The sequence below is a fragment of the Micropterus salmoides genome, unplaced genomic scaffold, assembly GCF_014851395.1.
Source record: "Micropterus salmoides isolate LMB-PRFRI ecotype aquatic unplaced genomic scaffold, ASM1485139v1 Ms_hic_scaffold_11, whole genome shotgun sequence".
In the NCBI taxonomy this organism is placed as follows: domain Eukaryota; kingdom Metazoa; phylum Chordata; class Actinopteri; order Centrarchiformes; family Centrarchidae; genus Micropterus; species Micropterus salmoides.
This window is the reverse complement of record NW_024040152.1, coordinates 27470006-27591901: the sequence shown is the minus strand read 5'-3', so window position 1 is coordinate 27591901 and position 121896 is coordinate 27470006. Positions and strand designations below refer to the sequence as shown.

The 121896-nt window shown below is 41.3% G+C and overlaps 3 protein-coding genes across 8 annotated transcripts; 2 read left to right on the top strand and 1 right to left on the bottom strand.

Moving 5' to 3' along the window:
* Positions 1–368: 368 nt before the first annotated feature.
* macf1b (microtubule actin crosslinking factor 1b) lies at positions 369–21561 on the top strand. Of its 2 annotated transcripts, none has more exons than XM_038712082.1 (40): positions 369–667; positions 3560–4296; positions 4519–4575; positions 4669–4839; positions 5363–5529; positions 5628–5787; positions 5896–5980; positions 6378–6622; positions 7158–7277; positions 7368–7475; positions 7584–7802; positions 8160–8363; positions 8500–8731; positions 8840–9066; positions 9151–9273; positions 9360–9461; positions 9653–9754; positions 9946–10110; positions 10229–10384; positions 11924–12121; positions 12387–12515; positions 12641–12811; positions 12902–13057; positions 13196–13402; positions 13758–13877; positions 13963–14132; positions 14242–14401; positions 14809–15003; positions 15320–15445; positions 15745–15888; positions 16104–16292; positions 16543–16657; positions 16817–16983; positions 17118–17280; positions 17568–17722; positions 17822–17896; positions 18116–18233; positions 18814–18959; positions 19449–19569; positions 19696–21561. In XM_038712082.1, the coding sequence occupies exons 2-40, from the start codon at positions 3640–3642 to the stop codon at positions 19719–19721; spliced, it is 6351 nt and encodes a 2116-aa protein (XP_038568010.1). In that variant the 5' UTR covers positions 369–667; positions 3560–3639; the 3' UTR covers positions 19722–21561. The 2 variants fall into 2 exon arrangements, with proteins under 2 accessions (XP_038568010.1, XP_038568011.1); XM_038712083.1 differs by lacking the exon at positions 369–667 and adding an exon at positions 737–903.
* Positions 21562–24728: 3167 nt separating this feature from the next.
* zgc:91890 (solute carrier family 52, riboflavin transporter, member 3-B) lies at positions 24729–44947 on the top strand. 3 transcript variants are annotated; one of them, XM_038712066.1, is made up of 4 exons: positions 24729–24833; positions 41211–42301; positions 42580–42703; positions 44172–44384. In XM_038712066.1, the coding sequence occupies exons 2-4, from the start codon at positions 41265–41267 to the stop codon at positions 44382–44384; spliced, it is 1374 nt and encodes a 457-aa protein (XP_038567994.1). In that variant the 5' UTR covers positions 24729–24833; positions 41211–41264. The 3 variants fall into 3 exon arrangements, with proteins under 3 accessions (XP_038567994.1, XP_038567992.1, XP_038567995.1); XM_038712064.1 differs by lacking the exon at positions 24729–24833 and adding an exon at positions 39816–39985; XM_038712067.1 differs by lacking the exon at positions 24729–24833 and having other exon boundaries at positions 41265–42301; positions 44172–44947.
* An 11674-nt stretch (positions 44948–56621) lies between these two features.
* Positions 56622–116898, bottom strand: LOC119897990 (nuclear factor of activated T-cells, cytoplasmic 1-like). Of its 3 annotated transcripts, none has more exons than XM_038712061.1 (11): positions 116358–116898; positions 111927–113019; positions 109963–110122; positions 101394–101596; positions 98358–98530; positions 97174–97314; positions 87231–87286; positions 85323–85455; positions 77286–77930; positions 70004–70086; positions 56622–58459 (listed from the first exon to the last, which is right to left on the bottom strand). In XM_038712061.1, exons 1-10 carry the CDS (start codon positions 116476–116478, stop codon positions 70007–70009), a joined length of 2805 nt encoding a protein of 934 aa, XP_038567989.1. In that variant the 5' UTR covers positions 116479–116898; the 3' UTR covers positions 56622–58459; positions 70004–70006. The 3 variants fall into 3 exon arrangements, with proteins under 3 accessions (XP_038567989.1, XP_038567991.1, XP_038567990.1); XM_038712063.1 differs by lacking the exon at positions 116358–116898 and adding an exon at positions 114198–114367; XM_038712062.1 differs by lacking the exon at positions 70004–70086 and having other exon boundaries at positions 116358–116897.
* Between the last annotated feature and the right edge of the window lie 4998 nt (positions 116899–121896).

Here is a 121896-nt window from a genome sequence, read left to right as displayed (position 1 = left end):
ATGGGGGGGAGAAAGTGAGAGAAAAATCCTGAGGAAGGTAAAGGGACACTTTGTCGCCTAGCTGCCTGGTACATGAGCAACCTGAGCAGCAGCAGCGCTGGTGAGAATGCCACCGCCTTGACGTTATATGGAGCTGGCACAATCTGACCTCCATATGAAAACTGTTCTTGGCTGGGAACTGTGGGAGTTCAACTGAGCCGTTGGAATACATTGTCTCCATCTGGGCGCGCTATCCCATCGGCGGCGTTGACAAGGAAGGAATTCCTCTATCACAGCTCCCACAACAAAGAAGAAAGGGAGAGGAGCAGAGCTGGTGGGAGGAGAAGTGAAGTGAGGGGAGGGGTGCACTGAGAGGGGAGAGAAGGACATTGTTTGCTTGTGACTGTGGGCAACGGAAAAGCATGAGTTATCAGGGCATGTGTGAGTGTGTTTAGAAAGTGTGTTTGTATGTGGACATGTGTTAATGAGTGGACTTGATTGAGTTTGAGTCAGAGGGTTTGGGCATGTGTGTGTGAGGAGACTTCAGTTTGGGATGTTGGAGCCGGGAGGCCATTCAAAGGATGCTCAAACAAAGCTGGATTCCCCCCACCTTCTTTCCTTTTTGAATGGTGATTGAGGACTGGCTGGATTCCTTTACTCATGCTGTTTGGCTCAACTGTGCTTCAGGGTAAGTGGTGTTCACGTAAGCTTCAAACCGCCAAAACTGCCAGTAACCCAGGATTGGCTCAGAGAGAGTTTGGTTTTGGACTTTTGCTGGTCAATGATTGAGGGAGCCACGTGACATTGAATGAGTTGTGACTGGGGGATTTTCTTTAATTATTCTAACCAAGTGAAAAACACAAGTGCAGCAGGCAATGAAATATCCCAGTAGAGACAACATCAGTGTGAATGGATCATTCTGATGTAAGTATATCTTATTTGGTTCTAAAGTTTGTTCTTTGTAAACAGTCTCTTGCTTCGATTTCATGAAAGGATTCACATTTCTGATCAGCATTTTAGCATACCTTAGTAGGTATGGTCATTTTCAGTAAGTATTCATTGTGCCAAAGCCATGTTGGCGGTCGACTTTATACCGTAGCTTTGTGTTTAGAGGACTGTCTTTGAGATAAACGTGTGACCTTCGTCTATATCCACCCTAAAATGTTATAAGTCTCATGGGTATATGCACAGCTGCAAAACCTGATTAGGGACCACTACCATGATTACTACTTCAGGACCTCTCTTAACAGAGGCAGACACAGAGCAGTGACACAACATTATGGAGCTCCACTGTTGTGATTAACGATTATTGTTCTGCTACTAATTACAAACCCACCCACACAATGCTTCTTGAATCATGTAAATGGAATCGAAGGGCGAACATTAGATTTGTTGTAAGCTATTTTGACATGTGAGGTGTTGTTCAAAACCCTTGAATATATACACACATGCCTTCCATATGCCCCGAAATTTAGATAGGACCTAGACCTGAAATGTGAAACTGAAGTATTTGCTTTCTTCTTAACAATAATATTATGATTTTTATTCATATTTCCTTTTGCCATACCATGGATAAGCCCCTATACTATGGCTGTAATCAAATTCATAAGGAAATGGAGGGCGGTCATGTATCATAAATCACTGTTGAGCGCAGAGAAAGGGCTGGGCTGAATTAAGGGCCATTTCAAAATAGGTTAAGTGATGAGATGGTTAGGTCATTCGCAATATGAGTTAAATGGCGGCGTGGTTCTCCAGTTCCCTGGTTCCCCTTCTAGTATCATTAAACTAGAAAGTGAGAGGTGTGTATCAAATATGGTGCTTGAGGCATTTTGAGAGAGTTTCCTGGGTTTGCTTTGATTGTAGAATCATGTAGGTCATGGCATTGTTATATTCTTTCACGTGAGGCTGAAAACTACCGATAATATGATTAAACAGCTTTTTCTGTAGGTTTGTTATATGTCGGTGTCTCAGTGACCCAGTCTAGTAGACCTGATAAAACAATGTATTTGCATATTTATTTTTAATAGCGTCTCCGTGGTAGTGCACCATACACACTCTAATAAGACTACTCAGCATATCCTCACATACATTGCTGTGAGATCACTGTAGAGGCAACCGTGTGATTTAGCTAACGACCACACATGTGGTGCAGTAACCAGACACGACACACCCTCTCTCTTGAATTGTTAACCCATGTGAACACGGCCACAGGCACTCTCACTGCCCTCCTCAGGAGACCGCTGGGCGGTGATCTGAGCTAACTGGGTAATCATTGATCTCGAGGCCGGGGCTTTGTCTGGGCACCACTCTCTGATCTGACTGTGTGCTCCCCTGTGGATCCCTTGACTGCATCATCTGCTCTACAGAGACATGCATAATGTAGATAATTACTAGCCTAATGCACATGGAGGCATCATATCAACCTAGGTAACTTTTAGATTCTCATTTAGTTAAGGGAAGGCCTATATTTTAATTGATTTAATATTTGGGAGACACACAATGACATTTGAATCAAATATGGGGAGAATATTGACAATAGCACAACATGAAGTTCTCCTTGGCTGCAGGCTTTCTTTGTGTCTAACCTCTGTCAAATGTCAAACATAATTCTGTCTGCCTTCAAGTACATACATACATGCCCATACAGCACTATAAATCCACCTCCTCTGCATTTTAAAGTCAGAAAAAAAAATCTTAGTTTGAGGAGCCAACATCCTAATTTCCCCTTTGTTGACCCATATTGGCCCCCCCACAGATCTTTAGTCACCAAGCATGACCTGAGGTGACCTGTATAGTTCTGAATGGACCAGTCCAACACTGCCTCAGAGGGAGGACCCAGCCTCGACAGAAACCCTCACTGTGATCTCCTGATGGGCTCACCTCAACTCCTCTAGACCCTGATAATTACATTCACCTTTCACCCTTCTGTCAAAACAATGAAGGCACTGAGCTGAGGGGGAAGCAGACAGGCTGACACTGTTTGTCACTGCTTCAATTTTGCTTTCTTCCACTCATTTGCTAACCCCCTCCCCCACTGCCCCTATGCCACTCTGTGTTCCTATGCCCGCCTCTTATCGTCACCCCAGAGAAATGAGGCTATGTCTGCGTTTTTATGGCTGCCATATTTGAGCCGATCCTTAACGTGTTTCCCAGGACTGGTCCAGGCTGAGTTAGAGAAAGAGCTGGCTGTTTGCCAGCAGTTCTCCGTGCCAGGCTGAACAGTGGGATCCTCGACAAGCCTGTCACATTGATTTCTAAGCCCAGAATATTTCACTTGGTGATGTGAGATAGATGGGGAGCATGTGTGTATGTTGTCTAAAGGAAGACAAAGGGACAGGGAGTATGCAGGCCAAGTATCTCTGCTGTAGTTCCTGCTGGTCTTTCAATGCCAAGAAAAGGGAAATTTTGGCACATAAATTTAGCAAATTAAAGATGTGAGAGACTGGTTTTTGTCTCATAGGATATTTCCAAAGATGTAAGCTGTGGCAAGCAGTACTTTGTGACTTTTAAAAAGAAAAGCAATTTTTTTGAGCACTTGTACACTGCATCATGACCCAGAGCCCCCCTTGTCTTATTTTAGGTAGCTGAAGGATCTTCCGCATGCATGGCCGAGGGGCCTTACCTGCCCTATTACCTCACTAGCCTCTGGGCTGAAGGATTATGGGTAACCTCATCAGTCGGCCCACCTGCCTGGGCCAGAAGTCCAAGCATGTGAGGTCAGATGAGGACTTTCTGAAGGAGTGCTACCAACGACGAAGAGAGTGGCAGCCCCCAGGGCAACATGGGGAGGCCAAACCAGAAGTGGATGTCAACGACAAAGCAAGGGAGGATGCAAACAAAGAAAGAGAGGCGGAGAGCGACAAGGAGGCACAGGAAATTGATCATAAGAGAGAGGAAGGGGCTCATACTCCCATTTCGGACAAACCCCTCCGCAGCTCTCCTGCCTCCACAATCAGGAGCACCAGTACTCTGGATAATGCTTGGCACAGCAGTCCTTCTCCGATAAAAACATCCAGAAATGGGACGCTAACAAGGAGATCAATGCCTCCAGAGTTCGCCAGATCCCCCCTGGCTCACACAGACAAGAGCTCTGCGGAGAGGAGGTCCAGCTTCCAGCAGAGAGACTCCAGAGAAGGAAGCCCCTGGTCCTGGAAGACCTTGACATCAAGAGAGGTTACAGAGGTGACGGAGGTGACAGAGACGATTGTAACCGAAATTGTGGAAGTGACAGAGTATCCGTCTGGAGATAAGGGAGGGGACCCTATAGTCACCAGAACTGTTAGAGTCCTGAATGGTGTCGCCGAGGAACTCGCTGAGGTTGATAAAAACACCATCTTTCAAACACGACAAATCTCGTCTGTCTTCCATTTCATTCTTTCCTCTTCTCATCTTCTCAAAATCTCACCAGTTCTCATCTAGACATCTTTAAGAGCAATGCTTCTGTCTCTATCTCTGTCTCTACAATATCATGGTGGGTCTTCATATTAAAACAGTGATTTTATGAATTGAGACAACATGTGGACTGTCTTAATTTCACAGCTCCAAAGTGATGGACACTCAAGCTCAGACCAGGATTCCAGCCTAGACAGATGGAGGGTATGTTCTTACCCTGAACTCTTTTCTCCTGGTGTCAAAAACACAACATTTCATTCATTCATTCAGCTAATACTTTGATATGGTCTTTTTAAGGGAACAAGATCTGCCTTGGCAGTAAGGGATGTGTCAAATGATGCAGACACATTTCTCCAAAACCTGGAAGCGTTGCTTACATGGGTCTGTGAGATAGAGGAGTTAACAGCCAACCAGAAACCTCCATCCTCAGAGATCAAAGTGGTGAAAGCACAGCTCCAAGAACAAAAGGTCTGTTTATCACCAAAATCATCATCACCTCAGTTCTCTCCAAAAAAACATATTTGAAGTGCTATAGTAGAGGGAATACACCTGAAAGGTTTATTGGCAAGGTAACTGCTTCCTTTATAATCTAAATACAGTTCTATTCAGTGCTGAATGGGTGGAGCTCATAGCCACTATGACCTTCAGTAAGTCTTTGTGAGCATTTGAAAAAGCAGAGAAGTCTCTCACCTTTCAGCTTTACTCACACCCATTGTGAGCTGTTTGGATGAGGTGAAACCTGCCTGGCTCTTAACAATGTAAGCTTGACACACGAGACAGGGCTTTCTCCACTGACACAAAGGCAGAAAAAACAAGAATGGGGCTTTGATAAATGTTTATTCTTACTGCATGCAATGCCATTTCTCAGAAATTAAACCTCAAATATATGGTAAACATCATCTGCAGTACTGATGCATTCTTTTATTTTATACAAATGTATTATACAAAAAAAACTTTTCATTTCAGTATCTCTTTAACCATTCTTTTACAGCTTTTGCAGCGTCTCATAACTGACCGAAGGTGTAGTATGGACTCTATGATGCTGGAGGGCCCTCGGCTGGTGGAGGTCCACCCCGGAGAAGAGGGGGAGCAGGCAAAGGTCAAGCTCTCCGCTCTTAAACATAAGTGGGAGGCCTTACAGCTGGGGGCAGAGCAAAGGTCAGCTACTTTTACTGGCAATGCAACACTTTTATTTGGCAAGGCTTACTCCGTGATACAAATCTTACTTAAAATGGTTTTTGTTTTGTTGCTGGTAGGAGAGCGAGTCTGGAGCTAATTCTGCCCAGGGCCCAGCTCTTCCAGGAAGGAGTAGACAGCTTGCAGCAATGGCTCATATCTGTGGAACAGGCCCTAGCTGAACTCCGAAATGCAGAGAGAGTGATGCTGCATATCTCAGAGGCCACAGATAGGGCCAAGGTTGGAAGTCTCTCACGTCTGGTTCAAGTGCATGTGCAGTGTAGTAAATATGCATTGTGCTGTTTGGGTAGAGAATTAGAATGCTGACATGTTTTTGTTTTCTTTTAGGAGGTTGTTAAAGAGATTCAAGTTAAAACTGCTGAGCTAGGGAAAATACAAAAGTCAGGACACGATCTGATGGAAGCTATTTCAGGTAATGTTTACTACACCAGGTAAAAACTAATAGGCATAGTGCAGTATGGTCATTGAAGTTGGATAAATATAAGTTGATAAATGATCTATTCCAATACTAATATTTTACTACTGCCTGCAGAAACAACTAATTATTTCACTGTAAAATTTCCAAATAATAAACTCCTGCAGATGATCTGATTAAAATGTCAAAACATTATAAACAATCCAGATAAATATTTTTTTCAACAGACATCTGGTATAGAGTCAGTAGTAGAGTCACTTCTACTGATCAATACTACAATAAAATGAATAAAATGATTTTTTATATTTTCAATATCTGCAAAAATATATTGATCTTACCCTATTACTGCTGTCTGCTGATGTGACCAATGTTTGTGATTTGTCCTTTGTTTCAGAGGAGGAAGCCCAGCAGGTACAGGAGAAGATGGATGCTCTGCGCATCCGTTGCTCTGTGCTGAGTCTTAGCAGTCTGGACGTGCTGCAGAGGTTAGAGCAGGCCATGGAGGCCTCCAGTCGCTGCACCTCCAGCCAGGAGGACCTCCACCTGTGGCTGGGACGCATCGAGCGGGAGCTTCTGGGGGCAGCAGGAGCGCAGACACATGCTGGAGATGCAGTACTGTGTGCAGCTGAGAGACAGAGGGTAATGTTCGGATGGAATTTGGATAGAATCTGGTTAATTTTGTGCTTCAATATAACTATGTAGCTTAGCATAGAATAGCAAACGATGTTTATTTTGCTGATCACATTTCTGAATAGTACACCTGTTTGCAGAAGCTAACATTAGGTTTCGGTATCAGTTTAAAAAAGTAGCTTGACTGGAACTTTTTGCTTTGATAGCTAGCTACATAGCAAAGTTAAATTTAAGTCAAGATTAATAATTTAATTAATAATTAATTTTAATATAGCCTAATTATAAATTATTATTATTTTCATGTGCCTTGTTCATTAAATTCTTATAGTGTATGTTAAATTGCTGTTATTGTGAAGATGTATATTACAGATTTCAGTCATTCATTCAATTCAAGAACCATTTTTGAACATTAAACCATCATTCGTATACCAGTCATATAGACTCAGAATGCTGCTGCCAAGTGGTGTTGTTGTTTTTTTTTTTATAGATAGTATCATGCTTACATAAATGTTATTAATGCTAACATACACTATATTCTTATCAGCTGGAACAGGCAGTGGTGAAGGAGATGGCTTGGTTCAGAGACACAGCGCTGAGTCTTGAAAAGCTGAAAACTATTCATCTGGATCCAGAGGTCATAGCAGAACAACTCTATGAGCAGAAGGTCAGGATATATATCATACAAATATAACTGACTAATAATAAAATAATGTTTGGTAAGTGAATTAAAATGAATGTGTTATCTCCTGAATAGATTTTGTCAGTGGAGATTCTCCAACACAGGTTCAACATTGAGAAGATGGTGAAGATTGCTGAAATCTTGCTGACATACAGTGATGAAGGAGAAACAAGCGATTTGCAGGTACTCTCCACACTTCATGCGACCGTTTTATTGATAGTGTATACAAATATATTTTTTAAGGTGTTTAATTGTCTAATTTGTCTATTTTACTTTCACCTCTCCATGCAGACCCCATTAGAGGCCTTACAGGAACAATGCAACACCACCTCAGCCACTAATTCCCATGTAGTCCTGCAGCTCGAGCACGCTCAGTCGCTTCTTCTGCAGTTCTCAGAGGGCCTCGCTGAGGTTTCTCCATGGCTTGAGGAAACCCGAGCCCTGATTAGCCAGCTGTCCCTGACCACAATTAGCTATGAGGCATTTCGGGAACAACAGGACCTCTTGCAGGTAGAGAAACCTGCCTCTCCACATTACAGTGCCAGCTTTTCTCTTTTTTTATCACCCTTTTTTTTTGTCCAGTTCAACAAAGATGTCCTTTTATATTTCACAGTCTGTCGCCATTTTCCTCTGGGTAAATGAGCTGTTCTGTCCAAGTACAGTTCCTTAATGTAATCTACTTCCTGACAGGGTTACTTTTCTACCAGTGTAATGTAACAGCAGATCAGGTTTTTCAGGTATGACATGAAAAGTGAGAGAGTGTGATTTTTTTCAATGCATTTTAGGGATTAAACTCAAATCAAGTTCTTTCTGAAAAGAGTCTGCACATTGTTATTAAGCCTTTCTTTTTATCTCTTACCTGCTAAGGGTCTCAGGGAGTCTATAGCAGAACACAGACCCTTGATTGCACGCTTATGCTCTCTGGCAAAACGCTTGGCAGAACTAAACCCCATTCAAGGGGATGAGTTCTGTCGAAAGGCTACAGAGGCCGAGGAGCAGCATATAGCCATCAGAGACCGGGTCAGAGAGACTGCTAATCTACTTGAGGAATCCTTGCCTCGGTTCACACAGGTAAAAATATTTTCATGTATAAATAAAGTTTATTATTATTTTTATTATTATTATAATGCAGAAAATGTTATAAACAGACCTACACTTTGGAATATATATCAAATGCACACAACTTCATATCTTTTCTTACCTGTAGCTGAATGAGAGAATGACCCTTATCAGAGAGAGTCTTGACCGCCTGCGCAGTCGTATACAGACTCACATCTCTCTTCAAGGCCTCACCCCAAGGATCCAGGAGCAGCTGCAGGACAACAAGCACACCCTGTCTGAGCTGTCCAAGCTGGAGCTGGGCCTTGGCAGTGTCAAGACACAGGCAGATGAGCTGCTGGCTAACACACAGGCAGCTGGTGATGGATCTGTCGGCACAGGTAATGTGGTCTTGTTTGTAAATAGGCATGATACTGTCCTAGTAGCAATGCTATTAACAGTGGGGAAAGAGCAGATTCTAAGCAATATATATATCTTTGTTATCTTAGCAATCCAGGAGCAAGTGTCTAGCCTGTCCCAGCTGTGGGATGAGACGCATACTCAGGCGCAGGAGAGGGAATGCTGGCTGCTGAAACTCTTGGATCTTGCCTTGAAGTTCTGGAGTGATGTTAGTGATGTCACAGTGGCTCTCAGTGATGCTCAGCAGGCAGTTTTGGATCTCAACGCTTGTCGGACAGACTCCGAAACGATCCGCCAGAGCCTTGAGACTATGCAGGTTTGTCTGGCAGCTGTTAGCGCATATGAAAGCCACATTGTTATATTAGACACTAATAATCTTTTCCATCCGTTCAACTTACAGACTCTCAGGGAGGATATTGACAGTTTACAGGGAGATCTGGACACCCTTGGCGTTTTGGGAATGGATCTGATGTCAGCATGTGGGGATACAGACAAGCCAGATGTCACAAAGAGCTTAGATGAAGTAAGAAATACATTTGAATAATATGCTTTTGAACTCATTATGTTGTGTTGGCTAACTTAAACTGTTGTCTTTTTGCTGCTGTAAAGCTTTATTGCACATGGAACAACTTGAGCAAACTGTGGAACGAATGTCACAAAAAGCTGGAGGAGTCCTTGCAGCTGGCACTACATTATCAAGACACAATGCAGGTGTGCGTCTATATTTATATATATATATGTGATATAAATACCCATATCAAACTGGCTGCCACTACCTGACTCAAGCAGTGTTATCCTTCCAAAGGCTTTTATTCTGTTGCACTTGCAATGTTTGTAATCTTACTCCCATTAGCTTTACTTATGAGTGACTGACAGATTGTGTGGACTTGTTCTGCTAATAGGGTCTTTTTGAGTGGTTGAAGTCAGCTGAGTTGAGGTCTACTGAAGAGTTTATGGTAGGAACTGACCTGGAATCAGTCAGGCAGCAGCTATGTGATCTCAAGGTGAGTGCATACTCTAAAATACACCCATAACCAGAAATTATTAGTTTTCTCAATAAGTATGTTGGTCTCATATTATGCACATACTGCTTTTGGCTATGAATGCTGTATTTTATTATAACATGAAATATATTATTCATGACAATAGCTAATTTAAGTCCAAACATATATTCTGTCTTTATTTTTTCCTTCAGGAATTTAAGCGAGAACTTTACCAGAAGAAAATAGAGATAGAAAGCCTGAACCATCGCTTTGTGTGCCGGCTGTCTCCAGGCTCGGAGCGTCAAGGCTCTGTCTCTCCGCTGTGTGACTTCAGACAGCGCTGGGACAGTTTGGAGTCAGAAACTGTCGGCAGACAGGTGAGAAAATGCAAGCAGATGTGTTATTTATTAAAATGTGATGTGAACTTGAAGAACATGAGCAAACTGTAACAAAAGAATAATATATATTGTACTTTTTTTCCTGTATTGCCACCAGCATCAGCTGGAGTGTGCTCTGCTGGGTCTGGGTCAGTTCCAAAACACACTGGATGAGCTGCACACATGGCTTTCCCGGACTGCTGAACAACTGCAGGGCAGCCAGCCAATCAACATCGACTTGCAGGCCTGTGAAATAGAGCTGGCCAAACACAAGGTTGGCGGTGGCCATACGTTAATATATAGGGACTAACATTTCAGAATAAGCCCTGTATTATATGCAGTGTTGGTGTAGTTACTCAAAAAAGGTAATGGATTACACATTACTAGTTGCTTTTTTCACAAAGTAATGCCTTACTTTACTAGATTACTCACTACTGAAAGTTACATTACTAGTTACATTACTTTTGGATTACTGCGTAACATCACCTGCAATGCACAATAACAAGTTCCACTTCATAAATGCCCAGATCAACACAAATCCTTATTATAATGAGAACATACACATGATCTCTCTTTTTTGCTCTTTAATATTACAAAGCTGACAACAACGTTGTGAACATAAGCCCAACATTTGTCAAGAGAAGAACAAGGCTACAGTACAGTACTATAATGCTTAAAACTTTAATTGGCATTTCAATGGAAACATTAATTTTTTTAAATAGCGAATTTCATTACAATACAACATAACTTAAAATAGATTGTCCTTCCAACCAGTGCAAATATTAATTTGTTGAAAATAATATCAATAAAAAACTGACCCTCATCACAATATTTACTTAAAAAAAACTTAGCATCTATAATGTAACTTGAGCTGTGCAGTTAATAGACCAAACCCACACAACAAAGGTAATGTAACTCACTTGCTGAACTATAGCTTTAAAGTAGATTTTTCCCTCTTACTGGACATGGTTATCAAAGAAGTGGTTATACCTGATAAGCAGGAGTCTCTCAAATCGTTTTTCAGACAACCTGTTCCTCATCGGAGTCAGCGCAAGACTGCCCGGGCTATAGAGCCTCGCCACAGGTGCGCTAGAGGGTATTGCTGTCCTTTCGAAACTAATACAATACTTCCACCCCTCGAAAAATGTCTTTAGCAGCTCTGCCATTTCTGCATCCTAATGAACTGGCGCTTAAGTCAAAAGTGAGGTCGGAAAAGTGTTACGCAAACACACACGGAAAGGGACGTTTGATTTATTTTTCTCTAGTCCTGTTATGCGGATAAATGAAGAACCAGTACGCGAGTAACTTGACAATTTTGTTATTAGTAACTGTAATGTGATTACTGAAGTTATCAACAGTAACGCCTTACATTACTGCGTTACAGACAAAAGTAATCTGATTACTGTAACGAATTACTTTGTAACACGTTATCCCCAACACTGATTATATGGCTGCACTGTCATAGTTAGGCTCTGTGTTTAACAGAGCTCTTTCAGACTTTGAAGGTCTCAGAAAACAGTGAACCCTGTAACTCTTAACTTTCTCAGCTGTGTGTGGGTTTATCTGCCAGATAACACTGAACACTTAGCCTTGAATGAATAACATACTTCTGTTTCCTGAAAACATTGTGTCTGGAGCTTTTGTATTATTTCTGGTGATTTATACTTTACCAATAATACACATCTTTATCTGAACTGCCAGACACAACTAAGACCAGAAAACACTTCTCACATCTGTAAGCAAAACATTTTAATTACACAGATGCTGATACCATGATGAATCTTCAACCTCTACTGCTTCTTCCTTCTCCAAGGTCTTGTGTAATGATGTCATGTCCCATGTTCGCACAATGGAGTCCCTGAACCAGGCGGGCAGGGGGCTGCTGGAGATTGGGTCCGTGGACAGCCCGCATGGTCTGCATTCGCGACTGGAGCAACTCAATGAAAGCTGGGAGTTTGTCCGCTGCGAAACTGAACGCAGGCAGCTGGAATTAGAGAACAGACTGAGTCAGGTGAAGAGAGAAAAACAGATCCATCATTTTGTTGCAGTTGCAACTAAGGTCATGAATTAGTACTATAAAGTAGTATATAGAAAAGTGGGACATTGTTATGCACTGTATTAGGATTCTGTGTTTTCTCAGCTATACTGCATTTTATCTTTCTTAATCAGTCCATCATGGCTCCTTCTTGTGGTGATTGTCAAAGTGAACATACAAGTGTGTGGAGGCGTGTCCAAGTTTGGCATAATGTGTATTCATTCTGTTGTTTTTCCTTCAGGTACAAGATGTTACGATAGAGATTCAGGATCTTCTGCATTGGCTGGAGAACACAGACCTGAGACTGTCCTCCTCTAAAACCATGTGGAGTATGCCGGACTCTGCCAGTGAAAGGCTCAGTGCCCACTTGGTAAAACGGACTAAACCTTAAAACTATCACAATAGAGATACACAAGAAATTAAAAATGTTTAACCCAGTGAAGAAATATTTCATCTCCAAAACCTGATTGTGGTTCTTTGTCTCACTCATAAAAGGAGTTGTGCAATGAGATGGAGTCAAAGCTCCACGCCTACACAGATGTGAAAAATGCCATCCACAGGATGCTGGAGAGCAGCAATGTTGTCCGGGGATCGAGCACCGAACACAGCCTATCTATTCTTGAACAGAAATGGGCGTCTGTTTACAGCAAAGTCCAGGAGCGCAAGGTCATTAACTCTTCAAAGTCATTTGTCATCCTGTTTATTTATGAGTGATTTAGTGCATTATTATATCCGAGTTTCATCCTGTTCCCACAGGCAAAGCTTACAGAAGGATTGAGTCTGGCCAAGGAGTTCCACAGTAACGTCCAGGACCTTCTCACTAAGATGAGCAAGTGTGAGGAGTCTTTTGGGATTCTACCTGCTCCCAGCTTTGTTCTTGACACAGTTTGTACTCAACTGCAGGATCACAGAGTAAGTGTTTTTATACCTGCTATAGTCTTTACATATGTCTGCTTAAGATTCATAGTTACACATTCAGAAGTATTCCGTTTTGGTTCATGAAACACTTTTATTTTATTATTATTCTTTTTATTTATTTATTTTTTACAGACGCTGGTGAATGAGGTGAATAGTTATGGTGAGAAGAAGGCAACAATGCAGCACACAGCCTGTAGACTAACAGAACTGAGCAGGAAGGAAGACTGTGATGTCATTCATAACCTAATCATGACCGTCCAGGATCGCTACAAAAAGCTACAGCAGCGTGCTTCAGAGAGAGGCAGGAAGCTGGAGGAGGTCAAAAAGAATGCCAAACAGGTAGACCACTATATCAACTCCTATTTATTTTTTTATTTTTTATTTTTTTATTCTTTTTTTTTTTTTAAACCTGTCCTGCCCAGCAGCCTGGTATAGAGTATAATGACCTGGATACCATATTGTGCCAGACAGATTTTACTTTAACAAGAGAGTATTAAAATACTCCTTTGTCTGTTTTATTATTTATTTAATTATGTATTGATTTGTCACCGGGCCGGACAGGGGGGCAGACACGGGGGGCACTCAACTCCTATTTAAATGGATGACCTTCTCCATCTCTCTCAAACTATACACGTACCGGTATACCTATACTTAAAGTGTGACTTGTGCCACTCTGCCATTATTTCTAATTCAGTTCAATGAATCATGGCGCCTGCTAGTGGACTGGATGACAGATGTAGAACAGACATTAGACACCCATAAGGAGATTGCTGTGTCCCATGAGGAGATTAAGCAACAACTCACTGAACAGAAGGTGCAGTAGTCATCACAATAAATACAATTTGGCTACATGCTATATGTTTGTTGATACTTTCACTGATCACTTCTTTCCTAATTAGGAGTTCCAGAAACTGCTGAGGTCAAAGAGGCCCATGTACGAAGCTACATTGAAGAATGGGCGCAGCCTTCATGAAAGAGCTCAAACCAGCCATGATAGACAGCATCTGGAAAATCTACTAGCTGAGCTCAAAGACACATGGGATACCATCAGTGGCAAGTCTATGGAGAGGTATGAAACTATATTACATGCATTCAAATTTGCATTCAAGTTTCTACAAAGTATATCAACATTCCTGATCGTTGAAAATGTACCCAATATTCTGGTTTGCTTCTGTCAGACAGCACAAGCTGGAGGAAGCACTGCTGTTCTCAGGTAGATTCACTGATGCTCTCCAGGCTTTGAATGACTGGCTGTATAGAGCGGAGCCCCAACTAGCGGAGGATGTCCCCGTTAGTGGAGACAAAGATATGGTACACAACCTGATAGACAAGCACAAGGTACAATACATGTCATGCATTGTAATGTGTTGCCTCAATAATTCACAATGTTAAACAGATTGACATAAATACAGTACCGGTACATCTACTGCATGTATGCCAGACTATAGAAGCACAGGATTTATGCTAATTTGTGTAGAATGTTGTGTATATGTGAAAGTAACTTTAATGCCTTGGTATAATTGCTGTAAACAAATAAGCTGATTGGTAAGCTCATTCTCACAATGGAGGTTGCGATGGAATCATTGATTGTGGTTTAATTTGTTTACAGTGATTATACTATTAATATGGTAATGCTTTCTTGATATTAAGTTACTATATTACTGAGTTTGCGTAGCATGTTTTGTGCCACTTTCTTCGCAATGCTCTTTTGTAGCAAAATTGCTAGCTAAATTTCTTTCCTTTAGGCCTTCCAAAAAGAGCTAGGGAAGCGAGCCGGATGTATTAGGACCCTGAAGCGCTCTGTAAGGGATCTGACCAGGAGCAGCACTGCTGACGCCCACTGGCTGCAGGAGCAGATGGATGAACTGGAGGGCCGCTGGGAGGCTGTGTGCAAACTGTCAGTCAGCAAGCAAGACAGACTGGAGGCTGCACTTCAGCAGGTAGTTCAAAGGCAAATGAGCCTCTTAATCCTGACACGGTATCATTGAACTAAAGCTGTCAATATGCAATAAATTGTGCTGACAGTGGCTTGACCCCTACCTTGTTTAGCTAGAAAAGTATAACAAGCAAATCATGACAAACTACAAGTCTCTTTATATGAAAAGACAGCCATACATAAAAATCAGGTTGCAGGTAGCGGTGGTCATGTGCAAAAATAGAATATATCAGGAATGGATAGCAGTTGATTGGCTGATATCTGACCATTAATAGAAGTTGGTAACTCCCTGCTCTTATCTTTGTCTTTGTTCTTGTTAGGCTGAAAAGTTTGACGGCCTTGTCCACTCTTTCATGGAACGCCTCACTGAGGCAGAGAGGATACTGAAATATGGGGTGATACCAGAGGAGGAGGAAGGATTGCTTGCTTTTCGGAAACAACATGAGGTCAGCATAACATGATAGTTTATCACTCCCTATAGGGAGATACATTTTTTTCCCATCTTGTCACACAACACACTGCTTCCGGGGAGGGGGTCAAATGTCAGGGTCTTCTACAGAACAACAAGTTAGGATAAGGTTTCAGTGTTATCAAGGGTAGTCAAGCTGGGTGGATATTCTCATGCCTGAACCCATTCAACTGGTTGAATTATGGAAACTCTGGCCGTTAGTTAGAACCTTGTTGTTTCTAGAAAAACCAAGCTAATGGCTCACTCCAATAAATCTTTTTTTCTGCCCCCCTGAAGGAATCAGTGGGTGCCTTGCAGGCTCAGGTGGGGGAGTTACATAACATCCAGTGTCTGGGTGAGGAGATCCTGGCCTCCTGTCACCCAGACTCCATAATCACATTAAAATCCTGGATCAGTGTCACCAAGACCCGCTACGAGGAGGTGAGCACCTTTGTGCCGGCATGATAGGCAATTTTTAAGGCAGGTTTGGTTTTCCCTGGGAAATCAATACATGATAAATAACTCCTTATTTAGGAAACTGTTCATTGCTATCAGTTAGGTATCTGAATATGTTTTGAAGACAGAGGGACACTGTTTCAATAACTGTAAACTAGTAACTAGTGTTATTTTCTCCCCCTCCTTGATTTCTGAGCCAGGTTCAGACCTGGGCTCAGCAGCAGGGCCAGAAGATCCAGGCCAGCTTGTCAGCACTGGAGGCAGAGAGAGAGGAAGTCCAGAGGCTACTAGACTGGATCTCCTCAGCACAAGAAGCCCTCAGCCTCAGAGACCAAGAGCCTCTGCCTGAGACCACAGAGCAGAACCAAGAACTGATTGATCAACACACAGTATGATTTGCTCATGATGACTTTAAACCATAATCAATCATTTGTTTTGTCGTTCCACTTGTGAGCAGCTCCACCATTTCCTTTTTCACTGCACTGTGGGAGAATATACACACTCAAATACCAAACACGTGGTTTCTATACCTTCCTACAATCATACTTTAGCCTAGTTACAATATAAACAGACAATTGACTACTTCTGGAACACTAACATTTGCTGTGCCATGTAATCACTGACCTCTCCTCTATGCAGGTATTCATGGAGGAGTTGACTAAAAAGTTTCCAGAGGTTGAAAATGCCACAAAGTCCTGCAAACACAAGAGCATTTCTAAACACCAGGTTTCCCCCAGCAAACGGCCACTCACAAGTAAGCCACCATGAAAACATTATAGTTTACATCATATTAACATGTGCAAAAAAGTAATGTCGTTATTGTAAGATAATCATTGACAGCTGCTGACAATGTGTAAAGCAGAAATTAGTTCCCTGAGCTAATACCAGACCATGTTGTTGTTTCTCCATCCAGAGAGGAGGAGCACTCTGAAGCTGCAGCCTGCTGTACCAGTTCCCCTAGAGCACCTTGAACCCCAGACCGCAGAGCTCAGTCAGCTGGTCAGTCATTGGCAGAAACTTTGGCTAATGGCTGTGGCGAGACAAAACCGTCTGGAGCAACAACAGCAAACACTCAAAGAGGTAATTGCATACATTTTGAAAGGTTATGTTGCTGTTAGAGTCCTTGGAATTCCGTTTCCCCAACATGTTTCTCTAAACTTAATTTGATGTAATAACCAACATCAATGTTGGGGTGTTTTGCCTTTTCTGGATAGATGGAAGAATTTGCAAACTTCGACTTCAATATTTGGCGAAAGCGTTACATACAGTGGATTAGTCATTTGAAGTCACGGATCTTAGACGTGTTCCGCAGCATTGACCGGGACCAGGATGGACGCATCAGCCAGAAGGAGTTAATTGATTATGTCCTTGCCTCCAGTAAGACCCACTTGCTGTATATACATTCAGTGTTTTGACCCATGTGTCACCATAAAATAAAAAACGGCAGCATCTGAAATGACTAATTAGCATGCTGTAACATAAATTCCACCATATTAACATTATTTGAATAAATACATTTTAAACTATTAATTATTCTGTTTCACTGGAAAATGTCTATACTGTTGGTGTTTATGACAATATAGCATTGTTTCCCATGTTCACTTTTTTAAACAAAGTATGCCATATCTATGTAATTAATTTAACATAGTTCCTCTCTACTGTAGAATTTCCCACCAACTCTCTGGAGATGAATGCAGTGGCAAACATCTTTGACATAAACAGTGATGGCTTCATTGACTACTATGAGTTTGTGAGTGCGCTTCACCCTAGCAGAGATCCCTACAGGAAAACACTGGATGCGGATCAAATCAACGAAGAGGTATGGACAATGTAGTTTCACTCATTAGAGTGGTTTTGTTATTGTGAAACTTAATTTTATACTTACTGAGGTGCTATCTCATTACTCTGCCTTCTTCAGGTGAGTCGACAGGTATCACAGTGTAACTGTCCCAAGAGGTTTCAAGTGGAGCAAATAAGTGCCAATAGATACAGGGTGAGTCATTTTTATAGACTATGATTGAAAATTGTCGGTCCTCTGATTTCCAGTGGCCACACAGGAAGGATATGGTTAATATTTCTTGTTTGTTTGGAATAAACATGTTATCCCCGGAAAGAATGTGGCCTGCTGAAACATCAGTGATAGCTTGGAAATGCAGCTACAGGTGCTTCAAACACTAACACTTGCAGTATGTATTTTGTCTGTCTGCTGCAGTTTGGAGATTCCCAACAGTTGCGGATGGTTCGTATCCTGCGTAGCACGTTGATGGTCAGGGTGGGAGGAGGCTGGACTGCTCTTGATGAGTTCCTGGTGAAGAATGACCCCTGTAGAGGTCAGTACACCACTCCTTACTGCTAATAATTCCTGCAGACTATATAAGCAAATATTTACTGTAATATGGCAAGTCTTCAGCACCAGGTATGACTAAAAATGCATTCAAAAGATTATAATCTAAACACATGATTGGTCTCAGATTAACCTTTTTTTCTAATGTCAAATAAACAGTAAATTTACAACACACTATCCAACTTGAATTTTATAATCTATTTTTTCTTTGGTGCCATGCTATCCTACAGTATAGTTAGTGTAACTAATATCAGATACTGTTTGCGTACATTTTGCGTTTTTAAAAAGAGCATGTATGCATCCCCCCGCGACCTTGAACACAGGATAAGCGGTTGACGATGGATGGATGGATGGATGGATGGATGGATGGATGGATCTATGAAAACAGTTAAATATAAAAGCATGCTCCACTAAATATCTGTTTCTGGTACACTTTTCTTTTCTCAATTATATGAGCAATCTTGCTTCAATTATGCACACAGTGTCGGCTGGCTAGTAGTGGTGGCTACTATAAATTACGCATGTTTATTGTATTCTATTAAGATCCCCTGCTGTGTCATCAACAGTGAAAGGCAGGACCAACCTGAAGATCAAGGAGAAGTACTTGTCTCCTGCAGGAAGCACTTCTAAGGGTTTGACTGTCAGCAGGTCCAACTCAAGCCTCAGCCTCTACAGCAGTGCCTCCGCCCCCACCAGCCCCATGACACGCAAGGCAAGACAAAAACTATACTGTTACAACAGGCTGCATCAACATCCTGGTTGTTTTTTGTTAATGGAAAACTATTTATCTAGGTGCTCATGTAGTATTTTAATAAAAACCATCATAAGCACACTAGTTTTGAGATTTTTATTACCATAAATACACTGGACCATCCTTGAGAGTATTTGCAGCTTTTACTGGCATGTGCGCTGCATTTAAATTTTTCACTAAGCAATATATTTACATACTGTGTGTATACAGTACCTTTTTTTTATTTACAAGAAGGACATATCTTTCAGTTCATGCAGTTCCACCCTTGCAAAGTTACAATTGCACATTGGCTTAACTCAGTGGATCTCAAACTTTTTCATTCATCATTAAATGCAGGCAATATGTGCTTTTAAGGAACATAAAATACAACATGTAGCAATTTTCCGAGAGCACTGTAAGATATTTGACCATTTAGACATCTAATTAGTCTGCTTATATGTCTTGATTTAGGCATTACTCCGCAGAAGTTTCTCCGGTGATCGCTGCATCCGTCCCAGGAGCTCCATTGCTGCTTTGGGGTCTGATCTACACTTTGTCACAACAGGAGAGGACAATTCTCCCTCGCCATCAGGTCAGCCAGTAACCTATTTTTAAGAAAATTTCATTTTTAATTTAATTCTATTTGACATGAAAAGAACTTATAACCTGGTGAGTTAACCCAGTGCCCTGTCTCTTTTCATTCTTGTACACCCTCCAGATGAAGCTAAGAGGTTACCCACATGATTACTTCTGCCCTGAGAACCATGTGTATGCTGCCGTGCTGAACCCAAACACCGCCTTTGGCTCCCGATACGCAGAAGTAACACGATATTGGGGCCAAAAAGCAGTGCATCAGTCACATTTAAAAAGCAGACACTGACAGAAAAGCGCAGCGAAGGTCAACAGAGCGGATCCTAAAGTGTCTTTAACTTTGAAATATCTGCCTGAAGAATGTCTTCTTTGTGTGGACAATGAGGAGGTCAGTCTAGATGCAAGACAAAGAGTTTTTTTTGTCCCCTGTTGCATTTCAAACAGTAGTATCTGATTGCGTAGAGAGTAGGAATTGAAAAGTTCTGCATGGATGCTTATTGCATGATAGCCAGAGCCTTGCTTAAATCAGATTGAATTTTTTTCACACTTGTTATTCTTTGTTGGTTGTAAAGATGAGCAAAGTCAGACGGCACCAGAACCCAAGAATAATGCTCTTTCATGGGCAGTCACGTGGTGTAACTGATTGAAAAGTGTTAAGCAAAGAACACGTTTGTACATGGTATGTAAAGGTGTTGTACTGTCTGACTGCCCCAACTAGCGTCCAAAAAACACATATACCAAAACCATAAGCATGTGAAGGTTACAGAATGGTGTCCTTAAACTTTGTAATATATTTGTTTTTATTTCATTCCATGAAGATGACATTGTTGGCAGGGCCACACTGTTTTTGTCTTTTACCATTGTTGACACCATGTTTTCAAATTATCCTGTATTTTTATTGTAAGGATGTTTTTGAAACACTGGAGATTGTGTAATGATCAACAATGCACGGGAGGTCATTGTTGATTTGTAGAGATTATTTTCTCAGGATTGGTGTTGCCTTTTGGTGTATGTATTTCTATGGAACATTACTGTGAAAGTGTAGATGTTTTGTTTTCTTTATAACATTGTACTTCCTGGGAAAGTTTTATTTAGCACATTCTTTTTTATAAAAATGCACTTTTTCTGTGTCAAACTACTGTAGATAGGTTATTTTGATGATGGGAAATTTGTCAGTTGTCGTAATTAAGAGAATTAATTTTCGGTAAGAATGCACTGAAGGGTAAACGTCCAGTAGTCTGTTTAGTGAAATATACATTTCAGTTTGCTTGTTTTCCTTTTCCAGACTCTTTTACCAAAACAAGTACACTTTAAATGTTTGCCTTGATGTTTTTGTCTCTGACCTCCAATCTGTTCACACTATGTCCCACAGCTATCTGGATTTTATTACTCTACTTGGTGTTTAAGAAACATGTGAGACGCTGCATCTGTTTCCTCCAAGGTTTCCTCCTGACTATACCAATTTGCATCAATTCTGCAAAAAACACTGAAATACATTCTCCCAGAGAGAGAAGCAACTGCAACTCCACTATCGGTCTACAGCACAGGTTGTTCAGTGTTGCACTGTGCATTTACTCATTATAGAGCAGTTAAGACTTCACAATATGCTATCAGCAGTGTAAAGGTACTGTATTTGTATGTGTACGTTTGTACTAGATCTACCTGAGGTTGCTTATGTACCTAATTGCAATTGGTCTATGCAGTTGTCAAAGTGATTTTTTAAAGTCCAAAATGTTTTTACCTGATAAAGTACCTTTTCACTTTTGGCCTCAATGTGTTGATGCTGGAGAAGGTTGAAATGATACTGTACTGTAAAAATACAATAGGCAGATTTCACTTCTATTGCTATGCACCCTAATCTTTCTATACTGTAAATGTTTCTATACCAAGCACTAATTCTGATGTCTAATTTAGGGAAACTGTAGATGAATGTCACTAATAATTTTATGTCCACTTGTATAAAAACAATAAATCTTTTTGTAATAAAAAAAGCCATGATCATTGCCTTATTTATATTATACAGGCCTGCATGCATTTGCAATTTTGCCAGATGGAAGACCAATGATCACGCTAAAACAGGTTTCCTGCAGATGGATGCATGATGAGTTCATTTAAGGTGTAGTATGTTCATTTTTTCAGTTAGGCTAACTAATATTCTAGTCTATATGTATTAAATAACTGTTTTTTTTACTTGGGGGCAGTGGAAACAAGCTTTGAACACGACATATTATCATATTTGAGTTAATGGCAAATTAGTTCACCAGCTAGTCGCTGCCATTTGGCGCTGAGCAGGTAGCTTACAGTGCATTCATCAGAGCCGTTACATTGAAAACAGCTGCCTGCTGCAGTTGGAAATGATGACATGAAAGTAGTGAGACTAAACCAAACAGTAAAGTTGCGGCCACAAAACCATAACAAAGAGCCAAAAGAAGTTATAAAAAGCTCTTTCAGAATGAGGGGAAGTGCAGAATTGGGTGATAGTTCTCGGTGGGTTCGTCACTATGATTGATCCCTTTCATATTATACATTACCATTTGATGCTTTATTATTATAAAAGTGTTAATAATAGTGGCTTAAACCACTAACTAACAAGGCAAAATTAATGTTTCTGCAATGTTGAGAAGTGAAAGATTACCGGCCAACTGATCTAATTATTTTCCCATATCACATTACATACAAGTGCATTACATTTATTGATACGTTTTAAGGGGGCTGCTAATGAATTCTTTTTGTTTAATTAACATAAAGATGAATCCCTCACGTTAGACATTACAGTACACATTCTGACAAATGAGCATCCAAATATTAAGTTGGAAGAATGCGTCACCAGTCACCATAACTATAGAATAAGGATAAAGGTCAGGTGGACATAGTCTTGTGTTTGGTATCTTTTTTAATGATAAATTCTCAATGGCAGAAATTCCATCTGTGGCTCTCCAGCCCAAGCTGCCCTCCTGTTGATGTCTAACAAGTGACTCTTTCAGACTCACTTGCTCCGTACATGCAGTACCAAAACACAGACATATTTGTTTAAACACAGAGCCCAGCTGTTTTGAGAAAGAAAGCAGAGTATTGTACTTCTATACAAATATTCACCATGACTCCAGGTCACAGGAGGTTTTATGAAGACAACACTGTCCTGTGACTGGACATCAGTGTCTTTTGCTCACAAATGTACAGACCTAAGATGAAGTGATATTTTTGAGTTTGCAGAGAGAAGAGGTCATGCAATCAGCAGGACCGAACATTTCTTTGGTGATCTGGACATATAATTTTTACCCAGGCAATATTATATTGTAGTCTGTATGTTAGTGTTGTAGTACTCGAGACTGGTCTTGGTCTTTTTGATGGACCACTTTTTGATGGTCTTGGTCTCGGTCTCGATATTATTTCAAGACCAGTCAAGACCGGAACTTTGGGAATATCAATAAATTGCTTTTGCATTGTCTGATTTGTTAACATCCTAACTTTGATTGGAAGTAAAAGATATTGCTTCAAATGCAACCAATAACCCTAATTAACGACTGTCATCCCTCCCTGCGATGCTTACATGGATTTCAGCTCTTAGTGTTTGTATGTGGGTGTTTTAATGGGAATGTGGATCTTTCAGATCAGCTTGAGAAGTACCTATGATCTCGTTCCACATTTTATTGCGTGCCATGCAATGCAGGGAACTGGTCTTGGTCTTGACTCGGTCTCGCCCTCCCTCGATCTTGGTCTCGACTGCTTTCAGCCGCTAAAAGTCTTGGTCTTGTCTCGGTCTTGATAAACTCTGGTCTTGGTCTTGACTTGGTCTCTGTTTGGGTGGTCTTGACTACAACACTACTGTATGTTACGCACATTATACACATTGTGTGTATTATTACACAAATGTGAAAGAAATTAAAGGAAAAAACAAAGTAACACATCAACAAGCTAGAATAGCTTTGATAGTCTCTTTCATAGATTCTCCAAACTGTGAAACTCTACTGGAGGGATGAACACCATTCTTCAGCAGGATACAGAAAAAGGAAAACTCAATTCATCAATCATATTGGCTTCAATTGAAGTGAATAGGAGTTTGAGCAATATTTTGAAAGACGGAAGTTAACATTAGTGTACCTTCAGGGAATAAACCATGCTAAAAATTCTACCTACCTGTAAGGAAGCATATTTCACCTCTTTTTACATTATAATTAAACTGAATGTCCTTAATTCTATTATTTCATACGTTCACAAGTATATTCATGAACTTTTGGGAAAATACAGCACTCTCTCACAAATTGCACAATGAAACGGTCTGTTGTTACAGTCGCAACTCTCAATGTAGACCACTCGAGTGACTGATCTCACACAATAACACATGATGTCATATAAAACTGATAACTTTGCTAAACGTGGTGTACACTGTAACTTATATCATTACAAACGCCAATTTGAAAACTACAAAACAGAATGAAAGCAATAATTATTGTTTGTATGAATTAGTTATGTTGAACACAAAATATTTTTGGGGATAGAAGAGAGATTTAATTGCCATTTGGCAGCAGCAGACAGCCCACAGTTTAGATGTGTTAGTAACGCAACAGTCCCTTAATCCCACATCCAAGAAAGCTCAAATCACTTTTATTTACTGTTTCAAAAGTAATTTGTTTAACTGTCACGAGCCTGAAAAGAAATGTTGTTGTTATCTGGGAAGGGAACATGAAGTACCAGTCAGTGCAGAGGTGGGTGCAAGGGCACCAAATACCATGAGGTTAGTGCTCAACAGGGGTCATTCATTTGGGCTGGAATTTGTGCTGAACAAAGCCAGACATACCCTGACCAAACACCCCCTCAGGAAGCACAAAAAGCTGTCCAAAGTCATCTTCTGGTTGGCTAAGCTTCTCTCTCCAACAACAGGGAGAACCTTCATGTTGTTATAGTAGATGCATCAGATTCAGTTCAGTGTTACTTTTTCTTTACTTTCTTGCCAACAAGCTCCCTTTCCTCCATCCATACTCTGTCCTTTCTTTCCTCCCTCTGTCCTCATTCCCTTCCTTCACACACCTCTGCTGCTGAGGACTTTGATTCCCATAGTGGACCCCTGGCTCAGCCCTCTTTCATCACATGACACAGATTCAGAGATCCAGAGTTGTAAAGTACAAAACATTCAACTCAATGTGCAGAAACATCAGAAGGCCACTCTGCTGGTATGCGTCTGAACAGAGTAACCTCCAGCACACTTTCCGTTGCACTTGTGTAACCTCACCAGAACTGACTTTGCGCTTCCTTTCCCACAAGCAGGTAGGTGGTATTTGGTCTAATTTAGAATGATGAATAGAGGTCATTTGAAATGCTGCAAGGGGTTCAGAGAGTTTATGGTGTTTTGTGTTAAGTTGTGTAATTTAATAATGAGCAAATTTTTCACTTGGAAAATGGTCTTAAAGTTTTGGAAACACAAAACAATTTATTTTTAACAACCAAAGTGAGTTCTGGCAGGCTTTCTACCGCACTGTTTAACTTAGCAACCATCCTCATCTAAGCCAACTCTATGGGATTTGTATTGTATCAGCATTTATCTCTGTAACAAATGCACTGTGCAATATGTATTTTTGATGCCACTTGTATCTAACATTCTACCATACAAAAATCGCTACATTTTTGCTCAACAAAGCAAACATTTTCGTGGTTAAAATTTTGCTTCTGTGACCTTTAAAGGACCAGAAAATAACTGTGCACAAATGCACAACCTGACTTTAATCACAAATCACCTAATTTTAGAAAACATTTGTGTACATAAACATAATTATTTATAACTATATCTTTCATTTTTTGCTTGTTAGAATATTCTAACATGATGCCAGAGAACAGCATAGAGTGAAAAGTCTGGCAACCAACCCCACCCTTACTAAAATGAATCATAGCATTACTATAGTTTACTATAAGAATTGTATAGTGTCCTATAATATGTTTATAATGTTCTATAGAATGTTTCATTTCATTTTTTCTATTTTATTAGCTATAGTAGCCCTATAATATTTCAATAGTACTAGTAGTAGATATTTGTGGTATTACTATAGTATTTTACTATAGCATTAGTATAGTAAATTTCTGTAGTTGTTTTTGGAACACACTATCGAACATTCCTACAGTATTACTATAATGATGTTATAGTAAATGTATAGAGTTACTATAGTAACTTTCTATAGTGCGTCCAAGAAAAGAAAACATATAGAAAACACTATAGTAATACTATGTAAACAATACAGTATTTACTATGTAATTTCCTGAAAAACCATAGTAATACTAAATAAACACTATAGTGATACTATATACACACTTTACTACAGGATTACCATAGCCAACTTAATAGCATTACTATAGTAATTTTCTATAATATGTTCCAAAAAACACAGAATTACTATAGCAATACTGATATCACTATTAATATTATTGTTTATGGTTTTGCTATAGTAATACTATAGTGTTTTTTTGTAAGGGCAGTCTCCCCTACAAGGAGGCTGACAGAAGGTACGTCTATATAATAACATCACACTAAATTGTGCATGATATTCATGTTTCTGCATTAATGACCAAGATAACTCATATCTAATAGTTATTAAAAAATTATTTGAGAAGGTTTTTACACCTCAGCAGACAGCAAACTTGAACAACACCATATATTAAAGCAGCCACCGAAGTTACACAGTTAATGCATGAGAGCTAAAGCAGAGTAAGAGGGAGAGACAGCGCCTGTCACCCACGACCAGTTGATTGTAGTTTAAAATAATGCAGTGTAGTGAGGATACTGATTTGGTTTCATAGAGGAGACAAGCGTCTGTCTGTCACAATTAACGGGGACTCCAGTCTGCAGTGTAATTTATACACTTCACTGATAAACCGCAAGAGTAAAATTAGGCTTCATGATAAAAGGGGGGAATAGAATATGGAACTTCCAAAGTGTCAGAATTGAATGAAAGAATAAATAAATAAATGGGGAAATATATGCAAGAAAGAATGAAGGCATGAAAGAATAAATAAGTAAATGGGGAAAAATATGCAAGAAAGAATGAATGAATAAAAGAATAAATACATACATTTGCTTTTGCCTTTTCCTTACGAAACATATTGTCATTGCCATTCCGTTAAGAGACTTATTGTCATTGCCATTTCCTTAAGAGATTTGTCATTGCTTTTCCTTTGCAAACCCAACCTGTCAATCAATGTGTTTTGGCCCGCCCACTACGTCCAACTAATCACTCATAGAAGTGTTTGTTTCAAGGCAGCCTCACTCTGCTAATTGCAGTCATGGAACTTGGCATCATTACCTTGTTGTGCCTTATGGAGATTTTTCATGCAAATACCGGACGAATGATGTCTTACTATGCGATTGATTGTACTAACAGACCTTCCAAGAAGCATGTGCTCTATTTGGTAAGTGAAATCCAAGCATTTTATTAATGTGTTGTTAGCAATAATTAGCAGGTATCGGTACATTATATTAGGTCGTTAGCTTAGCTAAGCTGTGCTAACGATGCTCAAAAAACAATAGTGTAACTTAATACATGGTTAACGCAGTTTTTGCAGAGTCCTGTACAGGAATCAAAACGTATTAAGAGTGTTTGCATTTAATGTGATAAAACAAAAGTAATCAGAGAGCCCCGCAGCCCTGTACGCAGGGTAAGCGGTTGACGATGGATGGATGGTAATCAGAGTTGATGGTGCGCCGCATTTAGGTAACTGTTAGGTAATGTTAGGTAGGTAGATTTATTTTGTCACAGTGTAACAGGTTATATAGTGAAATTGAGTTTGTAACTCCCTTCTGTTAAGAGGAAGACAATAAAACATGTAAAAGCAATTACAAAAATGGTAAAAAGAAATAAACTATACTATTCAGTGGAGCAGTGCTGAGGATGAATTTGAGCTCAAGAGTCTGATCGCTACATTTTCCATTCATATCTTAACCATTCTGTAATCTGCATTAGGCTTCATTAACGAAATGAGCTGTCATTCAGGCTGTGTGCGCACAGTTACGCAGATCAGCCCTGGCGTCGGCGCTTGTCACAGCACAGAGCTGGGCGGATGCAAACATTTACAAAATCAGGCAAATACCTTTTCAGTTTAAGGCTTTATTGTTCTACTAATACAACTGAAATCCAGTCAGCGCACACCATGGCACTGGTGGCTTGCTGGAAAGCAGCCTGCATCGCTCTTTCACAATTTTGGTGTTACAACGGCAAGTGAAATACTTTCACTTTCCATTAACAGCGCATTTAAAGTGTATTTACTCTCTGCAGAGCAAATGCAGACTACACATTGTAACATCTAAGTCAGATGATCACTGGATGGATTCTCATATGTTAAAAGTATCCTGTTGAAGAAAAGATGGACATTATAGCCATGTCCAACGGTGAATCCATAAACAAATGTTGCCGGTGAAACTAATCTTGGCTTTGACTCAGCAGCTACCAGCTGTTATTTATTCAGCAAACAAAAATTTCTGAGATGCACAGAGAGAGAGAAAATATTGGTTGACGCTTTATGCATGACGCACAGCTTCCTCTGTATGAAGGCTTACCCTGCTTCAACAAGGAGCTGCTCTCGTGTTACTACCACAATTATTGTTTGCGCTGTGAACATTATGTTCATGGATGCTTTAGGAATAATAATACTGTGCTACTACAAATAGTGGCTGGGCAGCAAGCGTGATATTTTAAAGTGATCTTATCAATATATTCATGGTGATTTAAAAAGGAAAATAAATATATTAAACAGAAATAGCTAAATTACAGATAATCAACAAGCAAAGCAAATTGCATTCCCTAGAAATAACCTGTTGCACAGCAGCTGTTTCTAACCAGATTAACAGCAGATTAATTATATTATTAAATATATTTTACTTTTACTTGAGTAGGTTTGTCATTTTGTTCCTTTTACTTTTTATGGTAGTAATTGTACTTTTCCTTGAGTAAAGGTTTTTAGTAGCTACTCTACCCACTACTGGCCAGTGGTACCAATACTAACGCTGCCATGGTGAACATGACACCGACAGCAGAGATGAGGGCAATAGCAGAACAGTCAAAGCCAGCACAGCACAAAGATTGAAAATGATATGGCTTATTTATTTATTTATTGTATTCAAGGGTTCATATGAGTTGATTTCTGTACTTTAGAAGAGTTAAAGAGGTGTTTCTAGTTTTGAAGTAAAATTCTCAAGAGTGCAGGAATAAAGGTCTCCAAAGACCCAGGACCCCAACAAATGCTTTGTCTGGAGAGTGGGCTAACCAGGGACAAACTCCTGGGCCACTTTTTTGCCGGCGGTGGTACACCCTGGACAGGTCACCAGTCCTTCGCAGAGCAAGTCACAAAGTGCTTTACAAAAAAAAAATAATAATAATAATAACTAAAGCAACAATAAAACAGTGGAGGAGTCAGACAGTCATATATAAGCATCAAACATTATAAAGGCATCAATCAATATAATCATTGTATTTGTGTATGTGTGGCGCATAAATAATCAAAATTAAGGCATTTTGTATTTTAAAGAGAACATGACTATTCACAGTTAAAAGTTTACAGGGAGAAAAAGGCCTGTTTAAATAAAAAAGTCTATAGCTGATTTTTGAATCCTTCGACTGAGACCTCAGAGCGTAGGTCTGACGGAAGAGTGTTCCACATTGTTTGTGCAACCACTTGGAAAGCACGGTCACCTCTAGTGTACGCGGTACAGCTAGTAGGCCTTGGTCTGAAGATCTTAAAAGCCTAGTGGTAATATACGGGCGCAGCATGTCTGAGATGTACCCGGGTGCCTGATCATGCAGCACTCTGTATGTTAAAACAAGCACTTTGAATTGAATCCTAAATTTAACAGGGAGCCAATGTTAAGAGGACAGAATGGGAGTTATATGAGTTCTCCGGCTGGACCTGGTCAACAGTCTTGCAGCAGCATTTTGGACAGGGACGACCTGCTAAGAGATGTAAAACGGGAGTTGCAATAATCTAAGCAGGAGGAAATAAAAGCATGTATTATCATCTCAAATTCCGGTTTTGAGAAAACAGATTTGAGCTTGGCAATGTCTCTTAAATGAAAGAAATATTTAGTTTTAACATGTCGATTAAAGTGCATTGATGTGTCAAACATTACACCCAGATTTCTAAGATTTGATTTTACTGCTGATGAAAGTGATCCAATATGCTGAGTGATGGTAGGAGCTATGCGATCGAAGTTTTTAGCCATCCAGCTTTTAATGGCAGTGAGGCAGTTACATAGTGTGGTCAGTTTGTCATACTCATCTGACCCAAAAGAGACATACAGCTGGATGTCAACAGCGTAACAGTGATAAGAAATGCCCTTGAAATTACTAATAATGTTGCCTAAGGGGAGCATGTACAATAGAAATAAAATCGGGATAGAGCAGCAGTTTTGGACATGTGAGTTTCCAGTGACACAGAGAAGCTCCTCTCTGAGAGGTAGGAGGAAAACTAGTCCAAAGCACTCCCAGAGATACCCACCCACTTCCTAAGCCTATCAATCAGGATGCTGTGCTGTGGTCGATCGTATCGAATGCTGCACTAAGATCGAGCAGTACCGAAACAGAGCACTTCCCCGCATCAGAAGACATCACTATGTCATTTGAGATCCTAAGAAGGTTCTGTGGAATAATTTTGACGGAAACCAGATTGGAACTTGTCAAATATATTGTGGGTAGTGAGAGTGTCAGTGAGCTGATTGGCAACAACTTTCTCTAGTATTTTTTAGAAGAGTTTGAAATAAAGTGGAACAAAACAGAAGCTGAGGGAACTGTTAATGATAGGGACAAAACATGACCCAACAGTCCCAATCACATTTTTGAGCAAGGCGGTGGGTAAAATATCTACAGGGCTTGAGGAGGATTTCATACCGGCCACCAGATCAGTGAGGGCCTTTTGGGAAATGGGACTGAAATGTTCCAAGATTGGTAGCCGGGAAAGCCAGTCAGAGACAGATGTAGTGGAGGGGATGATGCTAGCCCTGATATCTCTAATCTTGTCCACAAAGAAAGAGAGAAAAGTGTTACAATCGTCGTTTGAAAAAATAGGAACTTGCAGGATTTACAATGTTGTTAATTGTGTCAAACAGGACTTTAGGGTTGTATTTGCTGGAAGAAATAAATTTTGAAAAATAAGAAGCTCTTACTTCCTTAACCATAGTGTTAAACTCTGTTAAAAGGTCCTTATAATACAGGTGGTGAACTTGAAGCTTAGTGGATTTCCACAGTCGCTCTGCCTTTCTACATTCACGCCTAAAACACCTAATAGCGTCATTTAGCCAGGGGGAAGGGTGTGTGGAGGGGACAGGTCTCGTTTTACTCAGAGCCACTTGATCCAGGACTGCAGTGCAATGTGAATTAAAAGAGTGGACAAGATTATTAATATCAGTATGGTGAGATAGAACTGCGTCTTTGTAAAAAGCTGCTGAAAACTTTTCAGCTGAGAGGCTGTTTATGATGTGGGAGCTACTTATACGTTTTCTTACGTTACGAGTCCAAATTAAAGGAGAGGTTGAAAAAGACACAGTTATGATCAGTGATATGCAGTTCCTCCGAGTAAATACAATCAATATTCAACCCAAGGGTAAAAACAAGGTCAAGGCCCTTAATGTGTGTGGGACCGGAGACATGTTGAAAAAAATGAAATGATTCAGTGATACTTAAAAACTCAGCAGCAAAACTACAGGAGGCATCATCAATGTGAATATTAAAATCACCAATCATAACCACTTTGTCCAACCGTATAATAGTTGATAAAAAATCTCTAAAATCAGACATAAAAGAGCTGTTAGAACCAGGGAGTCGATAAATTAAGATGCAATAAAATGGGTTAGAACGACCCACTTCGGTCACTTGTAATTCAAATGAAGAAAAAAACCCTGTGGTCACCCTCTGGATTTGAAAGCAGTCTTTGGAGACCATCGCGAGACCTCCACCCCAGCCAGAGGTCCTAGGAGTGCTGATCAAAGAACAATCCTGTGAACATAATTCAATTAACGGGCCATTTTCCATGCTTCTCTGCCAGGTTTCAGTCAGAAACATTAAATCCATGTCCTTGCTGGTGAAAAAATCGTTCAATATAAACGATTTATTTGTAATGGATCCAGCATTTATTAGGGCCATCCTCAGGGGTGCATACCTGTCAACCCTCCCGTTTCCCCCGTACTGATGGCAAGTTCGACTCTTTTGACAGACTCGAATCTTCAGATCTCGTTGATTAAAATGAACTAATCTTTTTTTGAGTCATTTTGTTCATTTGAACTAGGCAGGTTATTGTGGCGCTGCAGCCCTCTAGTGGCCGATTAAAAAACAGCACCGTTCTCTTTTATTTTTAAAATTTCAGTCCTCTCAACATCACACAAAAATCCAAACACGAAACAAAGGAGAGGCACAAGGCTACCTTCACATACACAGAAGAAAAAAAAAAAAATAGAGTAGAATATTTGTGCCCTTCTTACTGGACTGCTTTTCCCCTCTTTTTCTTTATTTTCTTAAATAAGGACAAGACAAGATGAGGCAGGGACAACACGCAAAGACTAAACAGGGAAAGACGCGACATAGACAAGCATTCGCTCATACATCCACAAGCACCTTCCTAGCGCCCTCAGATCGACAGTTTTGCTGCTTCTAAATTATATTGGACTCTTTTTAGGTGAGATGAGCTAATATTCTGTTTAATCAATGTAGTTTTCGTCTCTATTTAGTCAATGCAACTTTAGTCATACTTCTTCACACCATTTTCTGCCTTTAAACTATTTCTAAATTTGGTTCAGTGGGTGGTTTCCTCTTTTTTCCTGTGTTGACTGTTATTGCTATAAACGTTTTTTTTTTTTCTTTGATGGATGGCGTTATATATTCTCTTCCACATGGCCTCAAACTGTCTTTCTTTGTTACTGTCTGCTGACACGGATCTCTCAATATTCAAATAATATTTCATTATTGATTTCCATTTTTCTAGGCTAGGTTTGTGTTTTCCAGTGCTATAGTATTAACTTTTAACTATCTGCCTGGTGGTGGCATTTTAGGCAATTTGCAGGAGTTGTGGTGTCAAACTTATTGATTTTATCTCTACTGTAATATATTCTTGTCATTAACTTGTACTGTATCAGCCGCAAATTTTCGTTAGTTGCAATTCCATATGTAACTTGCAAACCCTCCTTCCATTTTGTTTCAGTATTGAAACCCTCCAAATCTTTATTCCAGCCCACATATACAGTATCTTGTGTAGCAAGTCCTCATTGTCATTAGCAGTAATAAACATGTGGTACAACTTGCTTACTAACCCTTTCCCTGCATTTTGGATTAAAAGTTTCTTTATTGTTGATGGAACGTCATTTTCAATATCACAATTTTCTCTAATCCAATTTTTCAGCTGGAGGTACCTGAATGTTTCTGTATCTTTAAGGTTAAAGGTGTCTTTAAGGTCTTTAAATGAATGGATATTGCTGGAGGTTACGACGTCCAATAAAACTTTGCTGCCGCTATCTTTCCAAGTTTTCCACCCTAATGCTGTACCCTGCATTGAAATCGATGGGTTATTCCAAATTTTTATGTGTAGTGGGGTCCCAATTTTTTGTCCAAAAATTCTGGTTGTTTTTTCCCACATATTTAGAGTGCTGTTGATAACAAACAGTGCCGTTCAAAACCACAACGGAAATACAAACGCCACAACACGAATACAAAAAACACAATAGGCTATCCTGGGACATTTACTAATTTGGCAGACACTATTATGCGGAAAAAGTCACCTGAAAAAGAATGTTCTTTCTACAATTCGAACCCAGACCTCCTGAATGTGGAATGGCTATACTGCCGCTATACTACCGTGTAGCTGTGTTCCATGGAGAGTTGTGGTTCACTTCCGTTGTGGCCCACTTCCGTTGTGGCCCACTTCTGTTGTGGCCTTTTGTATTCGTGTTGTGGCTTTTGTAATCGTGTTGTGGCGTTTGTAGTTCCATTGTGGTTTTTGAATTTGTTTTGTGGCTTTTGTGTTCATGTTGTGGCTTTTGTAATTGTGTTGTGGCGTTTGTAGTTCCATTGTGGTTTTTGAATTTGTTTTGTGGCTTTTGTGTTCATGTTGTGGCTTTTGTAATTGTGTTGTGGCTTTTGTAATCGGGTTGTGGCGTTTGTAGTTCCATTGTGGTTTTTGAATTTGTTTTGTGGCTTTTGTGTTCATGTTGTGGCTTTTTGTATTTGTGTTGTGGCGTTTGTATTTCCGTTGTGGTTTTTGTATTCGTGTTGTGGCTTTTGTAATCGTGTTGTGGCGTTTGTAGTTCCGTTGTGGTTTTTGAATTTGTTTTGTGGCTTTTGTGTTCATGTTGTGGCTTTTGTAATTGTGTTGTGGCGTTTGTATTTGTGTTGTGGCTTTTTGTATTTGTGTTGTGGCGTTTCTATAAGTGTTGTGGGATTTGTGTTCGTGTTGTGGCTTTTGTAATTGTGTTGTGGCGTTTGTATTTGTGTTGTGGCTTTTTGTATTTGTGTTGTGGCGTTTCTATAAGTGTTGTGGGATTTGTGTTCGTGTTGTGGCTTTTGTATTAGGCCTGAAACCTACGGGCCACCATACAAACACGGAAGACTGCCTGTATAGTATAGTATAATGCACAAATTCACCTCTTGATCACTCTCTATCATCATTATATACCCCCCCTTGGGCCCACAACCAAATTCAAACCATGTAAAAACCACAGAAATATATTGTCTATATGCAATCCACTACTCCGGCTAAATCCTTCCATTGTCACAATATTTTCTGAGTATACAACCACACCAGCCATATAAAGGCTTATGTATATAATTACTATCATTATCTCTAAAGAGCTCATTCATACATCCGGGTCAGTTTGTTTTGGAGAGGAGACGACCTCTGAGGTAATTCGGCTCCCGGTAGAACCCTGTCAGGACACTGAAGTGGAGCGGACCCAGAACAACTCTGATCACCTGTTGGCTGTAAACACTAGCAGGACTAAAGTTACGGTACGGCTGTGTTAAAACTATAACTTAGCACAACATCACTGCGCTGTAATAACGATATGCTTTATTAAATGTCACATAATTAACAAAATAGCTATATAATATCAGTCCAGTGACTGTTACCTGACAGCCGACCTGCCTCTCATTCTCTGGCGCTGGCAGTTACTCAGCCTGCCGAATGAACGAAAGACTGAGGAGGACCCGTGTGAGCTGTGAACAAGTAGTTCATTCCTGCTCCACAGTAGGAGATGTCACGTGACAAATGAACGACTCAAACCTAGAGACCCACAGTTGCTATGAGTTGTGAACTAATCAATTCTGCTTCCTGTGCTGCCTGCTTACCACAGCCCTGTAGCCGAGCTGTTACGTGACAAATGAATGATGAGGCTGAAGCAGAGCATAAAATAAAATTAATTGAGGAGGTTTAAGTTGAATGATAAAGCATGATTAAGCGTGAGCAGTGATGAGATTTAAGTTGAATGATTAATAAGCCTCTTGTAAGTTTATAAAACAATTTACTGTTATGTCTTAAACAGAGTGTGACGGCATTAAAGAAACGCACATTTCTTGTTATGGAATCACCAATGATAAGTGTTAAGGGAGGGAAAAGTGGCTGGGGGGATGTAGACTGGACCCTGCCAGGACTAGTGGAAGTGAGCTCAGGGACCAACGTGTGCGCAACCTTCGCTAACTGTGGGTGAAATGATGCGACCGAGGACCTGCGCAACGAGGGGGCGGTGTCCGACTTTGTGAAGCCTCCAGTGCTCCTTCTGGACACAGCCTCCTTTAACAGCCTGCGTTGAGAAGAGGACTTGGAAGTGGACTTAACTAGAACAAGTGGTTGGTCGTTACCTTTTGCTAGACTAGGCCGGCAGAATTTCCCCGTTACATCTACAGCTGTAGCAAGGTTAGGCTGTTTAAAGGGTCTTTCCTCCACCTCCGGTGGCAGCTGATCTACTGAAGCTTCCAATGGATGGACCGGAGCCTCGTCAGACAGAGTGGCATAGCAGTTTGACAGCTCTAGGTGAGGTTTTGATATTGCAAGCTCCGGGCAGGTCCTGACGCCGTGCACCACTTCGGCCCATGAAGGCTTTGACAGAGGGATCACCCTGTGGGGGGTGCTGGTAAAAGCTGTGGCCTTGGGTCTGGCACCCATTAGGGCCTGCTTTTCTCCCAGTGCTGCTCTACGTTATCCACTGGCTCCAGTACCGTTCGATGATAGCCATGGAAGGGTGGAGGCAGAGTTGGAAATCAAGGCCTGCAAGAGCCGGGAGGGCGATGACAGAGCAGAAGAGCTTTCAATATGTGAGATGTACTTGAGCTGGGCCAATGCGACCGACGAGAAGCTATCAATCCTTTTCCCGGATCTCATTCTTCAGCTGGTGGATATTTTCTTCCAGACGTGAGTAGTCCAGAATGCAGTATTCGCAGGCCGCCATGTGTTGTTACAGTGTGGTTGTGAATATCCATGGACTAAACAATGATAACTAATTTGACAAGCACATAAGGGTCGAGCTAGCTTTATTTTGTTGAATGTTAGATTAAATTTGCCATTTTTAAATAAAGTTAACTATTAATTTTGTGTTCTCTCCAGGGTAGCTTGCTAACTTTAACATGATGCCATTTTTCCAGACAGATTGTTACTGCTGTTTGTCCACAAGTTGACGATTCTACACTATTGTCCTTTGTCATAAATGCAGGTATGTATAATTGTTAGCATAAAATGGAAAAATACATATAAAAAGGTAACAGTGAAGGAAAACTGTATGAACACATTTTCATGCATGTTGTTCTGTTCTCACAATTTAAGAGGGACAAATTGTGTTGTTTCATTTATTTAGTTTACTTATTTATCAAATAATGAATTTAAATCTATTATATGATCAATGTGTTGTTGTGTCACTGGGTTGTACTTTGGATTTGCCACTAGACAGAGCATGCAATTTTTGTCCACATGCGATGACGATTCTACATTACTGTCCTTTGTCCTAAATCCAACTGTGGAGTAAATCTGCTGTAACTGCAAACCAGACGAGCTCCGAGAGATTCAGTTAGACAGGCGACATACCACAGAGATCATGCATGCTACCGTAACTGTTACATGCTATAGAGGTTATCATGCTGAAGTGATCTCAGAGTACAGTAGGTTTATGGCATTTGGGAGGAAACTGCTTGTTCATGTGCTTTGTCAATAATTGTTTTACCCATTTTGTATTTTGAGGTGCCAGCCTGCTTCAAAGCCTCCACCATCATCCCTGTCCCCAAGAAATCAAGGACCACTGGACTAAACGACTACAGACCCGTCGCCCTGACCGTTGTGGTTATGAAGTCCTTTGAACGCCTTGTGTTGTCCCACCTAAAATCCATCACAGACCCATTCCTGGACCCCCTGCAGTTCACCTGCAGAGCCAGCAGGTCTGTAGATGATGCAGTAAACATAGCCCTTCACTACATCCTCCAGCACCTGGACTTCCCAGAAACCTACACCAGGATCCTGTTTGTGGATTTCAACTTTGCTTTTAACACCATCATTCCGGCCCTGCTGCAGGACAAGCTCTCCCAGCTGAGCGTGCCTGACTCCACCTGCAGGTGGATCACAGACTTCCTTACGGACAGGAAGCAGCACGTGAAGGTGCGAAAACATGTCTCTGACTCCAGGACCATCAGTACCGGTTCCCCTCAACGCTGCGTTCTTTCCTCCCTTCTCTTCTCCCTGTACACCAACAGCTGCACCTCCAGTCACCAGTCTGTCAAGCTCCTGAAGTTTGCGGACGACACCACCCTCATTGGGCTCATCGACGAGTCTGCCTACAGGTGGGAGATCGACCATCTGGTGACCTGGTGCAGCTAGAACAGTCTGGAGCTCAACGCTCAGAAGACAGTGGAGATGGTCGTGGACTTCAGAAAGAGCACAGACCGCACCCTCCCCCATCATCCTGTGTGACTCCTCAGTCACCACTGTGGACTCCTTCCGCTTCCTGGGCACCATCATCTCCCAGGACCTCAAGTGGGAGCTGAACATCACCTCCCTCACCAAGAAGGCCCAGCAGAGGATGTACTTCCTGCAGCAGCTGAAGAAGTTCAGCTTACCAAAGACAATGATGGTGTACTTCTACACCGCCATCATTGAGTCCATCCTCACCTCCTCCATCACCATCTGGTACGCTGCTGCCATCGCCAGGGACAAGGGCAGGCTGCAGTGCTTCATTCGCTCTGCAGAGAAGGTGATTGGCTGCAATCTTCCTTCTTTTCTGGACCTGTACGCCTCCAGGACTCTGAGGCGAGCAGGAAAGATTGCAGCTGATTCCTCCCACCCCGGACACAAACTGTTTCAGACTCTCCCCTCTGGCAGGAGGCTGCGGTCCATCAGGACCAAAACCTCTCGCCACAAAAACAGTTTCTTCCCGTCTGCAACTAGCCTCATTAACAAGGCCCGGGTCCCCCACTGACACTCCCCCCTTGCAAACAATACAAATGTCTCTGCACATGTAAATACTGTTTCATCTTGTGTCGGGCTCAGACCTGGTACGTCGCACATATTTGTTGTTGATTGTTGATCTTTGTTGTTGTATATTTTTATGTTGTCAGTTTATATATTTATATGTACACAATATTCTCTTCCGTTACGTTACTTCTGCACGGCACAGACCCAGAATAATGCACATGTATATATCTGCAACGTTGTTCTTCAATTCCATATTTATATATTTCCACATTTGTTTATGTTGACTGTATGTTTGTCTACGTGTAGCACCTTATCACCACAGCAAATTCCTCGTATGTGTAAAACACTACTTGGCAATAAAACTCCTTCTGATTCTGATTCTGATTCTGAATGTCTGTTTTCTGAATGGAGTTTGGATCGATCAAGGCTATGCTATGCTAACTTGGTCACAGTAAAGTACAACAACAGCTGGAATAAAGTTACATACACATGTTTTCTGAACTCACCAGGTTGTTCAACCTCCTTGCTTTCTTTTCTCCCAGCAGTAGTTGCAAGCAAAGTCCAGTCCGACCATGGGTGTTTATTTTCCGAAGCTGGAGGTTTAGCAGCGATCAGCTGGCCTGCAGATTTTCAATCGCCCACTCTGCCTGGCCCTCTCCACACAACGCTCTGAGGCTGTTGGTGATGTATGGACAATCTCAACCTTGATAGGCTATAGCAACACAGCGTCATGCAAATTTCTCGCTTGAGTTGAAAATATTCAACTACCTCCAGTGTAACGTCAAGCTAGTAATGATACGGCCACCGGCTACCAACCACCAATGTCGACTTGCCTCTGGGGGGTTTAGCCGATTAGCTACGTCCATGCTAGCAACGCAGAGTAGCATATTAGCTTGGGAGCCATAGTTGCATGGTTTCAGAAATCAGGAACCTCAGCTCCTTCAAAACAGCTGTTCAGAAATCAATGGGTGATGTAATGGACACTGTGTCAATTTTTTATACAGTCAATCATCATAATACACAGGTAATACAAAGGTATCAGTCATCGGCTACTTGACTTAGTGGGCGGGCCAAAACACATTGATTGACAGATTGGGTTTGCAAAGGAAAAGCAATGACAAGTCTCTTTAGGGAATGGCAATGACAATAGGTTTCGTAAGGAAATAGCAAAAGCAAATGTATGTATTCTTTAATTAATTTATTCTTTCTTTCTTATATTTCCACATTTATTTATTTATCCTTTTATTCATTCATTATTTCTTGCATATATTTCCCCATTTATTTATTTATTCTTTCATTCATTCTTGCATATATTTCCCATTTATTTATTCTTTTATTCATTCATTCTTTCTTATATTTCCACATTTATTTATTTATTCTTTTATTCATTCTTTCTTGCATATATTTTCCATTTATTTATTTATTCTTTCATTCATTCATTCATTCTTGCTTATATTTCCCCATTTATTTATTTATTCTTTCATTCAGTTCTGACACTTTGGAAGTTCCATAATAGAAGTATAGTCAGTGTGGTTTTTGCAGTATGTAGTACAAACTTTTCTGAAACTGGAACCAAAGGCTGGTTCACTCTTCTCTCTCACACTGCTGCCTGTGTGTTTAAAGGAGGGCATGCCACAAGGTCGTATGCTGGTTGGGGGAGAACAAAAAGGAAAAGGAGGAGCTCTTCTCACTGAGACCGCCCTTCACTCTCATTTCCACCTATTGCTGAGCTCCCAGGCACACAGAGAGCACGTGACTGTCTGATTTTTTAAACCACCCTCCAATAGAGGGATGATGAAAGTGTCATGGTAGTGCAGGACATGTGCGCCTGTGCAGTCCCTCCCCGTGAAGTGCAACACAGACACGGAAATAGAGTGTTAATGCTGGGTCCATGGAGGAGAAAAGGGGAAGGGAATGCACATACACACACACTCACACACACACTTGCAGTGACGATTTTATAAGAAAGAGGAATGATAGTGGAGTCTCTTCCTGGTTTTGTTTTGAATGAGGTAAGGTGATATTCTGACACCTTTTAGAACTGTGGTGTATGTATGTGGATTATAGGATTTCCTGGTTATCCTAGAACCTGGCTCATCCTTTTGCTTCACTTACAGTGTGAAAGGATGAAAAGTTGACCCAGTTGATGTAAGGATGAGTTTTAGATTTTACCTTTGAAAGCAGGAACAGGAAGTTTTATGATGTTGACCTAACATAGTTGGCAATACTTTATTGTTCCTGATTATATTATATATATATATATATATATATATATGTATATATATTTAAACATATATGTGATGCTGTCCAGTTAAGAAACCATCAGAAAACCTTTTTAGTTTCAGTAACAGATCAACAAGTTGTAATATGCTAACGTGTTGGTATAGAAGAAAACAGTCAGTGTAAAGTTTACTATGTGTTTATGTTTTAATTAAGTCCTTCACAATGACAGCTTTATAACTATTATTATTAACAGTTTTATCGCACAGCTTCAAAAGCATCCCTATTTAATATGTCTGTTTATGTCACAACCACATAATGCTTTTTGCCGGAGTAGTGTGTCAGTATGTGAAAGGTCAGGCATCCCTTGCCAAATAGCACATGGGAGAGGGATTGAATAAGAGGCAGAGTAAAGTGAGATTGGGAAGGTCAATTCAAGCCGCATGGGCACATGCTTTTGTACTCAATAACAAATATGTGATATTCAGCTATCCCATGCTTATTATCCCATGCTTATTAACAGTATTTTTTGATATCATCCACAAGACACTTTGATTCAGCCTCAGCGGTACTTTAGTGCTGACAGGCTTAATGTTAGCATGCTAACATGCTAAACTATAAACTATATACTATTCTATACAATAAACACCAGCATTTTACCATTGTCATTGTGAGCATGTTAGCATCCTGCAGTTAGCATTTAGCTAAAGGTGCCACTATCAGTAAGTACGTAAGTACAGCCTCACTACAGCCGCCATGTGGTGTTTTCTTACTTACTTTACAGGCCTTGGGGGCAAATTATTCACTATTAAACACTAAAACTAAAAAGTTAAATGAGGCTAATATCTTCCGCTTCAAACCAGACAACTATTTTATTAGCAAAAAACACCGTCATAAAGTTGGATGAAAGTGAAAGGCAATTTTAAATAAAATATCAGATTGAAACTTCAAGTAAAAAAAATCAACATGTTTCGCATCCTACTCATAAAACTGTCCTATGTTGTGTCTGTTTTTCAGATTGCGTGCATCTACATTTACTGATTTACCTCATTCCATCATCATCACTCCATCATGTCGCTGCTCACTCATGTCTTGGCATGCCTGTTCGGTATGGGCTCCTGGGTGGCAATCAACGGAATGTGGGTGGAGCTTCCCCTGATTGTACCCAAGATCCCAGAGGGCTGGTATCTGCCATCCTACCTCACAGTCCTCATCCAGATGGCCAACATTGGTCCTCTCTTCATCACTCTGATGCACCACTTCCGCCCAGGGGTGCTAGATGAGCGGCCGGTCATCTACTGCATTGTAGGTTTGGGGGTCATTGCTACATTCCTGCTGGCTTTCTTCTGGAGACACACAGTGGCAATAGGGAGCTCTATGCACAGTGTACCCCTGCTGGTGTTAAGCTTCCTGCTCTCTGTGGTGGACTGCACCTCCTCTGTTACTTTTCTGCCTTTCATGATGCGGCTACGTCCAAAGTATCTCACCACGTACTTTGCAGGGGAAGGCCTCAGTGGTCTGGTGCCTGCACTGGTGGCTCTGATTCAAGGTGTTGGTGTAGTCCATTGTCAGAATGCAACTTTGGCTGATGCAGGCACCATAACAGCTGATAATGCCACTAGGGAAGGCAGTGGAGAGCTACGAGCCATTTACCAGCCAGCTAAATTCTCTGCCCAGGTCTTCTTCGTGTTCCTCAGTGTCATGATGGTTGTGTGCATGATAGCCTTCATCCTACTTAACCATCACCCTTCTGTGGCTCGGGAGAGAAAGAACGACCTGTACTTCAATGGTGATCTGGTCCCTGGGAAGAGAGAACAAGGTCTGTCTCTGCACGCCCAGACACCAGAGCAGAAGCCTATGATCGGCCCTGGTGAAACCATTAGGAGGGAACCCAGGAGCTCTTTTGGGTTGGGGACGTATAGCAGTCTTGAGGTGTTGTTCATCTTTATTGTACTGGCTTGGGTCAATGCTCTGACCAACGCAGTGCTGCCCTCGGTCCAGTCCTACTCCTGTCTGCCTTATGGGAACAAGGCCTACCATCTAGCTGCCACCATGGCAGCTGTTGCTAACCCAGTGGCCTGCTTTATTGCCATGTTCATGCCCATTAGGTAAGAATGTTTATTTTTGGAACCATATAATTACTTGAAATGATCTTTTATTTAAAGTATTAAAATGTTTAAGATTTTATCTGTCTCTTCCAATGATATAAAATTCCAGTCATAATTGCAACTCCTACAGGTCACTAGAGTTTGTAGAGGTCATAGCTTAAATGATATATGTGCTGAATTAATTCAAATTATCATATCCGTTTGTTTGATGAAGCAAAGTGGTTCAGTGTAACAGATAATGCTCAGTTTTACCATGTGCATTGGTTTTGTGTTGCCAGATCTCTCATCTTAATGGGTTTCTTGACCATGATCGGGACTGGATTTGGAGCCTACATTATGGCCATGGCTGCTCTTAGTCCCTGCCCCCTGCTGGTCCACAGTGCCTCTGGAACTACAGTCATAGTAAGATTCTTTATTCTAATGAATTGGGACAGCCTGGAGGGGCTCATGCGTTTGGTAAGGTGTGCGTGTGTGTGGGTCTATCTGTCCGCAGCTAATTTCACATACTACTAGGGCTGGGTACCGAACTTCAAATTTTTATGGCACCGACGAAATGCTTTCATACTAACGAGTATGGATAAATGCTTTGTCATTGGGTACCAAATTTTGATACCTAAATCGCATCATCAGCAAGTCAATAAGCATGCAGCATGTTTGTACCAAGATCAAATATTGCATGAAGGGACAACTGGGTGAGTGTTGAGTGTTTGGGAGGGGAGAAGGGGGTAGGGAGGTGTTTTATTTTGTGTAACAAAATTGTCTTAATAAATAACAAAAGCTTCTAAATAAATAAGACCATTTATTGTTTCCTTAAGTATATACATTTAGGCGAACCAAGGAGGTTCAGTTACAATACCAGTACACTATAGAGCAACATACTATACAGCAATACTTTATTAAAAAGTTACACTATACTAGTCTGTACTTTACAAAAAAAATTTTCTCCCCTTCATTGAACTACTAAAATGTGTACACTCTGAACACTCAGCCTGCCACTATCTGTTCAGCAACCACATGCCCCCAGACACACCTAGCGGAGATCTGCACTCTACTGTGTTCTAGTATTTAGACTGCTAACTGTATTACTTAATAGACGTTCATTTTGGATCTCATGTTCCGCCTTGTCATTGGGGCTCATGTCACACCTTATAGAAAAATTAAAGTACAACCCGTCCTTCATAATCAGTTGTACAGTATGTTCAGATGTTTTATGATTTGGGAGTGAAGTGTGATTAGCAGGTACTAAGATCAATCCAATGCTGTCTGACTTGATTGTGACAATACTGTCAAACCATGTTTGTGTCATCTTTATGAACACATTTATTTTCCCTGAGGAATGCTTTCACCATCACAGAAGTGTTAATTCACATGTATATTAGCAGGTGCTCTTGTACGGGGTCGCATTAAACTGGCAGATACACCGTATCAGCAAGCAATGTGTGTTTTGCCAGCATAATGAAACTTGAAGAAAAATCATGCTGTGCTATGTACGTGCTGTTAAAAGTCAATGGAATGACACACACTCTTTCAAAATAAGGGCTTATAGTGCAGACAAGGCAGCTTTAAAATACAATTGAAAAAAAAACACGAATTGCATGTGAGCACGATCTCAGTTAGCATGTCTTTTAGGAAAGGCTTATGGCTATTGTTGTTTTTCATTTTACTTTGTTGATCACTTCATTACAGTGTCCCAAAACTAGAATTCTGGATATTGTCTTTATGTAAATTTTTGAGTGTATTATTGTAGTATTTGGACATAGCTAACATGTTGAGGTCAAACTAGGACACTTTGCAAATTTCACTAATATCTGTACAACAGGGACTGGGTGTCAGATCATAATGCATAATATTCACCTCTTCTGTGTTACAGGTGCTGACCTGGATCCTGTTTGTCCTGTCCCTGTCATATGTGAAGGTCATCATTGGGGTGATTCTGAGGGATGAGGGCCACAGTGCCCTTGTGTGGTGCGGAGCAGTAGTGCAATTGGGCTCCATGGTTGGTGCTGTGTCCATGTTCCCATTGGTCAGCGTATATAGACTTTTCAAGTCAGGTGATGCTTGCAACACCAAGTGCCCAATGTAGTGAATAAATATGTTTAAGTGATACACTGCTGTACAAAACTGAAATATAATTGTCTCTTATTTCAGTAGCACTGAAGTCATTGCTGTGTTGTGTTTTATGTATTCCTACAGAGGTGAGGTCAGTGTTTATCTACAATAGTATCACTCCCTGAATTTGTTGGATGATGGAAGATGGAAGAATAATATTTTATATTCTGTTGACTTATGGAGTGAGCTCTACAAAAGGCTGACATGACACCTATTATTACTGTGTTGGGGCATTTTGTTGCTGAGAATATTACACCTTCTTCTCAATTATTGGTCAAGGCCAGTTTACTTGAACATAAAATTAAGCATAATTGATTGATGTTGCTTTTATAACAACCTCTGGTTTTTTTGGATTTAAAACATGCCCTTCTTTGAGCCACTGGTAGATTTGTGCTTTTATTGGTGTACATGGTTGTTAACTGAATGATTTGTGCTTTTTTTCTGTGCACATGGTTGTTTAATGTGATAACTTGCATTGTATGTGTTACTTGAGTGAAGAAACCACTAAATACCAAATAAAACACATGTTTAAATATGTGCCTTGTACTACAAATTTCCTTAAACTTTCCCCTTAACCTAACCTGGCAGGGGCAGAAGGCTTTATGCCCAAGGATAGAGGGTGCCAGGAAAACACACCATTCATCCACGGACACAGTCTGACCCACCCCTCTTGATGCTATGCAAGTTATAGGCATATCATAGAATTATCTACACATTAACAGTCAGTTTTTCTAGATACATAGACATGTCATGTGAGCCACAATAATAACTGATAATATATTGGTCACATGACACCAAAAATAATGGCCGTGGCTGTATGTGCCAAAAGGGAGCACATTGGACTTGATCTCTCACTGCATATTGGAGTTTATAACTAGTATGTTTGAATCATTTTACACTGTAACAGCTGATTGTAACTGTACAAAGAAAGAAAAATTTCAATCAATAATCTGTCCATACAATATACACTATGTGTATGTATGAGATATGAGATTGCCAGATTAACTAATTTGAACTCAGAACTTGTCATGTGCTGACATTAGGTGATCCAAAGGCACTTCATAGGTTGACATGCAATGTGCAATTGTGAAGAAAAATTAAAAGATGACACAGTAAATAGCATAGTTATGGTTATTGTTGGTAACCGGAGGGTTGCTGGTTCGAGCAGAATGTGGACTGGTAGCTGACGAGGTGCCAGTTCGCCTCCTGGGCACTGCCGAAGGTGGCCTTGAGCATGGCCCTGAACTCCCAAAAGCATGTGAATGTGTGTATTTCAGACTGTGTATGTACTAATAATAATAACAACATTGAAATCCTTTTTTCTTCTTCTACAACCGTTTTCCTTCATAATATCTGAAAGGCAATATTTTCCTCTGGTTTGCCATTGAGAAAAATGTATAGCTTTACACAACCAATACATAATTATTTATCACAAAACATTGGTATTTTGCTATTGCTTTGCACACTGTGAATTATTTGGTTTACATCTATGCACACTGTCTTTAAGTGACATGCCATTGAAAAAGTAGTTTACCTGTCAAAGCAACACTAGATGTCACTGTCTGATTAAAAGCTCCTCAAGAGGAACTGATGCTACTGCACATCTTAGCTGCACTCAATCTTCAATATACAAGTAATGCTGCAGATGATAAAAGTCACATTTTCTAAATGGGTCAATAAGAAAATATTCAGATATCAGTGGTTAAATAAAAATGGATCTTGGATGTCCTTTGAATTATACAAAGCGTTACCCAATTTGGATGAAAATCTGAGCATAAACAGAAACCTCTCTGTCCTCATGTAGGTTTTTCCCCCCAAAAATCTTTCAGCCTCATTTTAGGTGGAGTAGTGATGTATGTCTCTGGGTTGTTTGCCCATGTCACCAGAGTCATGTCTGCATCATTTCCTTCTCACACTAAATTATGTGTGTATGTATTTATCATTCATTCAGTCCATGGGACAAATAGGAATGAGGAACTCATGGTTCAGTCAGAGTCTGACTCAGATCCCAGTGGTTCCTCAGAGAACATCTGGGGCCATTATCTCCTGGTGTCTCATACTTCATCTATTCTTCTTATCTCTTCCTGTGGTTTGTATGAGTTATGGTGTGCTGAGTTTAAAAGCCATAGACCTGTTTGAAATGATTTTAGCAATAGCTTAATATCAGAGTTTGGAAAAACATTCAAGATTAGGTCACATTTTTATTCTTAAACATAATGAAATGATCCAAATGCATTGAGATTCGACAGGTGGACAGTTTGCTCAATATGAATGTGGGTGGCAGGATGACACGGGTAACAATAACAAACACAATAATGAGGGGTGGGGGGGGGGGGGCTGCAGTCTTCCTTATCTTTCTGTCTGCCTCTTTCTTTTCTTCAGTCCAACTATTTTGATATCTCCTTTTCCCCAAGCTCCTTGTCTTCTTCGATTCATGCATATGGCAGACTTTGTGACCGTAATTTCAATTTAAAACACATGAGGGGAAATCCTAGCCCGCGCTGCTCTTTAATGGGCCGTCATGGGATTGGAGTATCCAGAGAATGATTGAATTTTGTGAGAAGGCCAGGAACGATCAAGTCTCGCCTTCCGTTATGCAATCGACCATTCCCCTCTCACAACGCGACGTCTGGTAAAACCTAGAGTAGTAGGAGGGGGTGGGGGTGGCTAAGGGCTTAAAAACCTCAACGTCTAGACCAAATGAGAGAAAAATATTTTTTCTTCTAAATGACTCATGACTATATAAAAGAGAAACTCAGCTATCATATATAAAAAGAGCCAAATGAGATGTGATCCACCACATCAAAAGCAGAGATGTTGAATTGGCCTGCCTTTAATGGTTGTAAATGAGTCTTTTTACACTGTAATGCATGACATCCTATATTTCCCCACAAACGGAAACATATGGATTCTATACAAAGCCTGCCATACTGTTTTATTTATATGATTGTGTCATGTCTGTTTTCTCCCTTGACTCACTCCACCTGCTTGGCCCACTTTGACAATGTCAAGATAAAAACTAATGCAACTCCAAGGCACTGCAACTACCACTTGGTGCAAACTTTTTCACACCCACTGTGTTGGATTACACCACTGAAGCATAAGAGACTACCTTTCCCGTTAAGTCCATTATATTCAAATGGGCCCGGGCATTTTTCTTTTTTCTTCTTTGCAACAAGACGTAAAGTAATCAAAAGTTAAAAGCAAACACTCAAGGAGGCACTTAGCAAAAAAGAAAAGCTTTTATGATAAAACATTCATATACAGTGCAGGAGACAGGTAATCTTTGAGGATGATAGGGTTGTCTTGTGGTCAGTTTTAGTATAGTATGGCTTGGGGAGCCTTGTAGATGAATGCTCCTAATAACATCCCCGCCCACCCATCATCCAGCGGACCATCCAGGCAAAACAACTAATACCTGAGTGTATTTCTTCAGTGGTGTGAAGTATGCCTTAAAGAGCTGTTGGAGGCTGCAGTAAAGTAGGGTTCATTACCTTGACAGACTGATGACAGACTGGCTGAGATGTACACACAGACACACGTGCGCGTGCACACACACACACACACACACGGCATGCATACATACTAAAGTAAAGGCTAAATATGTTGCTATCATTGCTCCTTGTGAGCTCTAAAATGTAAGACCACTATCTTGCAAGTCCTTAGAGTCATTTTGCTGAAGGCATCTAAATCAATATGTGATAAATATGTGGTGGGTGCAGATAAAATGTCTGGATATGAAAAAATGTCGTGGGAAAACGTTTTCCAAGGACAGTTCAGCATTTTGAGAAATGTATGAGAAGTATGATACCCCTTCAGTATGGTAAACATGAAGCTACAGCCAGCATCCATTTAGCTTAGCTTAGCCCAAAGACTAAACAGGGGGAAAGAGCTAGCATTACTCTGTCTAACAACTTTGCCAAACCAAAACATTTGTTTTTTGTAAAGATTAAACAATTAGTGCGATTCAGAGGTGCTGAAGGCGGATTTTGTTACCTTTGGACAAAGCCAGGCTAGCTGTTTCCCCCTATTTCCAGTCTTTGGGCTAAGCTAAGCTAACTGGCTGCTAGCTGTAGCCTCATATTTATCTCACACACGTAAATATGAGCGGTATTGATCTTCCTATTTAAAGAGGTAGTATTATGCTCATTTTCAGGTTAAAGTCCTATTTAGGGGTTGTACCAGAACAGGTTTACATGGTTTAATTTTCAAAAAACGCCATATTTTTGTCATACTGCACAGAAAGGAAGTCCTTTCTTTTCACCCTGTGTTGAAGGCTTTGTTTTAGCTATGGAGTGATACATCTTGTCTCTAAATGATCTTTGTTGGGAGTTGCACATGCACAATTCCTAGTTAAGGACTACTAGCCAATCAGAAGCAGAGAAGGGCGGGTTAGCGAAAGGCTGGTAATAGCCAATCAGAAGCAGAGAAAGGCAGGTCAGCGAAAAGATGGTAAACAGCTTCGATTCAGCTGTAGGCTACATGTTGCCGACCAGGTTGGCAATTTGGACTGGAGCAAGAGTTTCAGAGTGGTGAGTTATTAATCTGTAACAAAAGTATCTTTCATCCATAAAGTTTTAACTGAGCTCTGTCTCTACATCACAGTAACAACTTCATGTCCATTGACTGCTTGGAGGGTAGCTAGTGTTTGGAAGGGAGAGGAGAGGTATGCTGCAGCTCACTGTTTTTCCACCGGTGTTTTTGAGGGCGTGTTGGACTAGTCGCTCAGCGAGCATTATGACACGTATTTTCATTGTGACGTCACAAGAAAGGGAAGTAAAGGCTGGACTACAAACGAGCTGTTTTCAGGCAGTTCAGAGCAGTGTTTTCTGTGGGAGATGGGAACTCCCTTTGGTGTGGACTTTGGGCTTTTTCACTTTGCAGACCTAGTACATGCATAAAAAAGATATATAACTCAATAAAGGAGAGGGAAAAAGCCAAAAACCATAATACCAGCTCTTTAATAAAATAAAGCAAGTAAGCTATCTTTTCAGAATGCCAAACTATTTCTTTGATAATCTGCAAGAAAAAGCATGCCCAAAATCATGGCTTCAGTGATATACTTTTAAAAAAATATATCAATATTTGTAGAACACATGGAATTTGTTGTTAGATGTTTTTGATTACAATTCCCTCTTTCCATTTGTAAAAATCATAACCAACCCAGTAACAAAAGAGAAATAACTATAAAGCAGCGAATTCCTCACTCCTTCATGTCGGGAAGTCAGTCTGCATGGGTTGCATGCGGGGTCAGCTTTGGGTCATACTGGGCATCCATTAGTGGCCTTATTTAGAGTCTTATTCCTTTAAGAGGAGTGATTGGCCAGCAAAGACAAAGAATCATTACCTTTGCCCGCCCCCTCCCTGCCAGCAGTCAATAATGAGGGATCATTAAAATGAATAGATGGACATTCCCCTTTTCTCCGGATCCTTATTGCAAAATCAGTGTCAGGGGAAATGAAGATTGAGCTTGGAGAAGGCGTCTAAAAGCCTCACAGTGATTGTCGTGAACTCATCTCCAGTGCCAGGCTCCTTTATCTACTGTAAGAGTCTGCACCTGCCTGAACTCTTGACTAGCAAGGGCTTTTACTGTAGCCCATTAAGAGCATCCCTAATGTGTGCTACAATGTACTTCAACATAAACATTCTGCATATGTACTGAAACATTTACAGCAAACAATGGAAAAATGATTGCTTAGGATGTCTTGGAGTTTTTTTTTATTATTTAGAAACAGAGCTCTCAGAGTGAACTAGAAAGGGATGTGGAAGACATCAGCTTTGATGTTACGACTAGAGAACTCATGTGTTGTGATTATAAACAGACACTTAAAAGATAATTCTCACTTTTCACATTTCTTAAGCGCAAACATCTGTCCCACCGCTAAATTTGATAAATCCTTGCACAACATTTCACGCACCACAAAAAAAGAAAGTGAATCAAGCTGAATGATTGCAGGTGGAGAATAAAAGACGGCACAAGATTTTCCAGGGCCCATCTGGTTGCCTTTCTGAGCGTCTCTTAAAGTGTCTTTTAAAAAGGTGATTTGTCTGTGGGTCCGCAACGATGTGACCATGTCAGCATATTAGCGGGTCATCTGCTGGTCCTGTCACATGTGAAACAGTCCCATGAAAGGGGTCCATGTACACCTGTGGAGCCCAAAAACCCCACCCTAAAGAGATTGAGAAAACACATGTAAACACATGCTCAAATCTATACACATATGGTCCTCATCTTTTTTCTTTATCATCCTAAAGGTAATTGATAAGACGGACTGTTTATAGACATCTGACATATGTCTCTGAAGAAAAAAATATCACAAAAATGGACTCAAGGGGCCAGGAAAGATCAAATGTAGACCTAGCTTATGGGATGAAACTATCAAAGGTCCCTCAGTATGGTCAAGCAATTATCTCTTAAAGCATCTCTTAAAACCACCCCCATGGTTCTCTCAACATGCCCTTCATAACAGAGGTATATTGAGGATTTACTGACTGCAGATGGCTGATGAAAGACGAGGGCAGGAGCTCCAGCGCTGTGCCTATGCACTCACTTTATAAAAGTCCAAATCAAGAGTTCTGTGGGAATACAATGGGAGAGGAAGCAGGGCCGTAAAGACACTATAAATCGGCACAATGAAACTTCGAAGTCGTGCCATATGCCAGGTGTTGTGTGCACGTGGACCCCTGTGGTGTAAATGGCACAATTGCTTGTATGAGCCGTTGTCTGCGCTGTGGGGATGTTGTGGTCATCGAGTGGCAGAGTCTCTGTCTGTTGGTTAGTCTACCACTCAGTCGTTCAGTGCGTCTGTCAGCAAGTCAGCCTGTCAGTCAGATCATTAGTCAATCAAGTAATTTGATAATTTGGTCAGGCAATCAGTGGAATCCATACACAGCTCCTGTGTGCATGAGACAGCTGTGTGCAAATTACTCATTTGTGACATTCTATACATTTTCAGAAAAATAATCAGTGTTTAAAAATCACTGCAATCATAGAAATAGGAAGTCATACACACACACACATCAAATTTCCAGCAGGAAAAAATCTAACTTTGTTTGAACTTAGGAGAAGAACACATCTTGCACATTACCAAAAAGTTATTTGTACGCCATATCAGCAGCTCATGGAGTCCTCAGAGAGGCCTTAGCTACCTATACATTTGTAATTTCTAATAATTAAAGCAAGCATGATTATTAAAACTTCTTGTCAATATCAGATAACAAGTGCAATAAAACGATTTTCCCAGCGCACTGAAATACAAATGCTGCTGTAGAGCTATGCTGTGCCTATCAGTCTTAAGCAGGGTGCAAATTATACAGTGACAACAGGGGGGGTTAACTTTTTTTCCAGGTCCAAAAGAAACCCAGTACAGCACAGGCGCGGGCTTCAGTGAACTAAAATATTACAATGCTTACAATATCCTTGTTTATTTAACTAATGTCATCAGTCTGTAGATGATGAACTTACACCAGTTCATGGGTTCCCCATACCACACAACAACATTTGTAGTCAGAGGTCACCAAGTATTATAGAGCAAAACTTCCAGCAAGTCAGACATACAACAGCAGACCATCATGAACGCTCAAAACAAACCCACACAATGTTGATACAGAATTAAAGACACCTAAAATACAGTCTGCATGATTATCTCTAATACCTCGTTTAAAGTTTCAACTTACTCTTTTTTAGCAAATATCTCCTTTCCTCTTGCTCATATTGACTGTGAATGATGTAATACTGTTGTTGGGGAATTGGGAATTTTTGGGAATTCCAGAGTTAAAACAAATGCCATGTTTATTGTGAAAGGACACAAAAGACTTCGTATGAAATAATAAACTCTATATTGATGTAAAAACGTATCTCTACAGTAACTAATCCCCAATTTCACTGCTCACACCTAAGCACCAGGGGTAGCTGACAATTAGCCTAAATAACATTAAATTACATAGTTATAATGAAATGATAGGGTGGGCTCACAGCTAGCTAACATCAGATAACTAATTTTAAGTAAATGAAATGCTAATTACCAATGTCTGAAGGTAGGAAAGTTAAGTGTATTAAAGCAGCTAGATAGTTAACTACTGACATTAACCTGCTGCGTCTCCATTAGCATATGATGCACCGGACTGAGCAGCTGCGTTGCGACTGATGCAGACAGACAAGACGTTCTACTAGCGTCAATGTTAGGAAATGGTACGGTCCATTTTAGGGGTGTCTGAAATACTATTTCAAGATTCTTGAATATAAGGCATGAGTATGGGAAATATTTTGTAATATTTACAAATACAGGTAAGAAATCCCCCCCCTAAACTGTTGGTTTTGCCTCTTTTGGCGGGGTCCAAGCCTTAACTAGGGGGGTCAGACCCACCCAATCCTACCCGTAATTCGAACCATGGTCTTGATGAAAACAGTAAATGCAGGCATATGCGATGCATCTTATTTCCAACAACATGGCATAAGTTGTATTCTCTCAAACTCTTATTGTAACACAATCATTCAAGCTCTTAGTTATACGGCACATTGTTGAAAACATGCATCTTCACTTTCTTGCCAAAAATAAGATGAGAAGATTAACACCTCTCATATTTGTCCTTTCAATATCAAACAAAACACCAGTGTTGGGCAAGTTACTCAGAAATTGTAATATATTACCAGTTACTTATTACAATATAAATAATATTATTACTTTACTTATTACTGGGTGATAAAAGTAATTAGTTACGTTACTATATTACTTTCCAGTGTTTCCCGCAGAATGGAGGTGGGGGAATTCTAATGTTGGACAGGTTTGTGCAGTGGTGTTCACGAGAGAGAGGGAGAGAGAGAGAGAGAGAGAGAAAGAGGGAGTGAGCCAGGAGGTGCTGCAGGAATATATGCTCCTCAATACACTTCTTTAATCAAAAATTATTTTAAATATGCCTGGTAAAAATTTGGAAAATTTGTTGATAATTATCCAAATTATAGGCTAATTATGGGAAACACCCCCAAACAAAGCAGTCTCTCTCGACTTTTTAACTAATATCATATCCATAACAGCAGCAAGAAGTGTGGTTTTTACAAAGCATAGGGATAGCCTAGGTCTAACGTTTCTTTACGCCACCGGCTGAAATAAAAAAGTAAAGCAAGTAAATCATGACTTTTAAACAGCAGTTTTACTGCACATGCAGCCTGTTAATAAGAGCAGTATTCAGTAGTTACAAAACGTGATTTTTAAGCATTAACACCACTCTCTCCCGACGAGTCTGAGCATCAGTAGTAGCAGTGACAGTAGCTGCCAGAGTTTCTTTCTGTAAGTTTCACGTCACTGTGCTGCTTCAGCAGATGCTTCAATAAATCAGGTGTAGAATTGTTCACAGTTGAAAGCATTTTGCTGGTCGCACAGAGTTTACAATAGACAAAAATGTTCTTTGCATCTTAGACTGTGACACAATAATGGCAGTAGCTACTTGGAAAGAACGTCTCTGTCCCTTGTTCACCATTCTTCCTTTAGTTTTGGCTATCAGCGGACATGAACAACAAAGTCCGGTCCTGCTGAGCTGTCACACAGTCGTGGATTTACGTCAAGGATGGTGTGTTCAGTGACGAATAACGCAGCGTTACTTGCCTTAGTAGCTAGTAATAATAGCCTATTACCGTTTTAGAAAAGTAATTAGTTACACTACTTAGTTACTGGGAAAAGTGGCGGAATGGATAAGACTATGCCTTTGGTGTGAGAGACCTGGGTTCAATCCCCCACTGTGACCCTGAACAAGACACTTAACCAGAGGCGTGTGACCTCTGACATGTATAGCAATTGTAAGTTGCTTTGGATAAAAGCGTCAGCTAAATGAATAAATGTAATGTTAGCTTATAATATAGAAACAATAATAGAAATTGTTAGCCTGGCTCTGTCCAAAGGTACAGACTAGCCGACTAGCAAGCTCACATCTGACATGTTGTATCTCATTATATCCTGAGAGGAAAGTAGCAGGAAGTTACTGCAACTAACCAATTAAAGTCCAACTGAAGTCATATTTAGTCATCCCTTTTTGTACAAAAAAATAACATTTAAGCTTTTAGGGAAATATAAGAAATGCTCCTTTTTGTCTTAACCAGTTGGAGGGGCGTGTCAGTATTTGTATTTGATTGACAGCAGCTGTGCTAACTGCTGAGTGTTACTAAGAGAACGAGAAAAAAGGTAAACAAACTTGGGTAGCCTACATGTCGGACAGCATTGTTGTTTGTGGTTTTGAAGATTAAGGACCACACCAGAATCTAACCAGACCTAAGTGACGTTTGTAGGTACATTTAGCTGCTGTTTACTATGCTGCAGCTGAGCAGCTTATTAGCTATCTAGCCTGCAAACTGATGTCAGCAGTGCACGTTTCCTCTGTGAATGTTTGTCTGGACACTTGTCAAGTTGTCTCAGTCTGCTCCGATAGAAGGCTGACATTACTGCTTATGTAAGATTTGATTGGCTGTATCGAAATTAGGTTAGGTGTAATACCAAACTAGGGCGTATCATCATAAAAGCAAAAAATATAAAATATACATTTCTCGCTTTTGGTTTCTGGTGTTTTCTCAAAGGTGAACAAAGTGATTTACAGGGGAGATATGCATGCTGTAGTAGACAAAAAAAAAGATATTTCATTTCACTTTAATAACCGCTTGCTCAGTTTTGTATGGCTCAAGAAATTACGGGTTAGTTACCTGGTAAGCGCATTTTGTTACATTGGCACAGAACCAAGCTACCTTTTTCGTACATTTCCAGTCTTTATGCTAAGCTAACCCTCTCCTGGCCATAGCTTTGTATTTATCCGACAAATAAAAGAGTGGTATCAAACTCATCTAACTCTTGGTAGGATAGGAGGACAAATAAGCATACAAGAAATGCAGCTCAGAGTGCTTTACACAAATGTAAAAGGTAAAAATATTGGTCTATATACAGCAAATTTAAAGCAGATAAACCTTTTGCGCTTTCAGTTAAGCAAGCATTAGTTCACTGTTAAGACTCAAATATTGTAAAGAAAATTCTAAATTCTTGGATTCCACAAAGTATTTTAAGAATGTGCATTGCTATGTGCAGGTCTTTAAACATAGATTTAGATAAAAGTCCATTTGTTTTCACATTATGTATATTGTATTTAGTTTAGTTTTCAGTGGAAATTATGGCCTGGAGTCATCTCCCCACTGTGTCAAAGGGTACGGCACTGTCAGAGGAAGACTAAGGTAAGAAGAACAGGGTGCCAGGAAAAAGGGGCGTGATTGCATCTGTAAATAGTGGGGCTATTTTTGGGCTTACCACAGTCGTACAGGGGAGCACCGCCTAGGCCTGCCTTCTGTCACTATGGGGATGGGCGCTTCATAACTTTGCTGGATGGAAAAAGTCTGGAGGACTGGCAGGTGGTACACAGGAGCGTGGCACAGCTCCCATGGCGAGGAGCTGTTTCACTCATAACTAGCCACCACTAACAATACTCACCGGAAAACACACAGGCCTCTGCTTGTACTTGGCATATCAGCAGCTTGTTGCATTTTTATTCTGCTTAGTACAGTTTAGGTTTGTGTGTATTTCAGATTGAAACAAAAGTACACAACACCAAATACCATCTATTGATTGATAGATTAAATGCACTCTTTGCTGGCAAGCACATAGGAAAAATTGTAAGAAGTAAAACCCACACCAAAACACCAGTAAGTACAACTACATTTTGTAGCAATTAGAATTATAATGAAGTAAAACTAAACAAAGGATATCAGTAATTGCATGTAAAAGTCCGTTCAAAAATCAGCATGATACATGATATTGTATATAAAAAAAGTGAGGGAAAGAAATATACTTTTCCCTACTCTTGTCAGTGTCCACTGTCTCCATTTCAGGTTTTATTAGGGATATAGGTCCAGGTTGGAACAGTCTTGAGTTTTACTAAGGTCATGCTATATAACACAAGAAAATCACTCATCCAAGTTAATGTAAAGGCCTTACAACTAAAGCACAGCCATATGGGTCATGCATGTTATAGTCAAATAATACTTTAAGTATAAATTTAGGAAAAAGGGGAGAGAAACCTTTACCAACTGATATATATATATATATATATATATATATATATATATATATATATATATTAGTTTTAGTTTAAAAAGGTAATATGAAAAGGCTCACAGAATCAGTCCTGACACATGAATATAAAAACATAAAAACAAAATAATTGAGAACTTTTGTTATGTATGGTCACCATTATGCCATTTATTAATTCATTGTTGAGAACACATTAAATGCACTTTGAACACATTTCATTTTTCATAAATATTTCATATTAAAGAGAAATATGTTTCACCTTGTGCCTACACAGAAAAGCATTATAGAGTTGCAATGACCTTATAGCCAAGAAAGAGAGAGTAAGGCACAAAATAGAAACCTTATTCATAGTCATGCTATTATATTTCCAAAAATGTATTAGGAAGCTATATTGTAAGCTACTGTCAGCTAAATGAACCCCAACGTTAGTACGATGTGCATGCTCCAAAAGATAGATCATGTGGAAAGATGGCTGCTGTGTGGAAGAAGAGTCAATGTTGGTACGTTTATGACGCGACAGTGGAAATCAATCTACATTATTTGGTCTGGAAGAAAGAAAACCTGCTCTGTTTCTACAGTAAAGTGCATAATGTTTTTTTTTTTGTACGGGGAGCTGCTCTACGCTAAAGTCTCCGACAGAAAAAGGAAACTTGGACAATAATTTCACCAAAGATAAAATCCTTTGGTTTACTCAGATCAATTATTGCCAGCAGTAAGTAACAGTCCTGCCAACTCCTCAGTGGAATCACCCAAATGACGAGTAAAGCTGAGCCTGTGGCATACTTAGATTATCCCTGTGCCTATTTACATGCAAACCTGCAGTGCAAGAAGTAACAAACAAATATATATTGTCCAGGAGTATTCTTTTTCAGATACAGCAGGTAAGCATACCTTTGTTCAACTGCCTTATAGCTGGGGGAGAAGAAAACTCTGATACCTGCCTTTATAATCCCCCGCAACCAGGAATGGATGTTATAGGATATGTACTATATATTTCTCTGATTGTCTGTGCATCATTACGTCATGGTTTGGGTGGGAGGACTGGAAGACCGGGACAGGATGATAAAAAAAAATAGGCACTAAGGTGAAAAGGATAATGTAGGATATTAGAAATGGTACAAATCATATCAGGGGAAGACAAATGGGGAAAAAAGGGAAAGCTAAATAGCAAACTGCATGATATAAGGATAAGGCATACAGAAGTACATTTTCAAATACATGTTTATACAAAAGAATATCATACAATAGCATTCAGTATAAATGAACAATTAGATAATAATGAGGAAGCAAGAAAAAATACAATTCTAATCTATTCACATACTCCCTACATTTTTCCAGCCTTTTATTCTGTTTCCCTGTAAACAAATCATTGAAATGATACAAAAATGTCATATAAAAACTTCCACTTTGGGTTAGAATAAACCATTTGCATTTGTGTGACTTCTGCTGTTGTTTACTGTCAATATCACTGCTGTAAGGCACCAATTCGGTTTTTGCGGACTGACGGCACAAACAAATGAACCAACGTGAGGAAGCATGACACTTACAGTCCCATTAGCTTGTCCATGCATTAACATACAGATCACACTCGAAATTAAGATTATAATTTAGTCTCATTGAGCTGTTTGGTCCACTAAAGAACATCTGCTGTGAATTAAGGCAAGTGTAGTCGTCTTTGCCCCTGATATCACTTCCCTTTTTGTAAATATAACATTCATCTGTTTATTCAAATGGAGCTTGCCAGTGATTGTCAATATAAGTCTGCAGCGAGTCTTTGAGAGAGGAGGAGCTGATGGTAACGATAGTTAAGCGGGAGATCCTGGTCAAAACTTTATTCTTCATCATCTGGATCTCTCTCTTTGTTTTTGTCCTCTTTTTGTTGATGACATTGCTTTCAGCGTGTGTGTGTGCTGCTGCAGAAGATTTCGGGACGTCTATGCGTGAGTGTTCACTGAAATGCTGGAGAGGTCGTTCCTGATGATCTCATTAACTGTGGAAAGAAATAAGAGGTTGCAAATTGTTACTAGTCACGCTGAATAGCAATTCACATCATTCTAACACTTATATTTAAAGTAGAGAGGTGGCCTAGAAGTTACAGAGGTGAGGTTTGTGATAGGATGGTTGTCTTGGCCAAGGCTGGATTTCCAACCAGGCAAAGTGAGGAACTGCCCCAGGGAGTTTGAAAGAAGTGAGCATTGGCCAGACAGAGACGGTCTAATGCTGCACTCCATCTACCTCAGAATTTGGAGCTGGGAATGACGTCACACCCTACATGACCGGGTACAACAACAGATTTAAGTCGGAAAACCAAGATGGTTTAGTGGAAGACGCTATCTTGTATTATGGGAAGTGTTAGGTACTAGAGACTAAACATCAGGAAATATTGGTCTCTATGGCTTTAATTGATCATTTGATCATTCTCTTTTTAATGGTTTATCTATTCATAGAAGTAAAACACCAAATAAAAGTGGGAGTGGGAGGTACGGGGGCATTAATAGGAGCCCAGCAGTTCATTCTTGACCCAGGCCCCCATAGCAGTAAAATCCGTGCCATGATCCCTGACAATGCAGGTGAAACAAAAGCAATTAGTACAAATGTGTGTATCTAAGGCCTCTGTTTGACCACAGGATAAATATGAGTCATGTTTAGTTTATAAGTTTAAAATGTTTCTTCCATCCAGTTACATCACATGTGCCATTTGCTTTTCCTTAAAGAAAACACTTGAAACTTTGACTGAAGACGATGTAACCCTTTAGTGCTTTTATCTTGTGATAAATAATGTTACATGGGGCAATACTGCACTGAATATTTGGCATAGATGTGGACAAGTTGAAAAATACTGGATATCAGTAGCTGCAATCCAAACATATCATTGTTGTTACCAGCCTTTAAAACTCATATCAGCCCCATACACATCTCTGTTTTTAAGCAGTCTTGTCTTTCCTGTACTACTTCCTGTGCCCGCGCCTTTCCCACAGTCGGACAGACACAGATCTGTCCCCTGCCTTTATCTGCTTTATGTTCTTTGGCAAAACAGAGGGAAGTGACCATGAAGATGGCGAGGACCTTGAGCCCTGTGGCTTAACGCAAACAAGAAGCTCTGGAGTCATAGAGCTTGCCGTGATAAAGCGGGCTGATGCAGACAGAGAGAGAGCGAGAGAGTCTGGTGAAATCACCATCCGCAGTTAGGAGGCGAGACAGGAAGTCCACCCACTCTGAGGCCCAAAGTAGGCCTGCAGTCTGTTATCACTTGATACTGTTTGGTGAATGGTGAAGCATCTGCACTGATCAAGACAAAAACATCACTAAATAAAAACACGATGTAGTCCTTTTAATACCCAAACATTTCAATGCTGTGAATTGTTATTGGTACAATGGAATATTGAATGGCTACGGTGCTGATGTCAGCTGTACTAATCTTTGGTAAATGAAGAGCAGAAACTCTGCAGCAATATCAACACATAATTCCAAGGATGGAAACAAAAATAAATAAATAATGTGCCACACACCAATAGTGTCATGCCTAGCTTTCTAAAATGCAGCCAAACACCCACCTATTTACCACACACACACACACACACACAGGTTGGTTAGGACTCACCTCTCTAAACAGGAGGAACTCCCATTGGAAAAACCCCACCTGTGCCAACAATGCTGGCTGTTTTCAATGCTGTTCCACTCCAGCCTAAACAGGCATTTACACGCTGAGGTTATTTTTAGCTTTGCCATCGCAAGACATAAAGGAAGTGCAGGCACATGTAACAATTAAATGATCAAATTTTAATGTCTCCGCTCTTCTCTGTTAGCCAAGGTGAGAAAACAGCTCCAGGTTAATCTGAAGAGGGAAAGGGAAAACCCAACAGCTTGGCAGCAAAAAGCCACAAATTTACCCTTTATTTTTCTCACAGAGAAAGCAGTTGCCTCCTTTCTTTTTTTCAGTCACTGTAAAAAATAGTGACGTCTCCTCCGCCCACATATTAACTGCAGTTTTATTTTGCTGTGCTTTATCAACTAATATTTTCCATTGGCTTGAACGATGATGTTCCATTCTGAAGAAACAAGTGATAAAGAGAGAGGAAAGGTAAAACACTAGCCCCTGTACAATGTGACAATCTCAGAAACAGGATGTGGCCAACTGTTACACCACAAGACAACACCAAGCTGCTATTTATAGCTGTTTAATGGGTTAGCTCTTGTCACTAGTTGCAACAACTTCTGGGAACTTCAGAAATTTTAAAAGAACAGTTGATGAAATCTGAATGACTGAGAGATAAACAGATGCACAGGTAATGACGGTGAATGTGCACATGCTATATTTTAAACTCCACAAATTGGTTTTGACAACAGTTCTTCAGATGCATTTAGTTTGATTTACTTTCTTCATTCAATTTTGTTTAGTTCAAATGTTTTGATTCATTTTTGACAAAAAACTAAACAAAACAAAAAACTGACAAATTAACCTAGGTCCAGGCCTCCTTACAGAAACTGAAGTCTTTTCTCAGTTTAGAATGACATTTAGAATTTTTTGGTATTACATAAACATGTTTTCTAACTGAATTTAGGGGAGAATACTATCTTAGGATATGAATTTAGCTATTACAGGAATGTGCTAATTTCTTTAGTAAGGAATCCTAAGTTCCTAAATTGTCCTAAATTAATAATAATTGCCAACACTGGCAGCACCACTGTTGTTAGGTCTGTATGGTAATTACAATGAAGATGGGGAAGAACATGAACACCTTTATTTTATGATTCAAAGGTTATGATTGAAAGTTGGATTTTCTTTCCTGTAATGAGTCCCCAGGTGTTATTGTTCAGTCAATGCATTATTTTCTGTTTTTCCTTTTAAGTCAAATTCTCCCACATGACATCTCTTTATTTTTTGAGTCGGTACCACCTTCCATGAAGTGACTAGATAACCACAAATATGCAGAATCAGGGAAAGCAGCCACACATGCTGAGGAACATTTAGTTCAGAGTGGAATTTGGCTCCAAAAAATTCAGCCTCTTACATAATATGGACAGGCGAGGTTATAGTACACGATCTCCACTGTAAACTAAGCCTTGTAAAACTAGTTATTATTCACTTTAATGATCTCTATGTACTATTGTAAAAATAATGCTACGTTATGTTACGCAATAATGATGCAAACCAATATGTTTTATTATCAGATATGTACATAAATGAACTCTTCCTGGCCTGGCGTCCCTCTCAACAGCATTGGAAACTTATTTTCTTTTTTTCAGTTGGCCAAGTTAATAATGGAAAGCTGTAACTGGGAGGATCCCACTCATGAATAAACAAAAACAGCGGAAAACTGCACTCCAAATATTCCCCTGCTGAAAAAACAAAATAAAAATGTGCCCTGCTAGTCATAGTTAAACAGAGTGACATCCTTTATTAGCTGTAGTGCCAGTGCAATCGGTAAACCGCAGTCCGGACCTGTCAGGACTTATACTTAGGGCTGGGCGGCTGGGAGATCTATTTCAGGCAGGTGTGAGAGTGACACAGAAATATGACTACTTAACTGCTCCATGCCAACTATGTTGAACAGTTCAATGGACAATTCAGCTTCTTTGTGAAGGCCTACCAGTGTTATTTGGCAGTGGCTTGAAGTTGAACTCCTGTATCCATAGGGTATGACGGCTGCCTGAATGAATGTTGACCTCGCTAAAATAATCTGCAATGGAAAAGGATTTGCTTCTACCTGTTAAAAGAGGTGGTGGAGTACTTCAAGTGCGCATGCTGCTTGTGTAGGGAATGCATAAACAATACAGTACAGGTCAACTTTTCTAAACGGCAAAATTTCAGTTATAAGTAAGTAAGTAACACGCACAGGTGGGAAACAATTTCCTTTTGTGTGACAGGTTGCCTGAGACCAACCATAGCATTTGGCCCAGCAGGCTTTCAGACCAAAAATAGCACAGCTTAAAAAAAAACAAAACACGAGGGGCTGCGTAGGTGTGGACATGTTGCTATAGGTAGTGCTGAGGAGATACAGTCTAAACTAGGAAGTCCAGTTTGAGTAACAGTACCTTGATTTTGAAGGCTTAACAAATGCCAAAACCCTGCACAGCAGTTTACAATACTATGAGCCAGGATTTTACAACTGTGGAAAGTTACCATGGTGACAGTCATTTCAGCCTCTGTCTTGATGATTAGATGGTAAACATTAAAGTTGTAACAGTAGTTCAGCAATAGTTACCCAAGATTGCCCAGACAGTGGTCTCACTGAAATGAATAATGTGGATTTGTTGATACAGTCGGTCTGAACAAGTAAATCTGAGAACGTTTCTGCATTTTAACACCCCATCATGCAAAAATACATTGATTTAGAGGCTTTAAAACCTAAAAATCATTAAACATGCAATAACTTTTTTCAGCAACTTGGGGTAGCAGAAACAAGCAAGCTGAACGAAACACTAGGAGTGTTTGACTTCATGCAACGCATTGCAGCACTGACTTAACGTAATGCATGCTGGTTAGACATTTTGTCTGACTTTTGCCAGCGCTGTAAAAACATCTGACTATGAAGTTGGCTAAAGTTAGCTGCAGTCATCTAGGCACCTGCTGACATAGTATCAATATAACTTGTTAGCAAACAGTTGCATATTAACACATTAATTAAGGAAAATATGAAGCAACATTATCATTCATGACCACCTGGCAAATGTAAGTCCAATATTAACTCTCCTTTTTGCTTTGATTTTGGTCTCCACCAATTTACATTACATTTATACATTTAGCTAATGTTTTTATCCAAAGCGACTTACAATTGCTATACATGTCAGAGGTCGCACCCCACTGGAGCAATGATGGGTTAAGTGTCTCGCTCAGGGACACAGTGGTGGATGGGTCACAGTAGGAATCGAACCCGGGTCTCTCACACCAAAGGCATTGCGCCATCACCGTCCATTCCCACCTTTTTATGAATCACTGCAAAATTGGAAATGTGGGCAGCGATTCTACAAATAATCTCTGTTGTGATAAGAAAAAGTTACTTTGCATTAATAAAGAAACAACACATGCAATGTGGAAATGACTATGTATTTTTGACTGACATTAGAATGAAGAGGTAACGGCGCTGCAATCTGCCCTCCTTTTTATTTAGTAATCCAAGCAGGGGCTTTATGGTGTCATTTGGCTAGTCTGAGATTTCAGTGGGAACCTGAACTGCACTAGGGATTTAGTTAGCATTGTTAGAGGAGAGAGCGCTGGGTATGGGGGTTCAATAACAACCAAGCTTCCTCAGAGGAACAGAGGATGTCCTATGGTCTGGTGAGACACTGAGCCTCGAGGCCTGAGAGCCTCTTAGAGGTTCCTGCTGTTGTAACACAATCTCTCTTAGTCAAATCAGGCCAGACTGGCAATGACCTGGCGAAGACTGACAACACCTTCCAGGCTCACCTCAGCCGACTATACAAAACACGACCTCTGACCTCAAGGTTGTAACGGACGCTTCCTGCCAGGGACTTCTGTTCTCACTGATGCCATAGGAGCATAGAACACCTTCGTGAACTTCTCTCACTTTCACTACATGAATAAACTGCAGCTGTGTTGGGGTCAAAGACCTTCACACTGTTGCAAAGGGAGATATTTCCTATGCTTACTTATACCTCGTGTAGTAGCACATCAGGATTGTGAGAAAGAGGAGGTTGCTTAGCTTCCTTCTATTGTGGCACTCCGACTCTCAGCAGCATTTGAGGAAGTAAGTCGGAGTCATAGAAGCTGTTTCACATAAACACAGACAAACACTGGCATCAAATCTACGCAGGAGCTCACAGAGAGCAAAAGGAGACTGGCTGCAAGACTGACTTAAGGTTAAACCTCATCTGAACTGCTTTCATGTGAAATTGATTTGGTGGGGAAGCCAAACTAAAGCTCAAACTTACTGGAGAGAGACAATTGAATTTCCTGGTCCATATTACTTTTGTTTCCCCACTATATCAAATCTTCTCTCGGCCTCAGCAGAAACACTTAATGGACAATTTGCTGCCTCCCACACACGGCTCAAACGGCTGGACGGAGAAGCTCGGACAATGTCACATATTTTGTGCAGATAACCAGCAGCGTCGGGGAGGGGTCAAGGGTGAAAACACACACATACATGACACACGGAGAGAATAAAGACGAAGAGGCTGAAAGATAATGAGCGAAACGGAGGGAGACACAATCATTATTCCCACAGATAAACACAAATGGAAAGAGACAAAGTCTTCCACTAATGCTTCATCATGATAAAGTGCTTCATAAATTCTTCTGAGCCTTTGCAGGTAGAAAGCTTCTAATCCATCGCAGTGATCCCTTTGGGCCTAATGATGTGATGATATGTACAGACAGCATATTTCATCCCCACAGCTAGGCTGATGTGTGAAGCCCTGGGCTTTCCCATGTGGAACCACTCAGTCTCCACAACTGACAGAGGAGATAGAGAGAAGACAAAAAAAGGGTGAAAGAAATGGGGTGAGGGTTTGCTTTAAAACAAAGATGAGTTTACTCTGAGAGCTGAGGTTTTACAACTGCCCTGCAGCAGCTGTGTGGTACTGTGAAAACACTGCTGTGCTATGGGCCGCAGCCGATCATCCCTACATATATATATAATGTATATTTAAATGTACAGTTAATATTATCATAAAAAGATGCTAGAAATGAACATCAGTCAAAACTATGAAGAAAAGATGAAAACAGTTATCTATCAGAAAGTATTAGATGTAAAAATGTCATTAAATAGGTTTTCATAGCATTTCTATTTTTTGTTATGCTATCATTTTTATGTAAAACACAATTTGATTTTTTTAATTTGATATTTGCTTAATTAAGTAAATATTTCACTTAACTGCCCCCCCCCCCCCCGCACCCACACACACACCCACCCACCCACACACCCACACACACACCCACCCACACACCCACACACACACTTGAAATTGACACCAAAGAAAAGAGAATGAGAGAAATAGTCGATGAGGGCGAAAATGACAAAAAAAGAAGAAAGGGCCAAAAGAGGAGAGACAGAGAGACAATGAGATTGCTTACAGCAAAAAAACATTAAATACTATGTTATTGTGTGTTTGTAAACCAGAGGCAATACTTTAAACTTGATTCACCAGCACATAGGGGGCCAGAGCAGAGATGTCAAAAGAGGATTGATATGCTACCTCTTTTTGAGAGCTGAAGAGAAAAGAAGAAATAAAGTACAGAGTGTAAACAGTAAGTGCTCTGATGTCACTGAAGAGATTTCCAATCAATATGTCTGCTGCTGTTTTTAGACAAGGGCTCCTGGCTTGGTTGGATAAGAGGAGCTGCTGAACGATGACATGCTCTCTGTGTCTCATGTGGAGAGACAAAGTGGAGCTGGGCTCTAATCTCCACCTGTGAGTCTCTGATGTGCCTCATTGTTCAGGACAGGCTCTCTGTAGTCAGCTGAATCTGACATGTTGCCAAATCAAATGACCTGACCCAGGAGAATTTAGGTGTCTGCCTAGTCCAGATTAGAATCACTTGAAAATAGCCAAATTAACAAGAAATGCTCTGATCCAGGCTTGAGAACAATAAAACAGCAGTATCCCAAATTAGAAATCTAAAGACAACAACTTTTACTGAAAGCCACACCACTGATATGCTTATTTTGGCTGCAGCGGTGCATAACCTTTGTCTTTGATCTTTCATGGTGTGCTGAGCCTCTCCCTATCTCACCTCACTCTGTCTCTCTTTGTGAGCCTGCCACTTCCCTCTCCTCCTCCTCCTCTCATTTCCTCCCAGGCCCAGGAGGCCGCGGGTGTGCTCACTCGCGGTCGGTCTCCTGAGAGGATGAGGGGGAGGTGTTTACTTGGTTGGAGCTGCTCTCCTGTGCCCTCATCACTCACTTCTCTGAAATAGTTACGCAGTTGGTTCACACTGCGCTGCAAACAATAACAAAATCAAAAAAAATAAATGTATATGTCACAGATAGAAATAGAATATGAATTATTATCATCATTAAAAATGCCAGTCTGTTTTTGAGGGCATTCACATTGTTCCACAATGCAATGCATGATGAAAATAAATGAGCATCTCATAGACTCTGACAGCAGTAAAAAAAAAAAAAGAGAAAAAAGAAGAAGAAAGTTTCATATCTAATTTTAAAACCAGATTTAATGTAAAGTGATGGATGTACACATGGATACTATTATCTATCAAACAGTAGCTGCCAAATGTCGTGGCTTGTGAACCTCTAAAATGAAGTAATCTTTAATAATATGTCAAACAGGTTGCCTCAGTGTGGACATGATTGGTGAGGGGTTCAGCCATATTGTTTTTCCTTTCCAAATTGTTTAATTTGAATGATTTTTATGGGCCCAAAGAATTGAAAGGACTCAGAATTTTACAACAAAAACATTTTGAGAAAGGCCAGAAACAATAAACATTAATTTTGTTTGAGAGACTTTCTTATTCTTTTAAAAGTCTTGTCAACCCCATGTTGGGAACCACTGATCTAGTATACTATAACTGCACTTGCACATTAACATACAGTATTTACATTTTCAACAGAAACAGGAAAGGATGCCACATTGCCGCCCACACTGTTTGATTGAAAGGCGATGTCAACAAGTGCGGCGCAGATGCTGAAATGCTAAGCAACAAAATGGCCCTTTCAGTAATTTTGATTACACAGCTCACTTTGATTGTGTTGAGGTGTAAAGTATTTATTTAGCTCCAGTGGAAGAATACCACAACAGAGCTCAACAATCAAAGTGTTTATCAAAATCAAACCTAAAAGTAAGAAGCTAAAGCACTTCTAACATAAAGTGTATATGGATGACTCAAGGCTGTGAGAAATCAAAATTTCAGTTTCACACAACTAGTGAAGCATAACCGCATAAAGCAAACACCAGGGCCTGAACTGAGTGAAATACACACATTTTTGTGAGTGAGATATGAAAGGAGACAGATTAAAACTCTTTGTATGGCTCATTACCAATGGGTTTATGGTAAAATAACTCAGCCATCTGATAAACTAGCTGTGATTGATTCAGAATGAGAAACTTATGCTCCTGCAGAGGCTGATGCTAGACAGCTCGAGATTTCAATGGTTTTGAAAATGGCACACTCTGAAAAAATATGAGCATATTGAAACAATCATACTTCAGTTGGTTGCAGCCGTCTGAGTTAAAATTTGGCGGTGCACCTGCATTTAATTAGATTTATGACTGCATTTGTAATGTGCTTCTTTAAATCACCTGTTGCCTGTCATTTGTTATGTGGGATTTCAGTATTGTTTTCTTTTATTTATACATAGAGATACTGTGTTCTCTCTGTCCAGAAAGGCGTACCTCAGTGCAAGCTTTATTGTTCACTATCCATCACAGATAGATGGCTCACAGAGGCTCCTTCCTGTTTTTTTAACGTGCATGTCTGCTTGTGAGAGCGTATCTGCACATCCTGGCCTTTGTGTAAGCGGTCTGTTTTAGCCTTCCACGAAAAGCATCAGCTCTACTGTCGTCTGCTAGCAAGAGTCTCGTTCTTTAAGGATGATGAAACTGGTCAGTTGTTCTCTTAGTTGGTCAGCTGTTTTTAACTAAATTTGTCCAGTTTAGTGTGAGGAGTAGCCAGGCCTCTAGGCGGCTGTAGCATGGCTTTGAGGCTCTTCCTTTCTTCTTCTTTTCATCTAAGTAGAAGAACTACAGCACACTGGACACTACAGTGTGGTCATCTTGCTCAAACTGGCACGGCTAAGTTGCTTTACAGCTTTGGAAAACCTGCTCTGATGAAAATAACATTTCCACTGATCCAGAGTCTTGGTGAACTGGACAGAGGGTTTTTGCAGACTTTATTCTAAAGTCACAGAAAAGGTACTGAATAGAACACTAAAGGTAACTCAATTTTAGAAAGCTCCTGCTGCGTACAAGGACATGGCAGCTCTCTTTTCAACATCCCCGCTGAGCTCTAGAAATCCGACTCTGTACTGAAGCAGAGTGTGATCTGACTAACACTGCTAACCCGTAGACCTGCCCTACAACTTTAAATCCTCAACGCCTGCTGGGATTCAAAGACACCGAAGAGTAGGTCACCTCAGGGCACATCGTTGACTTCACGTAGACCAGTCTGGAGGCAGACAGAGGCAATCCTGGCAAACTTTGCACTTATCTCCTTTCCAACACCCTCGACCTCGCTTTGATTTTCATAGACATACAAACAGACTCATCCATCTGGAGGCTGTATAGTTTTCAGGAAACCCAGGCTGTGTCAGAGTCAGACATGAAGACGGGGCTATTTCCAGGGATAGTAGGTGAGACGGAGACATTTGCTGTCACCTGTAAATCACAGAACTGCATTTTCACCTGCTTCCGTTCATGCTGCTTCAAATCATACAGATTTAACAGTTGGTGGGGCTTAGGGAGTGAACCTGCCACTTAAATACCTTAACAGAAACAAGAGCCTGCTATTTTACTCTCTGATGCAGTAAATCTAACTGATTCAATTAAAATGTACGTGACATTTTCATTCACGCAGGGTTTGGGAGCCGTGCTTTCCAACTCAAGCTCCCCGCAGATTTGCTACGGCTGATTTACAGCATGAGCGGAAAAAATTGTCCTGTCTTCAAGTACTAGAAGGTCCGATGGATCTGAGTCTAACTAGAAAGTAAGCTGTCACTGTCAGGCCATAAAAAACAACAGTGTCACTTTCTCATAAAGCACTCTTTAAAACTGTTCATACGTTGTGATGGATGCCTTTGCGATTAAAAAAATACCAAACAGAAGGATTTTTCACACCCTAACTAACCACTTACCTTTATCCCCCTATTTTTAGCATTAATAATCTTTAAACTAAAATACATTTAAGATGGTTCATAGCACACTACAATGTAGTTGTAAGCAGATATAAGGTTTTTTATTTACATACTTCAGTTCAACACAACTTCTTCTTTGAAGCATTTGTAACTGGTGTTACATTAACACATTGACAGATTAATGGATTAAGATTACCACTGTGTCTTTATAATGTCTGTATTTATCTCATTGGTAGAATTATTGTTATTTACAATTACTAACTGGCGATCTGTCCAGGGTGTACCCCGCAGGATAAGCGGTTGACGATGGATGGATGGATGGATGGATGGACAATTACTACTACAGTGTGTTATAAACAATTCATTATGTGTTTATATACTGTGCAGAAATGCTAAACAAGTGTGGTGGGTGTGGGGTTTGAAGGGTGGTTAAAATAAAGTGTTGAAGAGATCAGAATACATCAAAAGTTTGAAAGTTGGGATATTTCAGTGCAAAAAACAGCAGTTAGATAAAAGCACCTTGGCCTTTCTTGATCTAAAGGCCTTCATTTTGAGGTTTGTGTAGCGCCACCGTGGCCTTTCATCATTTAATCTCTCAATGCTTCACACTATGAAAAAGGCTTACTGAGCATGAAAGGATTTCCCTATTTGTTAGCATGTTGTTATGAGAGGAAGTGAGCTCAGCCGAGTATCATCAGGAGAGTCGGGGGACCTGTTGAGGTTTATAACTGCCATGGGTCATATGTCAACAGTAGGACACTTACAGTTCAGTGGTTATGATCATTCCCTTCCCTGAAGTAAACCCAGTCACCCACTGCTTGGTAAGTCTCAGCACTCCAAGCGGCCACTGGTGGGAGAGGAAGAGAATGTGATCTGTGTTTATCTTTCTTTGACTTTTAGTGTTTTGGTTTTAACAGTTTTAGCTGTGAAAGGAGCATGTAGTGTGTGCGTGCGTGCGTGTGTGTGTGCGTGCGTGCATGTGTGTGAAGAACAGGGGCAGTGGGGGAAGCTGCCAGGGAAAATCACCAAGATTGCGTGCTACTTTCTTCCACCTCAGATTTTCCCCTCTGTCTCTTAGTCTGTCTGTGTCTCCTTTATTTCTATGGCTGACCTGCTTCCTCTCATGCTCGCTGAATATTCCTGGATATGAGGAGATGATGAGAATCTCCTGACCCCAAAATCTCCCTCCATTTTAGGCCCATAAACTATTTCAACAGATATCACACTAAAAAGAACACAGATTATAATCGTTTTAGACAAATTTAGTATTCTGACAGTTGCATTTTATGTTAACCTGCCTGTGTTCAGTAACTGACATGTGCATTTGGTTTAATTATGACAGATTGTACTGGGACTCTCACTCTTTCAAAGTTTATATCAGCATCTTAATTTCACTTTCTCTGAGACTTTCCTTCTTCATGCCCCCTCCTCCTCGCTCTCTTTATGACCATCTCTCCCACCCCATTCTTTCTGAGGTATCTGCACATGAAGGAGACGGCAAACTCTGCCAAGAGTTGCAAAACCCAACGGCTTTCCCCATCCCTCCCGGCTGGATCAGACTTCTCTGTTGACATCCGTCGCTACAGGATACTATTTCACTGAGCTAACAAATTTCAGATGGGGAGCTGTTATTAAGTGGTCTGGGACGGAGACCTGCTCCTGTTTACTGATGCCGCAGGTATTTACATCCCCTAAATACCAACCAAAAACACTGCAACCGCTAGGGGCAAGCATCTCAGTGTGGTCATTATGTTCAAATGGAGGATCTCATCTTTGAACCACATTTAACTATCTGAAACTGCTTAAGTGTCCTTGAGCAAGACACCCCAAAAGCTCCAGGGATGTTGTCCAGAAGCTAATCCTGACTCTAGACATCCCTGTGGTGAGTCAAAAAGGGAAAAAAAGTGTCTTTCTGCAGATGAATTGTGCTACTTTGGTGTTCAGAATGTGCCTGGATTGTATGAGTTTTCCATGTGCTCATCTTTTTAATGCCAGCAGGAAATATCCTAGATTCAAGGCAAATGTATGGTTTCTGTGACTGTGCAGTGTTTGTGTTGTTCACAGCAATATCAGTTATCTCCACAGAGAGACTGTTTTATGGTAAATGCAGTAGAGGTGTAATGTTTGGGGTCGTTCTTTTAACCACAAAAAAACCAACATAGCAAATGTCATCCAATCATAACCTCTGAAATGACTGAAGACCTTATGCCTTATGAACACCTGACGCAGAAAACAGTGTAAATTGACTTGTTTAACTTTAGAAAATCTAAGTCATAAAAGAAAGCAGATATGGGCTTGATTCATGCTTAAATAAAACCTTCATTAAGGCACAGATAACAACCTCACAGCCTCACTCAGTGATCATCCTGTCAGAGCATTCAACCACACTGACATTTGTCATAATATGATTCAGTAATTGAGGGTGTCTGGCGTGAGGTGGTAGCTCCATGATCACAGATGTAAACAGGGAGATTCCAGCCAAGCCACAGGCCCTGTCTGAGTCCTGACCCGCTGTGATCCGTGTGGCTCGGTGGCTTTTCAACGCGTGTTTCCTAAACCTCAGAATGTGAGCCACATAAACCGAGCTTCTAAACCGCTGTGTCAGGAGAAACTATATGAAATACATGACGTATGATGAACGGGAGCAATATAGCTTTAATGACTACAGTCAAAACTGTCTGGAGAAGGAAGCTTTATTATGCTGTATTTGTATACACTGAAGTCCACTTTGCTACTGATGCAAGGTAACTGACTTACATACAGTGTCCACACAGTGTGTCCACTTTTCATACAGCTTAGAAGAAAATAAGACATAAATCTTTACAGTAGCAAATCTGCGTCACACATTTCTGACATTTGCGCAAAATAAACACTAAACCCATTCAAATCAAAATCAAAGTCTCCCATCTAAATGTGTGCGTGTATCAGATCCCAGACACAAAAGAAACCCAATTTGTTTAGTTAATTTAGCTGCAGTTTTTCAGCAGACACATTCTTTCTCAGTGACTGTGGATATTATGACGGAGTGACTGAAACCAGACCAGATCCTCTGGCTCGTGCGCACACACACACACACACACACACACACACACACACACACACACAAAGCAAGCAAGCTGCAGTAATGAATGGACTGAATTCTTACAGATTCCTCTCTCTGCATTTATCAAAACGAATAATATTCCCAATGGATACACAAAGAGCAAAAAATCAAAGCGCTAATACAGTGACCCCTTTGCCACTGTCATATGTAACCACTTAGATCCAATTATTTGCTAAACTGTAAGCAATCTTGGACAATAGTGTCTATAATTGAGTGGGTTTCATAATATGCGTTGCAAAAAAAAAAAAATCTGATCACAACCAGGAATCTAAAGGCTCTTATGTTCAGCCAATGGGACAGAGATAAAAGAGATGTAAGAGGAAACAGAAGGTGCTGCAGTAATCCAGAGGACTTCTACTCAACTGCAAAGGTATTCCTCTTCTATTGTAAAGAGGCCATAGTATTCTCTGGGTTCCATTACTGTACTTCCACACTTTATGTAACAAACTAACGTGTGTTTTAAGCAGACTGTTATCTGCTTTACAAGAGTGACTTCAAGTTTCCAAGTGTGTGCTGTTACAGGGGTTTTCAAGATTTTCTTATTTTATTGGCTATGCTCTTCTTTTCCAGTGTTATTTGACTACAGTTAACACGTTTGTAAGATAAGTAATACATTTGTGTCTTTTAGTAATGTATAAGGTAATCAATTAGTATCATAACAACCTCTACCACGACCTCTATCTCAACCAGAACAACATACACCTTCACATTCACTACTGATCATCACACCACTTAAAGTACTTGGTGAGAACTGTTAATATCTGATAATGGGTAATAAGAGCTTTGGCAATTAATGACTCTAAAAGGCCAGCTGCAGCCACATATTCATTTTTCATGACTATAAAACTCCACCGATAAGGCCAAACTTTAACTTATGCCAGATAAATAGGATTCCAAATATGAGAACATAGCAATGACAACAATAGTAAAAAGTCCACATCCTTTTTGTTATATAAATAATGAAAAAAACATCACCCTTCTTCTCGCACCCGTCAATATTATTATGTCTGGAAGGAGACTATGTTCTTGGCGTTGCACTTAAACGCAAGACAGCCTTTCTTTCTGTGCATTATTACCTGGAGCATGACCTGCTCCCAAAAGGCCAGAGGGTCAGAGGTGGAGTGTTGTGAAAGCATAGGCTGTCACTGGGTCTTACAGTGCTTCCACATCTCACTGACTCAACTAACTGAAAGACACAAACACACACACACACACACACACACACAAATACATACTGTTTGAACATACAGGAGAAGCTCTGCTTTAGTGAGTCCCATTAGACACTTCAACCTCCACTTTAATGAACCCCCCCCCCCAAATCCTCTCTCTTCTGCCCTCCTTCAATCCCAGAGCCAGCCTTGCGGCACACTCCAATGTTAACGACTCAGCATGTTTTCAGCGCGTTGCGGACGCGCTCTCAATCATCATTAGGGGTTTTGCGGAGTCCTGGGGTCTGGGCAACATGCCAGGATGTGTAAAAGTTTCCATGAGGAAAGCCTGGAGTTGCCTTCCGAAGCACTGATGGTGGACGGAGATCCTCAGGAAGGTTAGAATGCCTTTTTCGTTGCCGGAGGCAGGAGGAAAGGAGGGCCGACAACAATTCTGTTTTCAGTTTGAGAAAACAAGCCTAGTGGAGTTTCAAATGCACAAACCTTGAATTGAGGGGGAAATAATCACAAGGAAAACTACCCTGTAACACGAGGCAATCAGAGCACATATGTCAAATGTCAGAAATCGGTAGAGGCTGCGTTGCACTCTGTGTTTTTCTTATTTGGGGGAATAAGGGCTCTCTGTTTCCCAGACAGGCAGCTGGTAGAAATCTGGGCCTCTGATTAGCACTAGTTCCTTTGCTGTGTGCTGCATTCAGCTGTATTTCATGATATCACCCATCACAGCAGCAGCTAATGAGACAGGACACACGGCAGCAGCCTCACAGGACCAAACTACTAGTCTCGCCAGCACACAACTTCTGCTCTACACATACACATCCACAGCAAAAATACAAAAAAACACCAGGACCTGGGGTCCAAGCGAAGGGTTTGCAATTCCAGCAAATGTTAATGTGGACTACAATCATTTATGCTAAAAAAACAAACATGATGTACAACAAAATTGTACATGTGCGTGTGTGTTTGTTGATGTTAATTGGAAATGTGTTTCGGTGGTTGTCTGAGACAAGAGGGGGTATGATGTCACCAGAAATTTTACTTCCGACGTGTGACAAAGCCTTGCTATAATTTTAGCATTTCTTTTTTTGGCTTAATTTGTACGGCTTACGAGGCAAACGTAAATGCTTTCATAAATTCTATTGTTATGTACTCTGATGTGACTGGCATTTTTCTCAGTCATGTGCCTTGCACGAAATGTCTAAAAACTTTGGTTTTATGTGAGTCCCACAACGTGTTTACGACAGTGAGTCAACAATGCAACAAGTCTTCCAGCCATATTGGGTATTTCATCTTCTTCTTGCTTCCAATCTCTAAACCATGCTCATCTGCTGCTTTATTCCAGGTATGTGGAATGAGCCTGAAGCAGGTGAGAGCCAACATGCCACCTAGTGAAAATGCCTGCTCCAATATAGATCTGACTGCCAACTGGATTCTCCCCATAAAACCTCACAGCAGACACCAGAATCATCCGCTCATGTCTCGCACAGTAGTTAGTAGGCTTCTATCGCAGCAGAGGGAAGAGTTTAGCAGATTACAATGGAGACTGTGTATGGCAGTCAGGGGGGTTTACATCTCAGACTCCTTCCCTACTAACCAAGCTCCTTGCGGTACAGTAGCTCACCGTTGATAAGTTGAGTGATTTCTCAGGGGCTGCGTAAAATCTGGGCCTGGCCAGAGAGACACATTTCCTCTGGTTGATGAGAGCCGGAGGCCTCAGCGTTCGAGCGTGGGAGGCGCTCCACTCTTGAGGAAGATCAAGTGTGCTCCCGCAGACTCCAAATCACCGGCCCCCAATTGCTGGGGAGGAACGCTGCTCTCCGTGGTTGGCATTAAATCACTGCTGCTGTGGTGAGGTCATCCACTTGTCTTCCCTCTCTAATGGAGCGATCAGCTCGCTAACATACAGTGGTAATGCGCGTGGACGGGGAGCGGGACGCACTGTGAGCTGCCTTCCGATCTTATTTATTTTAGCTTAGGGCTCATTTGAGGGGTTTGGGATGGGGCCGGGCCTGCGAGCAATAGATGCCTTTGGAGTATGCTGTTACCACCACACACTTATAAGGACTCCAGGAGCTCACCACAGATGCTTGCACAGACGTTAGGTGATGCAAAACGGCAGCACGTTGAGGTTTTTCAAGGGGGTGCCTGACTGTCCTTGGTCAATCAATACACATTCCTGTGCGTCCCTAATGCAACTGTAATCACTGGCTGAATACATTTGGCCACTGGGCTGGAGAAAGATTGAGCCTGCTAAAGTGACAGTGGATGGAGTAGTGGGTAAAAGAAACAAGGTTATATGATTTACCCTTAGCAGTGCTATGTACATTTGGTATATCTTCATACTGTTGGTGTAAAAGATCCCTTGCCAACCTTATTACGAAACGCAAAATAAAGCTACGGTTTCACTTTATTCAGTTAATGCTGAAATGAAAGCTCCTGCCTGCCATAACTATTAAAAACAGTCTTAATAGTCAGTCAGAATTTCAAATGAGCAGTTTTGTGTCAAATTACATTTCCAGTGCATCCGGCAGTGCTTTGAACTCAAGAGAAAATAAGAAGGGAACGAAAAAGTTGGAAATCTGTTTATAGAGCTGATAACGGACAGACATCCCTCCTGTCTCTGTACTGTCTGTTTATGAGGTGAGGACTAACGGGACTCATCAGGACTGACAGATACGCTGACAACTGCATTTCAACTCAATTACAGTTCCACAGCAAAACTCCCTTGGTCCCCTCGTGCCTATCACCCCTCTACTCCCAGAGCTGTTGAGTGAAGTGTGCACACACTCATACATGAACACAAGCACACACTCACACACACACACACACACACACACACACACACACACACACTGCATCAGTTTGCCGAACAAAAGGTGCACAGGAAGGGTGATATTCCTGAGTTCAATGTGCAGCCCCTCCCCCCATTAGGATGCAGGGGGATTTTAACATTTCAAACTGGCACAAAGCCAGTGATGTGTTCTATGCATATATGTCATAACAACAAGCGGAGCCTCTGCTATCACAGATAACAGGTTGGTGACCTGAGAGACATAATGTGGGATGGACACAGGAGGCAATAAAGTCGACCATATGGTCCCTTGGGTGTGACTGGTTTCATTGCCAGAGGGAGACCAGTGACCCACAGGCTCCCCTGATGACGACAGCCACATGGTGTTGACTCCATGGGGAAAAGACGGGAAAACAAAAGCCTCTGCCTCCCGACTCCTAGCATCCCTCCCAGAAAGACGGGGGCAAAAATGGCTCGGTTCAGGAAACCCCTACCCATTGTTTTGCTTCCTTCATTAGTCGTTGTGTCAACAGTTTGGTTCGCTACACGTGTGCCACTGTTTTTGTTCTGCTGCACCCCGGCTGACCTCAGTGCTCTGATGTTTTGACAGATTGTTTCAAAGTCCCATCAAGGCAATTTACTGTTTTAAAGTAAAGCAGCCACTTGGACAACGTAAGCTGGGCCGCACGTTGCACCAAAAGCAAATAAATCTGCCCGGTCTAAAATTAAACAAATCTGACGTAAATCTGCTGCCACAATTTCATCAGGAAATACTGAGAGGTGTGGCTATGTATGGGGGCCCGCAGATAAGCAAAGGGTGTTAAATAAATGCAATGTGCTACGTAAACAGCCATTTTTTGGCATGGACAGAGACTTATAAAGAGAAGCTTTCATCTAGAAAACAAAATGCCTCTCGTTTTTCAAACGATTATCAGGCGGAAACTTGCAGACAATGTATGTGCACCTGGTTTCTCATAACTCACCATCATCTAGGTACATCTGGTCCAGTTCCTGGGGCTCCTGTTTGACGGTGATGGCCATCGAAGGGGGGCTGGCATCCTCAGGTAACAGGCTAGGTGAGCTGGCTGCTGCCTGAGCCTGACTGGGACTGTAGGCCTGAATGAATGGACTCTCCGCAGTCCCACCGGGAGTGGAAGGGTGGGATACAGGGGAGGATGAGGGACTGCTGTTGGCATAGATAGGGTGATAACCATGAGGTCCTGGGCTGTTGAGGTGGTTGGGGCTGCCCTGGGAATGGAGCATCCCTAGGGATGAGTTGTGGTCTGGCGATGATGGGTGGGTGAGGTTGGGGAGGCCAGGAGTCTCCTGCATGGAGGGCACCACGGGGCCTGGTTGTACTGCATGGGTGGGGCTGTTGGGGAGGCACTTGCTGTAGGCCACAGGGGACAGGTCATGTAAGGTGGGGCTGGAGCTGGGGGACGACGATGGCATGGCAGCATGGCAGGGCGGGCAGGGAGGGTAGCCACCAACCAGGCAGACATCAGGATCGGCTACAGGCATGATGGGAGTGAGCCTGGGCTGGCCGTAATAGGACTTTGAATGCATGGGCAGTCTCGCAGTCCCCAGAGAATCATATTCATCACTGGGTTCTGTCTTTATTATCGGCACTGGGGGAAAAAAGTAGACAGAAAGGTGGAGATATTAAAAAAACGTGCAGGGAATCCACGTGGCGCTATGAGTGCACGAGTGAGGCTGAGTAAAGCAGTGAGCAGGCACAATTGTGGCCACCATACCCTCTATAATCCAAATAAACAACCACCAGTGGATATGGGCTCTGTGTCAACTTGGCTGAGCTCTCTAACAGAGAAACCCCCACGCCTTCCACCCCCCACCCCTCTTTACCACACCATGAAAAAAAGCAAAAGAATAGGGGGGAAAGAAAAATGGATGAGTCATCAGTGTGGAAAGCCACAGCTGGCTCTAATAATGAATAAGACCTATTTTCTTTGGACTCTCCTCCAGCTCTGATATCCAATAAAAGACTACTTTAAAGCACTGAGCTGCTGCTGTTGCTGCTGCTGCTCAAGGAGCCCAGGACCCATAGGTTTCCTCCGCACTCTAGAATTGTTTCTCTCAGGACCAAAAGATAGAAGGAGAGAGTGAAAAAGGAGATGATTTGATTTTGATTAGGCCGCCTGTGCTCCATAAGAGGCTGCAGCGCTGTTCCTGTGGTGTCAGGAGCTTCAGGCCTCAGACCCCACTTGATCATCCTGCCTCCTCTCTTCTAATTTCTAGTATACCGTCTGCACTGTTTCCTGATTAGTTCTGACTGACAGGTATCACATGCCTCCTGTTCAATGTCAAGAGTAGTTACTAAAAACAACTTTCAAGTAATTAAAAAGGTCAAAACAGAACTCTATGGCCTGGGTTGAAAGATGGAGGGGGATCTACATTAAAAAGCTCAGTGGTGAGTTATTATATAAGTACATATGCACAGAGTGTGCCAGCACAAAACTAATAGGGCAGTGTTAAGATACCCAGATGCATAGCAAATACTTCTGAGTCACAATGGACACACTGTTTCTATTTCTACACATTGTTAAAATGTGTTAATGGGTGTGGTGAGCGTTTGATGCCAACCATTAAGAGTTTTTGGCTAAACTCGCTCCAAGTGACATTTACTCAAAGGCGTACAGATGTCAATATGAATAAGGTGTCTGTCTAAACTGTGTGTTTGCGTTTGCATAAAATTTTACTTTTGATGGCAAGTTTGCGACGGTAAAAGCAACAATTGCAATTGAAATGTATGGAGCACAGTGTGTGGGATATGAAAAACAGCCTGTTTTTCAATGTGTTATTATTTTTGTGGGAGCTGGATCTGAAAAGACATTAACCGCGCCTGTAGCCTCTGGGGTGCTGAGCTGCGATGCACAGATAACGTAGCAAGGAGCACATTTACGTCAGCCCAGCGTGCTTTCAGAGCCCAGGGACCAGGCCTGGTGTCTGGGGGAGCATCGTAAGGCGGGTCCCATGATGCACGGGCCTCCTCTCCACAGCCTGGGGAATAGCAAGCAAGTCACATGGTGTGAACTACATCCACAGTCCCTTCCCTTAGTGGTTCTCTTCCTCTTCCCTGCCTTTTTCTTTAGTGTGAATGGATGGCACAGTGCCATGGAGCCAAGAGAGTGATGTCACCGTTGTCATGTGGAAATGTCACAACCAAATTTGAGAATGTTCTCATTTTGGCTTCAGCTTCAGCTTCAAGAACTAATGAGTGAGTGAAATTTTTATAGAAATGGTAATATTTTTAGGATGTCATGGTTTTGAGTTCGGGATGGTTAGTGTTTATCTCAACCAAAGAAAACCAGGATGAAAGAGTCAAATTGTCTAGTCAAATCAAAAGCAAATTGTAATTGTGGCTCTCTCTGGATGCCCTTCTTAGGATTAAACATAAATCTAATGTAACAAGTCACAACATTTCTTGCCTGTGACCATAACCAATTTAATTTAGGGAAATAGGGTGAATCAGCAGTAGGTCAGAACGGATGGGATGCTGTTGTCCTTCGTATCCCCACTTTGTAATCTAGTTGGAACAGACAGGAGTGTTTTTAAAGAGGAGTTTGGTTTATTGCAGCTTAAGGTTTTCATTAAGGTCATTTGTCAACATTATTTTCTTGTATGCCTTCTGACTATGAGCAAGACTGGCGAAATCAAATCACTTGGACTAATGGCCTTTCTTCAAAGTTGCAAACATTTTATTCTTGAGATTCTCCCTCCTCTGCTACAGATATAAACAGTCGTCTCCCTCCAGCTTGATCCATCTGTGTGTTTCCTTTCCACTTTGTATGTGAACTGAGAAAACAGATTCACCAGGCGAGTCCCAACTTCAGCTGGCTTTTATTTCCTCCCAACCTGTGGGTTATGGCCCACAGACAGTTGATGTTCTGCACAGGATTTTCTCTGCGTCTCTGGCAGTTTCCTCTTTGTCTGCTCGTATTAAACTGATCAGGCCTGATCTGGGTATTTTATGGAACGCTCGTTTCCTCTGAAGGGAGTAGGAATCAGGACATAGATGTGTATCTGTGCCTCTATCAGTGTATTTGACAAGGATGAGCAAGCACACAGGGCTTATGTAGATTTGTAAATTATCTGACCCTCTTTACTTGTAGCCTTTGGGCCAGGCAGGATTTTGGGATACAAAAGTTTCTGAGTATCATACCATATGATTGTTGGTTAGCTTATGACATTATTATCACACTGGGAAAAAAACAGGGATAATCTTGTTGCAGAAATGCTGAACTCATCTTGTTCTGCACAAATCTGCAGTGACATTTAACACGGAGCAGGTGGTAGTTCATTAACTCAAAGGTACCTGGTGCACCATGTCCCACTGTGTAGGCAATCTGGTCACCCAGTATACTGTGGGCCTTAGTGCACCGTAGGTGAGTCTCACAAAGGCAGAAGCTGTACACATGACAGAAACAATTCAGTCTTTGTCTAATTAAAAAAAAACATGACTGTGCAAATATTTACAAAAAAGAACAATGTGTGGTTCATCAACTTTTCCTACATGTGTCACAGAACATGTTTCTGACTTTCCCCACTCCAACTCAAACCACAAACCATTGCAGCGGGGGGAGTCAGCACCCGTTTGCGTTAAGAATAGAACTTGATATTACAGAGGAATCTCCAAACGGCTTGTAAAAATAAAGGGGTTCCGAGAAGTTCTTTGCTCAAGCTTCGGCCATTGCCAGCACTTTTTTGGCGTTTGTTGTTTAATGTGGTTGGTGAAAACTGTTTCTTATTTGAAGAGCAACACGTCACGTCGCTACTCACGCAAGAATGATTGGAAGAGAGCTTGGAAAAGCGAGACTCATTCCGGGAGCCAGACAAGGACATTTGTACTGTACGCACATCTCAACATCACAGACAAGCACTTAGGCTTGACAAGCAAGCCAAAAATGCTGCTGATGGTATATCTCAACAGCAAAATATCCGTTGTTGTTGATCCATTGGCGGAAGGCACCTTCACCTTATATTCAATAAGTCATGAGCAGCAAAAATGTGACATAAATAGCTTAAAGATGTATACCTTTATGTATTTATCTTGTTGATGTGGCTTTCACATACACAGTGCTAATGACACATTTTGAAGAGGATGTTTTTGAATGACTTAAATCCGGTTTTATTTTCACAATGCATTGTTATGGCAATGTTTCAACAGGTCTACAGCAACCCTCTACTGTTATCACTTCGGCTTATCTTCGTCTGTCAATTACTAAGAGTGAGAGCGGCTATGATTCCACTACAGACTGCATCTGATAATAGTATGCTATAATTTCATGTAGGAGTAGGCTTGCTACCCATCCAGAATAATACGGGATTGCTCAATATTGAAAATTAAAATGCCCTGTCCCTTACTAAATAAACAGGGGATGCAAAGTATACATTAGTTTCACATGCTTGAAATGACATGGGAAATATTAAAACCAAAATAGTTTCATAAGAAAAAGTGGAGAAGTACTAAATCAGACTGAGGAATAGATGACAACTAGAACAGAAAGTTGGCTGTCACTCATTGTCACTGTTGCCCTGGTTACAAAGACTCAGGTGCACCTTTTTCTTTATATGAAGGTGAATGCCTCCAGCTCAAGTCTGCCCACAAAAAGAAAACGGTTGTCCCAATACAGGTCTGAATGGCAGATGGACCACGAGTGGGTAGGTCTGGTCAGTGCTGGGAATGAGTACAAGGCAAACTGTGGACTTTGCCATAGAGTATATTTTGTAGCCCATGGCAGGCTGTCAGACCTGAAGCAGCATTACTACCATTTCTGAGCAGCTGTAGGGCAGAGGACGCAGAGAGGAATCGCTAATGTACTGTGTTTAGAAGCATCATGTGATAGTTAGTTACACTGTGACAATCTCCCAAATACATAAAAATGACATGAGGATGTAAGCAAGAGACATGACCCTCACCCGTGAGTCAGAAATTGAACCCACATTACATCTGCCAAAGGCTAGGCTACCCCACCCTTCCTGAAAGGTGTTGGACTGAATGTTAAAATTAGATTTATTGTATAATGCCCACATAAAAGTAGATAATATGTTGTAAAATAATACTAACCAATTGAACATTGGTGGTCATAAATTTCCCTAAGGCAAGGCTATTCCATATTTTATGAGAAGTTTTGCACTAAGGGGCTAAAATGAGTTTTTATAATATCTATGGAACAGGTTGATCTTTATTTTAATGGCTACTTCCAGGAGAGTAGGTCTGATCAGTTAAAAAAAGGACTTTATTTTCAGAAATAAATGTACTACAGTGGACTTGGTAGTCTACAAATTGCTATTTCCGAGTTTATCAATTGGTTTTTCATACTTCCAAATATACAAAATAGTTTATTTTGACGGTTCTAGCATTTTTACCATGTCTATGATCTGATGTTGTAATCCCTAATATATTTACTGTAGCTACTATGCTTGACTTGAATAACTCTTTATTTCTTATTTTGAGAGTAGCCGAGGACTTAAAAAGCACAAATTGTTCACTCACAAAGCTGCAAAGAAATACACATCTACCAACAATAACCAATCTAACAATAAAGTCTGCGTGATTTGAGCTGTGGGGAACATACAGCAAAGCATACTTTTTTGTGTGTTTAGTTCTTCAAATGCGTGTTCAGCCACAGTAGGTGCTAACCGCATCGGTTTAAAAAAATAACAAGGTGGTCACATGACCTGAATGGAAAATAAAGGTGGTTTCACTAACATCTGTGTCCCAGAGAGTGTTTGCTTCATCCTTCCGCTGTTTCAAACAAGTCAGGCTATTTTCAGGGTTGGGTTTGCCTTTTATAGATGAGAAGACACCGGCCCTGATGAGAGTGTGAAAGAAATGTTCTCTCTAAACAACGTCAGTGACCACAACTGTGCTTGAAGTGGGGCAGCGGGCCGGAAGAGTCTTTTCATACACACAAGCAAGTAAGTGTTGACAACAGCGTGCTTGTGTGTATGTGTGTGGGTGTCCTCCTCCCCAGCCCACCCCGAGTACCTGGCCACAATGTTGGTTGTTTCTCTCAGTGTTGACACACACACACACACACACACACACACACACACACACACACACACACACATACTGAAACCCTCAAAAGCAAACAGCTTCACTAGGATTTCCTCATTCTTTGTTGCTTTATTGAAACCATGAATGTATTACAGTCATCATTGCCACAGAGGGTCTATTTACACTGATTATATCCTTTATCCAGTATTCTTTGTGAATGATTTTCAGTTAGTGAGTACTGATTAGTCACTACGCCAGCTAGCATAATGCCATCGCCATTATGACTAAAGTATTCAAACTCTCTAATGACACATTAGACTATTATACAGTATTCAAATCTCATTGTCAGCGTATAGCAAGATGCAACTCTGCCTTCAACTGGCTGCAAAGTTACTCCACCAGAGATATTATGTTTTTTGGTGTCGCCAAGCGGTTTCCTTACTGAGACGAGATTATTTTTGCACCCAGAGCAGTTCTGTCTTGGTAGTTATCCAGTACAGTTGCAATATTACACTCCATGTATTGTGGAGTAGGCTACCTCTTTCATTTAAAGACTGAATATTTGTTTTTAGAAAGATGCTATGTTGTATGTTTAAATGTGTGTTTTCAAAAGGTGGTAAATCTCAAAATAGAACTCAATAGCCTGTGAATCGTGGTCTTTCTGGCTGTAACACTTGTGAGTTAATTATGCTCCTTTGAGAAGACATTGGCCCTGCCTGTGTGGTCCACACTGTACTTGTGGTTTACTTGGCAGTAAAAGAGAGAACACGAGAACACAACAAGTCATCTTTTAATTAGAGCTGTGTTTATGCTCAGGGAAATGACTTAGAGATGCGTAGCAGAGGCTGATAAGGCTCTTCATCTCTTTTTCTCTCTCTCGTTTCCTCTGGAAGTACAGCATATGAAATGGATATGTTATACTGTATATGGCCACAGATTGTCTCTCCCACACTGGTCCAGTTACCCATAATGCACCCGTTCATCATATAATCAGGCGTCTCCAAATAGGGAGTAAATGGAAGGTTACTGGTTGGAATCTATAAACCAGCTGGGACAATGTGGGGGGAGGGAAATCTGTGGGAGTTGGAGCATCACTAAACCCGCCTGCAGGAACTATTATTCAGGTGCCAGAAATGTTATATATGCCTTAAGAAAGGTACTGAACTCCCAACTGCTGCAGTAAAGCTGCTCAACAGGCAACAGCATAGGACTTTGGCACTATAAACTTCAAGCATTGTTTTGCTGAAAGAAGAGCTTTCTCTGCATACATAAGGACAAAATGACAGTATCCTACCCACCCGGATGGTTGAAAGTGATACCAAAGCTGGTAGTTCACCTGCACCCATAATGAAAAGTCAATGTAATTTTCAGGCTGAACTCTTTCCTAAACTCTTGGCAATACATTCTTGAAATTCCAATGTGAAGTCATATATAAACAGTGAGGCCAGGGACACATGATAAACACAGACAGAGGTATTCCTGGGTTTTCAGGTTGCTGCATGAATGACAGGGCCAAGCACTGCCTGGTAGATGCATGTATGTGTGTGTGTGTGTGTGTGTGTGCATGCACGTGGATCTGTATTTGTGCATTCATAGGTGTATTGGTGAAGCAGGGGGAGGGGGCATTGTGTGAGGTGGGGTGTGAAAGTCAGGTCGCCGTGGGATTGACTTCTCTACATCAACAGCGCTCGGAGGCTCTGTCACTCAGCAGATACACCTCATCGCTGGGGAACGTAGTCTCACTACAGAATAAACACACCTCACATCTTCTGCTCTCACTCACAGGCTGCGGCCAAGTGATGCCAGGCATAATGTCAAAAACACCAACCAAAAACTCTCAACAAATTCCACATGGCTTGTTGACGGCTGCGGTAAACTATATGTCAAGACCTGGAGAAATGCTCTACATGATGAGAGCAGAGTGTGCAGCCTGTGAAAAGCCTACATGTCTTTCAATGTCACTGGTAATAAAAATGTGGGAAATGTTTACGATGGTTACCATTAGGAGGCAGGTAGGTGAAGCGCTGGTACTGGCTCCTCTTCCTCTTGCCGTTGCAGACGTAGAAGTTAACCTGCACCGGGCTGGATATTCTCTGGTTCCTGTATGGCGGGATCTCCACAACAACAGCATTCTAAAATACGAATAAAATACAAGATATTCCACCTTTATATGAAAAGACAGCTGCTGATACCACAAAAAATAATTGTTCTTTTAGTTGTATTTACTCATATGATATGATGTCACTCTCCAAATGTCAGTCTGTGCACTTCATGCAGCATATTAATCAACAGCTATGTTTTGTTTTTTTTAGCAGCTGGCCTGCATTTAGGATACTGTTTCCAAGAAGCTGGACTTGGAATTGGTCTAAATTAGCTCGTCTGGACTGTGTAGATGCAGTAGTAGAGACCATGAGGTTGGTCCACTGCCCGTGTTTGTCTCTGAGGAAAACCCTTGGGCTTTTGCCGTACAGCACGAGAGGAGAAAGGAGCGTATTTCTTTGCACAGCCATGCCTCCCTGTGGAGCGCACCCCCAGACCTGTTTGGATGGATGTGAACTTTAGACTGCTTTCTTGCTGACAAGGGAACATGGAGATAATTTGTGTGTTTGTGTCTAATTCCTGGGATGGCTGTCACTCACAGGGGCCTAAATGGGCCAGAGCAGGGTACTTTAACAGGAAGCCGGTTTTTGTCGGTCATCACTGTGGATGAAGGGAACCATGGGGTGGCGGGGTAGAGGTGAGGGGTTTTGCGTCCTCAGCCAGGTCTGCCATCCAGATGCAGACAAAAAGAAAAACATGCAGGCGGATGATTGAGTGTGTCGTGTGTGTGCGCACACGGCTTTCCCTACCATCCCAACCAATGAAAGTTAGCACACTCTGGATAGCAATAAAAAAAGTCCAGCAGGCAGGCTGAAGCAAATTAAAGTAATCTAGTGACAACTGACAGAAGAACAAGGCCAGTGCTCTCCAGCTGTATCACCCTACTTGTTTGTTGGATCTACAAATAAACACACTGCTGTATTTGTCTTTCATCCACCACGCCTCCTCACACCGCTGCCCCCAGCCGAGCCTTGCACGCCCACTAATATTCCAGCGTCCGGGACTCCATCCATAGCACATCAGCCAGACCTGCAGGCCAATTAGACATCAGGGTCCATATTTACCCTCCTAATGCAACCAAGTCATTTACCTGACTGAAATAACAGCAACTGCGAGGATAAAAAAACACTCTTAAGTTGCAGCATTTAGATGCGTGTAGTTTATTTTAGACCTTGGTTAGTTTACACAACAAAGAGTAGGGGGGGGGCAGCTGAAAGGCATCAGCAAATTAAAACATACTGTCATCACACGTCAGCAAACAGGTTTTTCACAGATCCAGTGAAACCTTAATTAACTCCAGAGAAGAACCAGCTTTCTGTGACATGCAGAACAACATTTGGTTAATTCCCTCTCTAGATGATTCCCTTTTCCTCCATTTTATATTAACACAATCTGAATGTGTGTCTGAGCGCCAGTAAAATGACTGCACTGGTTTGTTTTCTCATTACAGGCTGCAGGTAAAAGCAGGGGTGTGACGTGTTGAAGTTCAGTTTAAGTGCATATATGTGTGTGTGTTTACACTTTCATGTTGTAATCTGTGTGTGTGTGTGTGTGTGTGTGTGCGTGTGTGTTTTTGTGTGTGGTTGAGATGCAAAAACAATATGACAGCCCCTGTTTACTCAGTGAGGGTACAGAGTTTTTGTGAAAATTCCATTCAGGATTGCATGGGCTAATCATCATTGTCTATGTTGCAACTTGCAACGCGTTAGCACAGGTTACATCATTACAGGGGACAGATGAGGAGGAGACAGAGAGAGGAAAGGAGCAAGTGTCAAGGGAGGGTGGGACTGAAGTGAGGTGCACTTACAGATTTGACGGAGTCCTTGTCAACTTTGGCTTCTGTCTCCCAGATATGATGCCCATCTATTGCCAAAAGAATAAAATACAATATTTATAATAATCATTATAAAACCACATCATTATACAAACAAGACGTGATACTCGTATTGGTAAAGAAGAGTTGGGTTCTTTTCGTATTGCATAAACATATTTTGCAAACATGTAATTTGTAATAAGGTTAGAACGGTTAGTTTGCTGGCAATGTAGAGTAAACTAGATGTCTGGGTGTTGTTTATCCATCCATTCTTCCATCGTCAACCACTTAGGGTCGCGGGGGGTGTTATTTATGTGCTCTGAAAATGCTAATCCAACACATCTTTGTAGCGGCTTCCATGTTGATTCCACATTGCAACTTAAGAGCACATGAACACATGCGGAAGTCGGAAGAACGACTTCACGACTCGGGAAATGGGACCATCCGAAGAGCACGTGAATGCACTGTGAGCTGCTGGTTGTAATTTGCAGCCCTCACCACTAGATGCCACTAAAACTCATACACTGAACCTTTAAATGTAAAATGCTTCTCTAAGTCTTTGAAAAATTAAAGTCTTCAGATTTCAAGTTGTGATGAGCATTTGTGATTATTTTACAATGAATCAAAAACATTATTATGATGTTAAGCATGTATTGCAGCCTTAAGTCAGTGACAGTAACAAGTTTTGTCTGTTTAAACTCTGATCTTCAACTGGGGCTGTCCACTCTCTTATTCAGAGTCTATCTCAATTAAAGTATTCATTATTTTTGTCCCTTCATTAAATACTTGATTAGATTATCCTCCTTATTTCTATTCTTAACTCCACTCTGTGAAATTACAAAAAAAACAACCAAAAACTCTGCAGCTTTTCTTTGTTCTGTCTTTCTTCTCATCTCCATCTTGTTGTGGTAAGGAGGTTTCCCTTGCTGCCACGCAATAAAAGGCCTGTGAGCTACTGCAGCTGTTGGGAGCCTGCAGAAGCTCAGCTCACATTCTTTGGGGTTTTTCTGCAATTTCATGCCACACCTTAGCGAACAGACGCTCTGGGTTCTGCTAGGGCAATCAGCACTGACCACAGTGCCATTTTTCTTTCCTTTTTTCAGAACCAATGACTCATTAGGGCTGTCAGAAATAGAAGTGACACAGAACAGCCTTTGTGTCAGTGGCACACCATGTGAAGCAATAGCATGGCCACTGTGGCACTGCTACTGTATGTTAGCGGGGGTGGGCAGCAGCTGTGCTTTTATGGATACAGCAATACAGTCACTGCTGGAACAATGCACTTTGCTTCTCTGACAGGAAGCTATCAGATAAGATAATCGGAGTTAGCTTCCAAATAACTGATAGCAGAAGTAGCAGCTCTGGAAGATGTAAATCCTTTGTTTTTTTCCCCAAGGCATTATGTTTTTCACATCATGCACTGACAGAATAAAGGAACCCAGTCACAGTTGGCTAATTATTGGTGAGCTGTGGCAGTGGCAGTTTCATTCTGAAAATGAACATCAGTAGATATCGGTTTCCAAAATGACCATATTAAAACGCAGGGAAAGAGAAAAACAGACGGTGAACAGATCAGATAAGGGTTTTCTATTTGAACTGGGGGAAATAAGAGTTGCATATGGAGAAATGTGCCTCGCTGCAACGGAGATTATGTGGGGAATAGAAGCACGCCTACAGGACTGCCATAGGGCACAACAACGATACTGTGCATTTAGCAGGCAATTGAGATTCTTAAAAGAATAAGGCACATGTGTGTGCTGTGAAGTTACTAAGGTTATGGAAGGGCAATTAGAATAAGCACAGACTGGGAGAAGGTCAGAGAAAGGGATTGAGACAGAGACAAAGAGAGATGAGCGTTCCTCGTGTTACGTCTAGGGGAACCAAGAGGGAATCTCAACCGCCTCTGCTCTGGGAGACACTCCAAGAGGGAAACCTTAGACTGCGACGTCAACCCCAACCTCCTCTAGTAAACATGTTTTTCAAACTTTTCTACCATGCATTCTATCTCTACCTTTCTTTCAATCTTTTCTCTCCCTTTAATACCTCTCAGTCAACTTATCAACTAATGACTGCTCCGTCAGACTTTACAAATCTAAAACTGAGACGGACTTGGGATGGGGCCACATGTGGCATACCTTTGCGAGTCAGAGAGCGCTGTACGACGGATAACCGAAGAACTTTCCATTCACTCCTTCTTCCCTGCAACATCTGCAAAATGCTTCTGTTCCCGACAACACCTCCTCCTTCACGCAGCCTCCACCCACACGTAATGCACACACACAGATGCAGGCACATGCACACACGCAGCCACAATATCCTCTACCTTTGTTCCAAGCCTTCAATTTGAATGATAAGAAGGGGAAACGCAAAACAATAGATGGTATAGGAGCTGTGTCTAGAGAAGTCTTGCCATAATCCTCACATTTAAACTGAGAAATGTATGGACACATTCAAGCACACAGACAAATACACACACTTATTCTTAGGCTTTGTGCTTGAAGGTAAATCAACCATCTGTCTGACTGATCTACGTGACTCACACGCAAATAAGATCCACGAAGACTAACACCAACAGAGACAACCTGGACAACACAGTCATTCATCAGGCAATTAAGACAATGTGTAGGGTGAGGCTTCTTGTAGTCATCAATTCCTCGATTCTTGACAACACATGATGTTATGAACATGGTGACAACATGGCAACGGTGTTGCTGTTGTAGTAAATCTTACAAAAACAAATCAAAATATAAATTGGCTGAAGTTTGGATAAGAATAAAGCGATTATATCCTCCACTTGGTGTAAACTCTAGTTGGCCATCATCAAAAGAAAACCACTGCAAATGCCAACTATATTTTTAAGCAAACTATTTTCTTTTCTTTTTTTTTTTTTAGATCTTACAAATCTTCCAATTAGTTTTTTCTCTTCTTGCAAAGCCACAGATAGATGAGAAATTACATACTTGTCCTCACAAAGGTTTTGGCTTTCCAGACGTGATTTTTTCCTTCAAATAAGCGTTGTGTAGAGCAAAACAACTTCCAATGACCAAAGAGAGTTCACGTTAGTATTTTGAGAAAGGAAAATATGATTCACATGCTTAATTGCGGAGGTTGTCTTGTGAAACAACCCAGATGCATTTTGCAGCCCTATCTCTTTTCCAGAGATGATTTTCAGGAGTATTTTTCTCTCTTTCCTGTTTACATACATCACGTTTATTTTCCATTTTAGCATCACTCTTCTAGCTGCTGCTACCTGGACTAAAAATGCTTCAGTGATTTTACACATATTTTCACGGCAATTACCTTGTTGTCGAATGAGGAACAAAGTCAAAAGGCCAAAGGGGTTCCCCCATGACTGATCCCAGAGGTACAGCTACTTTCCTCTCAGAAGCACCTGACCTCTGCCAATCTGAAGACTGGTGAAATTGGAGAAATGCGGGTCTGCTTCAGATTGAGAGGCTTCTGTGTAAATTGTGACCTGACAGTAGATTTGTGATGGGTTTATAGGCAGGAAGTGAGTTATTCTGAGTGTATAACAGGGAAAGCATGAATTGACTTGACCCGTGGGTGCAGGATGAGGAGGATGGCAGGCAGAAAGAGTCAGATTTTTATCCTTTTATCTAGACTCAAGCTGTGTGGCTGAAAATGATCTAAAGACTGAGATGGATGGCTGGAAGATCATCCAGACTTTTACATTTGTATAATATTTGTGTTCATAAGGAAGGCATCAAGGTAGGTTGCTCTCCATGGTGTGTTGCACAGTAAATCACAGCCCGGGGTTAACAGCCTAAGACCCTTCCTTTCAAATCCTCAACTTAAACTTATGATGAAGAGGAGTTTAGGAAGAAGCTGTTTTGGTGTTTGTCCATGGTCTCCTTAACTGGTCACAGACAAATGGGACAAATTCATTGAGCAACGTTTCATCAAGATCCAGTATATTATATTATTATTACATGTAGGGTTCCTTAAAACTTGCCCCAAAAAAGGGCAATTGAAACAATTGTCTCTCTCTGATTTGAACCACCTATCTGGCTATAACATGTTCAGGCGAGTCTGAAGAAAGGGTGGAGGCCACAGGACAATCTAGACATATTTCTGTTATGATACTGATATGATCCAACCAATTTCTTTGATAAATAGACGTGCCCAAAGCAGGGGCATTCCAAAATGGTGCGCTGCTCTGTTGCTGATGAATCTTTACATCATGAAAGAAATACAGAAGTTTGGACACACTTTCCCATTCGCTTGAATGATAGAGTGTGTCCAAATTTGAGACTGGAGCTGTACATTTTAATGAGCCGGAGGCTTTGAGAGTGAAACTGAGGCAAGCTTTCAGTTCTTTTTTGACATAAGCTTCACCCTATAACAGGACACAACAGGTTTAACTATGCATCCTTATGGATCAACATGCTGGAAATATAATACATGCTAACCTATCCAAATTAATGTCATTAAAGAGTGCAGTGATGCACCCTTTAATCCTCCAATACTCTATGTTATGGCTTGCTCTTTTGGGTAGATTGACTCATTAATGTCCCATTGGTACAGCCTTAGACATGCAGTAGTTAATGCTTACTAAATTCAGGGATTTCAGGGGGATGGCAAAGATGCAAAGAGGTTAAGCCTCTAAAGCCTCGTTTAGAGGTTTCCTCCTAGAACTACAATAATTATACATAATCATTAATTTTGGTGCAGTATTCCATCCACATTAGACAGGATACTGTAACTCATACATATCTAATTACTTGCCTGAAGCAGGGGTGGAGATTGACCTTACACTACCATAGTGCCAAAACTACGAGCCAAGATTATCGGGTTATCTTAGCCTAAAGCCAAGGGGCAGTCTAGACATACCGCTAGAAGTAAAGTACATCGACCAGCGTGTCTGGTGTTTAGACTTGCCCAAGGTAGAAGTGTTCAACAAAGTATAAACAGTCTTTGAATAAAAAATAACAGTACAGATCACAGTCTGTAAGGCCTGTGTTCCTCGAATTATGAAGGTATGAGAATCCAAATATTTCAGCCTGTTGCTGAGGAGTTTCCACATGAGAAGAGAAATAGCCTAGGGGTATTGTTGTGGACTATGCTGTCCTAATGTTACAGATTATACTCTAGCTCAGAATTCTCTTAGTCTTGGCTATGAGCTCGACCAGCCTGGAGCAGAGGTGGAAAAGACCAGACTTCTCCCTGCTGCAGCCCAGGCTGTGTGGTGCTGCTGAGCTCCAGGCAACGCTCCAATCCCACCAGATGTAAAAACTATCCAGCTCACCAGGGAATTCCCTTACCTCCCCTCTGAGTCAGAGTGTAGGCTTTCCCCAGCTCTCTCTCTCTTTCTCTCTCTGTTTGTCTGTCTGTCTGTCTCTCTCTCTCTCTCTCTCTCTATTTTCCCTGCCTCTAGCACTCATTCCATCCATGGAAAGCAAGGCAAGCCAGAACACACACTGCAATAGGTGCGACAGGTATGTCCTCCTGCTCTGGTGCCACAAAAGTGGTTTGGCAAACCCAAACTCTGACACATCCTCAACGCATATGCATAATAAGAATAACAGAAAAACCTTACCAAGCACAACAATGCAAAAGAAGATGGAAAGTTTCATAAAAGCCCACATTGCAGCTAAGTGAAGAGTATGACTCTCCACTGCAGAGAATAAATGTGATACAGCCTATTTAAAATCAATGACAAAAATGTTTACATTGCAGCAGAAACAACAACTTTAGGTTCTTGAGTCTATCATTATCTAGCTACAGTCTGCTGTCCCTTTTATGCGTGGTCTGTGATGAACTAAAAACACTAGCAACAGCAGTTATATCGATTCATCCACTGAAAGAATAAATACAGTTTCGTGCACCAGGGCTTACTGAATGGTTTGGTGAGTATGAAAATGATTTGAGTCAAATGCTACAACATTTTCTCAAATCAGCTGCAAACCTATGGAAGATTGGAGCAATGTTCTCCACCGCCATCTCCATAATGAATAATAATAATAAACTATAAACTTAAATCTTCAAATCTATCTAGTGATGTCTGTGACTGTGTCTGGTGCTTTATGTCCTTTTGTTATATGTTTGCTTTTCTTTTTATCTGCTGTACTCTGGTCTCTCTTGCAAAAAAAAAAAGATCTTGATCTCAATGAGATTACCTGATTAAATAAAGGTTGTATATATAAATGGGAGCATATCTTGTGGAGGAACGGTGTTCATCCCTCCTACATTTGCACAGACCTGGCAAGGAGTCCTGAAGCTGTTCTGGAGGGTCATGGTGGCCTGACTCCATACTGAGGCACTTAATTTAGGTTTTTCCTTTAATTTGTCATGCTATATACACTTCTATGCTCCAGTGTCTAAGTACACAAGGTCATAAGCATGATTTCAAAGGAAGTCCTGTCTTTTTTCTACCACCTCATTTCATCTCCTCTTCCTCCCTGCTCCCTCTTCCCTGTACCTACCCTCTCAGGGTCTTGTCTTTTCCGTTTCATCCCTCTACAGGGAATCCCTCACGGATGACTCACTGAAAACACTTCCTACTGAACAACGCAAACAGGCCCGCAGGCTAGCAGCAATAGTGCGCACAAATGTACACAACAACAAACACACACATGCACATGCAGTGGATGCACAGAGTTTGCATCAGTTATCTTGTGGGTGACGAAGTGGAGCAGTGGGGATGGACGTGGCATTTGAAAAGCAGAAGTAATTATTTTTCAAGGTTTCCCTCAGTGGCAACAGCTATGAGCTCTGCTCATTTGATACTGGGAACATCTCAGGGGGGCACAGACAGACAATCAAAACAACATAGAGAGGTGGAGAGGATGATTAAAGTGGCAGAGGAAGGGAACTATGATTTAAAAGAACAACAGGTTCAAATAATCCATATATGTAGGTTTTAGAAGGTTGTCCCATTTATTTACTTTCCCATAAAGATAGATAACATAACTATTAAAGCACTTACCACTGTATGTATAATAAATATTAATAAAATATTTAGAACAAAAATGTAAAAAAAGTACTTTTCAAATGTTCAACTTAAAATTGAGCAAATATTAAGCTGTAGCTAACTTTATTTATCTGCCTTTTATTAGACTTATTTTTAGCGTCCATCGCCTGTATGTGCAAATTCATCCCTGGTAGCTGTTTCATGAATCCCCAGTTAAGGTGTGCTGACGTTTATAAATGTAGTATTTTCGCACTGTAAAGATAATGCCTGTGGCCAGGGTCAAGTGTAAACTAAAGTGATAACACAAAGCAGTGGTGCTAATGATTTGCTAAGGAGGTTTGGGGATCTCTGTTCTCATCACTAGTAACATGTTAGTGGGACAATCTCTCAAATGTTGAGACATGTCATTCATCATTTAGAGTTCAGTAATGAATTGATATCTGCAATTCAAAAACAGGCATCTTGGTATGTTTGTTTTAAAAGCAGCTACATCCTTGAGTAAAAGCAAATGGAAACAGTTAAAGAAATACATGTATTTTTGATTTATGGCTGTCTCATTTGTGCTAATAGGCTTTTGTGCTGTGTGTGATCTCCCTCTGACTCAACTTGGATGATTTTAACTGTATATAATTATTCACATAAGTTGGATTGGGACACTCAAAAACTGTCTGTTGCTCCTTAGGATTTGTGGAATTTTCTGGAAGGTGTTTATTGGAGTCAATTTTGGAAAGTGAGCAGCCATCCCGACCTTTGATGGCAGCAACAGTAATGGCTGTCACCACTATGGCAAACGTAGTGATTGGTGTTGTGCTGTACAAAGAGCTTGGCTGTATGTGCGCATGTGTGTGTCCAACTGTGTGTGTAAGCACATGTCTGCGAGTAGTAATTATTGCGGTGCAATGCTCTGTATTTCATGGGTGCATTTAGTCATGAACTTTTCCAGAGGAAAATAAAACTAATGTTATAGAATAAATCTGTAATATAATTATAATTTTATTGGTTTCTCTTTTTCCTCATCCTAGTTTTGGGCCTTCTAAATCAACAATCAGAAATTTTTTAAGTCTGAGAACCTTCATGAAACAGCAGGATTCTCTGATTAAAATGCCAAAAGACAATTATTTGCAGTATATTTGGGAAATAAGTACTTTTCCACACTCGTACTTGCTCATAGATAGTTGCCATTAGTGAGTGGTGTGTGTGTTCCAGTGTCTGCATGTGTTCAGAGTGTGTAGGTCTGTCTGTAATGGGCTTTTTGACTTAGGAGACCCTGGAAGTGGTGGGTCATTAAAGTTTACATAAAAGCAGACTAAGTAGCAGACAGACAACCTCTCTTTCTCTCTCTCTCTCTCTCCTTCTCAACACCACAGAGACAGCAAACAAACCACTGAAATGTCGATGGCAGGCACGAGTGAGGGGATTCCGCTAGAGCACAGCTCCACACCAGCTAATGTCTTTAACAGGTATCGAGGATAGAGGTAAGACAAATGGAGGGTTAGGCTGAGGGGGTGAGAAGAGAGAAATGGAGGAAACATGGAACCCAAGGTAGACAGAGAGGAAGAGGGAGAGGGGGTGAAAAAAGGGCAATACAACCCAAAAGGGGTCAGGAGTCTCAAATGGCAAGAGGTGGTGAGGCTAAGGTGTTGTGTATGTATGGATTTTCCTCTCCAGGGGATCCCCCTCCATGACTAAGTAAAACCAAGAGGAGGGAGACCCCGTATTATCAAGTTCATCCACCTCCCCTTACGTCATCTATGCCCATCCGTTAACTCCTGAAGTGCTTAAGAGTACTCTAAAGTTGAGGTGACATACGGAGACATAAGCTTAAAGAAGAGCAAGAAATGGTCTTTTTTTAGCTTGTCTTATTTTTTGAGGTCATTTTAAAAACTATTTTTTATAAATCTGGATGGAAACTGAGCAATGATTGAAGCCCGTCTTTTCCCACCAAATTCTGAGACTTAAGTTTGGGTGAGCATAATTGAATCAATGATGAAGGGTTCAGGTGTTTTAATCTAACCAACTATTACCTTCCACATAAATCAACTGATAACCTACAGACTTGGGGGTGTATAAAAAATAAATAAATAAGTTAATTAAATCAGCCACTGATGGATGCAAAGAAGGTTATCTATTAGAGGTATGTTGTGTCTGTTTTTATTTTTTATTTCACTACTCTAATTATTAACCTCTTGGTGACCTTGGTCTAGGAAGGGAAAAAAAGTGAAGATGATTTTGGAAAAAGTGGCATGTATTTTTGTGTGTAAATAGGGGTTTTTACCCAAAACCCATACAACAAATTATATCTATGATTAATCAGTTGGTGCATCCTATCAGAAATAGGATACGTCCTTTATCTACCACCCTTATCGTTCCTTACGTGTTGCTCATCACCATCATTAGCAGCTGCACTGTGTTTCAAAAGACTTCAGAGGTATCAATGTGCTTGACCTTTGGTTTGATTTAGTGGGTGCAATCAAGGAAATGATCATTCATTTGCAAACTTGATCAGTGGTGTTTGCACCACCCTCCCACACAGGGTGTAATGGTCGAAAAATCTAGACCAAAAAAAAAAAGGAATGGCCTTTTAACCATGAGTCAGTGACATACAGTATCTGCTAGAATGGGTGGAAAAGGGAGTAACAGTGGTGAAAGTAAGTGAAAGGGTTAAATGTCAAAAGCAAGGGAGTCATGGAGGGAGAGACACTGAGGGAGAGAGGGAAAGTGAGAGAAAGGGACATCGCACATGCCCTGGTTGTGATTCATTCCTTAATTTGTGGCGAGCACCAGTGAAAAGGCAATGGAAATTTCAGCAAATGTAAATACGCTTTGGTTAAAAATATAGTGGCTTAATGCACACCACATGTGGCTCTCTGGCAAAGCCTGCTCTATTTTGACGGGAGGAGAGACTGAGGAAACGCGGCGGAGGCAGAGAGGGAGACAGACATTTGAAAGAGACATTAAGAGGGGAAATTGAGAGGCAGTACCCATGGTTTGGTGACGGCAGCTTACCCTGTGCCTTCTCCACAAACACCACCTTGGAGTCGGGGAGGAAGTTGAGGCCACTCAGGAGCATCATTTTGCCTCCGGTAGCAGGGTAACTATCCACACTCTGCTTCTCCACCAAGGGAAGCTCCTGAGCCGATCGCTGGGCTGTAGGAGAGAAACACACACACACACACACACACACACACACACACACATATTTTAATACAGTGTGTGAGCCCACATAAGATCACTCGCCTGATCTCCATCCACACCAAGAAGCACAAGCCCAGCACAAAGCCAGTAAAACAGCAGTTCTTGGTTAGAGAAACAGGCTTATCAACTTTATTATTATGATTTCATGACCCCTAGCTAAGGGATTTTCAGCCAGCAGCTGCTCTTTAAATGACATTGAAAAAGGTGAACAACGGATCAAAACAATATTTTCATGGTCAAATCCTTAGTCATGATTTTCCATCAAGTAGTCTGCAGCCAACCACCTGTCTCTGCTTTCTATAAATGTGGATAGCTGGTCACCTCTAGCCTCTGGGATTTGGTAACCAGATTCACAGCCAGAGACACATACATTTATTATCACATAGCTGTGCATTTCATCTATTATCCTGTTGCATATATTTTATTTTAGAATAGGAGCTAACCAAAGCAGTAAAGAAATCTTAGATTCACTAAATAAACCTTCTCTGTAACAATGAACCAACTCGGATTAACATCAACTTTGGACCATAAACTATAATGCCAGCTCCGTCTCACCATCAAACTTCAATTGGCTTCCTTGGGTGCAAATAACATCACACCTATATACACAAATGAATGACAAAGAAACAGAGGTTTCTTTCAATGTGCTCATTCAACCATGCCAAAACTGGGGCTGGCAAATGACCTTTGTGGAACCTGTGTTAATGGCGTAGTCTTACCACAATAACTTGTGCATTCAGTCATAAAATGTGAACTGAGATAGATAACACGTGTGTCTGGCATCATGTACATTGCATCTATTGCCTTGGCAAATTGCATTGATCATATAACGCTTATTGGGTGCAGAGGCGCTGAATATGCTCCAGCAAGTAATACAACAGTAACTCAGTTTATTGGATTAAAACAATAGATGCCACCTTTTGCTTAAATGGAAAACCATGAGAAAAGTCATGCCAGCTTGTGAGTATATTTCTGTGTTAGTGTGTGTGACTTACAGCATTCAATGGGGTTCGAAGTAGTCTGCAGGGACACAGTCCTGCCGTTGGGCTGGTTGATGTGCACTCGAAACACCAATCTCACACGTGTGTTCTTACGTCCGATGTCTGTTTCCCCTTTGCGAAGCTCAATGTCCGAATTACGCAGCTTCAGGATCCCCGCACAATCAATTCTGGGACAGAAGCAGAAAGGGGCAAAATTTAACTCCATATTTTAAAGATGACATTAGATATACAAGATAATGGAAAAATGGGAGTGACAGAAGGGCCTATTATTATAAAGCTGTCTCAATAATGCATCAATCTCTGCTTTCTCTGCCATTAAATAAGATATACAGTAATCACACAGGATACTTCCTACAGAATGTTTTCTACAGAAAGCACTGTATGGACAAAAGCTCACAGGGGAGCAGAATACTTGACTCTGGCAGAGTTGCTGCGCAGTAAGACCAGCAGTGAAGTCCCTGCTGGTGTTCCAGATCATGCACTGGAAGTTCACGCCAGCGTGACCGTGTCATTATTAATCCAGCATGTCATCAAAGACAAAATTGGACATTAATGACTTCACATGCTAGTTTAAAAGGGTCATGGTGGTCCAAGAATTAGCAGTTCTCTGGAGGAATCCTCTGGACTGAACATCAGCTGCTGTATCAGTACGCACACACAGACTTTATTTCTATCTGTGCACCAAGTCTGTCCGGTCCTTTCGCCCCATTGAAGCCTTACACTTCATATGTTTAGGGTTTAAACATCTGTTAATCATTGCCATGTGTAGCAGTGGACCCTTTATTGAGCTGTCTATCTTAACTTAATTTCACAATTTGGGAGGTAAAGGGGAGAATTTTCTTTCTCCTTTCTTAGTGGAAAAAAGGCAATCATTTTCAGACATGGCCTTTCATGAATTTAAATAAAACAAGTGTGGCTGTTAAAAAACTGAGGGAATACGAAGGGGATATGGTTTGGCATTTCAATTATTTTACATGGTAGCTTTATGGGCACTATTCCTGGAACATGGTAAATGTCAGGTTTTATACCAAGCTATTTATGCCCCTGACTTTGGTTTGGACGGTTTGAATAAATAAGAAAAAAAGAACATGTAATGCTGACTGTCCACTTCTAATCAGGCTCAGTCATGCATAGTGCATAGAGTTTCAATACAAACACAAGATGATGGACATCATGGATGAGTTTGTAGTCAGTTTTTACGGCAGTTAAATCTTCAGCAAGGGAATGTTTAGACTAGATGAAAATGATAGTCTTCTCTGCCAAAACACTTCATTGTAACGGTAGAGATAACAGTCAAAAAAGTATAAACGTTTTCTAGCTGATTCGGTTACAGGTATTTATGATCATACAGTTTGCTGTAGTTATTAGGATTTGCAGAAGGGACAATACTACTTTAAATGAAGGTGCCTTATGTGTATGAGATGGATTTTCCTAGAACAGGAAAAAAATTACAGATTGAAACTTTCTGAAATTTTGACTGCAGTTCTCAACTGTCTGCATCCCACACAGCGAGCAAATGATTGCTGGCACAAGAGCAGAGAGATGGATGCTGCGTTATCAAGACGATTGTTATACAGCTCAGTGGAAAGAGACAGGATTTTCTTCGTCTTTGACCTTTCAGATTGCGGGGGAGAAAGAGAGAACTTTCACTCCTCTTCCTTTAGCATGTGTGCTGACGACAAAGGGGAACAGAAACTTCCTCTTTATTCATATTCATCCTAACGGACACATTAAGTCAAGTTAATTTAAGGGTGCCCCTAAATATGATACAATATAAGGGATATTGTGGTATTGTTGGAAATTATATTGTAAGGTAGTACAAATGTTAAAGTCATCCATGCTCAACCAAATAAGGCCACGGTCCAATCAGGAAACTCTTGTAGGACATAAGAATATCTTAATAATCTCCTGCATTTAGACAAACATGAGGATGTCCTAACAAAATTGAGATGCATTAAATCATTACTGATTTGTTTTACAAAAAAAAGACATTTGAAACAGTGAAGGGCAAATCTGAGGTGCAGTAAGAGGTAACGGTCTTATGTAACCTATGTACAGATACAGTGGTTTTATCCATAACACAGAGTTCTGGGCCCCAGGCCAAAACATTCACTGCTGACTAGTCTGAATGGAGCCCCAGGACAGGAGCTACTGCAGAGCACAGCCCCTTGGATTACTGCAAGTCTGGAGGGAGGATGAGAGAGACCAAGGCTGATTTACCCCAGCCTAACAAACGGATGCTAATGTAAACCGAGATTATATTTGGAAGAATGCTTCATGTGATTCTAACTACACTTTCAATTTTGACTTTCAAGTCAAAATGTCTGCTGTAAAAAAAGGCCTGTCTCTATATATATAATTATTTTTCTGTTATACATGAATTAATTGACATTGTTCTGCTATTGCTACATGGCTAGTTCTGGCCAGTTCTGTTCTTTATTAATTTAAGTACAACATTTTTCATTGCACATTGTAAGCTACATGACTGTGAGTAATTGAGCACCCTAAAATTCTGATCCTGATTTTGGGGTGAAGCATTCCTTTCAGCAGACCTTTTAGTTCAGTAGTGGTGTTCTAATACATTTAATTTGCTTGCAAATTCATCCTACTGGCGGACCATGGGACTTGGGGAATGTCATGGTTCTAGCCTGGTTGTTACTTTTTAAGATACTATTTATGAATAAACTCCCAGTTGAACATTTATTTTACAACTGCAAGCCTCTTGCCTGAGAGCCCCTGCACAAATTGGTCAGAATTAAGTCACCCATGAACTTAGTGTGTCCACAATAAGTACTTATTTCTTTTTCTTAGACATCATGCATCTCTTGGGGTGACAGCACAGAAATCAATTTTGAAGGCCAATTTAGAAGTGTATGCTGTGCAGTGTTTGCAGAGCTAAATCAAAGAGGAAGGTGTAGAGAGACAAGAGAGTGTGCTTTTGTGGAAGCATGTTAAAATAGGAGTTACCAGTGGAAAAACGTGCAAAGAAAAAGACAGATATGTGACTTGTGAAGGTCTAAGAGCACTCACATGGCTCTCATGTTGTTTTCAGGCAGCAAAGGGATCTCCAGAATTTTGGTGTTGGATTGCATGGCTTCATGGCTGGCAGTGGAGACGGTTTTACCGGTGATACGGTGGACCTGGTAGAAGGCATGTGGTCGCAGGAGGCGGTCGTCTGCGGTCCCTATGAACAGCTGCAGGGTGAGCGGCTCGCTTTCCATGTAGCCATAAAGCTGGCGGGAGAACAAAGGGACCCAGGTGAGAGGCAACATCAAGTTTTAAGACCCTCATCTCAAGCAACCCCTTATTTAGGAAATAGAGACTGAATGCACATTGGTTACTGACAGTTAAAGGGCCCTTTAATGATAGCTCTCACATGGTAGATGTAAAATAAGCACAGTTTCATTGTTTGTTTCTTGGTTGGGTTGGAGACCCTTTTTAGTGGTCTTTGCTCTTTGCTTGCTTTTTATGTTTCTGAATCTGTCTGGGGTAGGGATCTCATGGGCACAGAGACATGGAGGCTGATACAGGGGATGGCTTCCCATCACTTTACTCTTCATTAATATCTCACCGCTGCTAAAAAAAAAAAGTGCCTACAGAGAGGCAAGCAGTTGATCCAGGATCCCAGCCAATCATCTCAGGTCTTCCTCAAGATGTGATGCTTATTGTCTATGAAGTTTCTAAAACTGATGATTGGACTAATACTAATTTATATATATATATAATATAATTAGCATCTAGATGATTAAATAAACATTTTCACAAACCATACATCGAAAATCATTGGTATAAATAAAATGGAATCAAAATCATTGCATGCACTACTGCTACCTGTGGTCAAAATGTCAATATTCAGTTTTTCTGTCTTACGGTGGCAAGTGTAAACATACATTTAGAATGTAAAAAATGTCTCTATATAGGTAAAGTAGTTGTTAAATTCACCAAACTTTACACCTAAATGTAATAACACCAAAAAACTTCATGGAGCTTGACATGCAGATGTAGTCCAGCCCCTTCGCCTTTGGGCAGTTATGAACATGCATTATGATTTCCATTAAAGCTCAGAGACTGTGTCCCACTGTGATGAAAGAGACTCCTGTATCAGAACCACCACTTCAAACAACTACCACTTCCTCTAGAAGGCCTCCATTAGCTGCTACTGCACAAGTAATAAAAAGATCAAATCTTTTAAAAAAGAGAAGAAAAACTCCACAGCCATGCATAGTTTGAAAAGTACTGTTGACTTTGGGGTCAGCGACACTTCAAATAAAAACTGTAACTGCCAATTGACATTCATCATCCTGCATCTCTGGATCATTTTCTGACTGTGTCTAAAGTAACACTAATTGATTATTTAACCAAGTATATAATGGCTCAAAAATATGAATACACAGACAGTGTTGCAAATTCCAAAAATGTGGTAAAGGACAACTGATACTTTGTGACTGATTTTTGACCAGAATAATTTGCCAACCAAATGTAGATTTCTGTCTTACACAGCAGACCTCCCAGGATATGCCTGCTCTTTGCAAAGTGGCCATATGGTTATATGGGCAGATGTTAGTGTGGGCTTAGACATCTCTCCAAAATAAAAAAAACTGCAGAATTCATCTGGTTCAAACCAAGAGAAAACAGAGAGGACTAACTTCTCATTCAGTGGACCTCCGTGGATCCACCCAGGTGGATACTTGACCGCATGTGACATTTACTGTGAGGGATCACTTACTCAAGACCAGATCTGACCAAGCCATGGCCATCTGAAAAATCCCACAAATTGGTCAATTACTGCAGCATACAGCAGCGCATCGCTTCAGACCAATTTTCTTTGAGCTCCATCCAAGTGAAACCAGTGGTACCGTCAAACGGAATAAAAGACCCCTGTTGTTTATCTAACAGACTGAGTCATATAACAAAATTCAGACCATATGTAACCTATGACATAATCTGATTAATGGGTTTATAATTACCTTTGTGAGGGTGGTTCAGGGATGGGGGTGTGAGGAAGAGGAAGGTTGGTGGAGAGCTACATCATTAGAAGTCTATGGAAATTAGTGGTACAGTGTCATGGACACCTAAAACAAATTTGTCTGGATACTGTATTGAAAGTTGTCTGGCCTGATAATAAACTTGACGATGAAATGCCTTTTGTCTATACTTGTTGACAGATCTTTTGGATTTGGGACAATACAGAGGATGTGTTCTTTCTCTTCCCAGTTTAACAATTTTCAGTATTAATTATGTTGAAAATAAAAATAGGATAAGACTAGTCACTGGAATAGAGTATATATCCATATGTCTCAGCAATCTCAGCGCCAGTGGTCTAAGTCTGTCAGACCAGTTCCAACCTTCCTATTTTTCTCTTCAGCTGCACATAGTGTCTCTAGCAGCTGTCTTGACCTGTGAGCTAGTCACACATGCTAGTCATCAGTGAGTTAGGCCGAGGTAAGGAGCTTCTTGAAGTCTTGGCATCCCAAGGGACCACTTCATCTCTGCAGTGATCTCACCAGCAGACCCTGCTCTGCTTGTTATATTTTACTTATGGTGTCACCAGAGTTAATTATCCATAGCCACACATGCTACCAGTTACTTGTGTATTGACTCGTGAGAGCGCTATGGTGGAGCATGAGGTACAAATCTGAAACACCGGAGCGTTAAATTGCATGACGTCCCCTTATGATTTAATAAAACACAGGCAGCCGCGCTACAAAGCCATGTCGTCTGTCACTTTTGCCTCTGTAGACTTCTTTGGATTTCTTGGTGACCTCCAACCATCACCTCAGCCGCCACGTGGCGGTAAGGAGGCCCACAAGTGAGACAGGAGGGACGGTGGGGGGTAGTGCACAATGACGGTGGCGTCCACACTTAAAGCCGTGGTGACCTCATGGAGGAGAGGAAGTGATTAATGAGGTCAGGTAGTCCTCTTGGTGACGCTGGTCTTCCCAGCAGCAAAGGAAGGCGGTCTAGTTCCCCCTGGGCGACCTTCCCCGATTCCTTTACCATATGTGCTCCCTGACCCTCTCCCTTAGCTTCTGCTAAACTCCTGTGATGCTCACTCAAATGCGCCCCCACAAGTAGAGCACAAAACTTACTTCTTCAATTTATTCTCTAAGAGGGAATAAGATCGGGGGGAAAAAGTCGAGAAAGTGTCATAAAGTTTTTTAAGTGTGAGGCTTCACACACACCTGTGACCTCAGCGTTTGTATTTGTGTCTGATGGTGTCTGTGAGGTTGGGCCAGAGAGCAGCTAATTTTGACCAGATGAGCTTTTCTAGCAGTAACTGCAGCCTATCTGGCATACATACTGTATATTTATTTTGAGATAATCTAAACTGAGTTTGAATATGAGGCTTGATTTGCAGCTGTTAGTGCCAACTTCTGCCACTGTGTCGGCTAGATCCATTTACACCTCCCACCGCAAGCCACTGTTGCACGAGCCATTTTTGATAGCTGAGGCTCAAGTAAAACATTGTGCACATGGCAGCTGACGCATTAATTGTGTAATTATATGCAGCTGTATTGTCTGGGTCAGCTGCAATGAAGTGGAGGGGTGTCGAGCTAAAAAGGGAGAGGAGGTGCAACCCATCCACTTTCCACCATTCATCTCCCAGTCCCTCTGGACCATTACAGATCCATCATCAGTAGTGAACGTTTCAGCCCTTGGGATACACACCCAAAAGCATATTTGTTCTTCTTAATTTTCTTTGCTTCACTCAATGAAAATCACTGGTGATAAAAAAAAAAAATCATAGCACATTTTAGCCCTCAATTTCCTTCATTGTAGTGACATTCTCAGTGCTGCCTGCAGCTGGCCTCAATAGTTCAAAGAAAGGATTTGAACGTATAATGTCTAATAATGACTTGCTGGTAAATTAGATGTGTCTGGACTTGCTGGAAATTGAGTGTGAATACACTCTACAGGCCTGCAGTGGGCTGCCTTCTATCCCTTCGCAGTGATTTCATCACTGCCTGGAGAAATGTCATGACTCGTAGTCCACGTGGCGCAGAGAATTGGGGAGAGGAGAAGGAGAAGACGACTGGAAGCAGCAGAGGAGGGGGGAGACTGAAGTAGAAGAGGAGAAATACAACAGCAGATTCAGGCTTTTTCCCATTATCACCCTCCCCTCTCTCTGTCAAGTGCTGACAGTCACACAGCCAGCCTCTGCTGTACCCAATTAAATGTACACTCATACAAGTTGTCTCTCCTTCCAGACTTTACTCCATCACCCTCCTGCCCTGCTAATGTCTCCAGTACCTTGTATTGAATGCATAAGGTGACATTTGCAATCCTGTGCTGCATCTCCATAGCTCTGAACGCTGCTCATAAGCCAACAAGCAGCTATATCTTTCAACGTTGTTAATGAACTGTGTACTTTAGTATTATGTCATTGAGGGCATAATTTCAAGCACCAGCCCATGTCTAGACCAGTGAGGGTCCAAATTCCACATAAAAAGAATGACTTTGTTACCAGCACAGCCTGTCAAAAGAAATATAATCCAAACCTACAGAGAATTTGCCTAAGACGATGCATGGACAACTGCTGTGCCCCCCAATAGAATGACTACCCGCCAGTATCTTACCTCATAAATCTGTGGGCTGTCTGGTTATCACCTCAAACCAGTGAAAACGATGCAAAATTTCACTCCATTTTTTCCACTTGCTATTAACTGGTAATTAGTGGTAGCCCAATACCAATGTAAGGGAAGCCCCGTAGATGGAGAGCCACAATTTAAGAGTGGCATAAATACCCCTTTGGGCAACGAATAACCGCCCTGACTAAGCTCTAACAGCATTACAGGGTACGCTGAGGCTTTTGAATATTAAACAAGAGGCTGCAGTAGGTTTAATGAGCAATTAGCAGCTACAGTATAAGGTGCTGTAGATCAGGGGTTTTCTTTTGAGACGTTACGCAGCCAGCAAGTATCGGATCCCAAGGTGAAACTGCACATGCGAAGAACCGAGCACATGTCTGCCAAGGTCTTTCATGTCGCCTTGGCGGAAACATATTGCAAATTTGATGTGTATTACTTACAGTTGCAGAGGAAGGGAGATGGGTATTAAGTCACGCACACATTAATAGGGATGATGGCCACATCCTGCTGAAATTACACCATGTCTGTTGCTGCTTTAGACTTAATGAGAGACTGAGTGAGAGAGTGTGTGTATGTGTGAGGGGCAAAACCCTATAGGCCAGTCATTATTCTATACAACTAGCCATATGCAGGACTGCGTTGCATGCTGCGTGATACGTTTAATACTCCACAGGTGTTGCTGTGTGCTGGGGCTGGCAGATGTGTGTTTCCTGACTGAGGTTGAACCTGAAATTCTTTGCAACATCTTCAACTGAACCCACATTTTAGATCAGAGCCAGGTCATGTCCTTGGTCACTATGTGCTCAATGAACAGCACAATTTGCCACTTTTTTCCCACTGTTCTCCTCTGGAAAAACCCATCAATCATTGTCATGGTGGTATACTGAGTGAAGATAGACCAGGTTGTTGTTTTTTCTCCCTGAGCACGGGTTCAAAAATCCTCCTGTAGACATTTGGCATAGCTGTGGTGAGAGAGTGGAGCGTCTAGAACGCTGTGAGAGGAGCCGATAGAGTACCCTAGATCCCCTTAATGGCACTGCGGTCTGCTGCAGTAAATAAAGTGGAAAAGCAGCTGCGGGGGTCACAAAGTGGACCAATCGGGAGAGAGGAGGTTAAAAGGCTGCGGATGCGGAGTAGGGGAGGGAAGGACTGAATAAATGTCGGAGACTTGGAAGGGGAAGCGCAGAGAGCCGGTGCAAGTGGCAGAGGGGTAATGTGTCGAGGTAACCCATAATCTAGAGGTTTTCATCGGTGTGTGGCTGGAGTAAAGACACCCCATTGTCCTCAACAATCTCTCCATCCTGTGCGATGGATAACACAGAATGTGCCGTGTTTGATCTGCTGCAGCTTAGGATGATGTCACACCTTGTAGATGCTAAACTTTCCAGTGTGTTTGTCAAGAAAACACCTCTGCTTAAATTGAATAACAAGATAGTGAACGAGCAGTTGGGCATCTTGGTCTAACTATATGTCAGACGCTCTCTCTCCCTGGGGGACATGGTAAGCTGTAGAAACAGTGAATCCTTTTTTTTCATCTTGCTGTTTTTTATGCAGTGTTGCTTTTCAACACACGTCAGCATCACTCATAGCACGTGTGGCTGATCATCCATGAGATAAAAAAACAAAAGTGGTGTGGATGACTAGGCTTCACTGAGGGAAGCCTGCTGGTGTGGGTTTGGGAGATGGTTGAAGTATGAACAGTGCACAAGGAGTGACATCCTTGGGTCCCCCAAGGGAGGCACCATTGCATGGAAAGGGTGCTGGGATTCTGACTCCTATCCACCGCCCCACACCCCCAACCACAACACCCCCACCACCGCCATACCCAGCCAACCTCAGGGCCACCCAGGCCCTAATCAGCAGGATACAGAGCATCTCCAGGGGCAGCCAAGCCCCAGCTGCCTGGTGACTCCCTCTGCCCCTTCTCTCTCATTCTCTCTCTACACACTCCAGTCTTAAGCACACACACACACACGCAGATACTTCCTTAGCTGGTTCCTACAAACGTGTCATTATTGACTCATTCTCCTTGACTGCACCTCAACCATCCAGCGCCTGCCACTCATTACCACAGGGCACTGGGGACTACAGCATGCCCTACCCTCCATGATTACAACAACACAACACTACAACAAAGACTAAAGGGAGAAACAGTAAGACGGTCAGATTTATGAGAGACTTTTTACTCCAAACTGTGCAAAAACATCCTGAAGATACAGTACATGCTCTTCTACATTTTACCTTCTAGCATGTACACATGATTGTGTAATCCTAATAGATTTATCTTTCTGCCAACTGCCATGCTTCCAGTGATTTCCACTGCTATGAAACCCCCCAAAATGTCTCAATTGACTGCGCATGCAATGTCAGAGGCATAAATCACTCCTCACTAAAAAGTAAGAGTAAAATGTGAGCAACGTGAGCAAGGGGAGGTGTAACGGTAAAGCAGCTGTCATCATATTTTCTCTGCTACTTACTAATAATTGCTCGATATACACAGTAAGACTTAACATCCTCACAAAGTTGGCAATAAACGGGTGACTGTGTAGAATGAAATAAACAACCCAAGTCATCCGCCTAAACCTGGACAACACTGTGTATGCAAGGACACACAGGATGCTCACTCATGACTTTTCAGACAGTCAGAAAGTCACGTGAACTGAATCAAAAGTGTCTCACCTGCCACAGCTGTGCATGGCAGGCTGATCCTGGTCAGCCTCATGGGCTGGTGTGAGGGTAAAATGTTGATTTACCCACATGTTGACATACAAAGGTTTGTATAATTACCTGTATATACTGAGAAAACCTGAAGGTTGACAGGCCTGTTTATAACTCTACGTTGGCCAACAGCTGTCAAGTGCATTTGATTTTGAGCAGACCAGGTGTCTGACAACATCTATTTAGAAAACAGCTATGGTGCTAACAGCGTCTAATGTTAAGTGTGTCACAAGGATGGACCACCAACCTGAAGCTGTACTGGTCCAAAAAAAATTTTTTTCTCAGGGTGCAATGTTTGCCACCTGAAATCCTTAAATCTGTCTGAAACAAAGACATCATCAATGAACGCCCTGTGCTTATTAGGTTAAATGCAGTTTGATTTTTAACTGATGAAATTAAAGTCAAGTTTACCCTCAACCTTAAGGATCCCCACCTTAAGTAAACCAAGATGTCAGTGCAGTGTGATCACAGTGTAGCAGAGAAAGGAGCTCTGTGCTGTGCTGCTGGTGAGACTGACGTGTGCTCTTTAAGTGTTCGCCAAGCACAATAGTGAGAGGCGATGGTCCTGCTCTATACTAATTGAGTCAGCATGCACTGCTGCTGGTCAGGGCGACCTCTTGCAGTAGTAGATTCACTCCCGGCTTCAGGAAACATTAATAACAAAGCATACAAGCGCCTACAGAAACAGTATACACTGTGGTGTGTATACACTGCAACACTGCCGTCAAAAGCCATAGAAAAGGCCTGAGGACTATTGAGATCTGCTTTAGTGGCTTGACAAGTTTGCAATCATGATGTAATGGCACTTTGAGTTTTCTCTAGTTTAGTTTAAAATAATTGATTTGAAGTTCCAAATTTTCTGATGCAAACTAATAAATAGATTTATTATTATTTAATTTATTTGATACAAGTCATATATTATTTCTCCAGCTGTAAGGTTTTTGCATATAAATGACTCCTGATTTTACTTTCATGAAAAAAGACGAGATGATGAAAGGCTAATGAAAGAGATAATGGCTGCTCTGTGACTTTGCTCTGTGACTACATGCTGTCATAAACTCAGCTACAGCCAAACGCCCATGTCACTAGCTTGTTGTTGGACAGAAAAAAGGGCAGTTAATCAGCATGCACTTGTCTGCTTGTTACCACTTATGTTGTAATGACAGCAACTTATTACACAGTTTAAACACACAAAGCTAACCTTGTCTCTAGTCAACAGCATAGGGTACAGTGGATCTAAAAGAGCTGAGTCAAAAAAACATTTGCTGGCTAACAAGGTGTTGGTGACATACCTGTACTACAGGGTGGCCTCCAGACAGTGCCTTCACTGCCCCCCGGCTGCCTTCAGTCTCATAGTGGGCCCTGTGGTGGGACTTAGGCTGCACCTCAATCTGTAGGTTGTACGGGCCGGAGCAGGATGGAAGCTGCCAGTCAAGAGCTGGCAGAGATGGGCTGCAACAACACAACACAAGATAAAGTAACTATCCACAAAACATGTTTTCCTACTATATTCCAGATTGATAATAGTGAATTAACATTATCTAGTCCGTGATAGATTTATACTTTCTATGCTAAACACCCGTGTCTGGTTATTCTTTCCTGAAAAACAGGAAGTGCTGTGTTTTATATTTCCAAGTTGCTTGGAATAAAAACATGGCGAAGTGTTGTTCTTCCAAAGTGAGAACCGTGAGGTTGCATTTTTTCCCCCACGGTTCCATTACTGCTAAGGAAGTCAAAATCAAAAACTTCAGCCTCAAATTAGGACACTTCAGTGTAATCCAACTTGCTTGATCCTTCTTCATGTCATCATAGACTATAATCTAATCAACTGAGGTCATTCGTTGACATGCCTAATTCTGTGGGCCTGGGTAATAATTAGCGGTCCTTCTTGAAAAATGAATGATGAAAAATAAATGAGAAAAGAATGTGCCTGGGTTAGACAGTGGTGTGTTTTGTATTATGGTGTGACAGGTGGAAACAGACACAGGGAGTTCAGAAAGTGACAGTGGGAGGACAGACATTTCTAGGGCATAAAATCAAATCACACACAAACCAGCAATCAGCCTGTCCTTTTATACAATTATTATCCATTCCAAATTGATAACTGTAAAATTCCAAGCACAACCACACCAGTATAAAAGACAGTGGAGTTATACAATGGAATAAGGTCAGCAGCACACCCTGCCTTGGAGCATGATATGTCTTTCACAGAGCTACGGCTGGCCTCCCTTAACATCATTGTTCTTGAGATGGAGAGTCAGAGCTTTCCATGTGAACGCCGTGGAGATATCTAAACCAAAACAAACATGTGCAAGACAATATTTCTCTATGCCGGATGCCTGGTAAACGCAAACCCCTGACCTGAAGGGTGGCTCAACTGAAACCAATCTCTGACATCTTTGTGGAACTTGTGAGCTGTTTGTTGACCCAAAACGAACTGATTTCCCCCTGCAGGGCTTTATCTGCCCAGTCAGTGCATGACATCAGGCTAGCAACACTGAAAGAGATGGGCTGATGGCGCGGCAGACCAGAGCAGCAAGCCGGCTGATTAACCCACAGACTGCTTCCCCTTCAGCCAGGCCTGTCACCATTACTTCCTGTTGCTCACTATCTTAATCAAACACTTGATTTCCGACAGGAAAGTATGTTATTGACTTGGGAAAAAAAGTCATGAGGGACACAATTGCTCAAACCTTGCTCAAAAGTAAAATATCAATTATATAGTTTGGTGTGAATGTGTGTATCTGTGTGAGCATTGTGTCTGTATGCGGTATTATGTTTGTGTGGGTTGCTATAGCAACAGTGACATGCACAAGCTGGGCAACTCCTCCCTGTGAAATATGCTTTATGAAATAGTTTTGATCTTCAAAGAGAACTCTTTTGGATGTGCAGAGCATACAACTTTGGATTTTTGCCTTTTGATATGGCCCTAAAAAACTACTACAACACTGAATGTGGAAACAAAAAGACAACGAGTTAAAAGGAGTGGCATTATTGGATTAATTGTTTTTTCTTTGCACTGTCAGAAAATGTTTAAAGCAGTCGGTAGGCAGAATGTTAGAAACTATAAATCTGTCTAAATAAGTAAACATGTGTTTGTGTTTTCTCAAGGCAATTTAGAGGCAAGAGCACTGGGTTGGTTTTACATTAACTGGTCAATCATCTTGACAATAACAGTCATGAGTGTTTCATCTTGTGGATTTGTATGTTTAACTTTTTTACAGTACTACTGAGTTGCTGGAGCAGCTCCACCCACCTGAGGTAAGGCTTGGGTTTAGACCAGGTGTACGGATGCTGGGGCACATCCAGGAACCCTCCACAGTAGTTCTCCTTCTTGAGGGCCAGGCGGGAGGGGTAGTCTTCATGGCAGAGCTCCCCATCAGGACCCAGCACTTCACGACCTGGCTCCACCTTCAGGCTCATGGAGGATGAGTGATCCAGCATGGTCTTCCGCGTCTTGATTGGGATTCCCTCCCCCATGTCCACCACTCCATCTGTGGTCAGAGCGTTGATGGCGGCCACAATGGCAGAGTTGGTGTACTGGTTGGTGTTGGCGAGCCAGTTCTCATCTGTGACGCTGACCCTGGGGGAGCCATGTGGGGATGGGGTGGGCGACTGGAGGGGGGAGCAGGATGTCTGATGGTAAGGGGTGCCATTGAAGCTGTACTTTCTCTTCCCAATGCTGCCACCGCCGTTGCCTCCGCCACCTCCACTGCAGGAAGGAGAGTTAGGCCTGGAGCCACGAATTTGCGCCGGCCAACCTTCCTCGGCCACAGCTCCTATCTGAGGGGAGGTGGAGGGTGAATGGTGAGGGGAAGCTGCACGGCCGCTGGCATGTGGGCAGGAGAGCAGAGAGGATGAGCCTTTGGGAGAAACGCAGGGAGACTGCCATGGGGAGTTCTGGGGGGAGTTGTCATAGTTGTAGAAGCCAGACTCGTAAGAGGATGCCTCGGAGTTACAGCTACGTGAGGAAATGCTACTCGCAGGGCTGAGGCAGCTGGGATCACGGTAGCCGTCTGCATTGGGCAGTGTCAGCGTCACGATGGAGTTAATGCCTCGTTTGACGATGTGGTCCTCACTGCTGCTCTCTTCTACCTCATCCTCAGGATACTGGCTGTAGGCAGTGATCTCAATACGGGGACTTTCAAGGGCCGGGGCGCCATTGGGTCTCAAGCCGTGGGGCAGGTAATAGCCTGATGCTGCATGGTTCTCGTTTTGGAGGCTGTAACCTGTCTGGTGGCAAGATATGACTGGGCTGGACTGTAAGGTATGGTACTGGGTGGCCAGACAGGGGTTGCCCATGCCCAGTGGAAGGGACAAGCTGACATTTGGTGTGTAGCTGTATGCATCTGAAAAAAAGAAGTATTTTTTAAGTATATTATATGACAACATGCCACTGCACATGACCAGAACTATTACAGTATGGTGATAATTACCTTTGATTACATTTTAGAACAATACCCTTACACAATTGTTACCAAAATGTCTCACAGCGAATGACTGCCTCTCTTCTTTATAAACATCTGGAGAAGCTTAGCAATCATCTCAAAGCAGTTACTGTATGTGGTTGCTCTGTAGTCGCAAGTTGCATAGCCACTCTGTTGTTTGATCAGTTCATCTAAGACTCTATTTGGCACTCCCTGCTGTCATATGTACTCTACAGGAATTCCTCCAGCAGCGCTGATGGATGCTTTATTTGATTGATTGCATCACTCACTGAGTGAATTAGTCCCTCCCCTGTGGAAAACTGACAGCACTCTCGCATCGCTCTGAGCTTGTGATTAAGTCAAAGCGAGTTTGCTACAGGGCTACACACAGATGCACCGTGGCACACACAAACAAAGGGCATGCACAAGCAAGCAGACAAGGAAATCACAAGCAGACAAGTGACATACAAACTCAGTCAGTGGAAGCAGCCTGGCAGGTATGCCTCTTCAGTTAGCCTGGCTGCTGTGTCAACAGTTGTAAACCTCATGTCTGCCTTTTATTGATAATGTCAATGAGGGTAAAAGTAATCAAAGAATGACTACCATTCAGTCTGAAACCCATTGAAGGGCATTCCCCTTGACACAGCGTGCTATATTTGTTAACCACAATGCTGTGCATCACATGAAATGATGAATCTGTCACACATCACATAATATGTGGGTAGGTAGTCTAAAATTAGTTTATGAGAGTCTATTTTCAGAGGTGATTCTGCCATGTGCACCAGCCAAATTCAATATATCACAAGTTATGCCTAGGACACCTTTAATAGGTGGCCAGTGCCGATACACAAGCATATCTTAGAAACATTTTGAAACACACAAGTATGCTGAAACAAGCATGCTATTTAGAATGATAATAATCGTTTGTTTGGTTAACATAATGATAAATGTCAGACCCTTTTACAACCTTTCTACAGAGAAACACAGTGACTTCTGAAGTTGTTTTCCTCTTGATCCCAATAAACAATAGTGCCTTCACATTGTGCAATATAGAGGACATACAATAAAAAATAAACCCTCTATAGCCCTTGAGTACGCACCTGTCTCAGGTTCATTCTGGACACCTTGGCTGTACTCAAACATGTAGCTGAAATCAAACTCTTGCTCTTCATGCTCGAAACTCATCTCCGCCCCAGTGATGATACACAAGTTTCAACATAAAAACTACTATGCCTTCAGCTCAGTCTCCTCTGATACTTTTCTCTTCTGGTTTACACTCTTCTAGTTCTGAACAGATGACAATCTCCCTGCCCACTCTACTCGGTGTGACACACCTCCTTGCTTCAGGCCTGAGTGACTTTGCTTAGAGTTGCAGCTGTTATTTTCTTTCCTTTTGAATGTGTGCGTGATCAGTACACTATGCCGCAACATACTTGACTTCTTTTTTTTTAACACCCACTCAAACACACTGGGGCTTTCACTCTGTGCTGCATGATCTTGAAACTTGGCTTTTCCGGGTCACATACGTCTCACATATGCTGAACCGACAAAATTATACCAAATCAGAATTTGTGGGGTGAAACAAATGAAAGAAAAAGAAAATGACTCACTTTTGCACTCAAGGCAAAGCCATTGCAATTGTCTGCAGTGCATTCAAAATGCGGTATAAGCAGAGTTAATTTGAAAATACTGACTATCACACAGTTTATAGCGTGCTCTTTCTGTCCTCAACAATTTTTCTCAATTATGCTATCACGATCAAAAAACTCCCCACAACCAAACTAGCGTGACTAAAGAATGGATGGGTTTATCCACGGGGATTGTGGTCCAGGCTGGGCTCAGACTGACGGGACCTCAGGGAGAGATAGGTGGTCACCCACAGAAGTCATCTGCAGCCTCTGGAACTAAGAACCCTGGGGCCACTTATCGCACATGGCTGACTATGGGCTATGGCAAAACACCAGCAGAGTGTGTGTGCGTGTGTGTGCGTGTGTGTGTGCGTGTGTGTGCGTGTGTGTGTGTGTGTGTGTATGCTTGCATCTGTGGGCCTATGTGTCTGAGTTTATCTGTGATAATGAAGCAGCCCTTGGCATACTGTTAAAGTTGTGTGTGGTTAGGCAAGTCTCCTTGTCAAGCAAGCTACCCGGCATCCCTGAACACACAGATCGCAGCTCTCTCTCTCTTTCTCACTCACACACACACACACACACACACGCACGCACGCATGCACGCACGCACGCACGCACGTACACACACACACACACACACGTCTGTTACCAATTATAGGGCTTAGGACTGAGGGACTGAAATGAATAATAATACAGCCTGCACCCGTCCGTCTGAAACCTCAAAGATGAAATGAGATTCCCCAAATCCACAAAAAGCCAGTGACATCAGCACTGGAAGACTAAGTTTAGACAAACAGACTATCAGTGATTTCTGATGGACCAAGTCAGATTTTGCGACCATAAATGCTGATTTAAAGAGCTTTCCTTTTAATAGTAAACCCAGACAGAATCATCCTCCAAGCTAAAGTATCTCTAAAACAGAATCTCAGGTAACTCCTGATGTTGCTGTTCTGTGGATGACCCCTGACCTCTGGCCTCACTGTGCACTGGGAGAATAGACAATCTCCCTGATTTTTAATATTATAAACAAGTATTTTAAGTTGTGCCTCTTATCAAGAGGAGTGCAGGTGCAGGTGTCAGCAACATCATAACCCCATCAAAATGCTTTGCACATGATGAGAAGCACCTGCAAAGCCAGCTGGAGACACCTAATGGTGTGGATGTAAAATGGGCGCATGCCACTCAATATGTATTGAATGACTGCTAATTTAATCCTCATGAAGAGCACAGCAAAATATGTCTGGCATTTATGTGGTGACAACTTTAGAAAAACCAGCAATATCATAATTTTAAAATGTTTCCTCAAAATTGTATATAAATTTTATAGTTAAACAAATAAACAGTTTCTCGATGTGAATATATTGTCAGTCAGTTATCAGTTGCTCAACTTTGTACCAACACGTGAACATTTGCAGGTGGATTTATTTTTTTATTTTGAAAATAAAATAATCATAAAAAATCAGATTATAAGTCAAGTGACAGCTATTTGTCACTGTAATATTAGCTTACCTAGAAGAGGACAACCATGATCCCTGTTAATTTGCATTATAGCCTCAGCACCTGGTGTCAACACATCTTAAAATCAAAGGATTACAGCCAAGAGAGCGCTGGTTAAACCATTAAAAATGTTACCTTCTTCTGCAGACTTCATATCGGCGGCGACAGAGGTGAGAAACTGGAGTCCCTGCTCCTTACCGGCTGTTGCTCCAAAGCTGAACTTGGAATTGACGCTCAGGCAGAAGGTGTCCTGCATTCAACAAGCGATGCGCAACTTTCTCCGCGCAACTTTCACCGACTGTGAGACTATGATAAGCGACGCCGATGACAATATTGCAAGAGCCAGATCACTTCATACACCATCAAATAAAAGCATTATTCGCATTGAAGTTAAAGCATAACGAGTGTACAACTTGGAACCACAACGCGGTTGACTGGCTGAGCGGGGATAAATCTTATACTATTGGAACTGTAGACCGGCGCAGGTAGTGCCGCTAAGGGGACCTTGGTTGAGGTGAGTTTGTCTCTCTTCAGCCCAATGAAGGTTTTCAAGAGCCTCCCCGGTCGATGACGCAGAGTGGTTTGTCAAAGGGGCCGGCTCCAGTGCTTTTAAAGCTGGAAAACACCATCCGTCCTCCCCTCAGTGCGCCGCCCATCCAGGGATGACGCGACCGGCTCCTGCAACCTCCTGGACCGCCTGATGATGTCTTTCACCCTGGGATCCCATCGTTGGAGGTGGGAGGTGTGGGAGATATGTGTGCGTGCGTGTTTGTGTGCGTGAGAGAGAGAGAGAGAGAGAGAGAGAGAGAGAGAGAGAGAGAGAGAGAGAGAGAGAGAGAGAGAGAGAGAGAGAGAGAGAGAGAGAGAGAGAGAGATTCTATCGCAAATTTGGTTTCTGCAGTCACATATTTTTTGTATTTTTACATCACCCATCCAGCGGTATGCTTCCATTGTAAACATAATACTGTCACTAAAACTGTACTGATATTCTGTCTTAGATTGAAAAAATTACATTTAAATAAATTTTAAAAAATCATACAAGTCAAAATAAATGCTAAATGGCCCTAAGTGATTAATTAAAAACCTAACAACATTTCTTTATACCTAGGAAAGGCATCCTCCTTTGTAGCCTACATTGTTATAATAGAAATATATTAATAAAACAATTTCAGCACACAGTTAACTTAGTTGTTTTTCTGAAGCTTTCCATTAGGAAAACTCCTCCTCACTAGATGGAGTTTGCCTAGTTGTCATGGAATTTTAAATGTCAAAACTTCCATTTCTCTTTAATGACATATCTTCCATTATGCTTAAATGTTGACACTCAACTGAGATTTGATGAATGAAATGATATGGTTAAATGTTATTTCTCACCTTACGATAGTAGTCACTTTGGATTATCTACGAACCTGACGATCTCAGCATTATTGTTAGTTTGTTTATGTAAACTTACCATAATTCAGTGTGTAATAGGATACATGCTGACAATGACCTTTGACTTCCCTTTAGAGGAAGGGAAGGAAGAGGGGGGTCTCCTACACAAACAACAATGTATCATATTGCAGTACAGCTACTGATATGACTATAATGGCCTTGGTCGTTAATGTTGGCAATGGTGTTATTATATGATCATTAACATTATCCAAACATTCAGCGTATCCCCATGATTGAAATCAAAACTCAAATGCTATCAAATTTCATTTCCAAATGTGTTTTCCTCGTGTTTGATGGAAATACGGTTTCGCAGATTTGCCCAAAATAACTATCCTGAACCACTGACAGCACAAACACACCGTGTTCCTCATCTCTGCTTTCCACTACTTTGAATCAAGTACGTCCCCAGTGTATCTGCGGACACAATGCCTTATGGTTTGCCTATGTTAGAGGAAAATACTGAGGCTCACTGTTCATCTTATTTCCTTAATTGCACTCCTATTACCATTTATCAAAGTAATAGTTCCCATTATATGACTTTGTTATCATAAACTGATACAGAAAGGTGAAAGCACATGGAGGCATTGTTGGCTGGTATGATATGGTTAGATAAATCTGACAAATCTGATATAATTTACATAATAGGCACACATTGTATACGTATACATTCAAATATACATTTATGAGCATAAAAATGCCACTTATTCTGTGTTGCCCACAGCAGGGTTTAGCAAGTAGGAACAGTGAAGCAATTGGCAGAATAATCTAATAAGTTTTAACTTGTAATGACACAGTATGTGTCATTATGATATGTGGCATTTAAAATGAACAGTGTCTACTGAGTAGTATTATTGAATGCATTTCACTAGTACTACATGCATGAGCAGTACTATTGAATGCATTCTGGCAATTGTATGACACTGACTATAGAGTCTCCATTATGTGAGTATGGAAATGACACTTAAATAACTCTGTAGAACAAGTAGAGCAGGAATATCACTGAGTGCTGGTAGCTGCCATGAACGCAATTAACAATGGCTTTGACAAGCTACAATATAATTCCTTTTGAATGGGGGCCAGATTTAAAGGGAGAAAAAAGCTCCCGTGAGTCTGAAATGTAGCTGGCAAACTGGAGGATGATCACACATAATCAGAAGCAGACTGCCTTTCGGGGGCAGGCCGGCAGTGGGGCAAGCGTAAGCAGACTGCACAGGGGGAAAGTAATAGTACGCTGTGTTTTCTTTGCCTTCAGTAGCTCTCTGGCGTCAGCTGTGGCTTGGCAGATGCACACGTGTGAGCTAAAAGATGAAAAAAGTAGCATCACATACTTTAGGAGATGAATTATGATACAAACCAGTGGTAGGAAAAAAGTAGCTGTACGACTGATTGGCACTGTCAGTGGGATGGGCTTACACTAGTTAGTAAAACCCTGTGGTGTGGCATGGGTCAGTGGCAGTCCTAAGATTTATCTTGATGGATTCTGTGCTACTGAGTAAAGTACCATTAGCTACAGTGTCCATTTACACAGTGACAGATGTTATAGCCATCAGGTCATTAAGGAGTATACCTCATTAAAAAATATGTGTCATCTAAAATCTAAAAACCGGAAATTGTAATGCTTCTTATAATGTGTGTATGTACAGGTTACCTTTTCTTCAGGATCAATTCATGTCTTTTTTAATCTCTACTACACTTTAACTATACATGAGGTAAGATTCTTAAGTAAGAAAACCCATCCATACTGAGACTGTGTCAACTTGCCAAAATAAACCTTTATAGTGTTGGACACTTCTGTACTTGCAGGAAGGGCCAAATCATAACTTTACACAGGTTCAAATCCAAAGTGTGTCTTAAACAACAGTGAATAAGAAATCTGGACTCACTTACAGTGTGTCAGGTATTTTGCACTTTTCTCCCCTTGTTTCAAAGTCACCGCAGATGGGCCAACTAACATGAACACTGCTGTGTAATATGCTGAGTACTAATAATTTTTAAAAGTTATATCTCAATGAAATTTGGATCCACCACTTTACAGTTTTACTGTACTCTCTTTAAGTTTCCTTGTGAAGCTTAACTTATGCAACACGCTGTATGATGTGCCACTCAAGCTACTAGTGCCAGTCTCTTAATCTTTTTTCTTATTTCATTGTCATGTCATTTTCTCTGTTGAGGTTTGTCTGACTTCTGACTGAATCAGGAAAGCTTGTGCTCTAAACAGGTTGTGTGGCTGTTAATAGTCCTACTACATCTGGGCCTGTGACATTGCACGTACTGAGCAGCCACAACATGTCTGCGGAGAGCATTAGACATACAATGTCTTGCTCTCAGATTTATGAGTGGCCTGCTCCTCGCTCGTGCGTTGCACAGAAAATGATCATTGCTCGTGTCTTATAAACAGACGCATGCTGCTTTTACATTCATACAAATTCAGCTGTTGCTCTTGCATTTTGTTTTGCTATTTCCCCTTGTTGTCAGTCCATGAAGCAGGGCTAGTTGTGATACACACACACACATATCATGAAATCAGGATCAGGAGTGTCCAATATAGAGCTCAGACCTCACTCCTGTTTCCTTGAGGTTCTCCTCCTGATTTCTGTTTATGGTATATTGCTTCAGTGTGATGCATTGCTGCCCAGGGACTGGAAATTTCTGCCAGCAGTGCTGATGATATAATAAGTGACAAGAGTAGGTTTTTCAGTATGAGTGCTGTACTTGATGCCAGTTTCTATAATGTTTACTACCAGTGGTTTGGCCCAGGAGTCAGGCTACATCTTGGCATGAACAGAAACTGTTTCTTAGAACTCTCCATAAAAGATTTACATGTAAAAGTCGGACCAAAATTTGACAGGTATAAATAATCACATCTAAGGCTCTCCAAGCTGTGGGCTAAGTCTTGTCATATTTGTTTGTCTAGACATCAGGAATGCCACCAGTAGGAAAAAAAGAGCTTCAGGCAGATATTAATGTTGACATGGACACTAACAAGACATGTTAACCAGCTAACTCTGGGTGAATGTATGTGATACATAAAATCCAAGGCTGCAAACCCACGCTCTCCCCTAAAAGTTGCACAGTTAATCCTCTCCTTTTACAACATATAATTAATGTTTGACATATCCGGGGAAATGTGCACACTGGCATCTTGAGTTCCCCACACTATTATTATCTATTTTCTGAGTTTCTCTATGAGCCATAACTTGAATCAGGCAGCTTTTAATAGCTGTAAACATCCATTTGTGTGCCCTCTGTTGATACAAGTTTATTATTCAGTTGTGTTTAACCCTGTAGCATCACTGGCAGGCAGCTACTGCAGCAACAGATGTGATAGCTAGTCATCCAAAATGAGTGGTGATGGTTTTAAATGAAGAAGTCTGCGGTCAATGAAGGTGAGTTGTGAGTGGCCGCGGTCAGTTCCATCCTTTGGCATGAGTATAGCACACACGCACAACCAGTTGTACACACTTCCCCACTTCTCCTTTTCCTTTGTTAGTATTTAGACGCGTGGAGGTGCATACTTAAGTGCTCACAATGGAGAACTGCTTGGAGCTATCTTAGGCATGTCTGGACACTGCTGTATGTTTAGCTGCTGGCTTTTTTCAGAGATTCCTCTTATGAACAGGAAGTAACGTACATGTCTGGCTTGTAAACCAAAGGAGCAGGGCCGTCATTGTCACAGGGCCATTGACTAATATTCTGTGCTGGTAGAAAATAGGGAAGGAACAGTGTGAGGATGGTACTTTGTCATGCTTGTTTACATGATATACTTGTGTCTGGTCCCATTGTTGCACATTTGGTATGATAGGTGTGATTAATGTAACACTTTAAAACCACCGCTACCCACTTACAGCTGATATACTGCAACTGTGCTTTATTATCAAAGTCAGTTCAAGGGGTGTTATAACTTTTTAAAAACTAAAAATGAAAATAAAAGACAAAAACATTCTGAATATAATGGAGGTAAATGCATACACCCAGAATACAGAATACAATCCAGCAGTAAAGAAAGCAAAATGATAATAGTGTAATAATGCAATCCATTGTTTGTTATTGTTTAGATTATCAGCTCCACAGGGTTGAAATATCTATTGCTTTTTTAACTAATGCCCTATTAGTGCACTCTGTCAGTGTTGTTTTCTTTATGACTGTTTTTGCTGACAGTGTGAGATGTGATAAGAGCTCCACCATGGGTATCGTATCTTACCCACATGTGTAGCTAATTCAAAACCTGTGGCCAATAACA

What these genes read in the sequence shown, in the direction of transcription:
- macf1b (XM_038712082.1), top strand. Translation starts at nt 3,640, where the DNA reads ATGGGTAACCTCATCAGTCGGCCCACCTGCCTGGGCCAGAAGTCCAAG. An exon ending in TGGAGGCTGCACTTCAGCAG is followed by an intron (nt 15,004 to 15,319) that starts GTAGTTCAAAGG and finishes TGTTCTTGTTAG; the next exon opens with GCTGAAAAGTTTGACGGCCT. An exon ending in CTTTTCGGAAACAACATGAG is followed by an intron (nt 15,446 to 15,744) that starts GTCAGCATAACA and finishes GCCCCCCTGAAG; the next exon opens with GAATCAGTGGGTGCCTTGCA.
- zgc:91890 (XM_038712067.1), top strand. Translation starts at nt 41,265, where the DNA reads ATGTCGCTGCTCACTCATGTCTTGGCATGCCTGTTCGGTATGGGCTCC. An exon ending in GCCATGTTCATGCCCATTAG is followed by an intron (nt 42,302 to 42,579) that starts GTAAGAATGTTT and finishes TTGTGTTGCCAG; the next exon opens with ATCTCTCATCTTAATGGGTT. An exon ending in CCTCTGGAACTACAGTCATA is followed by an intron (nt 42,704 to 44,171) that starts GTAAGATTCTTT and finishes TCTGTGTTACAG; the next exon opens with GTGCTGACCTGGATCCTGTT.
- LOC119897990 (XM_038712061.1), bottom strand. Translation starts at nt 116,478, where the DNA reads ATGCAGGACACCTTCTGCCTGAGCGTCAATTCCAAGTTCAGCTTTGGA. An exon ending in TATGAAGTCTGCAGAAGAAG is followed by an intron (nt 113,020 to 116,357) that starts GTAACATTTTTA and finishes TCTTTTTTTCAG; the next exon opens with ATGCATACAGCTACACACCA. An exon ending in AAACCCAAGCCTTACCTCAG is followed by an intron (nt 110,123 to 111,926) that starts GTGGGTGGAGCT and finishes GTGTTGTTGCAG; the next exon opens with CCCATCTCTGCCAGCTCTTG.